We start from the raw sequence: 124,246 nt of genomic DNA on the forward strand, positions 1-124,246 counted from the left end.
ATCTTTTGATATTTTTCTTATATTCATTGAGACGGTAATAAAGTGATCATTTTTGTTTTTCATGTTCCTTTTTTGAAAGAATATGGGTCACAGAAACACGGAAGTTACCGCTGAAAGCGGCTTAGTTTTGCCGGCGTACAGAGAGCATATCTGCCTGAATGACTTATGACGTTAATAATTATTGCGTTCGGACGTATTAATTATTGCGTTCGAACGACATAATTATTGCGTTCGGACGTATTAATTATTGCGTTCGAACGACATAATTATTGCGTTCGCACGAGTTAATCATTTCGAGGGAACGGAATAGTATTTTGAGGGAACGCAATAGTATCTTGTGGGAACGGAATAGTATTTCATGCGAACGACATAATAACCTGTGGGAACAAGATATTAATCTGTGGGAACAAGATATATTTATATATCTTAATGTCAGGACACGGGCTCCGTAGTTCTTAGTGTTGTCTGTTTTGAAAATATGCTAAAAACTCAATAAAAAGAAGAAAAAAAAAGAAACTGAGGGAGAGTATTCCATTACTCCAAATGTTGATTAAAAAAGTGTTTGAATTGAATGGGAGGAATGAGAACACGCAGTTAGATAAGAGCTATGTTTCATAATCAGTATTATACAGCAGCTGATCCTACTTAAAGCATTTGACACCCAATAAAGGGAACAATAAGCCAAAGATGCCTGAATGTCTGACCCCCCCCCCCCCCCCAAAAAAAAAAAAAAACATTTAAAAAAAATTAAGGATATTAAATAAGCTTGAATTTGCATTCACATAATATTCTAAAGCTGGCATTGTCAACAAAAAATGTTCTCAAGGACTTTGCGTGCGCCTCTACTCCATGTTGCGTGGTAATAGCACTTCCTCCGTGGAGCCGGGGCTGACCTCGTAACAAAGAACAGGTTCAGTCCGCCTCCCCTCCCCCACGCCGGGAAGCCGATGAGGGTCACATGACCTTTCTAGACAGCGCTGAGGAGTAATATGTCGGGGTGGGGGCAGGGAGCCGCGAGTCACACGCCTCTTGTGTCGTTTACGCGGCAGGGGAAGTGCGGGGAGGCCCGCTCTGCGGCAGGGGAATATTCCTCCGCGACGCCGCTTCTTCTCCCCCCAGACCCTGTTGCTTTATTTAGCAGGAAGAAGGCATCCAGCAATGCGGCTACCCTAGAAAACAGCCGTCCTCGTGCACATACATCTTAAGTCTTTGACTAGAGAGGAAAAATTAACACAGAGTATATCATGCCTCCACCCACTTTTTCTGCAAACCCTTGAAAAGCACAAGGCTCTCTGTGGTTCCCTGTTATGTCACAGCCAGACCTATTTTTCAGACAAAACGCAGTCGGCTGCAGGAACAAAATGTCTATTTTCAGAGTCAAAGAAAGCTTTATTGAGGCGAGCTGCATCCAAGATGCTGCCAGTGCGCCCTTGGACTCCCATCATTTGCGCTCCAGCTGCAATCAACTTTTTTTTTTTTTGCTTTTTTGGTGACACTCCTGGAGGCCACGTTTCTAAATCCCCCCCCTGAGTGATTTTTGTATAAACTGGGAGAGGCGGGAAGGGGGGCAGATGTCAGAGATGGCGGGGTCGCGAACAGAGGTCAAGGGTTGGTGACCTGGCCAACTGAAAGACTTACCAGTCCTGTCCTCCCCCCTCCAAAACAAAGGTCATAATGACTTTACAATGCTCCCCACCCCCCCCTTTTCTTACAGTACCATTTAAATTCTTAGGAAATTCCAGACTAAACAAAAGCTTTAACATTTAAACCAATATATCAACATTTTAGTTGTTTGTAAATATTAGTTAACTACGAAATAATTTATTTTTGTTGCTGGTACTATTAAAATAAATAAATATTTTGATAACGTGATTTTTCAAATGTTAAGGAAAGATCAAAATACCATGTAAAATAGTTAAACTAATTTTTCCTGATCTAAAATATGAAATAATTCACAAAACATTTTTTTTTTTTTAGTTTGGCTAAGGCTAAAGGCTAAAACTGTGAAGATAAAGATAGTTTTAAAGCCCCACTTTGATGAAAAGTTTAGGTGTTTTTAACATGTGAACAGTTTTGGGTGACGGGAAGGGAGGCGGGAGGTCCTACCAGCATTTCTGAGGCAGTACATACATACGTAGTTTGATCAAATTCTTTTTGTAAAGGTTAAGTAAGTCATAAAACCAGACATATCATAACTAAACTTTTTTCTTTTTATCTAAAATAGGAAACGGTTTGTACACTTTTATTTTAGTGGGTCTGCAAATAGATAAATGCTAAAACTTTAGCTTCAGGTAGCATGCAGTTTTAAAATCAAGGTAGCCCTTGGGTTCACTTCGTTAAAATGGAACGTTCCGGTGTGTTGGTTCAGTCCGAGTGAACAGACTTCGGTGTTGTGACGGTGTTTGCTGCAGCAGATCCGAGGAGGTCTCATACAGGCCTGTCCCCTTTTTTTCTCCCTTCCAACTTATGTAACATTTGTCATTGCACAATCATCACCGCCCAAAGATGTCCCTCGCTCAGGGGCCCGGCTCTCCATATCAGTTTGTTGAGTTTTCTCTGAGTAGCTGGTGGTGAGTGCAGAGGAGAGCTGTATCATCTCTTTGTGAACATTCAAGGACGGTGCTGAAATCGGTAGCCGGCGTGGCTTTCTGCGGAGTTCTGTGAAGCCCTCTTTCAGACGGATAACAACGCATGCTCTCCAGACCCAACCAGGGTGTAAAAACAGGCAGTTGCAGGAGTTAATTGTTTGTTAAGCGGTTAATAAATGAGGCAAATAACAACAAATGTTTAGTGTTTTAGTGTAGCTGTGATGAAAGATCAGGGGGGTTTTGTAACAGCAAGGGAGGTCCAGATTCCTCTAAAAAGCAGTTTCCTCATTTCCAACCATGACCTTAAAGCTGATAAAGTGAATGTAGGAAAGGATTGAAGTGAGGGAACCAGCAGAACCATATCCTCTTACCTTTATTCTCACATTAGGTGTTTTCTGATAATGATTTCCCAATGAGTTCAGCTGGAGTGAACAGGGGCGGCAGGGAAAAATGCAGGTAACAGGTGCTTTATCATGCATAGCTGAACATAAGACGTCTGTCTCAAAACTCAATTTTAGACAGAAATTTGGGGCTAAACTGACTGATGACAGGTCTTCTATTGGCCCATATGTCCTAAGCCAGCCTCAACGTGTCACACAGTTAAGGGGGAGTCAACAAAGAGGCAGGAAATGCAGACACATGCACTTGCTTTAAAAGCAAATGTCAACCCTGTTTGCAGTAAACATGTTTTGACGTCAGGATGGAAACTTGCATGTTTGTTGTGCAGAGAATCTGAGAAACCTCAGCGATTTAAAACAGCTGCTCTGTTGTCTTCTGTCAAAAAAGAAAATGACTCCACAGATCAGCCTGATAATGTCCTTGTTTTCTCTTTCTTCTTCTGCCTGCAGTTATAAATGAAATAATGAGATGAAAATATTGGCTGAGCACAACAGGACCGGGGAGAAGGTGACAGATCTTTTTTACACGTCTTAATGAAAGTCATTCACACGAAATCGTCAAGACGCCTCGTGAGCCGAGAAGACAATCAGTGCATATTTTCCCACAAAACGAGCTCATAAAACTTGGATTCATCCTGGCACCCTGCGTGTTATTGAGTTTGTTTGTGTGGACGTGTTGTGATACATGTGAGACATACAGCCAGGCTCAAAACAGGTTTCTATTTTTCGTTTTATCAGATTGGATTGAGACAAAAGAACAAAATCCCCCCTCAATAAATTCCCTATTGCAGGATATTAAGTCTGGATCATCTGCCGGAAAGAATTGTCTGAAAATAGAGAAACCGTGGAAAAAGAGAGGGAGCAGAGCGCCCAACTGGACCAGAAACTAAACTGAGGACACAGTGCCATCTAGTGGTAGGAAATGGAAACACATCTTCCCCATAAATCTTGACTCATAGTTTGATGACACGGATTCAAATAAGATCTCCTTCAGGACTTTGCTCTACATTTCCATTCAGATAAATCAGCTTTAACTTACTTGTTACTATTATTCTGTCCGGGTTGCTGAAACAGAGGCCTGCAGGGATTCTCAGCTGCTGCTAAAGGGGTTCTTAAATGTATGGTTTATGTCGATATAACAGCTTTCTTTTTATTGCACAACGCGTCATTGTTGTGGGGACGTGGTGACAGCCTCTAGGTTTTTCCTCACCTCTCGTACAAGAGCAATATTTTCCCAGGGAATGTTGGGAAGTTTTTCAAACACACCAATGGAAATACCTGGAAATGTGAAGGAACACAAAGGGGGGACTGTACAGCTAAAGAGAGTCAGACAGGGAAAAATAAAAAGATGTTTTCCTCATGGTGCATTTCAACAAGTTACGATCCACCATTGATTCTGCAGGGAGAATCTGACTGTGCAGCACTGTGGGGATGGCGTTTTAATAGAAACCTATAGATTCCACATCCAGACTCAAATTATGGGGGATAGTTTAATCAATATCAGCCAAAAAGATGTTCCCTTTTAAAAGGGGTTTAAAGCTTTCATAAAACAGGTCCATTTTCCATAAAAGGATGCCTGTTTGAGGCATCAACCAACAGCAAATTAATTGTTGTTTCCCTCAGTTTCTACTCTTCATAGTCTTTTTCACCACATTTACTTCAATTGATTTAGATTTGATGGTTTTTTTGCTCGAGCAGATTATTTTGGGATTTTTAATTCGGCAGAAAAAAAAACTATTTTTGCGGTTTTCTCATTTTGTTCAGTTTATCATGCAGGCTGCTGCCTATCTAAAGGCCTGTTTACAGAGTCCCGATGGCAGAAGAGGATTAATTCATGACTGCACGAGTTGAACTGATTGAAAGCATGTTAACACAACTACAGCATCTTAAAAAAAAATCCCCTCCAAAAACCCAAAACAGCCTTAATCTGGAATAATCTGTTGTCTCCTTTGTTTACCAGGTCTTGCAACAAAAGCGCGTGGCCTCCACTGATCCCTGCGGCCTCGCATCAAAGTGCAAGTCCACCCGCACCTTGGAGCATCAAAGATGCAGGCGTCTTTGATCGCAGCGACCCTTCTTTGTCTGCGGCATGCAGGCTGAAAACCAACACAGCTCTGTTATCTTCCTTAGATGCTTTAGAGAGATCATGTGACAGAAACCCCCTACTTTTTCTTTTTTTAGCTCTGGGACTGCAGCCAGGCCCCCCACCTTCTTACCAGCACCTCCAATCATGAGTTAGGTTGTTATCTAAAGAGGATATTGAGTCATCAGGTTGACATAAAGCGTTGCAGAGAGCTAAATTGCAGTTTTAGTGCATGCTAATTTAAATATTCTCAGTAAGAAATAGATTCTGGTTCATAGTTTTGGGCGTAAATTGAGATAAATAACTTTTCAGTTTGGAAAAGAGGCCGACGAATGACTTACTACTGTGTAAATACTCACCGTACAGAGTTTAATGTCACATAACATACGACTTGTCAGCCTTTCCCTGCATATGCAGGTCTATTAATAGATGGACTTGTCAGAATGGACGCTCATTTATTTGGGCTTTTTTCAGACAAATTTACAGTCTTAGTTGCAGTGCAAGCCTTTCCCAGTCAATGAGAGCTTGGCGTCAAAGAGATACGTGTCCCACAGGCTGCAGGAGACATCAGGACCGCACACAGACACCCTGTTTCCTTCACTGCACACCATAAAACCTCCCACCACACATGGCTGTAATAAGCACACAAATTAAGCCATTACGCCGTTTTTTTAAGGTACACAGACATCCGTGTTTAAACGCTTTAAGAGTAGCGGGGGATATCTCGCCCAAAGTTCCATTGTGGGCCTGGGACCACCAGGGAAATGGGTGTTCATCATTCTTATCACTGGGGAGCTCTGTTTTCCTTTGCATTTTGCTGAACTGTACCTCCTCTCACTGAGAGGAGTGAGGACTTTTGAAGAATTGATGCGTCTGGGATTTGAAGGGACGTGTGAATGTGGGCGTGTTTCCTGGGATTCCAGCAGAGACACGGGTCAGGCCGATTGGCACAGCTGGCCCCCAGGCGAGACTGCAACTTCAGCCAGACCTAATGATGGTGTGCGAGCGAGTCCTCGCTCCCACTCTGCATACAATTAAAAAAAAACACCTATAAAACTTCATTACGCTGCTGCTGTAATGGGGTTCAGGAAAGTATTCTGGGAGCTGACAAAAGTTGGGGTGTCTTTAAACCCTTCAGGGAACTTTCTAATTAAAAACTCAGCTCTGTAAATGCAGTAGCGAGAATTTGAAGCTTTTCCTACATGTCATATTTTCTCCATACCTTGGGCGATGAAATGCTGCCAGAAGTTGGGAGTCCATCTTGAGGAATTTATTTGGGATGGTTTTAATAGTTTTCCATGTAAGAATTGTTTTTCCAAGCTACTGTGAAAGTGGGAGGCGAGAGCTTAAGGGGGAAAGGGCTTCCCTGGGATGTTGGCAGGCGTCTCCAAGGCCACATGTGGGGGTTGGATGCAGAAAAAACCTGCAACATTTCACATGAGATCTGTTAACAACTCCAACTTTGTGTGGACGCTAACAAAGACAGGTGTGTACTTTGGCGCATGGAGTTTGGACGTACTGGATCACTTCTGGAGCTGGTTCTCTTTAAGAAATGATGAAAAAAGTTTGTTTAATAATTTGTTTATAATAGATTCCATATCATTTTGCATCAAAATTCAGACTTCTCTAGATCAAACAATTGACCAGACAGCAAAAATAAATATTGGAAAACTTTGTCTTTTATATTCTAGTGTTCTTTTAAATGTATTTTAACTCAGTTTAATCACAAAAATGCCAACACAAACTTGAATTTGTCCTAAGATACAACAGAAGGAGCAAGTAGAATCAAATTATGACTGTTGTAATGAAAATTATTTAAAATAATTCCACATATTTGCTATTTAATTCATTCCTGATCATACCGTAAAGCCAAATTGTCTAGACTAGGTTTTAAATATCGCATATCTGTGTGAGCGATGGCTTACATGAAAACATTTGCAGTGAAATCAGCTGTACCCAGCATCAATGTTTCATGTCAGAGTCTAAGGTTTCACTCATGGTTGGTTCTGCATACTTTGAATAGGGATAAAAAAAATAAAATAAAAAAATAAACATATGTTGACACCATTTTTTTAATGGCATGTTATAATGATAGCATCCTTCCGCTAAGAAATTATGTCAACTTTGTCTGAATTGAAACAGATAATTACAAAAAAAATAAGTACAAGTTCACCCAAAGTTGATCTGATCTATAAAAATCCATACGTGATTGAAAGACATCGGCTCTGATTTAGCACCATGGGGCAGGGAGAATATCAGTGGGGGCAAGTCTGTGTGGACTGAGAGCCGGGGGTGTCATGTCCCTCCGAGCCCCTAAAATGTTTGGAAAACCATCCTGTCAGTGAATCTATCTTCTCCTTTGAACTATTTGATGTCTTGTAAACTTTATGTTCAATGCTCTTCCTGAATGCCAGGCTTGGGACAGGCACAGCAGGACAGTCCTTGTCCTGTTGACGCTGCATTCATCAGTTTTTTCTTTTTTATTTCTGTCTATTTGTCCGTCCATCCTTACGTTATTTTGTCTTTAATTTGATTTTGACTTAATGTTTTGTGGGTTTTTTGTTTGTTTGTTTTTTTGTGGGTTTATATATATTTCTAGTTAATTGTCCATGCTTTTATCTGGCTTTGCATTGGAAGTCATTAGATATTTAAAAAGTCTTAATAATCTTTAAAAAGAAAAAGCTGAATTTTTCCTACCTGTTCAGTTTCGCTCCTATTTTGAAAGCAGATTGTTCTGTTTATTTTCATGTGTTTGTTTGTTTTCTATTCATATAAAGCTGTAAAATAAAAACACTAAAGATATAAATCTCCTTCCAAACACACTTTCTCATCTCTGAAAGATCTACCTGCCTCTGGTCTCCTCGTGCACGTCACTCAGCGCCGGATCGTCCAATCACAGCGCCTTCAGGCCAGTGGCTCCTCCCCCCCGTATAATTGAAGTTTCTTTAGTTTCTTCGGCGGAGCCTGCGAGCAGTGTCGTCCGCTCCGTGGAGGGATTAAAAACCCAGCAGCGGGACGATGTTTTCCAGAAGCCTGAAGCTGTGTGCGAGCCTGTGTTTGTGGATTACGGCGCTGACGAGCCCGGGAAGTGTGTCCGCGAGGAAGCAGGACGACTCTTTCTTCACTGCCAGCATTTACCGCGCGAGGTGCGCCTCGCGGTGCCTCAGCCTGCACATCACGCGCATCTCTGCGTTCTTCAAGCACTCCCAGGTACGAGCTCGGAAACCAGAACCCCCACCACCGACACCTCCAGCCCCGGCGGTGTTGACGGATCCAGCGCCCCGCTCCCCCCCTCCGCCGTAAGGGGAGGGAGCAGGTCACAGACCGAGCTCCGGTTCTGGTCCCACTCCTCCCTCCCAGCATCCCCGTGAATTGTTGAGTTGTTTGCAAAGTTGCCACGCGCGCAACCCAGGCAGAGCGGGACGTTCTGAGCTGCAAACTGCTCTCCTGCCGTTTGCTGCATCTTTTGCCTCCCAGCGCGTGCTGCTGGATGATGCAGATGGAGAAAGGAGCCGCGTGGTGCTGGCTGACATGGTAATGTGGTGTCCAGTGTGTTTTTCACCCTCCACTGCGCGCTCCGTTCTCCCCCAGGACCCAAAAGAAAAGATCCGGACACTGATCCCTCTTCCCAGCAACAGCAGCAGCAGCAGCAGCAGCAGCTCAGCAGCAGCAGCTCTCTGTGCCTCTGTAATCACTCCACTCCTGTCTTGTCTTTTCTTAAAGAATCCCTAAGTGTTTTTGAAGTATTGTGGATCAAAACCTGCTAGTAATGAGGTTTTAAGGAGTTTGTTTGTAACTCATTGCTTTTGCTTTGAAAAGCATTTATTGATTTCACCAGCCCTTCTGTCTGCAGGTTCACCTCTATGCTTAATTATGGCCTTTAAAAAAGTAGAGTATTAGGGAGTGATGCAGGACTGAGTGAGGCTGAACTGTAATGAACTCCCTGAAAAATAGAAGCAAGAGAAGGGATGGAGAGCAGGCAGCGCCTCTCAAAGTGCATCTTGGCAGGCGGCATCAGGGATTTGTTTGGAGAGGAATCCCGGGGGTGTGATGCAGGCCAAGGTCGAAAAGTTGGAGAATTAAATTAGTCGCCGGGTAAGAAGTCAAGCGGCTGTTGGAGCTTGGCTTCTAATGAACAGCGAGCAGTCAGCATAATTGACTGCAGAGCCTGGGAGTCTGAGGCGGTGTCCTGCCGAGGGGGAGGGAAAAGAAGAGGGAGGCACTTGTCTGAAGAGCTTGGTGATAAGCGAGGCAGACCTGCAGGTCCGAGGAGGGACGGCGATTGTTGAGGACCTGCTTTGTGTTCTCCTTTCATCTGAAGGAGTGTGGGGTCTGGTCAGCTGCAAAAACATATGGCCGACCTGCAACAACCCTCCCTCCTCCTCCTAACGTCCACCAGCCTCTGCCAATAAATGCCGGGGTCACACCTCACAGGCGCGTACAAGGAGCTGCCCCGCCGGGGGGGGGGGGGGGGGGGGGGGGGGGGGGTCATCTTCCTGCTGCACCTCGCCGCCCCATTGTGCTGAATGTGAGGAGCTCTTTTGCGATGTTATCGCCATGTTGGAGCAGTCAGCACAACCTACAGGTGGATCCGCTTCCTTTTTTCAGATCATTGACTGTATATGAGAAGTGGACTGAGTGACCCCCCCCCCCCCCCCCCCCGTGTTCCAAATAGTCTGCAAAAAGCAGGAACCTGTTTTTCAATTTCAATTTTGTTATTATATTTTTTCTGTTACTCAAATTATAAACTGACCAATCCGATGCCTCAATTAAAGGGCCAATGTCATGCTTTTCTTAAACGTTTTATAGTAAACTATATCCATATATGTGATAATATATTACTTTTGGCACACGAAAGAACAATTTTAAAAAACATGAAATCTTAATTATTTTCGCAGCTCATTTTCCTACCCAGAAGTAAGACTGCTCAATCTCTGAGGCTCCGCCTTTCCCTCCTTGTGGCTACCGCTCATTTCATGATGTCAACCTAGAGTCGGGGTCGGCGGCGTGTCTGCGTTTCACGCACATTTGAACTTTTGCAAAGATAGATGTGCATATTGTGCATAAAAAAAGAAAGCATTTAGGTTATCACCGCTAGCTCTGTGGAGAAAGTGGGTGTTAGCGCAGACTCTTCCTGGAAGGGGCTGTGACGTCACAGCCCCTTCCAGGAAGAGTCTGCGCTACCACCACCGCCCCCAGGCTAACACACACACACACACTTTCTCCTCTTCCCCACACTCATAACGTGAAAACCATTTTCGCAGATTATGAGGGACTGGTGCTCAGAGACCACTGAATAGATTAAAACACTGCTTTCTGGTTGTTCTTTGTGAGGAGTGAACATTATCATAGTCTTGAAAGCTCAAAATGTTGATTTTTGCATGATGTAGGCCCTTTCAAGCAGATGGTGTCACGTCGAACAATCAAAACATTCATTTGACCGATTCTTTCAAGTGGAAGGGGTGTGGATTTCCAACAAGCTCACTCCTGATTGGTGAGAGTGGTTGCCATAGAAATGTTGACTCAGACCAACTTGAACCAATCCCTGCTTAGAGATGATTTTTGGTTCAGTCCATATTGCAGAAAAATGGCAATTGAATTGAATTCATTTGGGAGGAACTGTAAATTAGTCATTTTCTATAGGTGCCATCACAGGCCAGTTCTCATATACTGTCTATGCTCCAGATCCCATGTCAGCGAAGGGCCACTCCGCTGATCAAGACCGCTTAATTCAGCTCGGACACCCTCATGGGGCAGAAAGAAGACTCTTTCCATTTTAGCTGGAATGAAAAGCTTCTCCTGAATGTCTCTTTCTTCCCAGTCCTTCATATTTTACGGCCGCTTCTCGGTATCTGGTAATCCATCCGAGCAGCTACTCCTTTTCCTCACCGTACAGGAGATAATTGGCTTTTTTAACGCATTTACCAGCTGGATGTTCCGATCTTTTTATAGTGTTCGCTTTAATTGGATCTCTCTGCAAAGGCTGAGCGTTGTTGTTACAGATGTTTTGTGTAGCCACACGCTCAAACAGGAACACAAATCAGGCGCTTTGTTTCGGTTGCCACAGTTCCACATTAGTGCGGAATGGAAACAAGCTTGAAGATTTGAGAAGCCCATGGGTAGTCTGATGCTTGTCAGATTTATGGCAAGTTAAGATTTATTATTGCAATAGTTATTCCAAATACAGATTTATTGACATTTTACTCCACTTTTGGGGAACTTGTCACCCCTGTACAATAGACAAAGGGGAACACCCAACCATAAATATTGGCCACAGACATTTTAAGTCTTAAGAGCGAGCTGGGAGCCCTGTGCAATAATGTATTCTGAAAGCATCGGCCTTGTAGTGGATTATTTATGTGGGGACCTGTGAAGCCAAAAACAAGGTGTGGTCGTAAGGTCCTGTTATTACACTCGAAGCAATAAAAATCTAACGTTTTCAAATTCAAGTCGTTCTTTTTTTAATATGCTGCATAGTAAAATCTAAGCGTCTCGCTCCAGAGATTTCTGTTTTAAGTGGAGGGAAGGAAAAACACTGGGAAAGTAGTTTTTCTGTGTCCCCTTGTTTTTGGCCTTTGATATTAAAAAAGCCTGCGGTGGAATCGAACCTCGGCTACTGCCCGTCGTACAGTATGTGTGGGGTTTTTCATTGGTGAGGACAGCGGATGAATGGAGGCCTATGATGCGTGGTCTCGCCTCTCAGCGTGCACTTTTAAAAACCGTGACACTTGGCTCTGTAAATCTCCGAGCCGCTACACCGCGAGGTATTTCGCCTGACAGATAACCTTGACTCCCCACGTGGAGACAACCTCGCACCGGTGCCGTTTAGGGTTCCTGAATTACCCTCTTATGTTAGCACTAGACACATTAGCTCCCCAATAATTCATATCAACTGGATAGGTGATTGGTGGAATGACCACAACTCTCACACCTCCTCCTCCAGGCAAAGCCTAAATCCAGCAGCCCTTTATTTTAGTGCTGCCTAAGTTATTTAGGTGACGCCTGAGGAGCCCTGAGCTGCCAAAGGGCAGACAGAACACCACTCTGTCCTTTGAAGTTCCCCCTTCTTGTTCTGAATTATGTGGGCCATGAAAGACCAACCGGTGTTCTCCAGTAATTTGAGTCATTAGGACATAAATTCAGTCTGAGAACCAACAAAAAATCTTGATTATTTGGTGGCTTTTGTTCGCTCTCATCTCAGGTGTCTAGACAATGCAAAAGGCCATCTGCTCTAACCCGTGTGGCAGTGTTGGTGATAAATGTCCCGTTGATTTGAGTGCTGCTTGGTCGCCGACACACCAGCGTTTACCTTAGACCTGTGTCTGGTCTCCTCCGGCCTCCCATCACTCTGGAGGATATCTGGAAAGAATTCATTCTCTGCAGTCCTTGACGCTCCTCAGCTCTGTATAATGTTCAGACTGCAGAGGAATGTCATGGTGAGTCAAATGGATGAAGTCCTGACCTATAATTATTCCCTTGTTGGTCCCTGAAATGGTGGGGTCAAGCCTGGACAGCTGGGGCAACATCCTGCTGAGCCTCTTTGCTGCTGGGATGCTGTCACAAAACAAAATTAGCTCCTCCATGAATCTAGACCTGTCAGCACTGATGGAGAGGTGTAACAAAATTATCCTGAGTCCACCGTCCTAAACTCTTTAATCATTGCTGAGTTGAGTATTTATGTTCAAATTTTTGCTTGCAGGCATAAATGTGGTCTTTGTCAGACAAAAAGACAGCAAATCTATTGATGCAAGAGCAAAAACCTGCTCCTCGTTCCAGTTTCGTTTGTCAAGAAAACCTAAACAATAGTACCAAGTCTCCTTAGTGCTAGGAGTCATATATTTTTCATCCTCATCTGTAGCCGTTTGTGAGGGAGATTCCCTAAAGACAAGACCATCCAATCATGGATTCCTTTGAAGCCGCTTGACCGTTATCCTTGACTCCTAAACCATAGCACTTACTGGTACTGGATGTCAAATTAAACCATGTAATGATTACTTCTCTCTCAGTGTCTCATGGGAAATTTCCTCTGGATTACATTGTGAGAAAAAGCTTTGAACTTGACATTGAACTTAAGCAGACCCTTTGCTCACAGATCCCTAAACTTTTGGCTGTCTGTCACAACTTCACTGCTCTTGTAGAGTGAGCAAAGACAATAGAAAGCTCAAACCCAGATCCAGGTCATTGACAAGAATGAACTCCATCAACTCAAAGCTTTTCAATGGTCTTATCCCATGTAGCCTTTAGTTATGCATCCCATCTTCAGATACATTTTCATTATTTAACACTTAACTCTTTGTTGACGGTAAAACCTTGTTTATGATTCAGTGTTGAGCCCAGACGCACCAGCACCATTGACTAGACCTTTACTATTAGTGCATTATCAATTTTTTCAATATTATGCCCCAGTTTTGTAAGTTTGGACCAATTTTCTTTAATATATTTATACATGTAGATTGTTAATGCTAAAAGGATCCCACCACCCCATTTTTTAAAAACAATATAGCATGATAATGCTAACACAACTTTTTTTATCTCTTACAAATGTCTGATCATGCTAACTAAAGGGCTTCTAACCCCAGTTTTTGTGCTTAAGCAACACGATAATGGAATTTGTTAGTAAAATACGCATAAGGTAGATATATCGCGGTTAGTCTTTTGCACCTTTTTTGGGTTTGTTTTACAGCCCATTGTGTTTTGTGTCCTGATTGAATGTAGAGTAGACTAGGGTTGTGCCGATGGACGATATCATCGTCCATCGTGATGGGTGACTGACATCCCGATGGAGAGACCACCATCGTGATGCCACGCCCCCGCCACGTTGCGCGTCGACACCATAAGCCGCGGTTACATGTACAAAATATCCTGAAGGGATCAATGGTCGGATTAGAATCCAACCGTGTACATGGGCCCAGAAAAATGTTTTCAGAATATAAAAACGTTCACTAAGGTCACACTTTCGGTCGGAATAAATCATTCGCACACGCGCAGTATTCGCACATGCGCAGTTTGAAAACCGGAAGAGGATACAACTTCCGCCGAGCGGCTTTTTTTCCAAACTTTATTGAAGGTAACAATTCAATACAAAACGATAACAGCGCCGAGCGGCTATATGCATTGACATGTCAGCTTGGTAAAATACGAGACGATCTTCTAAACGTGCTTTTAATAATGTTACGGTTATTATGAAACACCTGTTCGCTCATCATTTGAATTTTAATCCGTGTGGTCAGTGCTTTTTCTGAACGAAGCCAGGATTAGCAGTATGCTAACACGGGCTAACAACATTAGCTTTGGGTGGCGCTGCATCCTGTGAATAACATCAGCCTTTATTTAGTCGGGACACGACTGGAAACACAAATCCACGTGATTGATTGAATGTTTTCTAAGGACTGAGCCGCGAGCGACATTTCTGCTTTGAAGCTCAAACCGCTGTGTGTGCTGACGATCCGAACTGTGCTCAGACACACGTTTAGACCCGGTTCTGAGTTCGGTTGCTTGTACCCCTAGAGCTGCGGGACGGATCGCAGTCTTAAATCTCCCACACATAGCGCTCATGTAACAAAGCACCCCCCCCCTTCCCCTCAAACACAAAGCTGTAAGTCCGCGCTCCGCCGGTCCACTTCGCTAGTTAAGTGCGGGAGCGGACTACTTCTTTTCTATTTTGCTTGTTACTTTTTCTGTTAAAGTCACTTCCCTCAGTTTATACTGGATCATCGCGGATTAACCATTAGTTGGGAAATAAAATGAAAAAAGCAAAATAACGAATAGCAGTTATATAAGAACGAAAAATGTAAAAATACCCCCCCCCCCCCCCCCCCCCCCCCCCGACGATGTCATCGTCCATCCCGATGGTTGACAGCAAACATCGTCAATTAGGGGGCATCGCCCAACCCTAGAGTAGACCATTGTCAATCTCCTCTCTGCCGTATCTCCCGTACATGGATCTTCAACCGTGAGCACGTTTGTTGTCATTCTATAATACGAACTCGGAACGTGTTTAACCCTTAATTATCTGAGTTGTCGCTGGCAACACCTAAATAACACACGCTCTTAGAACTACCATAACTCTTCCACCATTATATGTAATCAGCGTAAATCGAAGAAAACCAGCCATGTTGCTTTAAGAGCAGAGTAGCTTTCTCCTGCTTCAGTATCAGTTTATTTAAGTTGACTGCAGAAGCACTTTACTACTGTAAAGTGTTGCATATCAGTGCTAAGCTGCTTTTCTCTGCGCTTAAATCTGCTGGAATAACGTTAATTGCGTCAATGGTCGAAGCCTTCCAAAGAATGCCAACATTGGAGCTAAAGCTCTGCGGTGTTTAACAAGAGAGAAAAGGGTGAAAATGTTTGCGTCTGTCTGAGAAAAGTGTATAATGGCGTAATGAGGGGTTTCACAGCCTGAAAACTTCTGTAATAACTGTAAACAATAAAAACAGCTACTTTGTGGATTTCACCTATTGTGGGTTATTTTTAGAGCGTAACTCCCGCATTAATCGAGGGACCCAGTATAAACATTAGAGCTTGCTGACCATTATTTTTCGCCAGATCAGGATAGGTAATGCCTGGCTTTTATTGCTGATTTGATGAAGACCTACCTTTGTATGGAAAGGTCTGACACTTGCCATTTAAGCACTTTTATGTTTTGTAGATGATAATAACACTCCCGGGGAATACTCAAAACAGCCACTTTCACAAGCCGTTAATCCCCACTGGAGATTTATATGACCATCCTCCCTGTTTACACACCGATGGATTTGAGAAGACAGAACAGTCCTTCTGAATTCAAGTGGTTATAGTGTGAAAGGGCAGAAGGTGGCACCTGCACTGCTTTAATGGGGAATTTGCAGTATCTTTAGCCTTTATAGGGTGGTTTACATCCTCTCCTGCTTTGCTGATCTGAGGAATGTACTTTGACTGGTGGGATAAAGCTTCAGAGGAGCCCAGCTGACTTTGCTGTAACCAACCAAAGGTCAGCAGGGGAACTAATGCTGTTGAGTAGTGACCTTAATTTGAGTGACTTTGTCCTGCTGATTTCTTCAGTCCATTAAAGTAGGCCATTTCTCATTAGACCGATGTGAGGCTATATCGTGACACGAGAAAAAAAAAGGTTTGGAGTAAAAATGGGTTTGATGGACTGATTGCTGAAAATGTTATTTCAACGTTATCTCTAATGACTAATGATGTTTCTCTTTCTTCCCCAGAATAATGGCTCTTTGGTTTGGTGCCAGAATCACAAGCAGTGCTCCAAGGTAATGCGGTTTCAATTCTTTCATGAATGAAGTGCACGCCACGTACACGCCTAATTATCGCTGGATAATACAACATAAAGTGTACAAGTCACGGCAGGACAAGTCTCATCCTGCCTCCACGGCTGATAACTCCATCTGTTGACATAAGAACAAACCTTTCATTCCAACCAGCGTTTACTTAAATTGGTATAGATTTTGTCGAAACTCATTTGCTTGTCTAATTGGAGTACATTTAAGTAAAAATGTAAAACCAGGCAAGTTATGAAATCAGACTGTGCCTTTTATTTTTCCTCTTTATGGTATGTGTCCCACAGGGTTTGTTTGTGTTCTGGGCTCTGTCTCACAGAGAGTCGGCACAAAGCTGGTGTTGACAGTTCTTCTGAAAAGATAGTGCCGACGGTCTCTATCATGCTCTCCTGGTGCTCTTGACGAGGCCCCTGGAGATGTGCTTTACAGAGTGCAGACAGAAAGCACCATGGAGCTGAGGGAGGAGGGAGGATGCACTTGCACAGCTTGGCCCAATAGTAATCCCAGCAACACTTTAGGTCCCTGTCAGAGACTCTCCTCTTCTCGCACAAGCAGTGAAACGGAGATCCATCGCCATCGCAAACACTCAAGTAACCACAGGAGGACGCTTCTCTTTCATGAATTTGGGTTTTAAGTTACCACTCATCTGGGTTTCACTTGAAGCTCCAGAAACTTATCAGAATAACATATAGGTGGAATGTTGTTTTAGAAGGGATCGCATTCCACGCACTTATCAGATCGTCCTCGCACAGACGTTAGTTTATGAGGCTTGCACAGAGAGACTTTGTTCCAACTGCTGCTTCTTTATTGAAAAGCCGTTCAAACACAGAAATGCTGTAGTTATTTATGCTTGCTGAGCATGCTTTCACCTTTTGCTACTCATATTAATCGCAATCAGTGTCTGCTATCAAATGGCTTGCGAAATCTCCCTCTGTGCTGGTATTTTAAATTCCCATTTTGAATTGCAAATAATTTCTCAAGCAATTTGCATCTGCCTTGGACACAGCAGAGCTATTGTGCTTTGTGCTTTTCTTCAGCATCTGCAAATGTATGGGTTACCTCTGTCATCCCACCTGTTCAGGCAAAAGGAATTTTCCCAAATTCATTTTGACTAAAAGTAAAAACTGCCAGCAACCCATTAGAGGATGCTGAGCAGCAGGTTTGAGTTTAACATTTTTAGCATCACTGCTATCGACAGCTTCCGCTCCTGTGGATTGTTGTCTCTCAGTTATTTAGTTGAGTTTCTTGCTTAACCCTTTAAAGCTACGTTCACAGCCTCCTCGGCAATGCGCGTTCAAGCGACCACTTTCAATGAAAACTCTTTGTCAACGCGCATATATGTGCGTTTTGGGCTTCCATCTTCAAAATTCTCGCGCTCACGCATAGCTTTGCATATTTTTAAAGTTGTTTTTCAGGCTCTACGTACAGAAAACTTTGACCCATCAGGGTTGGTAGAGACGTATGGATGGCGTCTCTTTAATTCGGGGGAAGTGCCAACCATTGGAAAACTGATCATGGAGGAGAAATGAATAACTCTTGTTTGTGCCCAGCCAGAATTCATATCAGAATAGACCTGTGAAAGAAAAAGCCTGGAGCAAGTTGGCGAGATTTGCACCACTTCGACATTTCACACCAAGCGTCTTCCAAGAAAAATAAGAAAAGAAGAATCCCCTCGCTACTTGTCATAGTGTGAACACCATTGGCTAACACATGCTGAGTGTACACGTTGAATAACACATAAATAAATCACAAACGATCTTAGACACTGTAAATCTTTGACCGTTCATGCACTCAACATGAGTAAACTGTTTCACGACTTTTTACATTGTCTTTGCACTGCAATGCAACACTTTATGTTCGTATAGTGTAACTGTGTAACAGTGCATAGCTGCTTCTTTTCCACAGCAGAATCTGGCGATTTCACATTGATTTCTTATACACTTCCCTAACTAAAAAGTGCTGCATATCAGTGCAAAGCTGTTTTTGTCCATTTCAGATGATGATGGAATTCCATGAATCGCACCAACAGTTGAAGAGCCATGGTAGTCAAAAGAACGTAAACACTGGAGCTAAAGCTCTGGATTAAAAACAGGCTTAAAAAAGGGTGAATGTCCGTTTTCATACCCAGTCACCTAATATAGCAGAAACTCAACAAATTTCCCAAACCTTTTTATGGGACTTCTTATTCCTGCTGGTATAAACAGCGTACCGGTTAGCAAGTCTTCGCAGTACAGGCTACACGACTTGATGTGAGCCCTTAAAAATAATAGCATGTTTGTGTTGCCACTCTATAGCTGCAACGCTCTGCTGCGCTGCCAGTCCAGTCAAGGACTCTCAAATTGAATTAATTTAAATGTATCCCAGGTTTTGGGTCGAGCTGTTCGGGATGTGGGCCAGAGCTTTGGTGCTCAAGTTTAATTTGCAGCTTGAAGTCAAAGTCTTGGGGAGCAAACATCTCCACACTTCACTTCCACATCAATGACTCGAGTGCACACTGAGGACTTGTGTGCAGTCTGTCAAAACACGGCTATTGTGGCCGCTCTAACAATCGCGCTAAATGGGGCCATGTTGTACAGTGGTTCCCCGTGAATAGCCGGACGGCGGCCGATTAGCCTCTTCACTTCATGAACGGCACGCCGTCAAACACAGAGACAAAGGCGGTGGCTTCCGGGGGGGATGAGTTTAGGGCGGGAGGTTTGTCCACCAGAGGAGCCAGAGCCTGTGAAGAAAAAAGGTTGGCCTAATAGTTCAGACAAATATTTGATGACCCCATCCATCTGCATGTATCTAAGAAAAAAACATTCAAAGCCTCGCCATGCATTTATGAGTGAGTGAGTCGTCCTGGTCATCTGGGATGCAGTGTCCTGAGTCGGCCTCTCTCTCAGCTTCCTCATTGTCATGGTAATTAACCCGCTTGCCCTCTCTGCAGAGCAGACCGAGGTGGCATTTGAAGAGCTGGGGAGTCATTATCATGCCAGAACGCCAGACCAGCATACAAACGGCATTCAGGCCAGACCAGGCAGACAGCAGGCGTTTCCGTGACCCATTGTCATTTCGTCTCCTCGCCGTAGAATTCCCCCTCTTTTCTTTTTTTAAAGAAGTTTGAGGTTATTTGTCAAAAGTTTAAAAAAATCCAGAATGCAAAGAAAATTAATTTTGTGTGTGTGCGCATCGGAGAACTCATCAAGGGAGCCAAGAAGCTTCCACTTTCAGAGCGTGGCTGGTAGGTTCATTTTGAACCCCTGGGGTGTTATCCACATCAAACGCTCGGACCGAATTAAAGCAGCAATATGCTGGACTGTGGAAAATGCCATGCTTCCACACAATAATATGGCATGCTTTGGTTTGATGTGGGATGGATTTTTTTTGGGTGTTTCCATTGTAAAATGTTGCAAAGGGTTCAAAAAAACAATCTACATCAACTGACTTCTTTGGAATTCTCGAAAACCTTTGGGACACCACAGTTGGACATTCTGGACACCGTTTTTCCAGTGCTTTTGAAAAAAAGAAAAGAAAAAAGGGAATATGTGAAATTGTCCTTTTTGCCCTGTACAATACAGAACCCACATTAGGGAGGGGCAGTGTTGCCCCATGCGGTGAGGAGCTGACTCAGCTTCAGAGAGCTATTGGCAGTTTAAACATCTGTTCAGCAAAAATGTCGCCCAGCCAGAGTAGCCAACGTGACCTTCAGGAGCATCCGTGCTGCTGTTTCCGTCGGCATCATAATGTTACCTCCAAAAGTCTTGTTAAAGACTTTCTCTGATAAAATCGTGTTCTTGTGGCATTTTTCTGATGATGGAGGACATGCATTAGGAAATTTCAGAAGAAGGGTGGACCACAAGCTGATCTGCTCCATTCCGATGCATCCACTTGCAAAATAGATCCATGTACGTCTTTGTTTTCCTCGTCGGAGCTGGCGTCCAACTCAAAACTGGACGTCTGGAAAGCGTCAATATTGCTCGCCATTTTTGTTTCACTGGTAATGTTAGGATGGGGGTGTGAGGGGCTGTTAGCTAACATATATAGCGATGAGAATTGGGGGTGGGGTTGCTCGACGCCAACAGTCCCGCCCACAACTCAGAGGTGTGTTTCTGGTGAACTATGGGCTGCTTTGCAGAAACTATATCCCAGAAAATGCTGTAGTTTTTAAAAAATGTGTCTGAAAAAGACCACTTTCAAAATAGATCAGAAGATGATTGGAGTGGATGGAAGAAAAGTTGTTTATTTATTTGAGATTTTCCTTGTTTGAGATGGACTAATTAATACGTTGGACTGAAATGCTGCTTTCCATGTGACATTGCTTACTTTCAATTCCTCTTGAATGAAAATGAAAAAGCTTGAGAAAGTGTTAGTGTTGGTAAAAGAGTCGTGCTCCTCACAGACGTCCCACCCTCCTCGGTGTCGCCTTTAAACCTCTTTCTGCCGTCCCCATCGTTCCAGCAGCAGAATAACAAGTGTTTACTCTGTTGGTCTGCCTGCGTCTTTCCTTTTCAAATGTTCTCAGTCTTTGGAAACGTTTTTTTTTTTTATCCGTAAGTAACAATCACTGGAATGCTACTGTGTCGCATTCAAAAGTGTCTTTGAAAGCCCACGGTCGCCCCTCCCAAGCGACCCCCACGTTTTCTCACGCCAAACCAAAACTGTTCAAACTGTTTTCCAGCCACATTGGATGGGAAGCGCTCACCTCTCTCGGTTTTGAGGGACTTGAAATCAAAGTCTTGCGCGGCCATCCCTTTCGGTGGGGCCGGATAGTTGCGCAGAAATGATTTGTGAAAGTGGTGGTTAGTTTTTTTTTACAGCCCCCACATGTCTGGGGGATGGGAGGGGGTGCTAGGTGCAGCTTCAAAGCAGCTTTTGGCTGCATGGAAACCAGACATTCATAGCACCTCTCTGTGTTAGTCACATCCCCAACACCTCAAAGCAAGCGAGGCCTGAAAATCAATCTCCCCGGCGTTGGCTGTGCCTGAATCGGCCACCAGTGGAGGTGCAAGCAGAGTGTAAAAATTTCGAAAGCAATTTGACCTAATTTATTTTCCAATTTTCTGACAAGTGTTTGAGGTGGTAATCGTGCGAGGAGCAGCTCTGGAGGTGGCGTGTGTGTGTGTGTGTGTGTGGGTGGCAGAGGAGTGTGAAGCCAGGCTGGTCAGTCTCAGCAGGAAGGGCCCGATCTGGACATGGCTGTTAAGTTTCATTGGCGAAAAAGAAGGAGGCAAGTAAAGGGGGAGGTTGCCTTATTGGGTGCTATCTACATAGCTCATTATTCACATAGTGGGTGGCAGTGGGAATGAAAACCCCCACAGGAAGAAAAAAAAAAACCCAAAGATGTGGCCAAATTAGAGGAGGGTTGCAGTTGGACCTCACTGCTAAAGTTGCTTTTTCTCCATCCTGAAGGCGGCTTTGACAGAGCAGCCATTCTCTTTGCAAGATAATCCAACTTTCTAAGATTGCCCGATTTCACATGTTCTTCCCGCCCCCCCCCCTCGCTCCGTCAGACTGGATTTCATTCCCTTGAAGGATTAGCGTAATCAAAGCGGCTGTGAAATCCTCTTTTACCAATAATGACCAGTCACACAGAGTCATCCAAGTGTTTATTCTCAATCTGCGGATGGAGGGCCTGAAACCACAGACAGCAGACGCATCAAATTGGGTTGGCTCATGTTTTTTCCAAGCTCGTGTGCCGAAGAGGCGCTTAAGCAAAAAAATCATTCTGCAGCTTGATTAGGAGCCATTAATATTTTGTCAACACCGATGGCACCAAGGAGCCTGATTGGGTGAAAGGAAGATTAGAATATAAGAATTTTAAAACCGATTCCGCACTAAGAAGGTTTATCAATTTTGTTTGCGCGCCCCTCAAAGCTGCTGCATCCCGCAGATAAATCTCTGAGATTATGCGTGACAGTTTCAGGGCGACGGGAAACTAGAGTACATGTCAGGGACCGGCTGATGTACTGCTCTCATAACCTCTGACTTGATTTTAGACTTTCCAGACGGAACATGTTTGCGAGGCTGCTTTTTATTGTTGCTTGTGTTTGCTTTCTGCAGCCACACGTATCTGAAAGTCATTCTGCTCTCCACGCCCAGCTTTGCCCTCTTTCTTCTTCAAACAGGAGGGTTCGGTCATCAGTACAGGCTGCATTGTGTGGCTGCTGTAAGGTTGGACGCCACTTCTCAATAGAATTCTTTGTCAGGTGGAGGGAACCGTCAGGATTAGTGTTTGTCTAAAAACCTAACAAAGACGCATGGATGGTGTTGGAATGGGACTAGGATTAGGACAGCTTTACTCCCCTCCACTGTATGTCGAGTTCTGCATGCTGCTGGCTTACATCGGGGGACAATCTCAGCGATTTATTTGCTTCAAGATGAGAGAGAAAGAGGATTTAGACAGCTTGAGTGGTCAATGTGGGAACGAATAATTGTTTTTTGCTTACAGTTTTCATTCTTTGTGAGGAAGCGTTGCTGGAGCCGTAGATCAACCGGATTGGCAGATTGAATTTAGGTGGCGTTGGCGCTAAGGGAGTGATCTCCTTTTGCCGCTCTGCTCCTGCTTTTGTCATCAGAACAGTGTTTGGATGCTGCAGAGTGGGAGTTTATACAGTAACTCCCGCGCGGCGCAAACTTGACGTACCTTTCAGGGAACACTTGGGAGGGTTTCCCCACAGCGAACGCCGTCTTTATCGCCCATCTGACCCCACATGACGGATACATCCTGTTGAGTCTGGATGTCACCAAACGTAAACTGAGCTCAGAGGAAGGTGCGAAGTGATGCTTCTGCTTAAAGCTACTGTAATCTGGACTCTTGTCACTACAGCACAATGTGGCAAAAGAGCCGCGAAAAAAAAAAGACGAGCCCCTAGAGAGAAGTGGAGCATCCACTCCATCTGTGTGTGAAACTTCAAAGCCATTAAGTTTTAAGTGAACTTTGATGGCGTTCCGCTGCAGACAAAGCACAATTCTGGCTGATCTGTGTGGGCTTTTCACTCATAAATAAGGCAAGCACCTCTGATTGTGGGCTAAATGTATAATTCATGCTTTGCCCCCACTGCTCCTCCTCTTTTTCTTCTCACTTTCTGCCAAGCTATTCCTTTTCAGCTCTTTGTTGACTGCAGCCTCAACTGCATTTAAATTAATAATTAAAGAGGTGCTCAAAGTATCTCCGTGACACCACCTGCTGGCTTCCTCGCCTCCTCTGAGCGTTATCTGACAACCAAAATAAAGGAGCGGAAACATGTTTGCTTCAGAGCGCACGGATGTTCTTAGTTTGTAGATTAAGGGACTAGGATATGATCAGATGATCACATGCAACAGTAACTACCATTAATGAGGGGTAAGTGTACACAAAGTACTCGTTAATCAATTAACAAGTGGCTATTATTTTCCTTATGCTAAAGTCACAACGGCCTCAACAACATGCGTTCAAGCGACCACTTCCAATGAAAAGTCTATTGAAACGCGCAAAAATGCATATTTCAAGCTTTGGCGTGCTATGCACGGTGAAAGTTAGTTTTTTTGGGCTTTACATACAAAATGTGATACTATTGAACAAACGTTGAACGTTAAACAAGGTTGAATTTTGACCAATCAGGGACTTACATTTGCTAGGGACGAAGGTGTAGCATCCTTTCAAATCAGGAGTGGGCAAACTTTTCGACTGGTGGGCCACTAAAGGTTTTAAAATTCCAAAGAAGGAGCAGGAGCAGATACGTGGAGTGTTTTTGTAATCCACTTAATAAGACAAAGAAATAACGTGGAATCTGGATGAAAGCATTTGGATTGAAAATTAACATATATTTTAAAACAGAACTTTTTTTGAGTGTTTATTTCAAAATTGTGGTTTCATCTCTTATTTTAGAACCAGTTGCACCAATGCTTTGATGGACCTCATGTAAAACGCAAACTTAGCCAAATGCTGCGTTCATGTGGTGTTTGAATGATCGGAAAAATGAAAAACAACAACTCTTCCAACACCAAATGGATGCTAGAGCAGGAGTCCCCAAACTTTTTCTTGTGAGGGTTACATCACATTTTTCTTCTATGATGTGTTTAATTTTAACCGTCTTTTTTCTATCTTTTATTGTGAAGCAATTTGGAACCGTTAGGGAGTTGTAAAGTGCAACATGAATAAAGTTGAATTAATTAATTAATTAATTAATTAATTAATTAATTAATTAATTAATTAATTAATTAATTAATTAATTAATTAATTAATTAATTAATTAATTAATTAATTAATTAATTAATGAATTAATTAATTAATTAATTAATTAATTAATTAATTAATTAATTCATTCATTCATTCATTCATCCTTTAATAACATAAACAACACTATTTGTGACATTAAAAATAACCAAATTACTTACTCTGTGATCTTCAAAGAAAAAAAGTCAGGAAAAATAATACTGATACATTTAAAAATGTAACCAATAAATAGTTGATCCTCTCCCGTGCCTTTGAGACTTTGGAGAGGTGCAGTTCCTCACACATCTCACAGTTTGCTCTAAACTTCACGAATAAAACTGAGCAGCTGCGCTGCGTCCTTCACGTCTGTTTCTCATCCAGGGATAATGAAAAAAATTCAAATTCTTTTGCATGAACTTCTCACCAGTACAGTGTTCCCTCGTTTATTGCGGGAGTTATGTTACAGATGTTTTATGGCAGTAAAACTTCTCACTACACACTTTATACACTGTTCTCAGACAGACACGAACAGTTTCACACTCTAGTTTAAATTCTTAAAGTTCAAACCTTCATAGGAATTAAGTCCAGGATTTTAGAAGGAAAACAACGATCTGATCAGAGATGAATGTAGATCTGAAGAGTTGTGCGTTTCTGAATAGGAGACACGCCACAGAGAGGTCTCCAGCCAATCAGGATACAGAACAGGGTTTAAAAAAGAAGCAGCATAATAGCTCTAAGAGAATGAATGAAACTGTGGTGTAGAAAGGGAAGACTGTCTTCAGTTCTATTTGACAGCGATTTTTGGAGGGTGGATTAAAATGTCAGCTTCTCGATCCTGTGGATAGATTGAAAAAAATAAAATAAAAATCATGCGTCTTGAACATTGATCGGGGGGCCAGACCAAATATGGAGGCGGGCCGGATCCAGCCTGCGAGCCGTGGTTTGCCCACCCCTGTTTTAAATTCATGGTAGTGTCAACGGTTTAAAAAGTGATCATAAAGGAGAAATTAATAATTGCGGTTTGAGCCCGGACGGAATTATATCACACTGCGTCAGTCAAAATCAGAATAGAGCTGTGAAAGTAAAAGCCTTTAACAAGAGTCGCAAGATTAGGTCTGCTTTGACATTTCCCACAAACCATCTTCCAACTGCGGGTACATGCGCTAGTATCGGTTAGCTACTGTCCAGTGTAAACACCATAAATGCGTGTGGAATCTTAAACGCTTCTTAATTGCTCGGTGTAAACGTAGGATAATTGTAAAAATGGGACTTTTTTGTCAAAAATGGACATTCGTAAAATTTTTTATTTTTCACCACTGAGAAAAAAGTTAATTTTGTCTTAGAGTTAAAGAAAATTCTCTATTTTTCCTGTTTTTAAACCTTTCTGTTAATCCATCTGTGAAAAAGGAAAGATGAGTCTGCTTCTTTTTCATCAATAATCCAAAAGAAACTATAGGATCCAGTTAAATCTTGAGGGCATGTTTTCAGTCATTGCTGATAACGCCGGGTTTCTGATCTCTGTTGTTGACTTTATGGTATATTAGTTCAGGCTTTTGTGCTTCTTTCCCCACTGCTGGTTTCTAATTTAAGTTTAAAGCTTCTGCCTCAGGAGTTGAAGTCTGTCGGGGTCTTGTTTAGGTCAGACCAGAGCCAGACACTGACGGGTGGATTGTTAAACTGGTGCGTTCTGGAGGCTGACTTGTGGATGTAACCTGTCAGTCTACCAGCAGAAGAGAGTTCTAACACTGCTGAGGAACAGCTGAAGTTAATTGTGGTGCTGAATTTTTTTGAGAAATTCTCAAGTCACAGTATGTGTCATGGAATGGAGATGCTAAACAAACAGGAATTTTTCTTTTACTGACATGTATGTGAGGGATTGGTGGTAAAACTGCAGCTTGTTTGTTGGTTTGTTTGTTTTTTCTGGTTCAGAAGTGGCTAGACACCAGGAATGCAACATTTGTCTAGTATTCCTCTATGGGTGGAGGCTCTAGATGCTCTCAGTGCCTCAGTCCACTTCTTGTGATGCATTTTGTTTGACACTCCTCTCTAGGCTGTTGTTGGAGCACCTTTTTGTACCACCCTTTTTTCTTCCACTCAATTTTCTGTTGATCTGCTTGGAGACAGCACTCTGTGGACAACCAGCTTCTTTAGCAAGGACCATTGGGCCTTTGCTTTTCCTGTGAATGGTGTTGATGACTGTTTTTACTGCAGATCTGTCAAATCCTCGCTCTTCTTCAAGACCGCATATTGACCAAGACTGAGGGAGCCTTTTAGTCCGATGGTTTAGCTCCAGTGTTGACATTATTTGAATTTCAGTGATTACAGTGTTACAGTGTTTATTGTGGGGGTTATGTCCTAAAATGACCCATAATGGGTGAAATCCTCAAAGTAGGACCATAGGCTGTAAAACTCCTCACTACACATTTTGTACAGTTTTCTCAGACAGACATAAACCTTTTCACACTTTTCTCTCTAACCCTTACCCTAACCCTAACTCTCAAAGTTTAAATCTTTGTAGAAAATAAGTCCAAGGGTTAAGGCTCAGGAAATGTTTGTGGATGTTGTAAGGTAAATGGCAGATTAGGATGTGACATCAAAATATTGAATTTTAACAATGTTGTAGTTTTCGGAGGCAGAATTTGGGGTTTTCTTATTTGTAAGCCATAATCAATACATTATAACTAGAAGAAAGAAATATGTCAATTTATGTTTAGTGATTTAATACAAAATACAACAACTTGAATTTTTTTAATTGACCTAAAACATAGCTTTTGACATCCAAAATTTTCTAGATTTACCAATAGAGTTGACATTTTCATTTTGACCCGTTCTGAAAGGCTCAATTGTATTTGCACTGTAGGTGATTCGCACCAGGGTTCAGTTGCAAGCAAACCCAGACTCTCGTTTTAATCGGACCAGATTTGCTTTCTTGCCTACCAACCAGAATTCCGATTAGACAGCAAAAACTCAGGTGCAGTCTGGATGTCAGAGTGAATGTACTCCAAAGGAGAATGCTACCTATGCCTGTCCACATCTTTGTAGAGGGTACAAAGGCTTTCCAATGTCATCTGTCTGATATAACGTCTCCATGTCTGACATGACATCTTTTCTTGGTCAATAACACTTCATAAGGATGGCCATGGAAGTCCCACCAGATGTCCAAAACATCTCAACTGGTTCCTCCCATGTGGAGGATTAAGTGGGGTTAGTTGAACAGAAAAGGATGTCTACATCAAACACAGAGGCATAAATACTGACTTCCTTATGTTCTAAAAATGTGTATATTCATATTTAAGTACAGTTTTCTAAAACATTTGTGTTTTATTGAATCATTCCCTTGTGTTTTGTTAATTTCACTCCAAACTAAGTAATAGTGACAATATATTGCATGAACTGCTACATTGCATTATTGCTTATTATTAGTGCGCCATCTGTCTCGCAGATGATGTTGGATATCACACACATAGAGGCCACTTATCTGCTCTGAAACCAGCTGTGACAGAAGTGATAAACAGATAATGCTATGATAAAGTTTTAATGCACCTACTGACAAATTTCCATATGGTCGGGGTGGATCTTTACATCATCGGTGGAGAACAGACAGCTGGCTAATTCTTTTTAGTCACAGATTACAGCGTTTTCTCGTGAGCCTCCAAAAATGGGGCACTTGGAGGAAAAGGAGCACAATGCCATTGTGTTTTCTGGCTGCAGTGCTCCTCGTTGACTCCACGAGCCCGTTGGGTTTCCTCCTGTTTGCAGAGACACCCCCCCCCCCCCCCCCCCCCCACACACACACGGATGCACACGCTCTTGGAAACATCAGAGCGGACCTTACCGTGGAAATTGAGATGCACACCTCATACTGTTTTTGCTTGTGAGACACTAACGCTGATGGCTTCCGACAGCTTTGATACGGCCACTAAATAACACTCATCCATCTTTCCTTCCTCTGAACTAAAATGTGGCATTTAGATAAGCGAGCCGATGGAAAAACTATTCCGAGTGTAGAGTTGCGAACGTGCTGTTAATCTTTTTGATGTGCCTGATCCCACACCCTGTTTATTCATCGCACACCTGTGCTGATTTATAGACTTGCAGAAATTGAATACACAGTATCTCATAGAGTTGACACACTTTAGGGTCACGTTTGGTTAAGGCAACGGTGTAACCAGGACTGCGCAACGCCTCGCTTTGAGGGTATCTCCTTCCTGATTTACTTTCTGCTTTACAATCCTGTGACATTTAACAGCACAACAGGTTTTTATTGGAAAACCTTACCGACATATGATTTTTCACTCAATCAGAACAAAACTCAGAGGCCCAATGAAATGTGTTTCAATCCAGGACTTCTTAAAGCAGAGACAATGATCTTAAACTTTAGACTTTTTTTTCTCATTTTGCAAAAGATGTTTATGTCGTATAAATATAAAAATTCTTTGCATTAGTCCTTATGGGACACTTTTTCTTTCTGTTTTGGACTTCTCATGAAAACATTATGGTTGCAAATGCTTTTATTCCTCACAGGAGCAGTAAAATAACTTAAGTTCAACCTGGGGATTAGTAAATAAGTTACCAAATGCTTTTCTTTGGCTCCATGGAACTTTGTTCTTATTTAAATATTAGCGATTCATTAATTTTAAACATATTGAACTGTTTGTTTCTAGTTTTTGGTCTAAAGTAAGTGAAAACACCACAGTTCACTGTGTTACCAAACCTTCTAAATTATTAATATATTATCCATATGATGCATTTCAGATACTCAGTGACTATTAAAAAATTACACTAAAATAAAACAGATTAAAACGCAAAATTATAAAGATTAGGATACACCAAAAAGTGGATGTTTTAATATTTTATGATTCATTTTTGTATTGGTTGAAAGGATTCTTGTGAAATCGGGGCGTGGCTAAAATTGGGGCGTGGCCCGTTTATTGACATGAGGACAGGCCTAATTTGCCGCTTAATTAGCTTCACTGTGACAGGAAACAAGTCAATTATTCTGGAATTTCGAATTTCCTTTTGTCAAAAAATAAAATAAAACTTTTATCCATTGACACCGTGATGTCATAATTTATATTCACGTACTTGTTTTTGCTTCTGAGTAGATGCCAAATTACTGTATTTTTTCAGCCGAAGTGGTTGGATGCATGTTTACATCAATAGGCGTCAAGAGGCTTTGAGCAAGATTTTACATTTAAAAGTGGTGCATGACAGAATTTACATGATAATTTTTTTTTTAAATAATAGGTTCAACATTTCAGCTGTATTTCACTTTGTGAGCCGCGACTTTGTGCAGCAGCAGCCCATCAGGATGTGGAGCAGAACAGAGAGTCCTTCTAAAGCCCATTCTGGTGTCATTAAATGACTGAAGCTTAAACACACATCACTCTCAATGAGTGCACTTGGTGCTCAGGATGATCCTGCGACACAAGTACTGAGGTTTTCCAAAGCAGAGGATATATTTTAAATTATATGCCCCTCTGACTGTCTTACCATCACAGTTTTTAGTTACTCAGACTCCTGGGGTCACAATTTGTCTTAGAATTGCTAGAATTGATTCTTATTCCATTACAGTCTTCTTTTTCTTCCGGGGGCTCCCTTTAGGGATCACCACAACAAATCATCCGGCTCCATCTAACCCTCTCTCCTGCTTCCAACCACCCTCATGTTCTCCTAAACTACATCCATGTACCGCCTCTTTGCTCTTTGTCTAGGCTTCCCTCCTGGCAGCTCCAATCCTTTTACCAACATCATCAGAAAGTGTCCAAACATCCATCATGAGCTGTTCCTCTGATAGATTCATTCCTCATCCTATCCGTCCTCCCAAAGACGACTTCTTCCATATTTCTATTGCACTTTTAGAACTTGTCAACACATTTCCATGTGCTCTGCAGCTCCCTGTGTTTCCACCTGCTGTCCTCTTATGCTACGTTCACACCGTCCATGTGACTGCACATTTGAGCGCATTCCTTAACATGCGTTTAGCAAATGGTGTTCACACTGGACTGTCGCTACCCGATACGAATGCATGTACCGGCAGTTGGAAAAGGCTTGTTGCAAATTGTCGTGGAGGTGCAAATCTGGCCAATCGTGCTCCAGGCTTTTTTTTTCACAGCTCTATTCTGATACATGACCGAGTCATATAATTCTGGCCGGTCATAAACTGTAATTACTCATTTTTGCGGAAATGAACAATTTCAAACTGTTGGCCCAAAGGCACATTATCCATACATCATCACCGAATTCGAGTGTCTTATTGGTCAAAGTTGAACCAGGTTTAACTTTCAATCTGTGTTCAGTGGACATGAGTTTTGTGCATAGAGCCCGAAAACAATCTTAAAAAAGTGTACACCAATGCATGAACGCGAGAGTTTTAAATGCAGAGGCTCCAGACACACATATACCTGCGTTCATATTGATTTTTCATTGAAAGTGGTCACTTGAACACATGTTGCTGATGCCGCTGTGAATGTAGCTTCACTGCTCCAGTTTTTCCTGCAAACCTTTTTCTTTAAACACTCCCGAACATCTTCATTTTACCATTAAATCTCCTGATCTGCTTTCGTCTGACACACCAAGTACTTACTGATCACTTTAGCTGTCCGATCATCTGGGAGAACCTCCTGATCTCCCAAAGTCTGTTTCAGCTCCTTCTTAAAAGCAATATAGCACTCCTCCTTTTTTTTCTGTCCTTTTCTTGTCCTCGTCATCTTACTTACCACCGGGGTCATCCTCTGTCTGGTGACAGTCCCCAGCCAACACTTTGTAGTCAGTAATCTTTCAGATTATAGCACCTGCTCAAGACCATAAGAATTGATGTGCTTTTCCTCCGGTCTGCTGTGGAGATGAACAAATGAATCAGCTGGTTTCCATGTTTGCGTTTGTCATTTTTTCAAATTATTCTGAGGCTGTGACATCAGAAAGTTTGATTAGACTGTTGTTTCTCTGACACTGCACTTTATTTATTAGTTGCTAAAACAATTACTGACGATTTTGAATGTTTCTATCATACGGTGAAAAAATATAGTCAGTGGGATGGATTTAAACATAAAAAGCAGACTCATAAAGTGCATACATCAGCATCGAACCCAAACGGCTTGACTTCTAATCCGAGGCGTGCAGTGAAAGCAGATGCAGACTCATGTGCACATATAGTTTATTACACTCAGCTGTGATTAATAAAGCCCCCTTCCTCTGCATGTGATAGATGGGAAAAAAATGTATGGACTGTTTACTGTTCTACTGAAGGGACATTTTTCAAAGCCATCACACATTTGGACTGTATTTTAATGTAAGCCAAACTCACCCACGGATGAGACGGCTTACAAACGCCCGTATGATAATGAGCTGGAGAACTGTGCGACCTCCGGTAACTTTGATGTGGAGCCTTTGTTCTTCAGCAATCAAAGGTAATTATTTAAATCTAGGCTTTTTACTTTGTGGTACAAACTGTGTGTTTGGATCAAGTTTGACATGTCCTTGGTGTTCCCTCACTTTTTGACTCTAATTTACAAATGAAACCATTTACTTCTTAGATTTGAAAAGCAAATCTAAGACCTTTTGAGTCTTTGTGTGTAGTTTGACTGATCTCCATCTCTCTATAGACCATCCCAGGGTACTCTGACAAAAAAATAATCCAGATTTTTATTCTTAGAATCAAATCATTTCCTTTTGCAGTGATTTAATTATTGTTTGTTAATGAATAAATGTATTTATTGTTGTATGGTTTTTCCTTCTGCGTTCATGTCGCCTTGTTTACTTTTCCAAGTCAAATTTAGTCTCTTGCCTACATTAATGTATGCGTTTCTGCTCTAGTATGGAGATGAGCTATGCTGCCTTTTATATTGTGTTAAGGGGGTCTCAATAAACAAACCAAGCAAAATTAGAAATGGAAAAAAGTTTACATGTCTGGAATGTCATCACCCACTGTGAGTTAAAGACAAATGCCCAAAAAAAGGGGTATATTTTAGGAATGGCTGCATATTTATGAACTAAATATACTTTTGGGTTGACTGAAGCTATAGCACATGCAAGGGACTTAATGGAATGAAAGTTTTTAATTTTTCCATGTCAAATCCTTTATTTTCTGAGTAGGAAGTGCCACTTTTAGCGTCCACACAACAATTATTTTTACGGCATGATTTTGCTTTACACAAACAGGAAGCAGCTACTTCCCGCCTGCAGCTGTGTGTATACCAGCATCAGAAATATCGGAAGTCCTTCCAGCAAACAAACTAAAGTCGCTGAAGAGGAAAGCTCTGATTAGGTCGTTTTCTTCTTGGGAATAAACTCAAATCTAATGTCAACATCCTCCTTGATGACGCAGGCCACACCAGTATTCAGCTGGAGCTGGCAGAGACCAACTACGGCTGGATTTGACCGAACTAGGAAGACAGAGGAGAGGAAATGTCAGGAAAAGGGATTGAAAGCGGACGTGTGAAAACAGCTGTAGTAAGGAGAAAGTTAAGCAGAGGAAAGAGCAGAGCTCCGTAACTCAGCCCTGAATGGGTCAATAGAAACAAGCAGAAAGCAAAGACCTGCTCCAATAATTGAGTTCAGTTACTCGGAGTGTGAAAAGCACCAGAGCAGCAAAACTGAGGCATAACTCGATAAGACTGGAGGTTGGATTTATGACATGTGTGATCAACAACTGAGATTCCTCCATATCTGCGGCTCCCAGGAGGGCTGGGAGCTGTGGATCCAACCCGAGGGACAGCAAAGGCACCTTGTATATAGTCCTCGCCACTGGGGGGGGGGGGGGGGGGGGGGGGGGGGGGGCTTGCCGTGGACAATCAGGGTTTGGATCGATGCAGCCAACTGCAAGCCTTTGGAGATAATGGAGAATAGAACATGCAGGGAACTGTACTTTTTGCTGGCTGTGGGGACCAACAGCGTACAAGCCCGGCGGAATGGCTTTCAGGGGAATCTCATTTACACAGTCTCACCATGTGAATGTGCAAATACATTCAGGCAAAATGGGGAAAATGTCATCTACCACTGGCTGAGTTATGTTCCCTCCATTGTTTTGCATGCGCTCTGTTTTTTAGGGCTTGATTGGAGGCAGTTCATGCTTCATTAGCTTTAACAAAAGCCGCGTGTGACATTTCTGTGCACAGACTTTTTTTTCCACGTTTTCTGTTGTTTCAGTCCCCTCAAAAAAGGGCTTTTATGATGGGTGGAGATGGCGAAAAGGCTACACCCAATACCTCCCCACCCCTCTCTGTTTCATCCCAAGCAAGAAAATGAGTGAAGATGGGCAGAAAAGTTGGCTGCCGTTCAGGCGGACTCTCTCATCGGCCCACAGGACGCCTTTGAGTGTCCCCCAGAGGAGCAGCCGCTGCGTTTTATTACAGCGTGAAATGGGGAGTGAAGGGCCGCTATGGTTGTTCCCACTTAACCATGCAGAGTTTATCTCCATCAGCTAGAACAATAAGAAGACAAAAGAAGAAATGAGGTGTTTTTGTCAAGGCAAACATCTGGAGAAACAAGCTGGCGCCCACGTTTACACATTGGCATTTGTGCCCCTTTTGGGTCAAATTTGCCCTGAAATGCATTCAAATAGAGTCATTACAAGCGTTCTTGGTGGGACGCAAACAGATGGTGGCTGCAGGTTTGTTTGAGGGAAACCAGACGCTGGCGCTCGCACCAAGCTCAAACGCCATGTCCAGCTCAGTTATGTTCCTCTCCGCTTCCAAAGCGTGTTTTCCCAAATCGTGTGCCAGGATTCAAACACTCGCATTTGGCAGCAGCGCTGTGGAAGTTGTTTCAAACATTCAGAGGTCCATTGATAAGAGTTGCTGCAGTGTTTATTAGCCAACGATGGGGTTCGCTAATAAGTTTCTCATCAAATTGTGTTTTTAACATGTTCCTGTGGTATTTTTCTGATGATGGAGGTCATAAATTAGGCTTAAAATTGCATTTCTGAGTATTTCTTTATTCAAATTGTGAATCAGGTTTAGACAAAAAAATGTAACTTTGCGACAATAGGTGAGCCACAAGCCCCCTGCTCTGATCCATTCTGATGCATCCACTTGCAGACAAATAGATCAAGGTACGTCTTTTTCCTCGTCTGTTCTGAAATCTGGATTAAAAAAAACTAAAAAAAATCTGTACAGCTGGACAGCTCCAATATTGCTCACCATTTTTGTTGCACCGCTAAAATTCGGTTGGGGTTGTGAGGGGCTGTAAGCTAGTGGGAGAGAGTTTAAACAAAGGGCTGATGGGAGGTCAGGGCAGCCTTACAGGCAAATCTCTGACAGACTACTGCAGCTCTACAGAAACTATGTCCTAGAAAACGACACAGGTTTGTTACATTTTGGCCAAAAAGGGCAACATCATAATTAAAAGACCCGTGGGAACACTTTCACATTAGATCAAAAGATCATTAGAGGGGGACTTTAACAAATGTTCACACCTATTTCTACAGAACACTGAGGCACGAGATGTTACCGCCCCCAAAAATGAGATTCTGTCTCCAGCATTTTCCTCCCCAAACATCAAACTATGTGAACAGGAATTTGGGACCTTGATTGATGAGATCACCTTTGTAATTATATCCAACCGCCTTGTTTGTTTTGGCAAAGAATCTGTCGTCGGGGCTTCTCCTCTCTGCTTAAATGACAGGTTGGGGTCGTGGCTGAGGGGGGGGGGGGGGGTGATGCTGACAGACTGTCAGTTACCAACACACCTGCATGAGCCGTCTGTCTCAACACACACATCTGTCTGTTTATTCCAAAGCCGCCGTTTCTGATTCGGCTCCTCTTTCAACAAAAGCAACTGTCTTGGTTAGGAAAAAAGGATAATTTCCTGCGTGTTTATCAGTTGGGAATGAATTGGCCTGGAGCGCTGAAGAGAAAAAAAAATAAAGAAATGCTTGTTGGCAGTGTGGGTGAGACGACACAACCCACTGGCAGCATTCGGAGCTGTGTCGCAATCTCTCATGCAGCCTGTCATCCGAGCATCTCCGGATAATTCTGTTTTCACTCCTGATCGTTGTGCAGCAAACAGGAATTCTTCCCTGAGAAAAGCCCGCCATTCAGTCCGTGCACAGAAGATCTGTCAATGAGGAAAATGAGCCTGATCCCCAGGCTTATGTCTGTATGTTCAGTCATTTGTAGTGGGGATTTGTTGGCTTTTTAACATGTGCGTCTCCTTTAGATGCTGCTGCATTTACTGCCTCATAACCTCCATGAAGTGGAGAGCCGCTTCAACAAGCCTGGGAGGCTGCGACAAAACCGCCTCCACTTTTAGAAGATGCAAAAAAAGAGTTAATGATATAAAGTTGCCTCATTATTAAAAGCAGATGATGTTTTAAACTGCGTTGACTTGGACATTGCAGTAAAGCTTGTATGTCATCTTAAATCCCTAAAGTGCTGCAGTGCTTTCACCTGATCAGCTCCATTGAAACCACATTAGCTTTCTTTGGAACCCTCTTCTGTCGTAACCCTCCGAGGCGTCCAATTTTTTCTCGCAAGCTTCCTTCATTTCATCGCGTAACATCTATCGCCGTGAAATAATTAGGCGAACACCCTTGCTCCTCTCCTCCTCCTCAGCTCCCTCGAACCGTTAAAAGACTCGGCACACCGTCCACGCCGAGTGTATGGGCTGTCGGAGACGGGACCGGGCTCGGCGACGACGGCTGAGGATAATTGAGTGCTGGCAGGCGCGTGCATGCTGCTGATTGCAGCATGTTTCTCCAGAGCCAAGGTTTATGTTTCATCATGTACCCGTCCACCGCACTCCATAAAAAGCAAATAAACTTCTCACTGGTATGGTATAATAATGACAGAGCTGGCTAATGAGTGAATTAAAGAGTAATAAATACATAAATTCAGCTGTGGCGGCCTGACTGAGAGGTGAAATGTTCTTACATCATCTGTAGTGTTTAATGCCTCTTCTACTGTATGGTAAATGCCCTCATTCTTTACAGAGCTCCCCAAAAAGCCCATATTCTGTCCTAATCTGTTGGACCATCTTTCTTTTTGCCAAAAGTAGATTTTGTCTTCATCCTTTTTTTAGAGAATGAGCTAAAGTGTGTTATTGATTGTGCCTCAACGAAGGAGTTGATGAAAGAGTTGATGTTAACGGGGCTGAATAAGTGACTTTGGCAGCTTGGTTGTTGGTGCGGTCGGCAGCCTGGCAGTGGTCCTCTCTTCTCTGTCGCTTAAGCCAGCGAAGGCGGCAGCAGCAGGATACGAGACCCCCCCCCCCCCCCCCCCCCCCCTTGAACCCTCCCTGCAGCAGGGAGAGCTCGATGCTGTTGGGTGTACATCGTCATTTTGTGTTAGATTACATTTACTTTCATGGCAGGGGATTCGTTCAGGGTTGGCTGTTGCATTAAAAGCGAGAGGGGCTTGGCCACGCTGATGAACACATATTAAACCGTGCTATCCTGTTATGTTTAGTAAGGTGACTTTATCCACTACAATGAAAATCGTATTTTTAGTGGTCTTAACATGTTCTCTTTCTCATGATGGAGGACAAATATAAAGGAGAAAAGGGTTAAATTGTGTTTCTGTGTGCTTCTTTATTCAAATTGCTGTGAACCAGGAGCAGACAAAAAAAATGCAGTTGGAAAAAGCTTGTAGCCGTGACATAGACGCACTTCCTGTTTCGCTCCATTCTGGTCCAATCTCTACTAGTGGGCGTCCTCATTTTCCATCCACGAAAAATTCCATCCAACACGCTCTCCTTTACATCCAAGCTGAAATGTGGCTTAAAACTGTACGGCTGAATAGCTCCCTGAATGCTTGTTGCACCGGTAATGTTAGGTTGGGGGTGCGAAGGGTTGCAAGCTAGCAGGAAGGTGTCAAACGTGTTAGCGGATGGATGACGGGAAGTAGGGGCAGGCTTACTCCATGTCAACTGTCCCGCCCACAAGTGAGATGCGGATTTATAATAAACTCCTGCAGCTCTGCAGAAACAATGTCCTAGAATTTTTTTACAATTTTGCCTAAAAATAACATAATCATAATTAAAAGACCACTGGAGACGCTTTTACAATAGATCAAAGATGAACAGAGTGCCACTTTAAGCTGCCTGAATGTTGATATTCTGATTCTGTCTTGTGCCTGTTTGACACATTGACTATAAATGTGTTTTATAATATGTGAATCCTCTTAAATCCCCACTCTGTTTGTCTTTCATCTATTGTAAAAGCGTCTCCTTTTAGTTGGGATTACGCCACTTAGCCAAAATCAAAAACCGGTGTTGTTTTTCAGATCATTGCCGCAGAGCACTGAGAGCTCTCTGTTTACGAGTTCTCCTGCTAGCTTAAAGCTCCTTACACCCCCAACCTAACATAACCAGTGCAACAAAAGTGGCGAGCAACATCAAAGCTATCCAGCTGCACAGTTTTGAGTCAGAAACCAGCTCAGACAAGGAAAACAAAGACGTACATGGATCTATTTGTCTACAGGTGGATGCATCAGAATGGAGCAGAGCATGGAGCTTGTGGGTTATCGTCGTAGGTTATACGTCACACCTGCAATTATTTTCAAACAGCATTTCCTTATCTGCCTCTGATTCACAACAATTCGAATAAATAAAAATTAGGAAAGGCAATTTTGAGCTTAATTTTCTTTCTAAATGTCCACCATCATCAGAAGAATGGCACACGAAGATGTTAAAAACACCATCCGAGTGGGTCTTTTAGGGTCTCTGACCACCGCTGGTGAGGGGTCCGTGTCAAGTCCAGACATGAGCATGAAAGCAGGCTGCATGATGACAAAGTGTAGACAGGATGGGAAGCCAGAAGCGCGAAGGTGTGAAAAGAGAATCTGCATGAAGCAAACCCAACCAGAAACAGATTTCTAGTTCACTTTGCTTTCTTTGCTTCTTAAGGCTTGGTTGGTACCATACACCTTCAACAGAAAGGAGGGGTTAGTTGTTCATCTGTTGTTCATGGTTGTAAAAAATGAGCACAATTTTTTTCCTTACAGTGCCTTGAGCCCTGCAAGGAATCGTGGGACCTGAAGGAGAACCAGTGCCAAGATTTATGTGAGGTATGTGCTTTCCTCAGATCTGAGTTCAAAGTAACTTTTTCTACACTGCATGGAGAGTTAAAGCAGTCTAATGTACCCGCTGCTGCAGTGAGTCATGGCTGAAGCGTAAACAGGACAGTTAACTCAAAGAGAGGCCTGTTTGTAGCGAGGAAAATGCATTTCAAAAGGTGACATCTATTTTCCCTCTGTTTGTTGCCTTTCTTATTGCACAGCCCCTTTTTCCCAAGAAGCACTACGAGTGTCTGACGAGCTGCGAGTTTTTGAAGTCTGTGGAGGGTGTGAAGCAAGGCGACTGTCCAGCCCCAGAGAAGGCCAGTGGGTTTGCTGCAGCCTGTGTGGAGAGCTGCGAGGAGGACGGAGAGTGCTCTGCCGTCAAGAAGTGCTGCTCCAATGGCTGTGGCCACACCTGTCAGCTCCCCAAGAACCTCTACAAAGGTGACGGAGAGGCAAATTAACTTGAAACACATCGGCGTTCAACTTCCACTCTGTGGACGTGCAAGAATTTGATTCTGCTGGTTAAAAAAAAAACTGAAACAAAAAAGAAATTTCAAAGATTCAAACTGAAACCAGATGTGTAGAGATTACAGATTACTTGTTACTGTGTTCAATAGTAACTTTACAATAATTCCTGCCTCAGATTTGAACTCCGTTATCCAAATCTTTTATTGATGTCACATTAATTAACGTGATTTTTCTGGTCATTTTTTTTCTAAATGTTTGTTTAAATTTTAATTCAATGAATAAAAAGATAAATTGCTAATGCTGATCAGACAAATTTTGGTAGTATAGACTCAGGCTAGCTTGCTAGGATTATTTGGCATTCTAACAGTTGTTCTAAGCTAATTTCAGTGTTCCCAAAGCGGCGACTTTCTAGCTATATCTAGCAGCTTTCCCGACCCCGTTGACGATTTAGGTTTTCAAAAGCAACTGGCGACAAATCTGGCTAATTTTCCTGGAGTTGCTGGAGACTTTTCTGGTGTTTGGCGACTCAAATCTTAAGCATGTATTGTTGAGCCATTTCTGCTCTAACCATGCAGGAGTCAATGCTAATGTGGGTTCCCGCCTACCCCAGGGCACTCTTGGACAGTCGGTGCAGCACTTGGCACCTCAGCAGCTGTGGTATTGCGGCGCGAGTTCCACAGTGCTTCATGATTTATACTGAAATGTATCATGCGCTGCCCTGCGACACACTGGCGACACACTGGCGACCTGTCTAGGGTGTACCCTGCCTTAGTCCAACAGTAGCCTGGACAGACTCCGGCAGCCCCGTGACCCTGAAATAGGGGGTAAAGAAAAGGGATGGATGGATGGATGGATGGAAGGAAGGAAGGGTTGATGGATGGATGGATGGATGGATGGATGGATGGATGGATGGATGGATGGATGGATGGATGGATGGAAGGAAGGGTTGATGGATGGATGGATGGATGGATGGATGGATGGATGGATGGATGGATGGATGGATGGAAGGGTTGATGGATGGATGGATGGATGGATGGATGGATGGATGGATGGATGGATGGATGGATGGAAAGGTTGATGGATGGATGGATGGATGGATGGAAGGAAGGAAGGGTTGATGGATGGATGGATGGATGGAAGGAAGGGTTGATGGATGGATGGATGGATGGATGGATGGATGGATGGAAGGAAGGGTTGATGGATGGATGGATGGATGGATGGATGGATGGATGGATGGATGGATGGAAGGGTTGATGGATGGATGGATGGATGGATGGATGGATGGATGGATGGATGGAAAGGTTGATGGATGGATGGATGGATGGATGGAAGGAAGGAAGGGTTGATGGATGGATGGATGGATGGAAGGAAGGGTTGATGGATGGATGGATGGATGGATGGAAGGAAGGGTTGATGGATGGATGGATGGATGGAAGGAAGGAAGGGTTGATGGATGGATGGATGGATGGATGGATGGATGGATGGATGGAAGGAAGGGTTGATGGATGGATGGATCAATCACTGGCAATATTGCAAGACTTGCCACCTCTGATGGGTCACGGAATCAAGATGCTTTGTTTATTTGTTATTTCGTTGACCCTTTTAGTCAGCTCCATTTGAGGGGGACTCAGACTTTTTCAGAGTCAAAGTGCTCAACAGAGATGCTTAGAGGAGTCACGGAGAAGATAAAATGTTTTTTTCCTCTCTGAAATAGAATTAGGTTATTGGTATTCATTTCCCCCAAAGGCTGTGGCGATGGCATCATTTAGCTAAACCTTTCTGAGCCAAAAGCCACTTTTCTTACTGAGGAGTAAAAAAAATCTGTCAAGGATTTAAGAAGTTTATTGTTAGGATTAATATAGCTTGTTTAGCTAAATTTGGCGTACCAGTGTGTTAAGTAAATATGGAACACCGGAGCTTTAGCTCTTGTATTTATATTCTTTCAACTACTATAACTCTTTAATTGTTTTTGCCTAATTAACGTAATTCCAGCTGAGGAAAGCAGCCTTGTGCTGGTATGCAACACTTTACGGTGGCTAAGTGCTTACACAATCCACATAAATTAGCTGATTCTGTCGCAGAAAAGCTATACAACACATTACTAACATAAAGTGTATATCGGTGCAAAGACGATAAAACTGCACTTTTTTCCAGCTCTATTGTAGTGCAAAAGCTACAATAGAAGTGATCTGTTACTGTAATATTGTACATTTGTAATTCAGTACTTGCCCTGCTTATTGTAATTGTCTGGAATAGATTAACTCTACCATAATCAGTGAGACTAATAATTCAAATTTAGACATAATCCAGAAGTAATCCTGTAAATGGAAAAATGTATCTGTCACCACCAGGTTGGGATTATGACACATGAAGTAACTTGAGGTTTGAATGAAAGCTGGTCTCAATGGGGATCATCACCATCTTCCAAATAACCCCTGGAACCACAATGTTAACATCTGGTCAGGAGAGCATTTCACAGTCCACATGCCTAAAGACGTAGACCCGCCTGGATGCCTGGTATTACTTTCACGAGCTGCAAACGGGGCCTTCATTTTGGCCTGATGGTTGGCATTGTTGCCAAAGAACAACATTTCACTTTACAACTTTACCAACAGTGTCGTTCTTTGTGTTCTTTGTTTGCATAGTTTCACTGTGCCCGCATTTAGGTTTGCATCATGGAAAAAGTGACACGTTTGCCATTTTTGCTCGGTTTATTTTGTTGAGTGCAGTCATGCTAAGTTTAAGAATGAATCCTTCATTTAGAATGCAGGAAAAAATGTTGCAGAAGTTATCAAGCACAGCGTTAAAATAAAACTTTCTGACCTTTTCTGTTCTGCAGCCTTTGATTTAGCTCTTTTTTAAACCTTTTGAACATTTGTGAAGAGCGGCGGTCAGAGAAATGCACAATACTCCTTTATCGCTCTTCTCTGGCTTTAAAGAAAAAGTGAATAATATAAAAGAAAAATTGATGTTGAATTAAATTTATTTCATTTTGTGTAATTCAGCTAGTAGACTTAGGTGACCCTGTTTATAGCACTGCTAACCCTTCACTGATTTTTGCATGAAGTATTGTCAGAGTCAATGTCATTTGGAGATTCAACATGAAAATGGTTTAATCCACTGATAATTTCACTTGTTATTTCAGTTGCAAAGGACTTCTGTCTAGAGCAAAACAAAAGGTTTTGGAAGAAAAAAAAATCTTAGATTTCTATCGATAATCTGAAGGAAAATGGTTTTTGGGGAAAGGAATCTGTCAGACCCCATCACTCCTCTGAACGGGAATCTGTGTGCGATAAAGTACATTAATCTTATTTGAAGCTCAGACTGATCCAAAAAGGTGTTGTTCTATCTTCTACATTTATCGCATCTGAATAAAAATTTTTTTGTTAAATCCTCCCAAAGCAGATAAAAAAGCAGCATTATATTAACTCAAAGGGTTCAAAGATCACAGCAGCTGCTTTTGGGTTTTGAAGGCTACAGAGCTGCAAACCTTGATGTTTTTTGCTAAATGTTTGTATGGTTTTTGTACGACAGTTCTTTGTTTGCATGCTTGGGTTGAATTTGGTGAGTTTTTGCTGAAGCTGCTCTCATGATAAAAAGCTTTCTGGTGAGAAATTAGTGATTTTAGGCAAACTAAGTGGTTATTAGACTTTTGCTGCTTGAATGAGTCTAAACGGGGAACCTAAAAGGGGGGGATTCAGACTCCCACGGTCACAAGTTCTTCCAAAAGACCCACAAAGGCTAGAAGTCAAACAGAATTTTGAGACCATATCACACAGCTACTATGTACATTTTGCGCATATTGCACGGATGAAAATTTTCCATACGTGAATATATGTGGGAAAAGGGACAAAAGTTGTTGTCTTAACGTTAAAACCGGAAGAAGTACAAATAAAGCACACAAAGTACACGTAAATCAATGTAGAACATGAACCGTATGTGATTATTGTGCTGTTTCTATATTATTTATTAGTGATTTGTGCATCAATTACTTAATCTGAACGTGATACGCGCGCCATGTACGCGGCATAAAAGTTATGCATGGGTGGAACATGCGTGAAAAGACCATTAGTCTTATGTGGACATAAATATGTGCAAAGCCACAAGTTTGCGTATGCATCTCGCAAAAATCACGCACAATTGCGAAAGACTTACATAAGAATTGCGTATAAACTACATAAAATATGCCTAAACTGCATAATTCTCAACCGACCAAACATTTTGGAAACCAAATTCACATAAAGAGCCGTTGGCCAAAACCCTCATCGGACTGACGAATGCAACAAACACTTATGAATTACCACGGAAGAGCGTCATACATTTGTGGAAAATGCAGAAAATGTGCGTAGTGGCTGTTTGACATAACCTTTAAAGACAGATGTTGGAAAACAGAATTCTGGGGAAAAAATTAAAACCCACCAGCAGAAAAAAAAAAACAATCATCTTTTAGAAGATAAGTACAAAAGCTCCCCAGAACAACATTAAACTGCGAATGTGTCTGGGAACTTGTTTACTTATTTCCCCAGAACTTTTTTTTAGAACGAATCGGCGAGATGAACTGTAACCGGAACGCTTCCACCATCTTCACTGTTCTCATTAGATTTCTGAGACATTTTCTGTGTCAACGTGATTATTTGCTGCAGCGTGTCGCCTTCATTTCCGTACATCAATTTCAAACCTCACACAAACAAAGATGATCACACCTCACCCCCGACACTCCTCTTGGAATGAAAAATCTCCTTCTCATCTGCTCGTGTGGAGCTGCACCCACACAGCCGTCACGCCGTCTCTGTTGGAAACCAGAACACAGCTTCACTTTGGAAATTGCAAGATAAGCTGGAGGGTTTCACGGATGCACCCAGGTATCCTCGCACCAGTAAAAGAGTTTTATAGGGCTGCCCAAGGCCAGCGGGTTCTGCGAGGGTGCTCAGCCGTTATGTGAGCAAACAAGGGCCCCTGAACCTGGAGATGGTAGTTAGATCTACATTATCCTCACCGTCGTCAGCACACAATTGCTGGCAGCCTAAGGCCACAGCAGAGTGGAGGAGCTGCAGGAGAGTCGACATCCAGCTTTGAACTGCTGCAGTGATAGACTGTAAGGGGGTGTATGCCTTGAGTCACTCTGAGCATGTTTCACTGTACTTTTCTGTGTTCAGCAGCGTGAGTTTGTGCTCATGCACGCCGAGGAGGTGTCCTGGACATTCTCTTTGATAAGGAAATCTGTTGAAGGATGTCACGCTCAGAAACGGCTCATTATTCTGAAAGAAGATGAAAGCGCTCGCAACAACTTGAATGCAGTGACCGAGTCGATGGAAACCATTCGCCACCCCGAGAGACCTTGAAGTGGAGCGGCGTCCCCGCTGATCTAATCCAAACACGGAGCCCACGACACGCCGCAGTCTGTACGCCACTTACGGCGAATTACAGCCAGAAAGGCTGGGTGGAATTCATGTCCTGCTCCTCGGTGTTAAAGGTCTAATCAGTTGTTCATGGTTTGAAGAGCATAATTGTTTCTGTGTGTGCTCAGACGCAGCCTTTTGCCGTGATGAGCCGCCATGCTGGAAGCCATTAGAAAACACAAGCGGGAAGAAATGGAGCGTTTCCCCGCGGAGATCGCTCTCAGATGTGTGTTCAGGACCTCCGCTCATGTGTCTACCTCCAAATGAAACACTTGGGTCTTTAGGATGTCTGCAGCAGACCCCCGTGGGGCTTTGATCCAAGTCTCGTCTTCATTTAGGGTCCAACTTTACGATAATCAGTTCATGTTTAAAAATAAAACAGTTTTTTTTAAGACGTTTATAGCAGCAACACATCATCCAGTTCACTTTGTTTAGAAATTTAAGTAAGAAAAACATCAAACGAAACGTCTACTTTGATTTAAAATCATAGACATTTGGGTTCTTTGTTATAAGAAAGCTAAAAGTCCACAAATAGTCTTGAATATTAAACACCACAGACCTTCTTTAAGGTGGACTTCAAAAAAATACACAGTTGTCTTCAGGAACTATTGGGACATAAATTGTGTTGAAGACCCTCTCCGATCGTTTTTTGATCGGAGAGGGTCTTTAAATTATGATTAAATTATGATTTAGATAGAGGTTTTTAGCCAAAAAAAAAACCTGTGTCATTTTCCAGGACGTAGTTTCTGCAGAGGAGCAGGAGTTCAATAGAAATTTTCTCCTGAGTTTTGGGCAAGTCCATCGTCATTAAGCAATCCTGCCCCCCTTCCCGTCACCCATAACTGAGAGAAAGGAGCATAGCAGGAAGTTTGTGAACCACCCACTGTATTTTCTACATAGCTAATATGAACAGTATTTTTCCGTCTGCTTTTGATTCACAACGATTTGAATAAAAAAATACTCAAGCTTAAAATTTACGCTTAAATTTACGCTTAAAATTGCATTTCTTACCTATACAATCTCAGACCCATTTTCCTCAAAGGAGAATAATGTGAATTTTCCCCCGAGACCAAGTGGACCACAGAGCACATTTCTGATGTCACCATGGGTTCTTTTTGGTTAATTCATGTCCTCCATCATAAGAAAATTGCCACAGGAATATGTTAAAAACACGATATTTATCAGAGTGGGTCTTAAATAATAAATGTTTCATTTTAGCTACCAGAGAGTACAGCTGGAAGTCACTGCCAAACTTCTCAACAGTCTCAAAATCCTGTTTTCTGTTTAAATAACAAACAGTGTTTTTCATATTTCATAGAAAAATCAGTTTTACTTGTTCGTGAAATCAGATGGATATAAGTGGAGCAAAGGTGAAATGTTCATGATAAAAGGAGAAGTTTTTATATTCAAATCTGTTTTTTACTTGACACAAACACAAGAAATAGATTTTAAAGAAATATACGCATGGTTTTTACCATTCAATCATTCATTGTTTTAGGGAGATCAAAGCAAACTGGATTAAATCTGTTTTTTTAGACTCGACCCCTACAAAAAAACAGTCTGAATTCCACTCTGTTGTTTCAGTTGTTTAGTCAGTCCTTGTGTGCAGAACTTGTGGGGCTCCTGAAGCCTAACAGGACGTTCCTAGTGGACGCTTGTTGTTCCAAAACGTTCTAAACCCAAAGAGTTCTTAACATCTTCTTCTAGTTCTGTTCCAGCATCAATATGAGTCCAGTTTTTCTCATCCATGCAGCTGAAAACATAATGAGGTCAAACCTTTGCTTTTGTTACATAATCGTCAGTTTGAGCCCCTTTTGGTGGAATACCTGAACCTGAAAAGAAATTTTGACTAAAGTTGCAAATGTTTTAAAGTTAAAAGGCAGTCAGAGACATTTTTTTATTGTATAAGATTGTGCAGCAGGCAGAATGTGTAGTGTTTTCCACAGCCATTGTAACGGAGTGTTTCATGAGTCTTATATGACCTCAGAGTCGCCGCTGGCTTGATACAGACTAAAATAAATGCACATTTGTGATTTTGCTTGATCAGCAGTTACCTCATGTTTTGGCTTGTTTTTCTGCAAATAATTGTTGGACTGCGCCTGACCTAAAAGTTATGTTTGGAAGAGAAAACCCAGAGCAAGAATGCACCCTTTGTCTCGCTTCAGCGGAAGGTTTTTTTTTTTCTTTTTCTGTGCGTTAAGGTGAGCTGCGGTTACAGCTGCACGGACTAAAGCGTGACACGTTTGTTTATGAGTGCAGAGCTGCAGAAGTCCTGCTCAGTGACCCTCCAGTTGTTTGTATGCACGGCTGTTGGTAGAGAGACGGAAAACACTTTGTTTGCATTTTTTAAAGTTTTTTTTTTTTTTGCAATTACCTCAACATGAATCCTGCGAGTGGAGATAGAAGCCGATCAAACGCTCCGCATGCTAAACACCGCCTTGATGATGTTGTTTACCTTCGTATGGCGCAGCAGCCTTGAGCCGGCAGCGATGCCTTCTTGAAATATAAAGCAGCGGTGGGTCATTGGATAGTGATAGAGGTCTAACATAATGGTCTGAAGTGTTTGGTGATTTATTAAGAACAGTGGGACATGTTCAGCCCTCTCCTGTATTTCCAAACTTGCTTTTCCAATCTCCATCTCATTATCACTGTGCCTGACGCTCAATCAACAACTCACTGGGTCTCCGCTGCCATAAATCTGCTCGGGAGTCTGACTTGGCAGGGTGTTTGGCTCCGTCCAGCACTTAATAAATCTCTAATTTATTTCACATGGCCACGTCGGCTTTGTCTGAAAGGCCGGCTGTGAAGTTCAGCGGAGCTTCCTGTTCATGTGTGCTTGTTTGTTCTGGTGGATTTCATACCTTTAAAAGACAGAGAGAGAAATGATGCGCACTGCGTCCCACATACCGCAACATCAACTATGTGGATCACTGCTGAGAAGTGCTAAAACACTGAAACATCCGCCAGGAAATATCCCAACCTGAAAGATGGGGCTGTTGACCCACAGCGCGTATCACAGTCCTCTGTGATGAAGTCACGTCTCATTTTCTGATCTATATCTGTCTGATTGGGATGGTGTCGTTCGTCTTTCCAGCCTCTCCTTCATCCGTGAGAAGGGGGGGAAAAAAGCAAATGTGTCGGGTTTCGCTGTTCCGTGAAGAGGTGGGATGAACTCCTGCTGTACTTTTAGGAGTCCCTCTGAAGCCGAGGAAGGAGCTGGTGTTCCTGGAGCATCCGTCGGGTCAGCTGGAGATCCACTGGTCGTCTAAGTTCAACATCTCGGTGGAGCCCGTCCTGTACGTGGTGCAGCGCCGGTGGAACTACGGCATCCACCCGAGTGAGGATGACGCCACAGAGTGGCAGACTGTTGCGCAGGTACAAACACACAAAGGCCTTCGAAAGGCCCCCAATCTTAGAAGGCTTCCCTAACCCTCCAGTGTTGACGTTCTTTGACCGTAACGCTTCAATCATTTACGCAATTAACGTAATTCCAACGGATATTGAACTACAGAGCTGCTTTTATCCACTTTTGCAATGCGCTGGAATTTCAGTAATTGCGTAAATGGTCAAAGAGTTACGGCCGTCCAAGAAGCACAGTTAGAGGGTTAAAGGATTTTTATTTATACCCCATCGTGATTCCATGTGTCAAACTCACTTTGTGTGACAAATTGGAGCCTCAAGCGTTGCAGCATAAGGCGGCCCGGCGAGTGTGCTCAAACTGTTGCTCGTGGTTGCATTCCTCACAGCCGCAGCGTCTTTGAAATCTCAGCAAAGAGAAACTCACAGATGACTGATGTGGTAGCATCACACGGGGCTCTGACCCGGCACGAACCCTGACCCCTGTGGTTTGCTCCACCGCCACCCCACCCCCACCCCATCTGTCCCTCAGACCGCAGAGGAGCGCATCCAACTGGCCGACACCAGAGCCAGCAGATGGTACCAGTTCAGAGTGGCGGCGGTCAACGTGCACGGGACCCGGGGCTTCACGGCGCCCAGCAAGCACTTCCGCTCCTCCAGAGGTCTGTACCGCCTCCTGCATGTTCCGCTCTGGTTCTGTCGATTATATTTCTATTTAGAAATGCCGTTTCCGTCCAGCCTCGTCAACACAAAGCAGAAGCAAATTGATGATGACCGAAACGTGACTGCCGAAGCCAAACAGGCGTTAAGCAAACTTGACTTATGGCGTTCGCACGGCTTTGCTGTGTTTAGGTAAAGCAGTAATTTTTTGTCATAAAAGCAGTAAATTCTTTCTCTCACATCATTAACCTGAACTGTAAATAAGTGTCTCACTCCACAGTTTCCACCCTTTTACGCAGTCAGCCAAGTAACTCTCATTCAGATTCAAAGCAGACTGGGAATAAGGGAGGGGGGGGGTGGGGGGTGGGCAGCATGTGCAGAACGTTTCTGTTCTGCTTTGCAAACGGCTCTTGGTGTGGCTTTTCAGAGAAGCTTCTTTTTATGGTTTTTGAAGTCAAAAACGCAGATTTTAAATTAAATTCAAGTGTTGTCATGCTTCCAAGCAAGATGACGCAACCTTTCAGACCTTTATTTCTATTCTAAAACTACAGGGGGAAAAAAAATGTTTCACTGCAAAAACCTTTTCTTACAGGTTATAAGCACTTATTTTGAGATATAATACAGTAGTCCCAACCATTTTCCGGTTTAATACCACAATATTTTCACGGACCGGCCTGTATGAGTCTGAAGTAGGTGTCTGAATGTTTTCCTTAACCTTTGAGGGTAAAGATTATCTTCATTCTCTGTAAAATATATGCAGCTGATTTAAACTTTATTTGCACACTACATTTAGTGTAGAATCCATTCATTTGATCTAGATTTTCCCTTAACCCATAACTGGCAAAGTGGAAGAGTTGGACGTCAAGTTCAGCTTTGTCTAACTTTTTAAAGTTAAAATAGAAAAACGGTCCCTAAAACTGGTATTTTCTGTATATAATCAGGAACGGGAATCCACCATTGAAGCAACTTAATTAGCAGCATCCTCATAACATTAGACTTGTGGTTGTTGAATATTATGCATTATTATAATGGTGTGCAATCAATTGACATTGGAGTAAAGACTCCTGGATTTTGTCTATTAAACGTTTGATTTGATTTTAAAGTCGAAAGCTCTTCTTGAGTTTCCCCACTGGCTTTTTTCAGGCAAAACCAACTTTTTCTATATGTTTTTCTTTTTTTTTTTGGTAATGTAGCGTTTGGCACAGCCACTTCAAAAAAGTAGCAGATGTATTTTTGGCAAATCCAGTGGTTCTTTAGAATTACATTATAAAAAAAAAAAAAATGTAGGTCTTAGGTAGGTACCAACTGTCCTGTGGGTCGGGGCCGGTCAGCGGCCTGGGGGTCGGGGACCGCTGGCATAATCGGTGTACAAAATAAGGAGGATTTGATACAAATCATGGATGATAAGGAGATGATGGAGAGAAAAAAATCATATCATGTGGAGTCACTGTTGCTCTTTTCCGCACATTTGAGCTTTTAAAAAACAGGAAAGTTTCCTTCTTCCTACAGAAAAGCCACAATGTCACATAAACGTGCGATTGGTTAAAGAACATTTGTCCATCAACCTGTTTGTCTTTCGTCTAAAAAGGCAAAAACAACAACGAATAGTGGTAGAAGTAATAGATGAAGGATTTAGAACTCTTTCTACAATGGAACAATTCTGGATGAATGAGAGCCTTCACAGACTCAGCCTAAAGATTGTTGAAACTCCCTCAGTAAATCTAAATCCTGTCTGTGTACAAGCTCCTACTAATGACTGAATAGTCCCTAAAGTGTTTTTTGTGCTTAAAAAAAATAAACTGATCATGAAAGGTACATAAATGTTTCCCATAACTGTCACTGGCCACATATAAAAATTTTTTTATATTAGCCTGTAACTTCTTTTCTTTCTTGGTCGATGAAGATACTCATTCATCAACAAGCTTCCTTTTGCTATTGTAAACTGTATTCATTTAACACTGAAGTTCATAAAAACTGAAGTTCTTTAAAAAACAACAACCCCAAGGGTCACTTAGTTAACTGAGACTGGTTCCAGTTATTTCCTGTTCAGAAGAACTTTCATTTTAAAGCCACAATCATTTAATCCAGTGTTGTTTTATGTCTCCAAAGACTTTTGGACTTCCACTAACGTTTGACTCTGATTTATTTATTTATTGCAGAAGTAAACACTGTAAAAATAACCCCAGATAGGTTATTTTTTCATATTTTATTTAACCAGGAAGGTCCTGTTAAGATTAAAAACCTCTTTTTGAAGGGAGATCTGGCGAAGAGGCAGCAACTTTAAAACAACAGTACATAAAACAGAAATCAGTCAAATGACATCACATTAAGATTTCTAGGTTTATGAAAAACACTGGCACATCAATGAAGCAGTCTCTAAATCTGTCAATTACAGATGTTTTAAGGATGTAAAACTCCTCCCTGCCCTCCAAATTCCTGACCAATGACTGAAGAGATTTTTAGTCACATGTTTTTGTTAACAAGCTTTGGTTTGAAACAGAAATGTCTGGAACAAAGCAATCTGAATACAGACCAAACTCTGAGATTTAAAAAAAAAGTTCAGGTTTGTAAAACAGCAACACTAACCGTCTCTGTAAATGTCCTGATGTCACAGTTTGGAATGAAAAGATCATTTATACAACAATTTCCAGGGATGATCGTAATTTCTAATGTTCCTAAAGTTTTTTTTTTTCTGTAATAAAAAAAAAATGATTTAGGAATTTTCACATTTTAAGTAAGAAATAGGTCTTAACATAGAAGTACTGATTTGTATGCATTTGCTCTGAGAACAACACTCTGGGATGAAAACATTTCATCTCAGAGAGTTGCCTTTTTGATTAAATTAATTAGAATAAACAAGTCAAAACTAAATTTTTATTGTGTTCACTGAAAATATGTGAATAGTTAAACATTGGAATTTGGTTTCCCTGACAGAAAAGGATCAGTTGTGAGGTTATTGGGCAGCAGCGATTTTGAACAGACGAGAAAGCAGCAGTGAAATATGGCAGATGGTAACGTTAGCATCCCGTCCTCTCCGAGTCACCATGCACACGGGTTTGCTTCAACCAACGCTCCTCACAGTTGACACACCTCTCCATGTATTTCATGACACGTTTTGTCGGGCACCACACACGAACACTTCCTGACAACATTTCTGTCACTGCTCCAAAATGGCCAACCCACTCCACGGTGGACCGAGCAGCGCTCTGCCCTGTGCTGTCAGTCTTTCGTCACTTTTTTCGCTCTCCCCAGAGCTTTGTGGATGGCTGTCAGGCAGAGCCAGACACCAGGTGGGAGGAAAACTCTGCTGCAGGGATGGAAACCAATCTCCAATCAGGCCAATCAGGACCAGAACGCTGATAGATTGATGAGAGCTGTCAGGGGTTTGATGATCCCCAGGCAGTTCTGCCGTGCCATTGCTATTTATGTAGTTCAAACCATCATCTGAATGCAATTTTGCACTACCACACTTTGTAAGAGCAATTTGTATGAATTTAACGCCTGTTCAGCTTCTACAGCTGACATCAGCCTGTATGGGGGCCCAGTGTGTCCGTCAGTTTCTTTAATCTGGATTAAAGGCGTTTCACATGGAAGTCGTAAATCATTTTCTCATTTGAGAAGTGTTGCTCTTTGGTGGGCACGCATGGGCACGTAGGGCTGTCAGCAGGACGGGTCGCGGCACACATGGACAGGGTCAGAACCAGCTTTGCTCTGGACACCACGCACCCATTAGAGAGTGTGGAGCCAAAGCGGGCAGCATGTGTTTGTTAACCCCTGACACATGCTCGCGCCGCTGCTGAACGCTGTCGCAGACGTGACATGACACCTGTCATAACATCACCTGGCAGGTTGTCAGTGGAGGGCTAATGACTTTACACTGTGCCACACCGGCCCCCCCCTTCCCCTGAAGCAGCTTGTAGTGCTGAAAGGTGTCCTGAGCTGTTACTCATACCCACAGTTATAACGTTCTCTTCCTCCTTAAACATTTGTTTTATTTTTAGATCCAGCTGCTCCTCCCAGCGCGGCCAACCTGCACGTCACCAACATGAGCCTGGCAGACGACGGCCTGGTGACGGCTCGTCTGAACTGGACACTGCCACACGAGCCCGATATTCCTATCCACCACTACAAGGTGTTCTGGAGCTGGACCGTGCCCACCAAGTCCATGGTGCCGTCCAAGAAGAAGCAACGGAAGACCATCAACGGGGTAATCATCTCCTCTCCATCGTTGTTTTTTTTCGTGCTATTTATCTTAAGTTTTCAAGTAATAAACTGGCCAATCAGATACCCTCAACAAAAGTATCAATGTCACAACCCGGAAGACCTTGACCGACACCGGAAGTGATTCAATATCACTTAACAAAAAACGTTATTTTAACTGGCGACTCCTACAGCTACGCTTTTTTTTTGTTTCAACAGGCAATACCATGCTAATCTTAAGCCTTTTATAATAACCGGTATCCATGTATATGATAATATATTTTCTTTGGTAGATAAAAGTACTTTTTTTTATCACATATTAGTTATTTTCCAATCTGGAAGTAAGATAACTCAATCTGAGGCACCGCCTTTCGCTCCGTGTGGGCGCCACCCAATTTATGACATCAACCCAGTCGGCAGCATGTCTGTGTTTCACCCACAAAAACAAACAACATCCGAACTTTTGCAAAGATGGACGCGCATATTATACACATAAAAGGGAAAGGTTTTTGCCGATCACCACTGGCTGTGTGGAAAAAGTGTGTGTGTTTGTGTGTGTATAAGCCTGGGGGCGGGGCTGGCAGTGCAGCCTCTTCCTAGAAGGGGCGGTTCCTCCCTTATCTACATCACAATGTGAGAACGTCGTCGTTGGTTGAGTTGGGAGGGGCTGGTACTCAGAGCGCAGGTTTTTAGAGGAAACGTGTGAATGGTTAAAAATGAGGTTTCCTTTTGTGAGGAAATAATATTATTATATACTCAAAAGCTCAAAAAAGTTGATTTTGCGTGGTATAGACCCTTTAAGCTTTAAGTTGTTTTTTTACAATGCTGAACACTTTTGGGTTAGAGTTAGGGTTAGGGTAAGTTGTAAAATTTCTGCTACCGGCCAATGATGTTAGGCGCCATGTTGTCTGGAGCCAGGTCCCTCAAAGCCTGTGGTCTCACGTTGATTGTCCGAAATGTTCAACAAATTTTGTGTAGTCCCCTTTCAAGTAGTAGAGGGTTGGACTTCCAATAATCTCACTCCTGATAGACGAAAGTGATTGGAATAGAAATGACGACTCAGACAGATTTGGACCAATCACACCTTACTTACGGTATTGAGCTCCAACATGACGGCCTCAATATCACAAAAAAAATGCAGACTGAATTGACTTGATTTGGTTAGAGCCAGAAGTAATCTGTTATCTATGGGCGACCTCACGCTCACTCGGTCCAGTTCTCACATACCGTCAATGAGAAGAACAGCTGAAATACGATCATGGAGGTACATCTGGAGGACCAGGACCGGGCAGTTTGTGTGTTTTTCATCGCGCCTTTGTCATTTTGCATCTTTTTGAATACTTTTGGAGCACGCAATGGGGAAAAAGAAAAAGAAGGACAATCAAGGAATTGAACTTCCAGTCATTTGTGTGCTTGCTATCAGTCACACACATTGATGCAATGTATTCTTTGTTGTTTTAAGTTCTTATGGTGATGAAAGAGCCTTTAAACACAGTGGATGTTTGAAGGGAAAAACATTAAGTATGATGAATAGCCCTGCCTGAAGTGATAAATCACAACGGCAACATCTGTGTTTCTAAATATCTCAATCTGGATTCCTTTTCAGGAGGTGTTCTGAAGCTTTTATTCCTGATTGACTGAGTACCTTTCAAAAGTCGTGCATGGGTTCACTGTTTGACTTCTCAGTTTTTACAGTAACTGTGAGTTTCCTTCACTGTAGCTCCAACTCCAAACCCTTCTCTTTTACTTTAACGGATGCTGCATTCAACCTGAGGGGAGGAGAACACATCCAGGGCGAAGGCATAAATATTTTTTAAGAGATTTTGCTGATTTCTGTCATTAAGACCCTGGAACTGCTTTCCCTCCTGGAATACTAGCAACTATTTGTTCCAGCAATAAACAAACCATTTCATGGGATTTTGGAGACGAAAGCCTGTGTTTTGATTACAGCAAAGAGCTCACAAAGATTGCAAGTCCTTACTTGGACAAAATAAACTACAGTCCTGTGGACGTGTATGGGTTTGGTTTAAAAATGACACCATTGGACAGATTTTGAAGACATTTGAAAAACAAAAACAAAACAACAACCCTGGAATCTGCAGATGTGCACATTAAAAAAAGCATCAGTTCACATTTTGAAACTTTCCTCCCGACTGGTTTAGAAAAGAGGAACAAATGAGAAACGTCTGCTTCACTGACGCAAAGCCAAAGCGTTTGTGATTTTGACACAAACTGAGCAGCTTTCAGTATTTAACTGAGTAGACAAATCATTTGATCACTCCAGAATTTGGTGACCCAAAACTATGAGACAACCGCAAAATGTACGCGTTCTTGCATTTCCAAACAAGGCTCCGACTGAGGAAGGAATGGAGCTGCAATGAGCGGAGGAAACGCAGCCGTTGAATGAATGTCAGCGAAGATGCTTTGGCGGCGTTTGAGCTGTTGCAGATCAACCAGAGCCAGACAGATCTGATCCCTCATTCTGATGAGGGGCGTGTTTGACCATTGCACGTATTTAATTGCAATTTTCACATTAAATCGTAAAGACCCATTAAACTGTGTGTTTTGGGCGTTTTTAACATCATACTCTGATCATCTTTTGATCCATTGTGAAAGCCTTCCCAGCAGTGTTGGTTGTACTCTGAATTATCCCCCGGGCGAGGAGCCCCCCCCCCCTGATGTTGCTCGCCATTTTTGGTGCACAGGTAATGTTAGGTTGTGGATGCGAGGGGCTGTAAGCTAGTGGGAGAGTGTGTAAACAGAGATCTCTCAGTTATGGATGACAGGAAGGGGAGTGAGGTTAGTTAAGCAAATAGTCCCACCCACAACAAACAGTAAGGGGAATTTTTAATGAACATTAAACTCTACAGAAACAATGTCATCAAAAACTACACAGCTTTTTTATTTTGGCTAAAAACCACATAATCATATCTAAAATACCACTGGAACTGCTTTTAAAAAAGCTCAAGAGATGATCTTAGTGGGATTTTAATGCTCCATCAAAACAATCACTTTAACATCATCCAGAACTATCAGATCTTCCTTTTTTTCCATCTGGGAGCACACTATCTCCAAAGAGAGTTTCAGGAGAGATTCAGGCCAAGAGACGGATTGTCTAGACGCTCCACACACACCTTTAGAGAGATTTTTTTTCTGAATTAGTTTCTATAATGTGGAGCAGATGTGGCACAAAAGAGATAAAGGTGGCAGACACCGGACCCGGTTGACACATGTAGTGCTGGCTTCCACTTTGGCACCTCGGGGCTTTGAAAGCAGCCTGCTGACGGAGGAATGTCAAAACACTCGAAGCCGGGAAGAGGAGCTCATCAGGTTCACGCTGATGGTGGAATGCTGGAAGCACGGTGAGGAAGCCCTGGGAGGTTTTGATAACACAGCTCTCTCTAAAGACCCTCAAGGCTATCTCTGCACCGCGATCCCTTCTGCGGCGCTGCATGTGTTCTTAATAACCTGGGCTTTCCCACAGGCCGTGGCGGCTGAGCTGTCTGGTCAGTGGTTGGTGCAGGCGCGCCGCCTTTGAAGGGCGTCTCAAGTGACAGTGTGGTAACAAACAGATGCCAACATCCCAAGTGTTTTCTTTTGTGACAGGCCCAGAACTGGCTGGATCTGGAGGGACTGCAGCAGAACAGCAGCTACAGCGTGGAGCTGCAGGCCATCACGTACTGGGGGCAGGTGCGCCTGAAGAGCCCCAAATCCTCGCTCCACTTCACCACTAACCAGAATAATGAGTCAGGTAAGTAATGACTCTCAGGCTCTACATGAGGCTGGGCAGATGTGATCGCTGCTCTATGCCAGCTATGTGTGGTATTTTGATGGAACACTGAAAATAGACTGAACCGCTCCTGTTGCAGTGCAAAGAGTTTATAATTTTGCTGGATCTTTGCACTGAAGAAAACTCAATAAAGAAAAAAGAGCCGCATTCTGGGAAAGGATTTCATTAGTTGTGAATTTTTTATCCTTCATGGTCTTTCATAGTCACGTGCAAGGCAACACAAAGGTCCTAAACAGAGCATTTTAATGACCAAACCGGCATTCCCAAAGAGGATATGTTATAATGTTGTTTGGACTGTTATAAAGGATTTGAACTTATTCTTTAAATTCAAGAGTGAATTCAGCCAATTACATGATCCCCATCCACTCTTTGATTCACACAGCTGTCATGTTGAAGCGCACAAAGGCGACAACCTCATGACGGAAGGAAAAGATAAGGAATAGTCTTAAAAAAAACAGCTGCCTGGGAGGATTTCACTTCCAACAAAGACGATATACAATGACTCATGGAGACAACGAGTTATTAAAAAAAGTAGGGTTGGAAACACAAAGAACTTAAGAAACAATTGACAATAATCAGGGCTTGGAAAAGAAGACGTTAAACTCTGAGAAAAGAAGAAACACGAGATCAGATCACATCGGATCTGTAATCCAGACTTCGATGAAAATTGTGTTGGATGTGTGTTTTTGTACGTAGCACATGACAAAAGTCTTAAAAGTGTGCGTAGTTGTAAACGCCGAAGCCTGGAATGTGTTTACGCTCGTTAAAGTAGACTTTTCATTGAAAGTGGCTGCTGGAACGCCCGTTCCCAGTGGCTGTGTGAACGTAGCTTAATATTGAGGGTGCGAGGGGCTGTAAGCTAGGGGCAAAGCATGTAGACAGAGAACTCTCAGCAATGGGAAGCAATGATTTTGGCTTAAAATAGCATAACCATAACTAAAAGACAACTGGGAATGCTGTTAGATCAAACGATGATCAGAGAGAGACTTAAATTCTCTGTCAAACTTTTAATAATACAACCACAAAAAGATATTTATAAATCTTCTTAATATTTTGCAGCTAGTGTGAATCATACTTCACCGTTTTCATTCCAGAACCACAAGGAACATTTTCTTTTTTCCGTTTTTTTGTTTGTTTACTTTTCACCAAACGGAATTCCCCCAAATTACTCAGGACGTGAAGTTGCGTCATCAGGACGCCTGCGTTCATCTGCAGCTTCTGCGTATTTAGGCGAGAGAACGGTATCTTTAGCAGGCGTGTCTCTAAAGAACTCCCCCATATGAACTCCCCCACTTTGAAGTACCTGCAATCCATTCTAAGCACATTACTGCACAGAATGTTCATCTTACAGCAGCTAACATTTTTTTCTTTTTCTCATCCCAGCAAAATCAATGCTCAAGTCAAAGAAGGACGCCACATCCCCTGTTGGTTCGACCCTGGCCAAACGCCCCTCTGGCGCTCTGGAAGTGGGCACGCCCTTCTACCAGGACGGTCAGCTGCAGGTCCGTGTCTACTGGAAGAAGCGAGGAGGTATGCGTCCTGATTTGAAGCTTTGTTTGAGTCGAATTAGCACCTCGTTATGCTCATCGATCACCGTGACTCACGAGAAGCCTGTTAAAATGTTCCTTCCCTAAACAATGGCAGATTCCTCTCATGCATGCGGTGTCAGATGGTTGCAATAAAGCTCTGTGGGCTGGGTAATGTGTGTTTCGGATCTGCACATGGTCGAGTGGAGAGAAGCCACTGTTTAGTAAAGAACAATAAACGCACCCGGTCCAGAGCTCATCTGTATTTGATAAGCCACCACGTTAGCGTCCAAGCGTTGGGTCGTGTTTGGAGCATCTCGGTGCCACGAGGGACAGACATGCAGTGAAGTGCAGCCCCATGAGGGGTTAAAGACTATTGGAATGCCAGTCCCAGCAGCCCCCCCCCATACCCAAAACCTTTTGCTGAGACTGGAGTGAAAATATAGAAACCTTGAAAGCCATGCTCTCGGGGGGATCCTGTCAAGTCCCATTCGCTGGTCTATGTCATATTACTCATATATGTCATCGCTCAGGCCAAACTCCACATCCTTGAGTCAAGAATGCAAACTGTGGCTGCAGGAGAGGCCTGCTGAGACACTGACTGCTGAATCACAGAGGCGGGGGGTGGGGGGTTGAGCTGTTAGCAAGGTTGGCTTGGAATCAGCGAGCTGAGTGATGCTGACGGGGATGAAGCACAGCTGGGGAATCACAGCGTTGGAGAACAGAGTTGAGCCAGGCTGCGCTTCTTTTTCTGCCTCTGCACTGTGTCTGCCGCTGCTGCTACCTTTTAGTCTGGGGAGGGGGGGCTTTTCTTTGCACTAATGTAAACAAGCGTGCATGGAAATGGCCTCGTAAGATCTCTGGACATCTGGTTTGTGTGACAGAGAAAAGGGGACAGGTTAAGAGAATCGCGATTAAACTCTCCCTTTGTCTACGTGATCCAACGCAGACTGGCCTCTGTGTTGTCTCCAAAAGACAAAGGAGCTCTGTACTGTACAGCAGCACAGATATCTCTGTCTGTCTGGCACTCAGACAATAGAAAACAGTTTGTCCGTGGCAGGTCTTTTGAAACCTTTCTCCAGTGACGATTTATCGTATGCCTCCAACTTCCTACCTGTGTTTTTTTTATGCCCCACTTCATGTTTTACAAATGACTTTGGTTCTGTCCAACCAAACCCAAGCTATCTGGTTTATTTTCTGAATTTACCAGTTCCCTGTAATTCCTCTCTTCTGCATCCAAAAAAGCTCAAGGGCTTCAAGTGCCAGATCTGTCTAAGCCTTCAAAGGACCCCTTTTATCTCCACACTACAACCGCGGCTCCCGCTGAGGGGCGAGCCGAGCACCGCTCAATTATGAATCAGAAAAGGACTTTCAAAAAAACACAACCAAGTCAAATCAATAATGAATCCCTGCAACACAAGCTACATAAACACAGCTGATGGCTTTATGAGGAGCTACTGTACAGTAATGAAGAAAGCGCTGCGGACAATGCGGTACGCCTCAGCGTGTTCCTGAGAAGAGCCACACAAACCGACAGGTTGGGGAATCGCTTGATAAGCTTATCCTTCATTTTGTTGTAAGACATGTTGTCATCAGCTCTAAAAATGGAACTTGTAATTGAAAATCTGCAATATGAAATCGCAATTTTCTGAGATATTCATCAGTTAATTTCATCAGATTAATACCAGACTGCTGTTTTGTTGGGTATGCAACGGTGAAATGACACTAAGTAGGTTTCCTTGTGCGCTGTAATGACGTTATCAGGGTTTGTTTCAGGAGAAGATGTTTTGGTCTGTATTTATTGGTCAGCTTTAGTGGTATCTCCTTTATTCAGTCCTCAGTTCAAACACGCTGCTGGACTCCCAAACTCGCTCATAGTTACAGCTTTCAGCCTTCAGCAGAGCAGCTCAGCAGCGACTGTGCTGAAACCCGATCCAGTCTTCAAAACAAAACAGGTGAGGAATCCAGACATGGAAAAGCAAGATGGCCTGGGACTTCCCTGAACACTGTGTTGGTCCCTGGTGAATCCTCGGCGTGGTCTCGCTTCATCCCAGAGTGGCAGATTCAGGCTGTCGTTATGCATTTTCCTACTGCTACTGTATTTTTTTTTTTTTTTTTACTGCAAGCAGATTCAGATTCTGCTTTCCTTTCATTATGTTCAATTCTATCAGAATTTTTTTGTCAGTTAAAATAATTACTGCAATCAGCTGTTTGTTGGTTCAAAAACGAGATAACTGCAAGGTAAAAGTAATATTTATAAGTGACTCTAAATTATCTATATTTTCTCTTGGACCTCATCCCAAGGAATGTGCTCTTGTTTCTGCGATCCTGAACTACTCCTATTAATTGATCAAATACCACCGTAGGTTTTGGTGTTCCCCAAGGTTCTAAACTAGTGGCTACTCTGTTTCTTCTTCATCCTGTTTCCCTGGAGTCAAATTATCAGGACAAATGAAATCCATTTTTATTTTTACAAGGGATGTCCTGATCCCATCACAGGATTGGAAATCGGGTCCAACAACTTAGTTTCAGATTTGATCGAAATCAATTGTTGTTGGAGCTGGAGGAAGTGGCCAGGGAGGGGAAAGTCTGGGCTTGTTTGCTTAGGCTGCTGCCACCACGACCCAGTCCTGAATGAGTGGAAGAAGATGGATGGATGGATGGATGCATGGATGCATGGATGGATGGATGCATGGATGGATGGATAAACAGATGGATGGATAGGTTGTTGCATTCCAATCAGGGATGAGTTATATTATATTAAATTCTTATTATTTTGGTTAACACTTTATATTTGAAACTTAGTATTACAGATAAATGAATAAAAGAGAAATAAGGGGACAACCTGCAACTGTTCATTTTGCATTTGTTCATTTTTTATAATGTGTTACCAAAGTATCAGATTGGGACTCGATATCGGCAGATATTCAAAGTCACGTGACTCGGAATCGGATCTGGGCCCAAAAAACTTCATTGGGACTTCCTTAATTTTTATGCTGCGAATATCAAACTGAAGCCATGTTTTGTAACGACAGTCACACCTTTAGTCCAATTTCGTGCTTCTCACTTCAGACTCGTCATTTAAAACAGTTTGTCTTGCATTAGCAGGTCAATTTAAAGCAGTTTTAGGGTCCAAAGTGAGGAAAATATATTCAAAATTGTGACAATTTTTACGTTAGCTTATCCACAATCAAGCAACTGATTCCACAAATCAAATAAAGAGCTTTACATAAAATCACACATTTAAATTGTGCTGTTAAAAGACTCACTCCAATCATCTTTTGATCTGTTTTTTAAAGTGTTCCCAGTTGTCTTTTTAATTACGATTATGCTGATTGTTGCCAAAATCCCAAAAAACCTGTGTTGTTTTGTAGGACATAGTGGTAACGCTTTCTTTTACAGTACAGTACTTACAGTGTACTTAAGTGGTATTTACATGGTACTTATAGTGTAACTACTGGGTACTTTCAGGGTACTTACATGGTACTTTTTATGGAATTTACTGGGTACTTAGTGTGTTTACATGGTACTTTCTATGGGACTTTACTGGGTACTTACATGGTACTTTTTGTGTCTACTCTGTACTTACATGGTACTTACTGTATATTTATATGGTCCTATTTGGTTCATACCTATGTGGTACATACTGGGTATTTATAATATTCTTACTGGGTATTTACATGTTGTGCAAAGGTGTCTTTTATGGTACTTACCACATGTAAGAACAAGGTAAGTACAAATAAAGTACCTTGACCTTTAGGTCTGCACTCGCTGCACGTTTCATGGTATTTACCATCAATTTACCACAGAAACTACCCCTTAAGTACACTGAAACTGTAACTGTAAAAGAAAGTCAGCCCTATTTCCACTCAACTACATGGTACTTTCATTACTAAATACCGGGTATGTTCACTTGAATAGTACTTGGTACTTACCCCTTAAGTACACTGAAACTGTAACTGTAAAAGAAAGTCAGCCCTATTTCCACTCAACTACATGGTACTTTCATTACTAAATACCGGGTATGTTCACTTGAATAGTACTTGGTACTTACCCGTTAAGTACAATGAAACTGTAACTGTAAAAGAAAGTCAGCCCTATTTCCACTCTATTACATGGTACTTTCAGTAGTAAATGCTGGGTATGTACACGTATTACCATCCCATACAGTGTACATACACACTTGGTCTTCTGACCTCACCACATGAGACAATGCTAACCTGTTGGTAAGGGTAAAGTAACTACATTGTAAAAAAAATATACTGGCCTGATTACTTCTTGTAACATGAGGCAAGTTTAAAGAGAAACAAGACAGCAGTGAAAACAACAATCTTTAATATGATACATGTCTGCAGCATACAAAGTGTCATCACCATGAAATAGGTTTTAAGTACAAAACAGTACAAAGGAGCATTCCAAAAAACACATTATTGGCCTGAGGGTCGTGCTTTTTGTCCATCAAAATTCCTTCAGCAGAATTGGTAACGGTGCAGGACTTCTTCAGGGTTTGTAACTGCAAGAAAATTCACAATATGAGCTCAAGTGAACATAAAAAGCATAACGACTTTGATGAAATACAAAATATATTTTATTTATTTAATCATTTCTGTAATGAGTTTGATAAATCTCTATGAATTGTTTTATCGCTTTGACTGTAATGCTTGAAATTAATCAATTATCCTCATTTATGAACATGACAATAAATTATTCACAACTTTATATTTTAGTTACATAAACAAGAACAACAAAAAAGAAATCAAAGAAAAAAAATCAAAATTGCCATAAAAAAATCGAATTTGTTTAGACAAAGAATGGCAAAAGCAATGTTTTAATTGGCAATTGCTGTGTGTATTTCTTCTTTATAAATATTATTTGCACCTACAATTTGCATTAGCATGAAAAACATTGCAGTGTAAAAGAAAAGGAAAAAAGAAATAAATGGGCAATTTCAAATTCAACACAGTTATTCACAAAAATATGTTTTAATTTTCAAACAGTTACATTCACTGTTGGGTGGTATTGTTGTCTCTATCATATTTGAAAATAAATAAATAAATAAAAATAAAATAAAAACGGCGAAAGAAAAGAAAATGGGGAAAAGGCAGTTAAACTCTTCATTAATGTAAATAATATGTCCACTTGGAGGATTTAACTTACTTTAGCTTACTCTCCTGTGACTTCACGGATTCGTCTGGAATGTCTTCTTCACCATTAGTGATCTAAGCGGTAAAAAGACGGAAGTACGTCATCATTATTTTAAATGAACGCCTTTCTTTGATTTTCCCAGAAAGACGTGAGCTCAGTCAAACGAGCACAGAACAACAGACTTTATCATTTAGGCTACGTGTTTGTTTTACAGGTGCCACTCTCCTGGTAAGTAAAAACAATGTTTGTAGATTTTCATTACAAACTTTGAAAATGTATACATGAAATAACTGAAATTATTGCAGTAAGGTAGACATGCTCTTACGTCACGTTTCAAACACAGAGATAGTGGCTTAAAATCACGAGGTTAGCTTCTTTATAAAGTTTGATCAGTTTAAATATTTACATGTAATTTATCCAATATTTAAAAAAAACAAAAACACTGGCTTACCTGCCAGATGAAGAGAAATTCAAACTGTTGCGCGCGCCTCGAGGCTCTCCGGATTAATCTGCACGTTCACTTTGGGGGTAGTTGTGCTGCATTCAAGTGCGCTGGGAATTTGCAACTTTACTTGCCCCGACCTACTTAACAAAAACACACACTCGGGGTGTTTTTAGTATTAAAAGTAAATATTTAGCCTTGTTGTTTTACATATTTTCCTGACATTATATAATATATATTAAAACAAGTTCATTTTTAGAACAATATTTTTAAAAAGTTAAGTTTTGAATAATTTATTATCATGTTTTTAAATGAGGATAGTACTTGATTAATTTCAAGCATTACAGTCAAAGCGATAAAACAATTCATAGAGATTTATCAAACTCATTACAGAAATGATTAAATAAGTAAAACTTATTTTGTATTTCATCAAAGTCGTTATGCTTTTTATGTTCACTTGAGCTCATATTGTGAATTTTCTTGCAGTTACAAACCCTGAAGAAGTCCTGCACCGTTACCAAACTCTGCTGAAAGAATTTTGATGGACAAAAAGCACGACCCTCAGGCCAATAATGTGTTTTTTGGAATGCTCCTTTGTACTGTTTTGTACTTAAAACCTATTTCATGGTGATGACACTTTGTATGCTGCAGACATGTATCATATTAAAGATTGTTGTTTTCATTGCTGTCTTGTTTCTCTTTAAACTTGCCTCATGTTACAAGAAGTAATCAGGCCAGTATATTTTTTTTACAATGTAGTTACTTTACCCTTACCAACAGGTTAGCATTGTCTCATGTGGTGAGGTCAGAAGACCAAGTGTGTTCATGTACACTGTACGGGAAGGTAATACGTGTACATACCCAGCATTTACTACTGAAAGTACCATGTAATAGAGTGGAAATAGGGCTGACTTTCTTTTACAGTTACAGTTTCAGTGTACTTAAGGGGTAAGTACCAAGTACTATTCAAGTGAACATACACCGTATTTAGTAATGAAAGTACCATGTAGTTGAGTGGAAATAGGGCTGACTTTCTTTTACAGTTACAGTTTCAGTGTACTTAAGGGGTAAGTACCAAGTACTATTCAAGTGAACATACCCGGTATTTAGTAATGAAAGTACCATGTAGTTGAGTGGAAATAGGGCTGACTTTCTTTTACAGTTACAGTTTCAGCGTACTTAAGGGGTAGTTTCTGTGGTAAATTGATGGTAAATACCATGAAACATGCAGCGAGTGCAGACCTAAAGGTCAAGGTACTTTATTTGTACTTACCTTGTTCTTACATGTGGTAAGTACCATAAAAGACACCTTTGCACAACATGTAAATACCCAGTAAGAATATTATAAATACCCAGTATGTACCACATAGGTATGAACCAAATAGGACCATATAAATATACAGTAAGTACCATGTAAGTACAGAGTAGACACAAAAAGTACCATGTAAGTACCCAGTAAAGTCCCGTAGAAAGTACCATGTAACCACACTGTAAGTACCCGGTAAATTCCATAAAAAGTACCATGTAAGTACCCTGAAAGTACCCAGTAGTTACACTATAAATACCATGTAAATACCACTTAAGTACACTGTAAGTACTGTACTGTAAAAGAAAGCGTTACCGACATAGTTTCTGCAGAGCGGCAGAAGCTTGTTAGAAATTTGCCTCTAAGTTGTGGGGAGGACTGTTGGTGTGGAGCAGCCCCACCTACCCTTCCCTTCTCCCATCTGTTTACACACTTTTCTACTATCTTACAGCCACCTCACAACCCCAACTTAACGTAAGCGTTCCAACAAAAACAGCGAGAAGTATTTGAGTGATCCAACCGTTCAGTTTTGAGCCAGATACCAGCTCGGACAAGGAAATTAAAGACGTACATGGATCAAGTGGATGTGCAGTATCAGAATAGAGGAAAGCAGTGAGCTTGTGGCCCAACGACAAATGCAATCTTTTTCCAAATGCATTGTTTTCGTCTGCTCCTGATTCACAGCAATTTGAATAAAGAAATCCTCACAAGTGCAAATTTTAATTTTAATATTCTTCATATACGTCCTCCATCATGACACAAATGCCACAAGAAATGTGTCAAAACTTTTGATCATTTCGAGGAAATTTTTCCACTTTATTGTTGATTAGCATTTTTTTAGTCAAACAAAAAAGAAACCTGTCATGACTTTTCATCAAGGTTGAGCTGTGCTTTAAAGAAATGAAACATTTGCATAATAAGCACTCTTAAAATCATTGCTAAATGTTGGAAAAATCTAATGAATGCAGAAAAACCTCCTCTGAGGGTTTGTAATGTAATTGCTTTTATGTTTACATTTTGATCTCTGTCCACATATACTTTAGCTTAAATGATGAATGCGGAGCTCGTCCTGGTAATGGAGCATGTGTACGTTTTACCCCCAAGCATACCGATGAGGCTTGCCGATTGTTAAAGACTCCTCTCATTCCGGCTTTGTTACAGACCCATCCGTGAGTCGGTACCATGTCCAGTGGATGCCTGAGTACTGCAACCATAACGAGACCCGAGGACCAGAGAAATCTGTCACACAGGTCAGTGCCGGCAGCTGTTGCACACCGAGCCGCTGGGATCTAAACAAACAAACTATCGCCTCCCTGAAGAAAACGGTTCCACAGAGAGTCCTGCACCGTGAAAACCACTAGATGCTGCCTTGAATGTTATGAGTCTGTAATTAGGACCAGGCATATGGAGTGTCGGCCAATAAAAGACATTCACTTAAACAATGTTTCCCAGAACAGGGAGTTCATTCACCTCCAGCGGCCTCAGCCGTGCTGCTGCTGCCCGAGGCTTTGTTTTGGGATGCAGCAGGAGAACCTGAGACGGATGCAGGACGCCTGGAAGCCGGCGCATTCTTTAGAAAGGACTGTTGCTCGGAAGGATTCCTTTTCTATAGATCACCGGGGAGGACGAGTGCTGCTGTGTGAGCACTGAACCTCATGCACTTTTAATCAAAGCTCCTTCCATTCAAAAGGAATATATGCTGTCCCCCATGAGGCTGCCTGTTAATGTAGACAGTCTTTAAGAGTTTAAGCTTTTCGTGCGCTCGTGTCCTCAGACTAATGTTTGCTGTTGTTTGGATGTATTTATGATTAAAAGTGGAAATGGCCTAACAGGAGGAAACTGCTAAGCAGAAGACATTAACCCGTTCTACGGGTCATTTTTGTTTCAAACTGCTGCTTTTGTTTAAACATTTTCTCTCAATTGTGCTTTTTTAGAGGCTTTAATAACTGTTTAATGTGGGTCCTTTCCATGTGGGTGTTTAGAGGGTGATTTGAAGCATGTCCCCGATGCCTGACTGGGAAAGTAATCATCCTAGGTGCTGTGTATTCAATTATCTCTGAAGCTGCATGGAACATGACCAGGCTGACTCGTCAAAGTCATAAAAGCTGAGAAAAGGGTGCATTTCTTTTTTTTTTTGCTCAGGAAAACTACATCAACCTCCCAGGTCTGTTGTTCTCCTGCAAGTACAAAGTCACCGTTCAGTTGCTGAAGTCCAAGAGACGCTCCAAGGACGAGAGCACCACCTTCCTCACCCCATCCTGCGCCACCATCCGGAGCAAAACCCACAAGCACATCCCGTGCCCGGGAGAGGGAGGTGAGCACTGTGCTGTCGGACACACCAAGGGCATTTTGAAATTGATCCACATGGTGCAGACACAGTAATTAGACACCTCATGGTGGTTTATTATGAGAATGTACAGATAGTGGGAAGAGAGGCTTAACATTTTGTTTTTAAGAAATGACTGAGATATAAGGCTGTAGTCCGCTGACTGTATATGAGTACCGGACTGAGTGATCTTTCCACCCTTCCGTTCCAAACAGGAAGTACCTGCTAGCTTCAAGAAGCCAAAATCCTGTAGAAAGCCAGTAACAAGTCACACGTGTCAGAATAACCATTCTTGCTCTTCTACCTTTTTTTTATGTTCTTGCCAATCCTAATTTTTTTTTCAGCCTATTTTTTTTTTATTGCAGTTTATTCAGGTTATAAACTGACCAATAGATGACTCAATAAAAGCATGTGGTCTCACGTCAAACATTCAAAATGTTTAACGGATTTTCTGAAGCCCACTTTCAAGTGATGGGGTGTGAACTTCAACTCTCCTGATTGTCCAGAGTGGTTACCATAGAAACTGTGACTCAGACCGACTCGGACCAATCACTGCTTACTCACGTCATCTGGCTTCAACATGGCAGCTTCCACACTAAAAAAACAATGGCCACTGAATTGACCTTATTTGGTTGGAGCTGGACGTAAACCATTTTTTTATGGGTGACATCATTCACTCTGTCCATTTCCCTTATTCCAGGATGTCCAAAGTCCGGCCCGCATTCACATTTCCAATGACCCACAGGCTCCTGTCATAGAATCAATAATACCCACCCTTTTTAAAAGCTGCATGTACGATTTCCTGACACCATGAAGAGGCACTACCAGGCAAGACATGCTATCTACAACAATCTAACTGGGAATGAACGGTGCAAAAAAGTTGACAAATTAACAATGATTTTGGTAAAAATGTACAAGATGTATTTGGTTTATGGGAAGAAATGAAAAGTATGCCATTTCAATAAAATGTTCATTAAATAGTTCATTTAAATTTAATGTGGTTAAAATAGTTCAACGACTCACCAAATCTCGCCCTCTTTCGAAAAGGTTTTGACACTCCTGTTTCATACAGTCAATTGTTTCGTCCAATCCAGAGTTCACATCTGTCTGTTTTTTCTCTTTGTTTGCACAGATTAGTGTTGGTTTACTTGTTAATAAACAGCCCGGCAAACCAAAGACAAGTCAGCCCCATGCATGCCAAGTAAAAAAGAAAGCCAACTCCATAATGACGTGCAAACCAAAAAACAAGCTGAGAAGTGTTATGTAGACAGACCTGGTAATAGTTTACAGTAGTTAAATAAAATACATAAAACAGGCAGAGCGGGACTGAAACTCTTTAACTGTACTCGCGCAGTTATTTTTGTGCCACTTTAGTCATGTCAGTGAGTCTTTGGTGCTTTTCTGCCCCAAAACAAGCTGCTTTTGTAACAGCATAACATCAAAACTCACCATGCTGACCTACTGTGCCCAAACCATCCTGTTTTGACCCAAAACCTTCTTCTCTGTGCAGCAGCAGGGCACCCCAAGGTTTTGGCCAAACCAGAGAACCTGACTGCCTCCTTCTCCATCAAAGACGGGAACATCACGGGCAGCTTCCTGTGGGGCATGTCCAGGGTCGCTCCTCACCACAGGATCACTGGTTTTCAGGTCACCTGGGCCGAAATCAACACGGAAAGCAGGCAGAACAGCCTTCCCAACAGCATCATCTCCCAGTCCCAGATCCTGCCTCCAGTAAGGGAATTAGGATCATTTCTTCTGGTCTTATCTACTAAAACAATACAGGGCTTTTTCGTGCTCATGCTCTCAGATGCAGCACAGGGGAACCTACTGTTTTATGCAGCTGTAATTTAATACTGATCAGTCAAAAAGGGAGTTTTGTCCTCCAATTGTGTCAGAAGTGACAATTATGTTACGATAACATCTCTGCATGAATTTTCTGTTAAGTGCTGCTGTGTACAGACATAGATCTGAGGAAGTGTTCTGTCCAACTGGAGGGTTTCCTTCCTGACTCCTTCATCTGCCTGCCTGTCTTTCTGCTCTTTCATCCTCTGAAAGAGGTTTCCAACAGCAGCTATTTGACGTAATCTTTTTCATCAACTCGTTCTGCCTGTCTTCACCTCCCAGCCTGCTGAGCTTGTCTATAAATAAAACCACCCAGCACACCTTTTATCAAGCTGGCAGCAGCCTTCTGAACAGACAGCTTTTGTTTCTTGTTTTTTTTTTTCCTGCAGCTTGTGCAAAGAAAGCCACGCCAGCTGTCATATGTGAGGGCTGCTGCATGTCATCGCGTTACGTCCTGTCGTTCTCTTTGCAGGACCCTAATATGCTGGTGGTGTCAAACCTGCGACCATCCACCTTCTACAGACTGGAGGTGCAGGTCATCACGACTGGAGGAGAAGGTCCCGCCACCGTCAAGACCTTCCAAACACCAAACATATTACCTGTCACTCAGCACCGTAAGTTCCTCTTTCGTTTCGTTTTCATAATTAACCCTTGTGCTATCCTAGGCACTTTAACTTTGAGAGTTGGGTCATCTAGACCCATTAGACAGTGCTCTGAACCTTTTTTCTTCAATGCTTTGTGATTTTCACTGGTGTCCATGGATAACATGAAATCTTTCCACCTTTATCCACCTTTGTCATGGTAGGAATAACATGTCAATGCAAGGGTGGGGTCATCTAAAATAGCACAAGGGATAAGATGTGGGATACTTCATTCAACTGTACTCAGATATACTGTACATTTGTGGTTAATCATCCCAAAGTTATTCCAATCACTTAATAAAAAGTTGTTGTTTTTTTTAAAGCCAACACTTCACCCACACAAATGTTGATCTAAATAAATAATCCTAAAATCCTTCCCCAATTTCAAAAGAAACACACCCGATTGTCAGTTCCTAAACACATGTTTATATGCATGAACTTGCAGTACGGTTCATTGATCAAGCGTGGTAAACCCAGATTTCTTTAAGAAACGCAGACTTTGATTAGCTAACAGCAGGCGGTGTGCAAACTGAAAGAACAGAGTCAGAGCTGCATATTTTAGGATACACTTCTCACAGATGCACTTACTTGTCGTCAGACATCACTAAAAAATGTGCATATGCAAACACGCTTGTGCTGGGATGACATGTTTGAAGTAGAGTCAAAGAGCATCTGGAAATAAGTGCAACTTAAGCTAAGTTTGAGGTTTCTTATCGAGTTTGTCCCAAAAGAAATGTCTTTTTTGTGGCCACTTTGTAGTTACACAACAACACTAGGTGGTGGTAAAAGGTTTTTTTTTTGCTGTAGATGGAACTGCTGTAGCATGCTAATGTAACACATGCTGCTTTCTACAGCTATGATCTGCATCTTATTACAATTGCTTTTACTTTTTAATCATGTGTACGCATAATTACAATGAAATTTCTCAACTGTAAAGTGTTTTTTTTGTGCCAAAGTAATATTTTAACTTTTACATTTTGAACATCTAAACAACTTGTAGTAAAATAAAGTAATCTGGTTGACTTTGACAGTAATCTATGAATGTCCAATAGATAGTAATAACGCACACTTCGTCGGCCATTAACCCTTACATAAACAACTGGAACTTTAGTGAAGTTTGTGACTGATTCTGACTGTTTGTGCTTTAAGGGCCCAGACTCCGGCAGCATCACCCCCATCACCAGAAACCGTCAGTGGAAAGACATTGAGTTTTCAAGTTCAAGTGACCCCCCCCACTTACAGGTTCACATAAACTCTGGTCCTGCCTGCTAGGTGAGGTGTAAGGACCCACACCATAAACGGACCTCCACCGTCTGCCCTCCAAACCCTGGGTCTGTACCCCTTCAGCTTTTGCAGCACCTCATCAGTCCCGCCAGCCTTCCTCCTCTCTGGACCAGCCGATTGTGTGTATGCGGTGAAATTTATACCGCCTCGCACAACCCATCCCACAGTCCTGAAGAAATGATGTAATCCCTGGAAAAATAGGTTGTTGTGAGCAACAAGAAGACCTTTGTAGCTTCATGGTTGAAAGACGGTTACTTTGGGGACGCCAGTGAAGATCGTAGAAGTGCATCTATTTATTCTGTTTCCCATTAAAGAGGAGCTTAGACACACGGCCTGTACTGATGAATATTGTAACTAAAGTCATTGATGTCTAACCCAGAATATTCCATGTAGTGTGTTGCATGTATTCCATTTGATTCTAGAGCTGTAAATGAATGACTTGCTTCAAATTGAAAGCTTGTTCCCGGTTTTGCATGACAACCGTTCGTAATCTGTTGGCATGAAATGTTCCGTCACCTCTTTTCAGTATGTTAGCAATATTTCATTAACAGATTAACAAAGAACTATATTGGAAGTAATATGTAATGTTTATTCATGAAATTATAACTCGCGTGGAAATGATGAATTGTACATGAAATATTTGTTGTGGAACAGTCAGTGAATGTCTATATTTATTTATGTGTGTATTACTTTGGATGTGTGTGAATATGTAAGTTTTGTGTGTGTTGTAGTCTCATTTTTTTTGGGAACTTGGCAAAAAAAAAAGAAAAAAACATGAAGAAAAAAATCTTGTAAAGACATTTTGTAAAAAAAAATGTAATTGTAAATACAGTCATATGTTACATGTTATTTTTCCATGGTAGATACTGTAAAGACTGCTAATTAATAAAATAATCCCTAACCTGTGTCCCTCTGCCATTACGTTGAATTTCCTGAGAGATGCAAACAGACTCACTTCTCCTCTCAGAATCCAGCTATTTGGCAATTAGTGTTGCTTATTTTGGCTGTGAAATCCATCATGGCAGACTGAGTGCGGCACATTGGCTGATGGGAGTGAGGGCCCTGCGAGTCCAAACAAACAGCTCATTCAGGTCGAAATGGATTTAGCTGCACTGATGCGGGGCACCTGTAGACCCGGAGACACTTCAGTTTTACGTCTGCTGCTCTGCACTCTCATCCTCTCTTATGTTCTCTCCATGTTTCCATGCAGAAATGTTTTTTGTTAAGCATTGGGGAAATATCTTTGTGAATGTAGGCCAAAATCACTAATTCTATGCATTTATTCACACATTTGTTCGGTAAATGACAGATTGTTCATCTACATGTTTTTATAGGCAAGTAAATTTGTGTCGCACATTTTGTGTCCTAAGACAATTCAAAGAGCTTTACATAAACATTAAGAGAAACTTTTGATCGACATATTGAAGGAATGATTATTAAACTATAAATAGCGTGGATGTAAACTTTTGAATAAAAAAAGCAAATCAAATGCAGCAAAGACCAAGGCCGAGAGAGCTGACTCCATTTTCTTTTTTTTTTACACGAATATGTGCTTTTCCTGCATTTCATGACTCATTGAAACAATACAAAGAAAGTTTGACATGGCCTTTTAGACGGCTAATATTTTCCCTGCAAGACTACGGGACTTAAAAATTCACTGAAAGTAGCCAAACATTAAGAGTGTTTCAGCAAAAAAAAAAAAAGAGTGTTTCAGCAAGACACACAGATGGAAAAAAGGTTTTATTTTTGGGTAAAAGACTGTTTGAAAATGTATTTGTAATATTAATGTGTTTATTAATTAGCATGTAAAAATCCAAATAACTCAATAATAAGTAAATGTATTTGCCTCCATAAGACAAGGGTATTAATAATTAACTTAAAAAAAACTTTAAAGAGGCATGAAGCAAAAACTGTGATTCAAATAGTTTTCATTTATTTGGCAAAAACCACACATTAAATATTGTTTATGAAACTTGAGGTTATCAAAGAACAGTCTGAAGGAATCTCTGTGTGGATGTGGCAAGGGCGGAGATAGGGGTGGGGCAAGGGGGGAAGCTGCCTCCCCAGCAAACGCTTTGCTCCACCCGATTTTGAAAGTCAAAATTAGCATCATTATTGACTAAGAAATCATCAATATGATCTTCTTTAAGCATTAGTAAGTTGGTTTGTCTGAAGATTAATAACCCCTCTTGTTAAAGTAAAATATGTCCAACACAAGAGGCCCTCAGCTCTCATCTGTCTGCCCAGCTGTTGGACAGGACAAGTTATAAAAAAAAAAAAAAAAAAAAAAAAAAAGCATTAGTAATATCACTTCAGCTAACAGACCTGCTGTTTCAATAAAAATAAGAATAATTGAACAGTTTGAAATGCATATTTTGATACTTTTATTTGTAAAGGCCCCCACTGTTCTTATTTACCACCCTTCTAAAGTCTTCTGCAACCCATTTAGAAATATCTGCCACTGGGATGGGGCAAAAAAAACTGCATTAAAAATCCTTTTTTTTTAAATGAAAATATATTTGAAATTTAAAGACAAAAAAGTCAAATGATCCAGAAAAGCAGCTGTCTTCTCATTTATTATAACCAAGAGTAGACTATATAACAATATATAAATATATATATATGTGTATATATATTCTGCTGCTTATTGCCTTGGGGAGTAATACACATGATGATCACTGTAAATAATATTATGTTTTCTAAATGTGCTTTATCATTTGGTTGAGCAGGCAGTTAAAGGGTTAAAAAAGTGAAACGTTTCAGAAATATAAACATTGAGTCCTCCAGACTGTCAATGCTTAGTCTGTATCTGTGCAGGTATGAGAAGAAAGCGTCTTCATCTGGAATCTTGTTTCAGAGCTCTGTCCATAAAATGCATTTTTCTACAAATTCCTTGCACCTTTCCAGACTGCTGGACAATATCGAAAGCTTTGCAGAGAAAAAAAAAAAGGGTCCAGGCTGTAAACCGCTTCAGATCTTTCAGCACCTGAAAACATTTGGCCACATCATGAGACGAAAGACGTGAAGAACAGCCAGGACCGCTTAGCAGCTCGAACCTCAAATCAGGCACCAACATTTCTCTGCAGAGCGCCTGCAGGTTGCCTCCTGGATTAGCAGCAGAACCTGGAGGTTTTGTGGGAAGCACATCCTGACAGGTTCTGCTCTCTTTGGGTTTTGTGCAGGTCCCTGCTGCTCCGCCCACTCACCTGTGCTTCCTGATGGAATCCACATCTCCACCCTGTTAGTTGATTAAGTTGTCTTCCTATTTAAGTGTCCTTGTTTTATGCCTTTATGTTGGAGTGACTTGTGTGCTGTTTTGGTGGCATTTGGTGTTGCAAACGCTGCTCCTTGGCATTTGATTTACTGACCTTTCCCTTGTTTTTCCCTCTTGCGAGGTAATTCTTTGTTCCTGTCTTTAAACAAGCTTCAGCTTGCCCTTTTGCATCCGAGCCTTACTCTGCATCTGGGTTCTTGAACTCTGAACTGTAATACATCCAACTGTTGGTAAAAGCTGCTCAAATGGATCACTTCAGGTTAAAAAACAAAAGACCCACTCCAATCATCTTTTGATCTATTGTGAAAGCATTCCCAGTGGTCTTTTCTACTATGATTATGCCGTTTTGGCTAAAATCAAAAGACCTGTGTTGTTTTCTAGGACGTAGTTTCTGCAGAGCTCTCTGCTTACACGCTCTTCCGCTAGCTCACAGCAGTCTCCCCTTACAATGATCTGTTTGTGTTTAAAAATAAAAAAAGGCTTTTTTTAGACTCAAAATAGCAACTGTCATCCGGTCCACTTTGTTTAAAAGGTTTAACAAGTAAAACATCAAAATGAAGTGTCTACTTTTATTTAAAGTCAGAAATGTGTGTTCTTTGTTATAAGATAACTAAATGTCTACAAATAAGCCCTAATATTAAACACATTTTGTTAAAGTGGACTTAAAAAGCGTACAGTAGACTTGTGTTAAAATGCCACTCTGATCATCTTTAGACCATTTTCAAAAGTGCGCCCAGTGCTCAATTATTTCTGATTATGCCGTTTTTAGGGAAAATCAATAACATTGTTGTTTTCGAGGACGCGGTTCATTAAAATTTCACCTCCTTTGTTGTGGGTGGTACCATTAGAGAGGAGTGAGGCCTCCCCACTTCTCATTATCCATCTTTACACACTCTCCTGCTAGCTTACGTCCCCTAACAACCCCAACCTAAAGTTGCAACACAATGTTGAGCCAGTTGCCAGCTCAGATGAGGAAAACCAAGATGTCCTTTGATCTATTTGTCTGCAAAACAAGATCAGAATGGAGCAGACAGGGAGCTTTGCAGATTTGCTGCATGGCAAATAGCCCTTTATCAAACATTTTATGTTTTGGAATCTTCTGCTCCAGATTCACAATGTTTTGAATAACGACAAACTCATAAATGCAATGTCGCTCTTAATTTTCTTTAAATTCATCCGCCATCATCAGAATAACCCCCAGAATACCACGTTAAAAACACCAAAAACACCGTTTTCTTCAGAGTAGGTCTTTAAATACCCTTAATTTGCTTTCAGGTGCCCGTGGGCATTTTCTAATCTTTAAATTTACTTAAACAGGTAGTCAGTGGCATGTTCAAATCACAGAATCCCTCATGGGATGTTAAATGATTTTCAGCATCTCCAGTCTCCTCTGGGGGAAGTTGTTTTTGTACAGTTGGGTTCTGTCACAGGAAATTACTTCCTCAGTCTGCACTTGCTAATCCCTCACCTTTTTCTTAAGGCCATGCCAGTGTTTCTTTTTTGGAGGGGGGTGAAAGGCTTCTTCTTTAAGTCTGCCAGCCCAAACTCTCTCCCTTTCAGGCTGTCCTGCCCCCCCCCCCCCCCCCCCTCCTTTCTGCACAGAAAACCTCCAGTGTGAAAACTTCAAAACAAAAGAGGCTCCAGCCTTTTCTTTGGGCAGGACGACCAAGCCTCCACGGACATAATGGAGTGAAAAACGCAACAACTAAATAACAGAACAGTTGTCTGCACAAAAGCTTTGTTCCTGATGGGTAAAAGGCCAAACGGGGCCGGTCCGCTTGGCATGACAGCGCCTCCCCGCTGAGCAGGGGGGGACACTGCTTTCATATTCAAACACACGCTCCTGAAAACAACGCCGCTCATTTGGCTCCTTGAATAATCCCCGTCAGTTCAATATTTACTCGTCCTCTGGCTCACATTAGCGGGTGTTTAATGAGGATTGAGAGTGACACCGTGGGTCCCTCGAGAGGAGCACAAAGGTGGGCTGTTTCTCCCACGCATGTCCTCCTCTGCAGCCGTTCTGCAGCTTCACCTCAGCAATGGGCCGTGCATCACTGTGTATCAGTCCGAGCTACTCTCGTGATTCACGGCGCAATATCTGACAGAGCAAACGTAACATTACTCCTCGGAGCATGGCTGGAATCCTGCTTTTAATGACAGCCGGACTTTGAAGTATGAGGCGATGCATTAAATGGATGGACTTTTGCATTCCTCGTCTGAGATGACACCGATCGTAACCTGGGCGATTTGAGAGCTCCAAATTTCCCCTCTCATGCGAGTTTCATGTCAGTGAGATCACCGAGCAGCCTCCAGATTACTACCACATGCACTCCCTCAACATGATGAGATGAACTGTATTGTCTGTGAGACTGATGAGGAATAACTGGAGTGTTTTAGGCCTCCATTAGGAGGAGCGATGTTGCTTTAGTGCTCTGGTATGGCGAGAAGGCTGACCTTGCCACGGGCAGTGGCATGTTTCTGCTTAGGCTCTGGTGAGTGGGACCAGGCAGGGGACACATGAAAGGATCTCTGAGATGTTCGGTGGATGTCTAATGAAGACCAGAGCGCGCTGCACAGGCAGCAGAGCTACCAGGCTGTTGACAAGCAGAGACGTCCTTTTCCTGCTCTTTAAAAGCCGGCAGAAGGAGAAGCTTGACAGGCATGTGATTAAAAAGCAGCATTACCAGGGTGGTGTGGTAAAGCTGCATCCACCTCTGAAGGCACTCACACAATGCACCCCCACCTCCGCCTCCTCCCTCTATTTTTATTGCAGCAACTCTTTCATTTTGCCCTGCAGCTCCACAGGGATCTCAGCTCTGCTGCTTCTGTCTTCGTCATGAAGCCACAACTGTAAACTGCAGTTTGTTTTATCAAATGTAGCTACCAGGCCATAAAAACACACGCGGGCGACTGTAGTCATGCAATAATTCAGCATCAAAACATGCAGATTTCAGTTTATCAAAGTGGTGTGCGTAAAAAAAAACACCCGCATTTAATCAAAGCCGTTGGAGTAAAAATCTGTCAGACGCTGAGAAAGGAAACACGTTTTGAAAGCATCTCAGCTGTTCATTTGCATGAACTATCAGTAACAATGGAAGAAACTAAAGCAAAGAAATCGATACAAAAGTTGATTTTTTTTAATCATTACAACCTAAAGGATACAGTTCTTTCATTTTTTAACATAAAAAAACACCATTTAGCATTTTTTAAATGTACAATGCATCTAAAATGTCATTTATGCCTTCTGTTGTTGTCAATTTCCAATCCAATAACTGTTGTGAATTTATGCCAATGCATCCTGCATCTTATGTCAGTCTGGATCAGTGGGTCACAGAATTATGAAGGCTGTGGATTTGACAGTTGGGGCATCATTAGAGCCCTAAACAAAGAAACCAAGACACCAAATATTATTATTAATTAAAAAAGCTGGCAGTTCACAGCCTGAAAATGTTTCCACAGTACCAGCGTTTGGCTTCTTGGCCAACATCTAAACCTCAAAGAGACTTAAAGAGGAAGAGAAGACAACAAATCCAAGACGGACGAAAAGCTGCAAACACATAAAACCAGGCTTGGATGACAGAAAGGTTGTCCATGTTCACGCCACAGCAGTCATTCATGTAAACAAACCTGAGTGTCACACATGTTCATACTTTCAGTGGTCCAAGTCTTTGAATTGACAGAAATTATGTTTCTGAGTCACGGAGTAAACAAAATTGGAACATTTTGAGTTATATAAAAGTAAATTTGAAGCATTCTACATCACTTTTAGGATAGACTTACTCGTAGTACACTTAGACTACCTTTATGTAAAACTATTTTCACAATAAACGTATAAGTTTGTGTGTCGTGGATAAAAATGTAGCACAGAATATTTAAACTAAATATTTTCATAATAATCCAATTTATTTAGAGGAATTTAGATTTTTCTGGATCAGGTTAAAATTAAACAGCTAAATGTTTTTTGTTTTGTATTGGATTGTATTTCATCAAAAGTAGCAAACACAATGTTATCAAAGGATACTTAAAGGAAGGTTTCTCTCACTTTTCTGTCACTTTAAAAGCCCATAATAATAATAATAATTTCCTTTTTTTATTTTACTACTTTGTTGTTCTTTACATCTTAATTTATAGAAAACATTGACCATTTTAATTGTTTCCACAAAATTCTAAAGTCTTTTATTTTTTTTACATTTCTAGTTTTGTAATGGATGATAGTTTTCCAGTGAACATCCCTGTTCTTTAAAATAAAAGTACAATATTTCTGATGACAACAATGACCCTAAAAGTCATTAGATTACTTGTTAATGTGGAAATTGTTGCTTTTCTAGTGTTGTTTGAACTTTGGGTCAAAAGGTAAGACAGAGGTCCCGCTTTGTTTGTGTTTACAAAGAACATGTCACACGAGGACTCCTTATCTGTATCCATCTTTAGCCGACCAAACATCAATTCCTGCAGAAGTGGAGATCAAGCAAGAAAACCCCATCCATCTGCCCTTGGTGTTTTTAATCCCCCTGATTAAACTTAATCCCCTTTCGTGCCCTTTAGTGAGAATAGACACATGTTGACCTGCGTGACCCGCTCTTAATTAATGAAGCAGGAAGTTTAGACTTAGTTTCAGTTCAGCTCTTTCTGAAGGTAAAAAGTCAAAACCCAGCAGCTGGCTCTTTCAAACATGGCGTTAAGAAGCTGGTGTCAGAGGGTTTCGCCTGCCAGGCATGAGTGGTGGAGAAGGGAAACTTTCTGTCTGCTCTTTTCTTTTTTCTCCTGTGAAGTTTCTGAGCGGGGTCGGTAGCCGGGCCTCAGAGGTGAAGCAGAGTTCACAGGTCAGCTGTACCCAGGAGGGCGGACGGCAGCGCAAGGCCAGGACCCAGGCTTGGGGACAAGAAAGGGGTCAGGGGTTGAGTTCAGATGGAATCCACAGAGGATGTTGCAAAAAAAAACAAAAAAAAAAAAACCACACACACATTGTCAGGGGACAACAGAGCTTCCTCCAGGCAGTCACACAGCGCTGAAACAGAACATTTGAACATTTTGCCTCTCAAAATCTTTCTCATAGTAAGAAAAACAACTTTATTTAACTCAAAACTCCTATTTGGATTTGGAAATGGTTTTTTTTCAAGCAATCAAAGCAGAAATAAGACAAAAACAAGACAGAAATTTACATCTATACAAGGATAAATCAAAAAGGAAAAAATAAAAGACAACATAGGATACTTAGTCATAAAATGATTGGAAAATACACACACAATCATAAAAAGAAATAAATAATTCAATCATAAATAAACATATTAGCACTTTTCATATAGTTCATGACACAGTGTAACTATTAAATGTTTAGATTGTCAAAAAGTGTTCAATAGATCCCCTGAAAGCGATTGGGAGGAAGCGAATTTATGTAATCGCACCACTGTTTTACTTTACTTAACTTTTTTTTTTGTTTCTTTACCTGGATTTTTAGAGTAACAAAAAAAAGTTCTTTTGTCAGAAAAAATGACCAACAAGGATTTTTAAAACTCATACTCTTCATACTCTCACATGAGATTTAAATTTACGGAAGAGGATTACGGCCATGGAAAGAAAATAAAGGGCAAAAAAAGAATTCTAACTATAATTATAAAATTCTGACTTTTTCCTCAAACTTCTGACTTTAATCTCAGAATTCTGACTTTAATGAGAACATTCAATTACATTTCAGAAAGCTGCATTTTTTTCTCAGAATGTTCTCAGAATTCTGTGAAATCCAAATCAAAATATGAGATGTAAGTCAAAATTCTAAGAAGAAAGTCAAAATTTGAGTATTTTCGTCTTTCTGCTTGCTCTGATCTGTAAAAATCTTTTTTCTTCTACACAGCTTCATAGCATTTTTCCTCTTTTTATCCTTTAGCAAAGGCGTTTAAGTTCCCAGGCGAACGCTCCAGTGTTGCTGATCTTTGACATACCGTTACTTTTCAATAGTTTACACAATCAACTCCAATTCCAGCAGGAAAGTGCCACTTTTCTCCGCTTCAGAATCCACTGGAATTACATTGATTGCATAAACAGTTGGACAGTATGTGAAAGAGTGATTCTTATTTAGATGTGGACATCTCTGCGGTAAAAGGGTTAAAAACTGTGACAGTTTGACCTTCAGGCTAAAAGCTAAAAGTGCCTTCAGGCACAGAAAGATGACGTCAGAGGCCATTAATACTCCTGACAAAAAGCCCTGGTATTTATCAGGAATATTTTAGAGTTCATCAATTCAAAACGTGGATGAAATTCACGATAAAAAGCAGCTTCAATCAGCAACTGTTGGCCTCTCCTCCCAGAAACTTTCCTTTAAAGTGGGATAATCGCATTTTTGGTGATTATTTTGTGTAAAGACGCTGATCTGAATACGTCCAACAAATGGCTCATGAACCACAGTGTTTACATAGTGAATCTGGAGCGTTTCATCCTGAGTGTTGGAGTGTGTGGTTGTGCTTTAAGGCTAAGAGCTCATTTCCATCCCGCATGATCACAGGCTCCATTGATTGGTACAAAGAGCAGAATGTTGGTTCAACCCCGTGGCGCACAGCGGAATCTGGACGTACTTAGGGTTCCAGCATTCAGGTTTTTCATGCAGATTCGCCGCTAAAGGCTGATGTTGCAGGCAGCTGGTTCTCATTAAGAAAATATGATGTCAAGTGGAGGATCTGGCTGCTGAAAGTCAACTGCTCTTCATCTGATCACCCGCAACTTTTGGCAAACACCAGCCACACAGAGACCAAAGAAGATCCTGAAGATTTTTACACAAAATTATGCATCATATTTTGACTTTATCCTTTTGATATGCATGTTTTTTTAATATTTGCATACATAGATCATAAACTCCTAAGAAAACAACTCTGGAGTTTTTCTATTTTTTTAAAAAGAAATTAGGTTTTCCAAATTCGAGGACTTGGGTTGTTTTACTCGTTTTCATTTCAGTCAAGGTTTTGTGTTTAGATTTTCTTGTTCAGCTTCTTCAAATCAGGTTAACCTTTGTCATTGCTGCAGCTGTTTCCTTAGTTGGAGTGCACTCAAAGTCGCCTCATGTCACCTTTTGGCTCCCATGTCAAGTTAAGGTCTGGTTGTGGCTCACAGTTTATCTTGTTTTTTTGTCTTTTGACCTTTAGCTTTTTTTAATTTTTTTTTCTACTTTTCCCAATCAAAATGAAACAAATGGTTTCAAAACAAGGCAGCACACTTTCCTTAAAAACCTGTCCTACATAGATTGTTTTCTGCTCTGTAGTCTATAATTCTTCTACGGAGCCCTTGTCCTGACATAAAGATATTAAAATATATCTTGTTCCCTCAGATTAATATCTTTATGTCAGGACAAGGGCTCCGTATTCTTCCACTAGGGGCAGTAGAAGAGCTTTTCCTGCTCAGTTCAAAATGGCTGTTTCTAGAAAATCACAAAAGCACTTGATGGCAAAAGTTTAGCTAATTTTCTAAAACTTTATTGTGAAAAAAATCATTTTTTATAATAACTTATTATTAAATAATACAACATTTATTGACAACGAAGTCTTTATAATACAGTTATGTCATGTAAAAAATGTGTAGATTGTGTCGTGTTAGTATTTTTCTTGTGAAAAACCCCCAGCTGAGGACAAAGGACTATTAACGACCCAAAACCACATAGGCTAAGTGGACAACACCTCCAGTTTCAGGTCTAACTCCTCCCCCAATGAGCGCATATATACCAGCTCTTAGACCAGCTATTTCAGAATTGACAAAGCCTCTTGGATAAGAGGTGAAACGTCTTCCAACTTTAAAACCAAGTCCAGATGACATCCCCTAAACCTACTACAATTTTTCTTGTGAGCAACAATTGACAAAATCACCCCACAAATACAAAAATAATATTTATTAATTTCTTTAAAGACATTTTTTCAATAATTCTAAAAGACATGTTTTTTTTCAATTAATTTGATGTAATGGGGTTCACAGGGATACAGTCTAACTTATAATAAAATAAAATAAACCCTTTTTATGGTAGGTCAAAATTGCAACCTCTGTGCCAGCACAAGTTCATATAAAACATATTGGCAATGAGTGTCAAGCCTCCAAAACAGTAAATTTTACAAACTAGGAGACTGAATTTATTACTCAAAAAACCCACAAAAATTTAATTGCAGGTCTAGTCAAACATAACATTTCAGTTTATTCCATTTACAGATTGCACTTCTTCATAAAAAGTCATCTGGGAATACTTAACAGTAAAAGCAAACAAACTAAGTACAAGTCCAATTAAATGCATTAAGTTCATCCAGTTATAATCCTCTTTATTATCATCCAGTTCCAGTTAATGATAACTGTATTCACATGATGCCAGAAGTGGCCTCTCCCGCAGACTGAGTTTCTGCATTAGTCAATCATCTTCAGCATGCAGGAGGTGATGAGCCACAACTGAGAGGAAGGACTTCCTGAAGGCGGAAAGGAGCTCCGGCAGAAACACTCCCAGCAGACTTGTCAAAAACACAACGCGTCTTATTGTCTTCTTAAGCTGTTTTCCTTGACCTCCAGGAAAAATGTCTCGAGGTTGAGGAAACGTTCATGAGAAGGTGGAGCGAGTTAGAATAGGGTTCCCCGAAAAGGACTTCACTGCATACCTTCTCAGAAAAGGAGTGTTATTTATATTATATGTGAGGACTAAATCTATAATAACATTGTTGATATTTAAAACGAAAACGGTACGGATTCAATCTTTCAAATGTTGGCACTATTATGCCAGAGCAATCCAAGGTAAATTAGAACCATTACATTTCATAGTCTTCATTGATTTTTCTCTTTTTCTCAGCTGATTGGAGTTAAGTGAAAAGGAAAACACTAATAAAAAAATACAAAAAATACACTTGATTTTTTTAAAAAAAAGGGCGGTGGTGTATAAAAATTATTTTGGAGTTCTATCAATGCATCCACCATATATCATTATGGTTACTTCAATATCATTATATATATAATGATATTGAAGTGAAACTCAAGAGTTATGCATGTTTTAGCATACGGTTGTTCACATGGTCTGCTGTCTGCTGCCTGATACTAGCACATTTACCTGCAGTTGAAATGGAGCAAGTGGTGCAAATCTTCCTCCAGGCTTTTTCATTCACAGCTGAATTCCAATATATGAAATCTAGTTGTCATATAATTCCGGCCGGGCACAAACTGCGATTATTGGTGTCTCCTTCATGATCACTTTTCAAACGGTTGGGACTTCCGTGGCTCTACCCATCCAAATCCAAGTCTCTGCTTGGTCAAAGTTCAACTGATTTAACTTCAGCGTGAGTTCAATGGCTAAGCGTATTGTACATAGAGAGTCCCAAAAACAGACTTGAAAACTAACGTCGCGACACCGGGATGGGAGAATTTTTGAACGCAGAATCTTGAAACGCATGTTACATAAACTTTTCATTGGACGTTGTCGCTTGAATGTGCGTCGCCGAGCCCAGTGTGAATGTAGCATCAGTCACAACTGCCCTTACGGTTGGATATGGGCTGTTTGTATATCAAGGTCGTAGACTGTTCGGTATATCAAGGTCATAGACTGTTCGGTATATCAAGGTCATAGACTGTACGGTATGAAGGTCGTAGACTGTTCAGCAAGCCTGTAGAGCGGAATGCTGTGGGTGAGGGGTCGTAACAAACACTTCAACCACATGATAGAGGGAATTTAGGATAAAGTTAGTGAGATGCTGTGCAATCGAGAAATTTTGACAATCAGGCCGTAGTTTGTGGGGGATCTCTACGGGCACGTACCGATGACCTTTCCTGCACACCCCTCGCATTTATTTGCACGCAGTCTGTAAGGTGCAAATATTACACATCTTAGTAACAACTAAAGTGTGGCGTAGGTGCATCATACAACAGTCTCACCTGTATGTTATAGTGTCTCAATACTTCAGGACACACTTGCCACGCGCTCAACAATGGTACGTTCTTATTTCATGACGTCTCTTGAGGTGCCCAAACCTCAAAGGAACTGCAAGACACACCTGAGCTCCCCTTAAGATGCAACTGCTCCTATCCATGACCCTCCAAAACCCCCAAACACCCACAGGAACCACATGGTCCACCTGCATTCGGGTGGCTAAGGCTTTACTTGTAATTTTGAGGGTAAGAAGACTTCAATCAGCTTCGCACAACTAAAAGTTTATTCCCCTGCTGAAAAATCTACAAATTACGATTAGATGAATGTGCTCTCCTGTGAATGCAACTGAAGGGCTTTCTTCAGAGTTTAAGGATAATGTCTGGGATCAGGCCAGAGGCTGATTCATTGCTCTGAAAAGAAGATACCGAAGGAAACAACACTAAATTTTTACGAGGGGCTTGAAATGTCTAAATAACCGGTGAAGTCAATGTTAGATGGATCATTTCTGGCTTGCTTTCACTTACTGAAAGTCCAGATTCTCCGTCTGATGAAGCAGGAATTCGCTCAACATCCAATCATTTATTTACTTGACTCTCTGACCTCGCTCAGCATTCTGAGTACACCTTTGCCATTTACCATTTGATAATCAAAAATGGGGCAGATCTAACACACAAACAAGCTCGGAGGTTTAGCCCCTATTTTTTCAGGTTGTCGACAAAATGAAGCACAAATGTCACATTTTGCTCATAAATTCTTTGTCTTCATGCACCATTGCGAGCAGGCTTTTCCAAGCCCGTTTGCAACATAAACAGTTCCGTTTGCATTGAGGTGTTGAGTGGAGCCAAGATTTAGGTGAGCTGGGGGAAATCTGTGATTCAGTGTCAGGACTGGCCGTACCGCGCCTGTAACACGTTTATGACACTCCGGAGGAAAAAAAAAACGAAAACACATGCCGCACATGTTAAGGAGATTTTCACAAGTCGGCCTAACAAGAGATGCGATCAAATTCTCCACGCTTGGACGACATGTCGTTGTTGATTGCGTCCATCTTTGCAATAAATGATCGTGTCATCCCTTTTTCTATTTAAGAGCCATTTAGAAAACCTTTTACAAGCCGAGTTTGCTTTCAAAGTCTGAATAAAATCTCCGCCCTAAAGTTATGTGGGTGTCCGCTTCAGGGAGAAATCAGGTTTTCCATTTAAGTAACTTCACACGATTCTGCTCTTCAAGGCAACTACTACTCTCTAAAAACTGATTTAAAAGATGTTTTGCTCCTCATCTCAGAAGCTTCTTCAGTTTCCGGGAACTTTTACCATCATTCATTATTTTTATGTATTAAGCACTAATAAAAAAACAAGGAAGGCATTTTTGCAGAACAAGTTCAACCCAATTCCTGCAAATTGCTTGTGTTGTGAGCAAAAGACACCTTCTAGTGGACGGTTTCAAAGGTTCATTTGTTTCTGGCCCTCTGAGCATTTATTTTTACTTATTTCAGGGGTTTGGGTTTGTTCAGGAGTTTTGTTTAGTGTGATTGCACTTTAGCCATTGGCCTCTAAATTACACAAACCCAGTCTTGGAGGGTCGGTGTTCTGCTGGTTTTCTTTCATTCCTCCTGATAATCACCAGACTTTGCCAGTTAGAAGCCGGGAGGGCAGAGGTGTTTGAAAAACAGTTATTGAGGCCAGAGGTTGATTTCTGTTGCTCTGGGTTATACTGTAAAGAAAGGAGGTGATAGCGGAACGAGCAACAGCAAAAGCCTAATTATTAAATCTACTGCCACTGTGCTTGACAGTTTACATGGGTGTTTGTGGTCAGGGTGTGAACTGGAAAAGAATTACAATCAGATGTTTATTCGATAGTTTTCATGGTGGAGTAGTGGCTCACACTCTCGCCTCTAAAGGACAAGGTGCTGGTTCAAACCCTGGTTGGGTCCTAATGCACAGTCCAAAAACATGATTCACAGGTTAATTGATGATTCTGAATTCTCCCTATGTGTGAGTGTGAGGCCCTGGAATGGACTAGCGACCGGTTCGGGGTGAACCCCACCTATGTCCAACAGTTGCTGGGATAGGCTCCAGCAACCCCATGATCCTAAAATGGAGTTTCAGATAAAGGATGAATGCATGGATGGTCTCAAAGCTTCAGTTCAGACAGCTTTTATTCAGATCCAGGATTTTGATGATGTCAAACTTTGTGCTGCCACTACTCTTTAACCCCTATAAAAGACTATGAAGAGCAGGAATATCCAGTCCCCTGGACATGAACAGAAATTCGAACACATGGTTACTACTTTTTTTTACCCTTGTGCTGACCCCACCCTTGCATTGACGTGTTCTCCCTACCATGTCAAAGGTGGATAAAGGTGGAAAGATTTCATGTAGTCCATGGACACCAGTGAAGATCACAAATCATTGAAGAAAAAAGGTGCAGCGCACTGTCGACTGGGTCTAGATGACCCAACTCCCAATGGTGAAGTGCCTAGGATAGCACAAGGGTTACACGGCAAATTAGATATTACTGATCTCCCAAATAAAAAACATGATAAATGTGAATCTTTTGCACGGTTTATTTATGAATCCGCTAGATTCTGATGATTAAAAACTTGGATGGTTTACAAAACATACATTTAAACAGGCCTACAGTTCTTTGAAATACAAAATCCTTCAAGCTCAGTGAATTGCGGTCTATATTGACCAATCCAGAGAGCATCGATGAACTCTAGTTTTTCGAAGAGACTTCTGGGAAATTTCTAGAGCTCTGCATTTTGGAATCGTAGATTTGGACATCCTGAGAAAAAAAGGCAATCGTCCTATATAGTGCACTCAGTAGTGAGTAGAGAGGGAATTTGGACTTGACCTATGTCGGTTCTGTTTTTTACGACGTCACTTTTGAAAGCGTGCAAAAGCCAGCAAAAGTCTGCAGCCCCTGCTGTTTTCTCTGCAGTCTGACCTTCAGGTAAACCTGCTGGAAAGTCCACTCCAGAGATGAATGGGGAACGCTGAACTGTTTTCGTTTGTGAGCAATCTCTCTGACTCTCCAATGAGGCACTTTGGTTTGATTGGAGAAGACCAAAAAGCTGCCAAAAGTGGACTCTTCCAGAAGGTTCTCAGACTTGCTGAAAATCAGTTGATCAAGTGTGCTTACTTAGCAACAGCTGGCTGCAACCTATTCTATTAATTCAGATACAATTTATCTTACCCTTTTTTTATGTATTTTGGCTTACTTTCTGCAAAATAAATAATGACAAGGTTAAAAATGTAAATTGTTGCTGTTCGTCTGAGTTTACATTGTTTTAAGAGCTGATAAGAAGCAGATGAATCATCAAACCTCCAGGGACTGAATTTGCTTGAACACAGACGATTATTATCATTTCAATGATAAAAAACTGGGATCTGTAAGGTAACGTTGCAGAACTAAAAAGCTGCAAACAGATCTGTTGTTTGACCCCTGCATGACATGCAAACTCAAGGCAGCCTCTGTAATGAACTCTGTCACTTTCATGCAAGTTAAAGAAAGCAAACAAGCCCTTTCTATCAGTTCATAAATAATTTACTGCTGCGGATGACATGTGGCCTGTTCATCATGCCTCTCCTCTCACATCTCACACATGTCGATGCTGCCAAAGTTCTCCCCCAACGCGACCCATCTCCTGCATCCATTCTCATGTATTCACAGTCCTTTTAAGCAAATCTCCACAGAAAGAAAGATCATGATTGAAACCAGTCCTCCTAATGTGAAACCTCTATTTCATTCCACTTACGTTTGAAACGTCGCTGTAATTTGATTAAAATGGATTGACAGCCCGGAGAGTTAGTGTCAGTGCAGCAGTGGGAAAAAGAGTGTTTCTGATTTCTCGTGAGGAGAATCCTTCACCTCCCCGGCTCTCCTTTGAATACAAGGGCAGCGGCTTTCATCTGCTCCTAATGCGCCGCAGATTCCTTTCAGCTCCCCATAATCTTTTACCGTCATCTCTTTTTTTTTTTTCCGTGGGTCTCTTCAGTGCCTTTCAGTTCATCTCATGCAAACGTACCAGTCGCATTCAACAATGAAGTGACGGCACTGCAAACTGCTAAATAAACCAAGGAGCTTTGAATCACACCGTGGCGGATCCCACAATCCATTTGACCAGGCTTTAATGGCACAGAGCGACTGCTAATTTAATTGAATCAGCAAGAAGACAAACCTTTCATACAGAGCATATGTGAGAGTATAGTTTGTGAAGATGCAACGCTCTGTGAAGTGTGCTTATTTTACGCAGCTGTGGCAAAGAAATCCTCCAGCCAAACAAAACCTCAGCAGAGTAAGAGAATACTTCAACACTTGCATGTTTACTCTCTTGCCAAGATGAAGATTAATACCAGCGTCAGATTTGTGTGACGAATATGATGATATGAAAACTGGACCGACTCCTGGAGGTTCGTCTGCCAGGCCAAAATTATTCTTACATGCAAACTCACATAACCCCCCAAAAAACATTTCTTTTGCAGAGAAAGAATGACATCATGCTGCATTCATTTATTTTTGACAGAATTTTTGCGATAAACTCGACTGAGTCAGCCTCACTTCTCATTTCTCTGAGTTAAACTGTTTTGCGGTCAAATATGAGGAAGGTTGAGATCGACTCTGCAGCAAACCTGTTTACAAATAAAACGCGGCCTGATCCGGGAAAATCTCACTAAACCACTGAATCCAATTCTCCTACCGCTCTGGCTGCAGAAATAGTAAATATATGAATCCCCTAAATCACAGAAAACCCCCCCTCCTCTCTTCAGCTGCAACAAACCCGCTTCAGATGTTTCCTGATGCTATTTAGGAAGGTTGCTCAATAATGAAGAGGAATGCTGTTTATTTTTTTCCTCAACAAAATTGTTTCAGGCTGCTAATATTTCTGGGATGTCTTGATTGAACAGACCTCTTCTGTACTTTCATGGAGGTCATTGAATCAGACGGCTGTCCGGATTCGTTGGCTGCAGTTCTTCTGTGAAAAGGTGACGTTGCTGCTGCTCCTCGCTGGATCATATGAGATAAACAACAGAAAAGCCCCCACGAATTGAGAAGAGAGGTGAGCTTTTCAAAGTAAAACAGGAACTGGACTAAGAAGCAGACACATCTAAACCTTTTATTTTACATGGAAAATGTAGGTTTTAACTCTTGTGCTATCTTAGATGACCCCACCCTTACATTGACATGTTCTTCCTACCATGACAAAGGTGGATAAAGGTGGAAAGATTTCATGTAATCCATGGACACCAGTGAAGATCACAAAACATTGAAGAAAAAAGGTTCAGAGCACTGTCTAGTGGGTCTAGATGACCCAACTCCCAATGTTAAAGTGGCTGGGATAGCACAAGGGTTTTAAAGACCCACTCTGATAAATAAAAGGGAAAAAAAAAGCCTTTTGGATGTTTTTAACATGTTCTTGGAGCATTTTTCTCATAATGAAGGATATATATGGATATATATATATGTATGTATGTATGTATGTGTGTGTGTGTGTGTGTGTGGGTGTGTGTGTGTGTGTGTGTGTGTGTGTGTGTGTGTGTGTGTGTGTGTGTGTGTGTGTGTGTGTATGTATATATATGTAAAGAAAACTCTCAGTAAGGGAGCAAGTTTTTCCCACCCACAACTAAGAGGTAAATTTCTTTCAAACTTCTGCCGCTCTGCAGAAACTATGTCCTAGAAAATACTACACACTTTTTTAGATTTTTGCTAAAACCTGCAGAATTTTTACGCAAAGAACACTGGGGATGCTTTAAAATAGATTAAAAGAAGATCAGAGTGGGACTTTAACTAAAACAGCACCCAAAAAGTGATGAAACATTTTGAAAGAAATTGGTTGTTTTATTTCTTGCAGCCGGTGTTTCTTACCCCCTCCCCCCCAAACTTTCATTTTAATCAGCGTTTTGTTTTGATTGCAGGCCGGCCCTCCCTTTGAATTCCTGTGCAGCTCGCTTCTGTTCACATAACTGAATCAACACGTGCCACAGGGTGCAGCGCTCTGATCCTTGATTAACCCAATTACCAATTCCAGAGGAGGAGGCCTCGATGTCAGAGCATAAAAGAAAAAGCAAACTTCATATTAAGCCCAGTGGTGGTCATCATTGAATCCCTGTAGCGGAGCTTTGGATCCGCTTCATGATTACTCGGCCATAAGTATCATTCCAGCTCGTGTGTCTGGCAGAAGATACGCTTTTGTTAAGCCCAGCTTCTCTGCAGACCGAGACGCTTGTTGCAACAGTAGAAGATTGAGCGATTATTGTGCAACATCCTCCATGCTGGAGCAGCTCACAGAACAGGTGTTCAAACTGTTATTTTCCTCCCTACAACTCTGTTTTTTTTTTGTTTTTTTACTTTATCCATCATCCCTTACACATGTGTAAACCAAAGCGCTCTGTAGCTTTTTTATGCATTTCTTTCAAAAAAAAAAAAAGAAACCCTGTCTGCTTCTGGTTTTCATTGAGATGAATTGTGTTCAGGGGAAAAGAGTTGCTTTTGAATTTTGAGCCCATTCAACATACTTTATGGGAAAGTATTGAACCGAGTTAGGATTTCATACAGAGTACAGTTGTTTTCGCAAGAAGGAAGGGATTAAATGTCTTTGATTTCTGATCCCTTTTTCAAGGAAAGTTCCTCCAAGTGTGGAGTCACTGAATACATTTCCAGTGACTCTCTGCCATTGAAAGCTTGCCAACCATTGAGGGGTAGGTTTTAATTGACTCATTGTCCACAGACCTGGGATGTTCACAGGCATCGCCGAGGGCAGAATACCTCTCCTCAGGAGCTGCTGTTGAAGGGAACACCTCTCTTCTGAAGCCAATAATTGAATCGATGGGAGGTTTTTGAATGATGCTTGGAGGAAGTCCCTTTCCTATTTAAATATTCATGGATCTGTAGCCTGCAGGGGTGAGACAGGAATCCAAACCTGAGTACAAAAATAGCAGCTCAGTTTCCCATGTCTGCTTCTCATTACAATACATGCTCTGGAACCACCTAACCGAGGTTATTTGGTCTCAAAAGATGAGCCTGAAAGCAAGCAGCATTTCCCACCATTACAATGTTTTGCATAAATATCACTACAGACATGAACGACATTTGTGCAATCCCCTTTTCCCCTCCACACAGACTTTCAAGTGCAGATAATGTTTGCAACTCGTGTTGAAGATGTTGCTTCTGGCACCATGTCAGCAGATTCAATGAAACATGGATCCAGCTCACAGAGTACCAAAAAAAAGAAAAGAAAAAGAACCAAACCCCAGAGGAATGCATAAGAAAGCAGCTTTATGAATGATTTAGACTTAAGACTAACAAATCCTTGAGTTTTGTATCACAGGAATAATGTCACGTCGCTTTAAGCAGTTCGGTCTGCATTAGCATTTGATGACATTCAGAAAATTAGCAGCCCTTTGGAGGGAAATGTTAACAGAGGAAATGATTGGGGAAAAAAACGCAAAATTAGAAAAAAGATGGAGTCCTTATAGAAAAAGAAGGTAAAACTAAATTCTAGCCCTGAAAGACAACTTCCTTGATGTGAATCATTAGAGGTGATGAAAGCTGCCAATAAAGCTTTTTCCAGACCTCCCCCCTGTCCTGACCAGAGTCAAATGCTCATTAGTGTTGTAAAATTTCAGCACACTGTCAGGTGTGGAGTCCTGGCTTCCTTTAGATGCTTTTAATTGCACGTCTGACCTGGGTGTCGTTTGATTGTCAGCTTGCAGAGGTGTAAAAAAAAAAATCTGCACAACCTTGAAAGATGCTCAAATGAAAGAAAAAAAAAGCTGTTGGAAGTAAATCTACCATCTGCGTTTGAGCCAACAAATACAGACTGAGTCTGGGCTGGAGGGAAAGAAGCCTCTTTAGGGGGAACAAAAGGCCATGAATTGTCTGTGCCGTGTTTCTTTCTGCGTGCTATATCTCCTTTCTCTGCACAAACGCTTTTTCAGTCGAGGATTTAATTAAGCAAGTGTAAAAGGTTTGTTTGAGGAGAGACAGGAAGCAGTGAAACGATAATAAAAACTTGGTTTTGGAGCCAAGAGTTAAAATGCGTTCTGCTAAAAAAACTTCTCACATTTCTGTCTGCTAACTTCTTCAAATCATTAATAAATCTGACTAATATATTTTTTGGAGTATTATTGCATGTTTTTTTTCATTGTTTGGTCAGGGGTGCGACTTATACTCAGAAGCGACTTGTGATATTATTTTAATTTTTTTTTTTTTTTTTACAAAAGTAGGCTCATTTAATCATAATTTTCTCACTAACAGCCTGTGGCCCTTTAGCGTTTCTTTCCCAAAAAGAACCACTAGAGGACACTGTAGGTGTGTGTATAAATATTAGCAGAAGAAGAAGTGCTGTCCTAAACAAACATGGGGGAGAATCAGATTGTTCTCCTTCTGAACTTTAAAATATTTTTCTTCTGCATCAAGACATTGTGATTCGTCTTTTCTATTTTTTCCTTCCTCTGACTAAAGCGGGACAGCAAGTCATCACACTGGGTTCCAGAGACACGGAAGTGGCCCTGAAAGCTCCGTCATTCAGACGCAGCTCTTGCAGTGGATGGTAAAGATTGCTGTAAAATGAACCTTAATAATGCGAACTTAAAAAAAAAAAGACAAAATAAACTTGACAGTAGCTCCTCCCACACATGATGGGAATATCTAGTTTGTGAACACTTATTTGGACAAACATTGAGCGTCAAATTTGAGGTGTGTCGAAGGCGAATTTGACTCGTGAATGGCGTTCGGCGTGAACGCAACCCTTTTCTGGGTTTGGTAGATTGGTTCCAAAGAGTTGCAAATTTCTTCAAAGGGTGCGACTTATGCATGTTTTTTTCTTAATATTATGCATTTTTTGGCTCTTGCAACTTATACTCTCGAAAATGCGATACATTTGGGTCAATAAAGCCTGTGGATACCTAACTGAGCTATTAAATATAACCCCCAGAAAATTAAAAACACAATGTTTATTTCCGATTTCTCTTAAACTAATAAAATAAAGTCCATCCTAAAAAATGTATGAAGCAGCTCATAATCGTGGTTGTTTCGAGCAGCGAAAGAAAATGTCAGAGGATTCCAGGCAGCAGTTCTGAGGTGGGAGACAAAGTGGGACATGAAGCATCGTATCCCCAGGGTCCCATTTAGAATCTGGGGGATAGAAACATTCGTCAGCTCAATCTTGTGTGACCAATTCTGCACATACAGAGCTGAAAAAAACAAAAAAAGAAGTCCAGTCTACAGGAGACTTCAAACAATCAGAGTCCCTATGTTTATGACTCCTTCATTAGGTCCTGTTGACATCAGGGAGCATAAATCTTATTACAGAAACAAAGTCCAACGACTTTAATCAGAAATTTGTTAAACTTCCTGCTCTGTTTTCAACATTTTCTTTAATTACATGAAAGAATCCTTAATATTTAAACAAACCCTGGGAGTATTTATAGGTAATCTTCACCAGTAGCAGTGTTTCACTGCATTTCTACTTACAATAACATGGTAAAATAGTGGGGACTAAAATGACTTGATTGCATTCACCTGTGTGTTTAGACAGATTCCTGTCTCAACTGTGCCACCAGATCGTCTCATGCGCTGTTTAATTTCCCAGCATGTATTAATCTGCAAGTGTCGTGTTTTGATTTGTTTTTAGGAACCCCTTGTATTTTTGACCTGGTTCCTGGTTCTTGGAGTCTGTGGAACATCTTCCCTCAAAACTTTAGGAAGTTGTTCAGCTTTTTTTATTTTGGATTAAGCTGCAACTAATAGCTGGGTTAAGATCTCTCAGATCTCCCAAGACATTTCTTGGGTTGAAAAAAATGAAATAGCAGCACAGCTGGCTCCATCTCACCTACTTAAACCCTTATTTAACCTTATGTGTTTGCTCTAACCACCACGCCTGAATAAAAAAAAAAGTTCATGAACATTTTCGCTCTACAGGTTCACTGATCACTCTACAATCTTGATGTTTTTGGTCCTTCTTCGTGCCCCGTGCAAGTTTGCCCATTTTGTAGCCCGCAGACAGCCTGTATCCTCCCGTAAGGGCAGTTATGACTGAAGCTTAAGTAAGTGTAAAAATTTTATTCTGACTGAACCATTGGTTTTTACATTTAAGTAGATTTAGAAGGTAAATCAGCACTCTTGCTCAGATACATTGGATGGGTTTTATCTACTTTTTTCTAACATTTATTTTAGACCTTTCTAGTCAGTAGGGTTCATCTTTATCTATGCAGAATCCCTTTGAGATGGACCCTTTCTGACTTCAGCCAGCAGCTCCAGGTTTAATCCACTCTGACTGAAAGACCCACGACAATGAAAATGGTATTTTTGGTGCTTTTAACATGTTCTTGTGGCATTTTTCTGATGATGGAGGACACAATTAAGCTTTAAATTGCATACATCAGTATTTCTTTATCAAATTGTTGTGAATCAGGAGCAGATGGAATAATGCCATTTGAAAAAGCTTGTAGATTTGATATAGAAACCACAACGGCAAGCCACAAGCTCCCGGCTCTGCTTCATTCTGATGCACCCACATGCAGACAAATAGATCTATGTACGTCCTTGTTTTCCATGTGGCTCAAAACTGTATGGCTGGATGGCTCTAATAATGCATTGGTAATAGTAGGTTGGGGGTGTGAGGGGCAGTAAGGTACCAGGAGAGCATGTAAACAGATGGATGTAGGGGTGGGCTTTTCTTCACCAATGGTTCTGCCCATAACTCAGAGGTAAATTTCTAATGAACTACTGCTGCTCTGAAGGAAATATATCCTTGGTGCAGCGGTAGGGTGGTCGACCTCTGATCAGAAGCCCTGCCTGCCCATGTGTGGAAGTGTCCTTGAGCAAGACACTGAACCCCACATTGCCTCTGGTGGAAGGTTGGTGCCAGTGTATGAGGTGCCGTGTAGGACATTATTCAGAATTAGCATTCACATACACATGTGAAATCTCTCACACACACTAGTGAAATGCTTGTATACATACAACTGAAAATGTATTCATTCACATACACATGTGAAATCTCTCACATACACATGTGAAATCTCTCACATACACATGTGAAATGCTCTCACACACACTACTGAAAATGCTCTCACATACACATGTGAAATGCTCTCACACACACTACTGAAAATGCTCTCACATACACTAATGAAAATGCTCTCACACACACTACTGAAAATGCTCTCACATACACTACTGAAAATGCTCTCACACACACTACTGAAAATGCTCTCACATACACATGTGAAATGCTCTCACACACACTACTGAAAATGCTCTCGCACACACTACTGAAAATGCTCTCACACACACTACTGAAAATGCTCTCACATACACATGTGAAATGCTCTCACACACACTACTGAAAATGCTCTCACACACACTACTGAAAATGCTCTCACATACACATGTGAAATGCTCTCACACACACTACTGAAAATGCTCTCACACACACTACTGAAAATGCTCTCACATACACATGTGAAATGCTCTCACACACACTACTGAAAATGCTCTCGCACACACTACTGAAAATGCTCTCACACACACTACTGAAAATGCTCTCACATACACATGTGAAATGCTCTCACACACACTACTGAAAATGCTCTCACACACACTACTGAAAATGCTCTCACATACACGTGAAAATGCTCTCACATACACATGTGAAAATGCTCTCACACACACTATCCAAAATCCTCTCACATACACATGTGAAAATTTCAATAAAAACGGAAGGCATTTCAGTAGAAACAACATTTTTTTTTTACTTTATTGTTAGAAACGAAGTTGCTCGACTGAAGGCATTTCAGTGGAAATGAACCTGTGTCCGAATTCCTGCCCTGATCCCTAACTACTAAAACCCTATAGTGCAGAACTATATATAGTTCTCTGAATTTAAAAGCAATTCAGACACCCGTGCTCAGTACTTTTTTCTTTTGGGTGTTGTTCATAACGCGCTTGACACGGAAACAAAGTGGTGCATTACCGCCACCACCTGGTCTGGAGGCGAACTACTCCTATTTAACGCGGAGAATGACACTTATTTGTCAGAGTAAAAACATAATAAATATGAACATTTTACAGAGACTATTTATGAATCTGCTGTGTTCTGATCATGGAAAACGTGACTGATTTATAAATAATTAAATTACAAACACTTTGGTGTTGATTTAATGTATTTGTTCATAAATAAACCCCCAAGTTATTTTTTCATGCCAATATTTATTTTGTTTTTGTGCCACTGAACGATTAACGGGCTCTTGCAAGGAGGCATTTTTTTCTGTAGTTTTCTTACACCTTACTGAAAATGGCTTTGAAAATGAATCTGTCCGTGTTCCTGGCAATAATTCAACCGTTTTTCGTGAGATCAAACTGAAAACGAGCAGATATGCAGCATCACAGGACGGCAAGGAGAAGCAGACATCTCAGAAGATTTCCTCTGGATGCCCTGACCAGACAGAATAACTTGTGAGTTAAACTTAAAGCTTTTTTTTTAGTTAAACCTAAACTTTAACTTAAACTTTGTTACTAATCATGCTCAAGGTTACACAGTCTGCTGAGTAAGAGTTTAACATTCTTTTTCAAGTGACTTGTGTAGTCCAATTACATGAAACACTTGTGAGTTCAAAGTTTAGAATTTTTTATTCAGAGTCAAACCATATCACTTGTTTTAAACAAAAACAAAACAAAAACTTTCATTTTTAAAAGTTTAAATGAAAATCCAAAAACCCAGCCAAATAAAAACCACGAGATTTTCCAGAATTAATAAATACTTCATAATCTAAAATGTAAGACATCAAAATAAATAGAAACATTAAAAAAATGTGATTTAATTTCCTCAATGAAATAATTAATGTTGCATTTTCCAGGGTCTTCCACGTCTCTACTGCTTTACCAACACAAAGGTGTCTGTCCTGGCCCTTTACGCTGACGGTCAGTCCGACACAAGACTGGATTTTCGGTTGACCCGCAGGACCATCGAGCATCTGGGTCGATGGTCCTGAAGCATCAGCTTCGGGTTCCTCACACTCTGGGGGGTCACAGGAGACTGACGTCCTGGTGTTTCTTTTCTGGCTGGCGTGTGGCACATCTTACAGTGTGGTAGCCAGAGTCTTTGACATGACACGGTCCACCGTGAGCGATGTTGTCCACAGGACGGCAGACCGCATCCTCCAGCTGATGAGCAGGGTCACCCAGCTTCCCAGTGGGAATGAACTACCATAAGTCGCCTCTGGATTTTAGCAGCTCGCTTGGTCTTTCTCCTTCCAAAGGGTCACAAGGAGCATTGATGGCTGCCACATAAGAATAAAGGCCCTAAAAGATAATGCAGCTTGTTATTTTAACAGGAAGCTTTTTTATTCCATTAAAATGCATGCTGTATGTGACTCTAATGCCAAATTTATAGATATTTTTGTTGAGAATCCAGGATCAATCCATGATTCACAGGTTCTACGTAAAAGCCCAATTTATGTAAATCAAACAAACCCACCTGAAGGATCCTTTTGGGTGATGGTGGGTATCCCTGCATTGCACATCCCATCATGCTGCTGACACCCTACAGGGAACCCATGAGGAATGCCATTGAGGCAGTTACAACCAGAACCACTCCAGAACACGCTCTGTTGTGAAGAGAGCATTTGGCATGATAAAGATGAGGAGGAGAGCAATATTTCTGGGGGCACTGGAAGTAAAACCAACCTTTGCAATGAAAATCATTGCCTGCAGTTCAATTCTGCACATTCTGTGCATCAGCAAAGGCGACTGCTTAGCCACAGATGTTGAGCCACAGCAGGACAACACCAGGAACATGCAGGACGAGCAGAGTCACGTCTGTCTGCAAGGACAAATCTTTGCTTTCCTTTCAGCTCCAACTGTGACACACATGACTCTAGAAGACCAGGATTATTGTTAACATGTATAAAAATAAATATTAACATATAAAACGAAATTCTAAATATGTACATCTGATATTTATATGAAAATCCTTTTAAGATTGTTAAAAATAGCTCAGATTTAAATAATACATGTAAATTATTCATTTTTGTTCATACATTTATTAAACAAATTGGAAAAACAATGGCTGCATTACATTTTAAAACAATAATTTCAACTCAAGTAAACTTAACAGACTCTCCTGTCGCTGTTCCTCCCTTCTAGCCCTTTCCTCCTCTCTCTTCTGGGTCTTTAACATAAACCTTTAACCCAGTACGACAACGATTAACCGTTTATTAAAATGAAGTCAAATCTGATCATATGTCTCTACCCATCTGGCACGAGCTAGCTTGAAAACAAACAGGCTATCTTTCTCCATCCGCAAATGGATCGGATTTTCCTCATCCTCGTCTGTCCCTACATATATGAACACATTTAAAACATGTGTTAATAACTTGTGACTACGGTTAGAAGTCACTGCTTTTTGATGTAATATCTAGCGTTTGTTTTTAGCCTTCGGCGCTAATTCGCGTTAGCGTTAGCATTACTGAAATTGATGAGCTTCAAAACAATCTAGGTTGTTGATTGAGGAATATAACATATTAAACACATCATCTTAAGTATTTACAAATATATTTTACAACAGATACTGGATGTTTTTTAATATACTTACACGTTTCGGTGGTTTTCCTTGCGCAACCGGCTGCCATTTTCGAATGATTCAGACGAATGATTATCTCGCGATAATCAGCCAACTTCCGTTTCTACTGAAATGCCTTCCGTTTCTGTCGAAAATTTCAGTAGTGTGTGTGAGAGCATTTTCACATGTGTATGTGAGAGGATTTTCACATGTGTATGTGAGAGGATTTTCACATGTGTATGTGAGAGGATTTTCACATGTGTATGTGAGAGGATTTCAGTAGTGTGTGTGAGAGGATTTCAGTAGTGTGTGTGAGAGGATTTCAGTAGTGTGTGTGAGAGGATTTCAGTAGTGTGTGTGAGAGGATTTCAGTAGTGTGAGTGAGAGGATTTCAGTAGCGTGTGTGAGAGGATTTCAGTAGTGTGTGTGAGAGCATTTCACATGTGTATGTGAGAGCATTTTCAGTAGTGTGTGTGAGAGCATTTCACATGTGTATGTGAGAGATTTCACATGTGTATGTGAGAGATTTCACATGTGTATGTGAGAGATTTCACATGTGTATGTGAATGAATACATTTTCAGTTGTATGTATACAAGCATTTCACTAGTGTGTGTGAGAGATTTCACATGTGTATGTGAATGCTAATTCTGAATAATGTCCTACACGGCACCTCATACCAGTGTGTGGCAGCAGAGCCATCAGTGTGTAAATGTGTGTGTGTGGAACTGTGATTGTAAAGCGCGTTGGGCCTTCGTGGAAGGTAAAATACGTGCTATACAAGCATACGTCATTTACCATCTTTTTTTTTGGCTAGAAATGGCATAAATTAAAAGACAACTGGGAACGCTTTTTAAATAGCTCAAAGGAAGATTGGAGTGGGACTTCAACCTGACAATAATAATCCTAAATCACCCAGAGTGTTCTGCTTTCATGTATTTCTTTCTAATCTGACATCTGCATGAATGACTCCAACACTCATAAGTGACATTAACACAGAGCTGCTCATCTTGGGGGGGGCACAATGCTCTCTTCACAGGTGATGTAACCATCTCTGATCATAAGGAGACATAAAAATCCCCTGATGTTTGCAAGATTCAGGACTGGCTTCTTCTGCACTCATGGAGGCGGTACTGCTTTAAAAGTTAATGTGCGAGGAAAACTCCCACAGTGGCACATCAGAACTGTACTGATTGAAAATCTTCATGAAGGCTTCTGTTGATGTTTCTAGGGTTCATTAGGCTTCAAGCAGGTTAATCTGAGATTCACAAGTCTTCTGAGTGAAGTTAGGAGCTCCCACAATGTTCACTCTTGCACATTATTGTTTGAACAGATGAGTGTTGGATCTTCAAACATCTGGAAACTGAACTGGACCTGGAGGTTCACAGACATTTTTGTAATGTCCTGGAAAATTAAACTTAAAGGGTAATAATTGGCAAATAAATAAATAAATAAATAAATGATTAAAGTTGACCATAAATAAAGTGAAAACAGCACAATAACAAAAAAGATATTTTGGTGAAAAGTGCCAGCGTCGGGTCTCGAACCAGCGTGCTCCTGCACCAAGGATTCGCCATGACTTTCAACGGAGGCAAAAATCCTGAAAATCCTGGAATATCTCGAAAAGTTCAAGGATTTGATGGACCAAAAGTCATAGCTGGAAAAAGCTGAGAGTGCTAAACATTTTAATAGTTGAATGGTTAAAATAGCTCACAACTTGTAGAAGGACCTCTTAGGTTCTTCTATTTTCAGACATGGTTGTGTTTTTTCACATACCTTACACGTTTCGACGGATGTCTTCCGTCTTCGTCAGAGTCGTGCAGTGGTAGTGATGTGACGTATAGAAAAACAGATGATTCTGTAAGACTCCGCCCCTTGATGTCCGTTTTCTGCTCGAGGATGTTACTTCCGGTATGAGAGAGCAGGAAGGCCCCCTCATCCTGGTTCATGGAAGTTGCGGCTGTTTTTTCTAAGAGATGAAATGAAAGTTAAATTAGAAAATTTAGAAACTGTTTGTTTGTTGTGGTTTCAAGGCGTTTCTCAAGGACGCTGGCCCTTTAAGCCAATGCATCATGGGAGATGTATTGTGAAAACTGCCAAAAACTTGCAGAAAGACTCGCGTCTCTGAGCTTCATTGTATTGTTCACTTGTTCCACGGTCTGACACCAGACTCTGTGGAAAGCTACACCGCTAAAGACGAGCTTTAGCTGGTATTTTTGTTAGAACTGAGCGACTTTATCAGCAGAATTAAGAACAAGGAAGTGAAGACTTTAACCACTTCTGATTGGTCAAACTGATGACATGTGATTAAGCCTTCAAGAATGATTGGTGGAGACAGTTAAAGGGGCGGGACTTTTCCGCAAACTGTCATAGCTGCAGGTAAATCGCGGTAACATCATTCTTATCAAAATGTCTTTAAAAATAGAATTAAATAAACAAAGAAAAAGTAATTTTAAGATCTTTTATATTCCTAACTACTCAGTGTTTTATCAGGGCTAGTTTGGATGAACAAAGTGCTGATTTCCTGGAGATGGGAAATGTTTTTAGATCAGTTAATGATTGAGGGCAATTTCCCACAGCACACTTGACCATCTCCAACGGCACACTAGTGTGCCGCGGCACACTGGTTGAAAAACACTGGTCTAGATGACCCAGCTCCCAATGTTAAAGTGCCTAGGATAGCACAAGGGATAATAGAAGAACCTAAGATGTCAGTTAACATATACAGAAACTATGAACTTTATTGAACTAGTATTAGAATGAGTTAAGTGCCAAAACATGGCAAAAGATGCTATAATAAAGAAATAAAGAGAAACAGGAAAACAATTATAATAGTCATTTTTTTATTTTAGGAGATGAATAAATGTGACACAAAGCAACATTTAGACAGTTTTATGAGAAAAATATAGATTGTGACAATAAGATTTTGAGATACAGAAGGGAAGAAGATGAAAAAACATCTTCTGATCTTTGACTCATCAAAGTTTATCTGCGCTTTCGTGATGACTAACACACTCCTTGGCTCGTCCTCAAAGGTGCCTGCCAAGAAAGGGAAAACAAAAATCGTTGTCAGGCTCCACACACATTTTTTTAATCTCCATCTTCAACCACTCATTACATTACCATCCTGATTTATTACATCTTCAAATTTCACAACCTGGATTTACAAATTGATCTTCTCAAAAATGCACAAGCTTGGCTGAGAAGTCCTGCAGCAGACGAAGAACAAATGCCTTCCTGATGTTGCAACATGAGAGAGTGTGGGCACGGCCGTGTCACTGTGGATTAGAGGAGATGGCGAGCTCCATGACCTGCAATACTGTTACTAATTTGAGGACACGGCATAGGGTGCATTTCCACAGAGAAAGCCACAGTGTTGTTTCTGTCAGCCTACTCGCCAAGCTCAACGGTACAAGGTGGGGCGACCTTCCCCTCAGAAACTCAGAGATGGACCAGGTCGTCAAGGCTCATAAAGAGACACAAACTGGCAGGTCTTCAATCTCCACATCTTTAGAAACGATCACTCCGTTCTGAATGCATTTATGGAAACAAAGGGAGGATGAAGGTCTGCACAAAACACTGAGGAAGAGGAGTACAATGCAGCTGAGCCAGACCTTGGACTGTTGCATAATGTCTGTAAAACACTGTGGTAAATCAAGAAGAAGCTGTGAATAAAAGGATGTGAAGAAAACTAACAAAAGTGCAAACACATTAAACCACCATGCAAAAAAATACACAAAAGTCTCTTTCCACGTGCGCTTAAAATCTAACATATGATGCAAGTTTCGAACAGAATGTATTCTAGAGGAAAAAGGAAGATGGGGTCTGAGGTACAAATATATTCATCCCTTGACACAGACTGTGAAGTCTGAAGAGACAGAAAGGAAAAGGTTATCTTCTCTGTGGACACTGAAACACTCCCGTCTGGTTCAGATCAAAGTATTTTTGTCCATTCACATGTAGTTGTGACCCTTGTGCTATCCTAGGCACTTTACCATTGGGAGTTGGGTCATCTAGACCCACTAGACAGTGCTCTGAACCTTTTTTCTTCAATGATTTGTGATCTTCACTGGTGTTCATGGATTACATGAAATCTTTCCACCTTTATCCACCTTTGTCATGGTAGGGAGAACACGTCAATGTAAGGGTGGGGTCATAGAATAGCACAAGGGCTAAGAATGAGCACTTCAACTTCCTGTTTGAGGCCAGTTAGCAGGAAAATGTGTCTGGAGCCAAGTCAGTTCACCTGGTAACCACTTGGTGGTTTCTTACACAAGACAGTTGGTTACCTCACATAAATGTAAAATACCCCACTTTAACAGAGATTAAACTACATAAAGATTATAATTTACAGATTTATTACATTATTTGAGTTTGAGGCTGAAATTATGATAGGACGGGGCGGGGGCCTTATGATCAACACTTGATCATCAAATCATCTGTTTTGGGAGAACCTTTCAAAGACTCATGGGACGTATTCAGACTGGGAAAGTCCACTTGTCCATATCAAGTCCCGAACCTGGCGTTTGGTCTGTATTCAAGCGCCTTTCCTGTTTCTAACCAAAGTTTGTAAACAAAACCACGTGACTGAAGATCTTTTCAATCATTGGAAGTACGAGGGCAAGGCAAAGCAACGTGAGAAAGAATAATGGAAGTACTACACTTTGCAATCATTGCCAAGATAGTTCACTTATTCAACCTTTATACTTCGCTGACCAATTTTGAACGTCTATATCAAGCATGGGCAACTCCAGGCCTGGAGGGCCACATTCCTACATGTTTTCCAACATTCCCTGCTCCTGAATGTTCTAATTTGCTGGACACACCTGAACAGGGTGATCAGTCATGAGTAGGGCTTTGATATCTGGAAATCACGCTGACACAGTAGCCCTCAATGCCTGGAGTTGCCCATCCCTGGTCTGTATCAACATCAGGTACAACACTTTTGCTGCTTTGGTACACGGTTACTAAGGATATGACCATTTAGAAGAAATGCTGATAAGACATATAGATTGTCAGAAAAAACAGTATGAGGAGCAATGTATATGACGTTAAAAGTTGTTTTAACGAGCCTGCATTCATCCGACCACATTTCAATTGGTTGCTGTGTCGCATTGCTTGGACGTAGAGGCCCAGTTTTTCTGCTCAGGGCACAGAGTGCAATCAGAATGAGAAAAATCTAGGGCAAACTGGAGCCCAGACCAGTTAGAATCGAACCCAAACCAACGGGACAGACGAGAGAGCGGCTCCTGGTCCCAGACCAGAGTCTGCTTGGGTGTATTCAGACCGAAAATGTCTTTCCAATTGTCAGGGGAAACAAACTCTGGTTCACTTTAAGGAAACCAAATGTGTCCAGTCTGATTACACTCCTCCTACCTGGTCTGGAGAAGTGTCATTCAATCAAGATGACAATAAAGAAGGTGACTTTGCACCTACACCTCATTCACCAACATTGTAGTTGCATGTTAGGAACCCTGTTGCATGCTAAAGTTGTAAAGGAACTAAATGTAACAATTAGAATGTGGTAAACATAAAAACCGGTTATCCAACAAAGAATGTTTTCCACTACTGTTATATGTGTTTTACTAATAAATCTGTTTTCTAGGTTTATCAGAAGGTCTATCTACAATCTGTCTGTGGGTGAAAAATAGGAAAACCTACGAGTCACTCAGTTGTTGACCGCTTGGTGAGCCCGTAGAGCAAAATTGTTCATGCAATTTTTACCACAGGTTTGCTGCTAGCAAACGCGACGAAGCAAACACGACGATTTAACAATTTATGGAAAATAAGTTATTTTAGAATCTGTTTTGTTTAACAAAAACTGACATTTTTTAACTAAAGACTGGTGTATTTTTCCTGTGTAATATAAAACAAATTGTGTTCTTTCTTTAGTTGTGTCCAATTTCAGTGCGTTGTTTTAATTGGTTCTAGTGTACTTTAATTATAATTTATAGCATTTAATTCCTGTTTAATATTTAAGTTTTGAGCCAGTACTCGTCCATGTAAAGTAAATAAGTAATTAAGGTTTCTTTTAGCAAAACTTCCTTTGCTCAAACTGCACTCTGTGAAAGACCTAAGAATCTGGATTTCAATATCACAGTCTTGGTTTAACAGCAGCAGCTGTGAGCAGATGCACATATTTTAACAGGTTGATTTGGTCTGTTTTTTATCCTGTTAAGGTGTTTTAAAATTGTTTTTATGTATTTTTAACATGAACTGTTCATTTATTCCTATTTTTTATTCCCATTTATTTTTTATTCCCAAGTGCTGCAAAATTAGCTTTTGCTAAAAGTATAATTATATGGGCACAGGGCTGCTGATTTGTTGTATGCCTATTTTTAATAAATTCAAATAATGTTTGTGTATAACTATTAATTACAAAAGCAAAACATTTTTAAAAGTTGACTGTGTTCTGACTAATCATTAGTATTTTGCATTTTTTTATCCACTTTTAAGTGTTTATTAAATTTGTATTCTTTTTCTAAGCAAAAGAGGCTATTTTTTTTAACAATCAGAGACTAATTTCTTTCAAACTGATTGCCAAAGCTTTTGTAGAATTTACCAAAAGTACCAAGACTCAAATTAAAGCAAAACCAACCCTTCTGGATCTCCATAGAGGTTTAGTGCTATAAAGCCACAGCTGGGTCAGTTATGAGCTAACAAAGCAGCTGACAAAGACGACAACAATCATTGAGGCTGTTTAGTTTTTGTTGTTTTATGGGGGAAAATGTACATTGCCGTTAAAAGCAGCTGAAAACAGAAGGTTCCTTTTGAGTATTTTGTCATCAGACTGCAAACAGGCTCTCCAGTGACTTTAGCAGCAATAAACAGGACTTTGTTTGATGCAACCCAGCAGCCTGTGTGATTCCGCTCATCTCTCCCGCAAAGAGACTAGTATCTTTGTCCAGTTTGTAGTTCAAAAATCTTTTTATACATATTAAAACTTTGAGTCAACAAAAGGTTTAAAATGTCTATGTTTTTGAAACCTATCCGAAAAATAACGTTTCTCAAAATGCTTCACATCTCATCTTCGATAAGCAGTGAACTTCAGTGTTTTTTTGTTAATTTACAACTTTATTATCCTAAATGTTCGTGTTTTACAGTCGTAAATTCAAGAAATATGCATATTTGTTGGTAAACTGGCCCTAAAACTCTGTCGTAAAAAAAAAGAACAACCATTTGGAGACAAAATAAAAATATATTGATCCTCAAACAAAGTTAAGACAAACTGGGAAAATGGTCTTAAAAACCAGGCGAAGCTCCACTCAGAGCTCCAAGGATTTATTCCAGCGTTTCACAATCATAAATCTCGTTTTGTTTTGTTTTGAAACCAAAAACTTCAAAGATAAAATCTTGCTTAAACCTTCACGTTAAATTTTGAACTAACACAATGTCAGTGGGGAGTTTGGTGTCATTCCTGGATCACTGTTAAAGGCCAATGGGATTGGCAAACTCATCGGGTGTGTTCAAACCCAAAACTATAATTCATATTTTACTTCATTTTTATTATTTGTTCGTTGTTTGTGAATTAGATACAATGTTTTAATTTGTTTAGCCACCACGTAATTTGTTTATCTATCTTTCTACCTTTTTTATGCATGTATGTTTGTGAAACATGGACTGGATACACAAAAGGACATTATACGCCTCAGCTACATCATTGCTGCCTCATTTAGAGAGGAATGATGTCTGGAATAACAATGCGTGAAAGTGGCCTGCAGCCACACACAATGTTGGATACACAAGTGGCTATTTTTTTCTCCAGGATCGCTTCGTGTCCAAAACCAACACTAGAAACCAATTAAACATTGTTTTTCAATTAGGCTGAAACAGTAAAACCTTGTAATCAATACAAAAGAATTACAATCCTACTTTTGGTAATCTTGGTTTTATAAGACAAGATGAAAAACATTCTAATACTTAACATGGTGTTGAAAACAACAGGAAATAGCAGGACGTGACATTTCGTTTATGTCCTGTTTTTCCACTAAAAATATTAACCTAAAATGCAGAAGCAATGTGAGACTCACAAGTTGTTGCCATAGCAACACAGAGAGATGTGTAATAGTCACCAGCTGCACTTGAGTAACTGATTATCATCAACAAACAAGAAAGGAAAGAGTTTGTTTTTGTCGTTCCATGACTTTTAGGTTCCATTGTTTGGATTTCATTTTTATTTTTGATTTGACCTATTTTTTGATCCGCTGGTTTTTGTGAAGGTCTTATATTTTCTTTGTTTCATTAATAACTTTGCATCAGAATTTTATGTTGTATCTTACACGTTTTAGTTTTGGTCTAACTTTCTCTCAGTGCCTCACACCTGGATCCTGTTTCCAATCAGCGCAGCTGCATGACACCAGTCATCAATCTCTCTCTCTGGCGTTTGGATCCTCTTCTTAAATTCTCTCCTTTCTTTTTTTCCCCTCATCTAACCCTGTTCCTTCTGTTTCACTGTTGCTGCCTCAGTCAGTTTATTGCTTTGCTTAGCTTCTTTGTCTTTTGAGGACTCAGTAAAGGTAGATTTTTCATCCAGGGGTTGCACTGCAAAGTTTGGGCCTTGGACCATACCAAATGATAGAAACAGTGTTAACGATCAAAACTATGTATTAACATCATTCTATTAAGAAGTAAAAACACCGTTCGATCCGACTACACAATCGCCAAGGACGTTTCCAGTGGGAACTACATTTCAGCCTGCACTAGTGTTTTTAAATATCAAAGTTGATAAAAGTACAATTTTGAAACGATTGGAAAAAAGAAAAGTACTATTCAGAGAGATTTTAGGAAAGAAAAACTTTAAAAAAATTTGATTTAGTTATGAGAGTGACAGCAGTATCGGTTCAAAACCACAGATACAAACAAGACCATGTCGGTAAAAAGATACAAATTTGATTGGGAAGTAAATAATCGATCTCTGGTCCTGTTGTGTCTCTACTGTTTTTATGTATGTGATGCACACAAAAAGACATTGTTGGAATCTGAATTTCTTCCCTACCCCTACAGCTTCTCCGAATCCCTTCATTTATCCCTTCAAGCTGAGAAATATGAAAAAAAAATATTGTCTTCAAATTCATATGCTACTACCGCTCAATGACATCATCAGTAGTTGCCGGGGGACAGTCTACCAGCTGTCCCCGATTTACCCCCTTCCTCATATAATCTCTTATTAGGGTGATGGGAGGGGGGGGGGGGGTTCAGCCTGCGATGCACCTTGGGGGGAGGAGGTACTTGGCAGTGGTCCCCCTCCCGTAGTTGCCGTATGGAATAGCCCTCCGGTTTTATTTGCACCGTAGACATGTAGGACCCTTGGTAGGGGGTGCTTGGACATCACTGCCAGCAAACAGTAGATGTCTTTGGGCGCCATACCCGCCAATTTTAACTGCACTGTAGACATTTAGGGCCCCTTGGTGGGGAGGGTGATGGGACATCACTGTAAGTAATCAGGAGATGTCCCCTCAGTGCCCCACCCGCCAATTTTAACAGCACCCCCTCAGTACACACACCCTTCACTCCTCAAATTATACATTCCAACATAAACACACACATTAGCACACACACACCCTCACAAACACACACATTTCACAAGGAAGGTGGGACCTAGGACCATTTGTCCCCTACCCCATCCCTGGTAGGGGATACTGGGCCCTTGGCAACGGCGGCCGTATTCCCTTGGGGCTGGCTTCCTGGGCCCGGCAGCCTTCTCTCCATGCGGGGAGAGGGATCCCTGAACTTTCTGGCAAGACCAAGAGCTGGGGATCACGTCACAACTGAGCCGGGGGTGTCCGTGTCCCCCATGGTGTGGGTTCTGGTCCTTGTCCCTGAGCGCTGGGCTTCGCCAGGTTTCCAACTTGACGGAGCCTGGTTGGGCCATGTTTACAAGACCTCCTGCAAACCCCCTCTCCTCCTGGGTGCCCTCCTCCTCGGCGGGGGCGGCTGGCCCCTGCCTTGCTCCTTCCAACCGTGGGCTGGGTGGGTGGCTGCCTGGAGCGCTGGGCGGGTCTCCCTTGGGGGTTCCTGGCTCGTACCTGGGGTTGGGGCGGGGGGATGCCAAGAACTCCTGGATGGTGATGGGGTGCTCGTCTGGGGTTGTGGGCACTCTTCTCGGGTGAGGCCCAGCGTTGGGCCCTCCCGGCGCGTCGGGGGGGCTGCTCTCCTGGTTGGGCCAAAGCTGCACTCTCTGTCCCCCCGTGCCTCCCTGCTCTCTGGCTCTGGGGGCCCCGCAGCGGTCCTGCTGGCCCTGGCCTGCGTGGCAGATGTGATCGCCAGTAAGTAAATGTAGACAGAAAATGAATATTTTTAATATTTGTTATGTGGAAAATAAAAATTTGATGGACTTGACATGTCCTCTGATTCTGGTATGACCCAAGCAGTCAGAGCACCTAATCAGATTTCAAAACTGATTCTACAACAAATCCTCTTTATTTTGAGTTAAAGTCTGAAGTTGCCCGTTGGTTTTGATGAAACTCAGACTAAACCCTCCAGAACATCTAAGTTTTGCACAAATACCTATGTGAGGATTGTATACTTCAGTTTGGTGTTTCAGTGATGGTTTTAGTATTGTTTTGAGTTGTCCGGCTTCAGTCACGCCAGGTTTATGTTCATAATCATCTCAGCTGTTTTCATTTCTACTAATTACCCTCAGTGTATTTAAGTGTCTTGTTTTCAGGTCAGTCTTGTCAGGTCCTCTGCTTTGTCATTGTTTTGTTTCTTCATGGGGTATTTTTTTTTTTTAAATGTTTAAGTTTCTCCTGCATGTTAAGCCCCACACCACCAGGTCCTGACATGCTTTAGAACGGCACAGGCTTTTATTTTGTGTCAGCAGTGACATGTGAACTAACTTTAAGGTGCCACTCTAAGTTAGCCACTTCCTTATGTTAAGTTGACTTCTTGAAGTTTTGTCCTGTGGGGTTTTCACTTTGGGATTTATAAGAATCAAATTTAAGTAAAAAAAAAAACAACAAAATATTATTTTGTCTCTTCATGCTGGAAGAAAAAAAAGTTTGAACTCCATGAATCTGCATAAAGTGGGGTTTATTTAGAAGTTGATAACCTTCTTGCATTGGTCATTTTCCAGCTTTGTCACAAACTGTGGTTTACAAAATATGGTATTAGACAACTAACAAGAGTCAGCATAACAAGACTTCAAAAACCACGTATGCATCAACAAGACCTTCTTTTGAAAAAAAATTCTTCATAAATATTTTGCTGATGGGAATGTCTGAAACACAGTTAAAGACTGAGGTTTTCTGCAGCCTTGGACAAAAACCTGAGACGTTCAGCTCCTGAAGTGTCACGTTTTAATTTTGTTGTTTGGATTGAGTTGAAAAATCTGTTTTTTTTTCTTTCCCAAAGACCTGTTAGGATGTGATGAATAAAGTCTGGTTCTCAACCAGGCAAGAGATTTATAGAGTCACTCCAAAAGTGCTTAATCCAAGTTGTTGTTGCACCAAATAAAGTACTTATTTATATTAGATTTTTAATTAAGCTTGCAGCTTTGGAGATCAGCCTGATGTTCTCACTCTATGCGTTTCTTTTTGCAACTTGTGGATGCACAGAAGTACACTGCAAAAATGAACACATTAGAAGTCAAAGAATTTTTCAATTATAAAAGATTTTTAAAACAATCTGCCAATGGGTAAAAAATATGAAGAATTCTTATTTCTTTTATTAAACTAAGATCTTTCCAATGAAAAAAAATCTTGATAGGGTTATTTTTCTTGCAAGACAGAAAATACGACATTTTTAAGTAATAGTAATAGAAAGTAATAGTTTACGAACAATCCTGGAAAAGGGTGTGCTCCTTTTATTTTGGGAAGCCTAACCATAAAGTTTTATTGTGAACAAACTTTAGATCTATGAGGAACATTCGTGTTTGTCAGAAACAACAGCTGTGGTCATTTAATTGACTTTCCAAAGACAGAAACATTGAACCGCAGAAGAAATTCTTCCACGGGAACAAAACTAACCAGCGTCACCTTCCGAGTTTGGTCTGCTTCCAGCCTCCCAAAACGTGCATTCCCAGTGGCATCATGGAACCAACACAGCCGGAATGTTTGGAGCCGAACCACAAAACATTGACTCCCTTCAGCCAGCGCAGGTTTCCAAAGCTGAGAGAAGCTTACAAAAATATTTCAGTGAGATGTTTACCACAGGATTGAGACGGGATGGATCTGCTCAAGGTCCACATAATCCCACAATGAACACAAGTTACATATGCATCGTCCTCGAAAATTCTGAGCAGGTCTGCAGAGCTGATGGATACGAGCGCACGACATAGAGAGGAGACCGCCGCTGCATTGTTTCTGTCTGACTCTCTGAGGATGCCAGAGAGAAGTCAGCCATGTGTTTATTTATCAGAAGCCCATTAGTAACAGATCCATATTTCCAAACAAAGGAAAGCCATGAATGGATCTTTCTTATTTCCTCCATGCCAAGAAAGAGTTAGTAATCAAAATACTGTGAAAAGATGAATGTAAAATGGCAAAAAACCATTTAGGATGTTCCTCATATTTAACAGAAATAACAATAGTTTGGATGTTGGTTTAAACACTCAGACTTTTCTTGGATCACTGCACATGACACATTGATTAAGTTTTCATTTATTTTACTTCTAAGGGTGTTCTGAGAATTACATCAACCCCATTGTAGACTAACTGAGCTTTATGTGTCTCTGCCAGCTTGTAAAAAAGTGAAAGAAAATGTCAGCGAAGGAAACGCATGAACCGAGGCCTCCCGAAGGAGCCGTCTGAATTTTAAGAGACAAATGTGCTCCACTTTTTTTCTCCCCTAAATGGTTTTTGCTATCAATATGTTTTATTAAAAATGAAAAGTTCGCTAACAAACTGTGCCAGTGGCCTGGAATATCATTAAACTTTCCTGGAACGCCACACGGAAGTTGAATAAAAGAGTGTTGGTGAGTGCTGGTTCCGGGTCCTTGCTATTGTTTTAGACTTGAGGTTCCCACCAACTACTACTTCCTCTTCAAAGGTTGTGCACAATTGAGTGATTAAAGTGAGACTCAGATGAATACGGTGTTTTTTTAACATGTTCTTGTGACATTTTTCTCATGATGTAAACAGAAAAACAAAAGAGTATTTCTTTATTAAATGTTGTGAATCAGAAGCAGACCAAAAAATGCTGTTAAGGCTTGTAGGTATGACGCAGAAGCTACTAAGGCAGGCCACAAGCTCCCTGCTCTGCTCTATTCTGATGCATCCACTTGCAGACAAATGGATCCATATGTCTTAGTATTCATCTATTTATTAATTGAGGTATTTATTTACATATTTATTTATTTATTTATCTATTTATTTATTTTCTTGTGAAGACTATTATTATCTTTGTTTCTAATATGCAATTCTTTTTATTGTTATTTTACCAATGATACTTAGGTTATGTTTTAATCACTGACGTTTTTTATTTTTTAATTACTAACATTCTTATATCTTATTTTATTTTTTATCTTTTTCTATTTTTATTGTTGTTATTTTATGATCATTTTTATTTTTTATTCTGATGTTTTTTACTCCAGTGTTTCCTCTGGGGGATCCATCGTTCTTGGGCACCACCAGCTTGACCTGTAGGGCGTGCCGTTGCTGTGGTGCCCGTTCTGGTTGGGCGGGCTGGGGTCCCACTCTGTGGTCTAATAGCCATGGATGGGGCCCTGGGCTGCCCTGTGTTGGGCAGGCGCTGCGGTAATGGCCCCTGTGGTCCGGCTGGGCCTTGGAATGAATGGATCCCCATGATATCGTTTCCTCACAGCAGTACCAAGCCAGACTTTCTTCAACTGCAGTTATTTGTTTCTGTTCACTGTTCTACTGGGGTAACTGGGTGGGTGGGGATGGGGGCGGGGGGTGGTGAGGGAGGGGTACCTTCTTTGTGGGATTGTCCTTTGTTTTCTGTTTTGAACAACTTTCATTTTTTATGACTGTTTTATCTGTTTTTATGTTAAGCGCTTTGTGTTTTTAACCAAAATGAAAGGCGCTATATAAATAAATAAAGTTTGAGTTTGAGTTTGAGTTTAGTACCGCTGGTGTTAGGTTGGGGGTCTGAGGGGCTATAAGCTATCAGGAAGGGGGTGTGAATGCCAGCGGTTCGTCTCATAAATTGGAGGTATATTTATGATGGACTACAGCTTCTCTGCAGAAACTATGTCCTAAAACGGCACAGTTTTTTTTGGATTTTGTGGCATAATCATAATAAAAAAGACCACTGGGAAGGTTATAAATGAAAAGGTGATTGGAGAGGGACTTTAATGAAAGCCTGAAGTTCAAGGCTGCAGAGAGACGTCAGCTTTTGTTTGCATTCACCTTTTTAGCGTGCCGTTTTTCGAATGGCTCTCCTCGTCTGACATTTACCCGGCGCTGTGACGGATGGGAGTCGCTGCTCCTGGTTTGTTTTTGTGCGGGCTGCAGAGAAGGGCCGAATGTCAGTGTATAATGCCGTTCCCGACCGCCCAGCGTTGCAAACCTGGTGACACCACATCCTGATCTCCACCTTGTAGAACCGTAGGATTACTTCCTCTAATTAGTTTCCTCGTTTATCAGTCATACCCTTCACCCCGCGCCAGCGAGGCACGGTGCTCCCCAGACCTCCTTTAACACGGAAACAACACTGTACACACAAATCAGCTCAGACACGACGCCGGCTGTAATTACTTTCCACACCAAAAACATTCATCCGAGGTACTTTTGATCAGATTTTTCTCTTTTTTTTTGAAAGTTGTGATCACAAACAGGTGAAGAAGAAGGAGAAACGATGACATAAATACCTCTGGAACTAATTTATCCCAATGTTTGGACCTCGCTGTGAGGTGTGGATTTGAAATGAGTGGCTGCAGCTGAGAGTAGATCTATCACTCTGGCAACTCTCCCCATCCCTCCTTGGGCTCAGATGAGAGCTTTAACCTTGAGGGCAAAGCAGCGGTGAACATATGCAAGTAATTTGTATAAAATAAATAACAGGATGATCTGATGGCAATAAGTGCAGCCGCTGTGGGCTTTGTTATTGGCAGAGAGGAGACCATCTCTGGAGAAAACGGTGTCAAGACTCTCGCTGTCACTAAGGAGACCTTGCGTTGCTTGCATCAGTTTTTTCATTGTAACCTTATATATTTGCTTTGCAAAGGACTCAAACACATCACGTTAGCTGTTCAGAGTAATATGACTTACTAATTGTCAACTTTAACACAACAAAGACCTCCCACGGTCCATTTATTGATCTGAACTAGAACTGATTCAAAGGGTTTTTTTGAGTTGTGGGGGTTAAAACTTTGGTGTGAAAACTCTCACGCAGTTAAACTTCAAATTCACACATCATTACATGCGAAGGGCGGGGAGCTATTTGGGAAATGTTGTAATGGCGTGTGAGTAACGGATCAGTGGGAAACAAACAGCTTAGTGCCCTCATTTTCATTTTAGCCAAACAGACAAAAGAAATCTCTTGGAAAGATGAATCCCAACACCAGATCGATCATCCGCTCACCTTCCCATCGACGGTGCGGATCGGGGATCGGCTCGTTTCCCACAGATGATGCAAGGAACAGATGGGTTCCACATTAGAAGACGTTCAGTCCTGCTAGTGGCCTTTTGTAAAAAAAAAAAAAAAATGGGAAGAAGTGAGATGGAGGCGACATGCTTTTCGGGAAAGAGGAAGATTTAAAATGACATGATTTCCCAGATGCCTCTGTAACCAGCTCACAGCTGGAGAGGAAACTTCCAGTGAAATATAACAGTCTTGAGTTGGTGTGTGTGTTTTTTTAAAATCTGGATTTAGATCTGTGAAATAAAACAGGGCTGCATAGGCTTGAAAATGTTCACCAAACATCATGGCTGAGGAGGATCAACAAATTACACATTGCCTAATCCAATTGCGTTTGCAGAAACGGTTGCAGGTGTGTTTATGCACAAAACATTAATAATGGTGTGACTGGGTACTCCTGCTCCATTATGGAGGATGGAAAACACGGCCTTGTGCTTTACAGAGATTAATAAGAGCTTTTGGCTCATGACTTGTTTGTATTAGATGGATGAGAGCGCAGCATTTTATCAGACATCTGCTCAACCTGACAACCTTCAGACAGCTTGGTTGCAGCACCAAGCAAACCCTTGAACTGTTGCTAACTCTGCACAGCAACTAAGGTGTGCTTTCATCCAAAAACAACATATAAAACCACATCAATCTTCTGAAGTTTAACTGTCCCCCATAGGCTCGGAACTGGGTTGCATGAAGGGGTTGCAGGACTCTGGGAGTTAACAGCTAATTGTTTTACATGTGCTCTGAAGATATTGAAGAGCTGAGCTCACGAATCAGGCACGTAACTTATGCATTAAACCTCAATGTCCGTCTGTCACAGGCAGGCTGTGATTTATGGCAGGACAGTGGCCTGCAGAGGTGTTTCGACGGGACGCAGCGCCCAACATCTGGAAAGTGAATCTTGGCTTGGGTCACTTTTGATAGTGACGGCTGGTGCGAGCGTTGAGCCGAAACGCCGGTGGGATGCCGTGTCTTTCTCTGCGAACAGACACGTGTGAAACCAGGCTCATATTTGAAGTAGCTCGGTATTAATGGTCCTACTTAAAGCGCCAGGTGAGCTAACAAGAACCTCAAATGAGCCTCTTACATGTGTCCCTAATTTCTCCCAGATGGACGAGAACTTCTAGTTCTGCTGGCGTCCTTGGGAGGAAATGAGAGCTTGATCTGAAAAATGAAAAGGCTCAATGGGATGAAGCATCGATTCCAAACACAAGTCCTTGCACTCAAGGATAATTGGGTAAAGGAGGAGAGCATCAGCAGGGAGTTTCTGAACAAGGTACCTCTGCTCATCTCTGCCTCGCAATAAGAGCACATGGCGGGAGGTGTGCTGAAACACAATCCCATCACTATTCATCCTCACCCCCTTGATGCAACAATGACTAACATGCAGTCTGCTTTTCATTTAGGAGAATTACCTTTGGGAGGCCGGCAGACGTCTCCCGAGCTGCTCTGTGTGTGTTCCTCCCATCCCTGCAGAGCTGTCTCATTAACACAGGCTGGGTTTATCATCTCTGTCCTGCAGAAGCATGCAGCCTGCTGAATGGAAGCCGAAAATAAAGACCCCGGTGCATCAGCGGTCCATAAGCAAAGCGGACTCGATGACCGTGAAGCCGAGGCCACTTTTTGGCCAGAGAGCGCATAAGCAGCCCCAAAAACTTTTGTGAAAGATTTACTGACGGCATTTGTAGCTCACCTAATGAGTGAGTTTTTTGACAAACAACTCTCCTGTGAAGCATGACATGTTTGTGCCACAGCTTTACTCCAATAACCCTTGTGCTAGATGACCCCACCCTTGCATTGACGTGTTCTCCCTACCATGACAAAGGTGGATAGAGGTGGAAAGATTTCATGTAATCCGTGGACACCAGTGAAGATCACAAATCATTGAAGAAAGAAGGTTCAGAGCACTGTCTAGTGGGTCTAGATGACCCAACTCCCACTGTTAAAGTGCCCAGGATAGCACAAGGGATAAAGCCTGTTTTACAGCCATTAGAAATATCTTATTGTACCACGTCGAGGAACTAATCGCAGGTTAGAAGTCCTCTCATCAGGGTGGGGCTCATGACATTTACATTTCATTAAAGCACTCCATCAGACATCATTGATTTCTCCAGGAGTTTCCCTGACGCATGTTCAGGGTTTTGGGGCATCAGGGGCTGTCAGACCTACGACCAAAAAAGGTCGGGCCAACCAGCTGTCACCTCCCTGACCACGGTTGAGACCATCCATCTGGCTGGGAGAGGCCCACCTTGGGTGCAAAGCAGCTCAGGCTGGAATGTGCACACACAAGCGTTTGTGTTTAATACGACACGAGAATAAACATTTGCGTGCATGCCTCATGGACGCAGTCCAGTCGCATGCGTGAACCTGTTCAATGCCACATATTTGCGCGAGGCGCTGTCTGCATGAATCATTGCTCTGCAGACAGATCAGTGAAGCGGGAGTGACAGGCTGCCGTCAAGCTCAACAGACGCAAATAAACAATTACAGCATTTGGCTGCAAGGCTTGTTTTCACCACAGACTGGCCTCAAACTGCAGAGAATCTTTTCATGCATCCATGCGGCTGAAAGAACGGCAGGTCTCCCCTGATCTGAATCTACCGTGGATCCACCTACTGCTCTGGTTTTTTTTTTTTGCTGCAGTGACAGAGGTCGACGGTGAACACATACCCGAGTAACGCCGAAAACCAGGGGAGGGGGTAGGGGTCAATGATGGAGCCAGACATATGGAGAACATTTCGAAATGTTCAGACTCCTCTGTGACCACAATAGAAAGAGAGCTGAGATGCTCAGAGAGCGGAACATCTTGCTTTTGGGCAACATTTCAAACTCTTCATACCTTAAACAACAATTTTTCATTCAGAAAAGTTCAAAATTCTTGTAAATCTGTATTTTTTTTCCCCTTTGCGAGACCACTTTTGTTTTGACTGAAACTATTATTGAGGTCAACCCAACCCCCCCAAAATGTCTTTTTTCCCAACTGTTGTCATAAAACTCTTCATGGATAAATCCAGGATCCGTTGTTCTCAGAAATGTTTTGTCAGTTCAGGAATAAAAGGGGAAAACGGGAGTTGAGTTCTTGTACAATCTGTGCAAAAACTGTCACGTAGCTGACATTTAATAAGTTGATCATGGAGTAAAAATAATGAATCCATCAACCTGAGATCTGAGTTTTCACTGCATTAAAGCTGTGTCAGTCCTGCATAAGTTGAAGCGGTAAAATGATCTGTTTTCACATCTTCTTTCTGACAAACCCCAGGAGAGTCTAACATGATCGCCTGAATCAGTCTTCTTCACACATCCAGAAATCTCAGAAAAAGAGTAGCTGTTAAAGAATGGAATAAACGTAAGACAACAGCGGTTTTGAAACCGATGTTTGTTAGTGTTTTCTGACTGTGTTACACCAAAAAAATGAATCTCAGAGACAGGCCCGGACTTAGCCCGGTGCAAATAGAAAATTGGGGGGTGTCAGAATTTTCTGAATTGAATGACCAAAATGTAAATCATTTGGTTTTGATTAAAGTTTTCTGCCACTGGTAGTTCTGAGGTGCAGGATGGAGATTTAGAGTGTTGCAGAAGGACAGTAAATACGGTTGCATGTGCGGAAATAAGGAAAGTAGTCAAAAATAAAAGGGGAGGGGATGCTGGTCTGCACTTCTTGCTGTGTTTACTGATATAGAAAATAAACAAATAATCAAAAACAATATTTTTCCTGACTTAAGGTATTTAAGACTGTGGTGTATGGTGTGATGTTGGAGACAGAGGCTCAGAGATTGAGGGTGCAGAGCTAAAGATGCAGACGTTCTCTTTAGGAGTGATGAGGATGAGTGGAGGAACAGCGGTTATATTGGTAGAAGGATGCTGAGGTTGGAACACAAGAAAAGAGACCAAGAGGAAAAACAAAAAGGATGTAGTGAAGGAAGCCAGGAGTGTGGTTGATATAAACTAGGAAGATGCAGAGGATAGAATTAGATGGGGGCAGATGATTCTCTGCATGGACTCCCTAAAGGAAGCGACTGAAAGACGAAGAAAAAGACCCACTAGAATAGAGGGGAACTGTAATACCAGGTCTGACCACTGTTTGTCAGGATCACATGTCGTTCTTTTGAGTCAATTGATAGCACTTTTAATGGATTTGAACCTATGAAAGCCTCTTAAACTTCTCTTCACAAAAGCAGTCAGTCTTTGGAAGGGGTTGAGACTCCATCTCTGAACAGAGTCAACATCTGTCGTGAGCGCTGCTCCTTGATCCTGACAGCCAGTTGGCTGCCAGGTTTTTGACGTGAGAAAAGGATGTGAAGAAACTAAACTTGTAATAACTGGTTCAAGCTGCACACACCATAACTACGATCAGAGTTTACGCGAGGAAAACACAAGTTTTCAAGCGTTATTTTACTGAAGATAGAAGCCCTCCTTTGCTCTTTTGTAGTTCATGTTTTGCTGTCTTATCACACATGATGCTGAGAGGCAGCGGTGAACCATGGGAAATGTCAGGGCAGATGCGGGGAGGCAGACAGAGGACCATGGGGCGAGAGGTTGATCATTTGATCTGATGACAAAACTGAGAGCCGTTCGCCTCCGGTGGTCTCGCCATCAACCCACCCCACAGCTGAAGATGGGGACTTTTGTTCGGCTTTAATCTTCCCATCAGACGACACAAAGCAGGCGGTGAGCTGCAAGTGTTTCCCATTTTGCCCCTAGGAGGATTGCGTTAGGGGTTTTGCAAGTGCGCAAGCACAGAGACGTCAGTGTGGCATGTTGACAGGCAGCTTGTTTGAATAAAGAGCCGACAAAAACTTGAAGTCGAGCAACTCAGCTGGTGACAAGAGTGTTTACAGAGAAACACATGACAACTGCAAACAAAAACAAAGTGATTCCCTCTGCTGGATGTTAAAAATATGTCTGTCCATGGTGCTGAAAGGACACGTTTTCAAGCTTTCCATTCCCACAAATTAAAAAAAAAAACGTGTTTTCTATGAAAAGTGTTCAAGAGCTTGGAAGAGGATTAGCACTGACAAACAGCTTCAGATGGTTGTTTCAAAGAGAAAAAAGTGTGAAAGCTCAGAACCAGGGTGTGGTGCTTATTAGATGGGAATTCTGTTTTTAAATCAATGTTTCATAATCTGCTTTTTTATTTTTGAAATACAGTGCCAGCACATGCAGTTGGGATGTGTTTACCATCACATTTTAGGATTTAAGGAACAGAAACAAATCCGTTTGTGACAGATTCTGCAGCTGACTTGAAGCTCTGACAAAAACAGAACACCCAGCCAGTTCATGGAATGTAACAGCAAACATCATAAAAACACTTTGTTTCTCACAACTGAAGACGTTTGGCTCTAAACTATTCAACAAAACCATGTATGACATATCTACAAACCAATCAGGTTACCCCAAGGGGGATTAAAATCAGCTGTGTTTAATGTTTAATGTTATGCACATGCCATTTTGATTTGAATCAGACCAGTGCAAGTGTGGAATCTGTCTCCAAAGCAAATTCTTAAAATGATCAAAATAAAAAAAATGAGTGGAAAATTTCAAATATGTTTTTTCAGAGGAGGGTGAAATATCCCAAAAATGCACTTAAGCAGAAGTTGACCTAGGAGTCGGCAACCTTTAAAAGTAGAATAGACATCTAGGTCTGTTTTATTACCAATCAAAACCTAGTAGGAGCTGCTGAGTCTTATTTTTCCCCTTTATGTACATTTGATGCTGCTTTGCATTCATTATTTTGTTACTTTTATAATAAATATGCATTATGTTTCTTTTTTGGCTTGAATAAAAACAGAAATATAAAGATAAACTAGCATTTTCTCAAAATGTTAAATAGTTTTTTACTTTTGAAAGAAAGTCACATGGCTTCCTTTCAAAATAAAATACTTCCTGTGCCAAACTAGATCATCCCAGTGCAGCCAATGTACTCCTACTTAGTAGACTTAGTATGAGCCAACTGAGAGATTTTTCTTTACTTGATTATTAGAATTCTTTAAAAAAGGATTTTTCTGAATTCTTTTAGTTTTTGTTGTTATTTTGTAATAAACAAATCATATGTCAAATCAAACTAAAATAGGTAGATCTTTACTGTCATTGTCATACGTACAATGAAATCAAAAGTGCCTTCTGGGCAACATTGATCCATTTAAAAAAAAGTAAACAACTTACTACTAAAGTAATAAATAATAAATACATAAAAAGTGCTTCCTCCGCCCCTGGGGGAAGACCCAGGATACGCTGGAGAGACGACGTCTCTCGGCTGGCCTGGGAACGCCTCGGGGTCCCCCCAGAGGAGCTGGAGGAAGCTGCCGGGGGTGAGGGAAGTCTGGGCATCTTTGCTCAGACTGCTGCCCCCCGACCCGGTCCCAGATAAGCAGAGGAAGATAAGTGGATAAAAAGTGCTTCAATATGTGTTAAAATTGTTAAAAACCGGAGAAATGTTAATAACAAAAAAAATAACTAATATAAAGAAAGCTACCAAACTGACATAATTTGTAAAGGAAATCCAGGTTTAACTTATGGCAGTTGAAGAAAAACTGTTCAAGAATTGAAGTTTGAACTAAATGATTTGTAAAGCGAATTGTTAATTCATAGCTACTAACCATTGTTTTGCAGCTTGAGATAAAATGTGCTTTAAACTCATAAAATAAACGAGCCATGTTCAAAAATGTTTAACTTTTAGCAAAGTTTTGCTTAGTATTTGAAATCTGTGCATTCTGGAGGAACCCTAGAGCAAACAAGGCCTCTTGATGCCAGCAGAGATGTAAAAACCTTTACCTTCACCTTATAAACTTAACTTAAACATTCAATTAATTAATATTCTTCAGTCAGAGAGCCAGTATGGAGGGGTACAAGAGCCAATTCAATTCAATTTTATTTGTATAGCCCAAATTCACAACAACAGTCGTCTCAATGGGTTTTGAACCGGTAATTGTAATATGAACATACAATCAAAAGAATCATAAATAGGAGAATACTAAGCTTTAACTGAACAGACTAAACTAAACTGTCCATCTCTGCCCTTAGACCCTCCTTCACGGAAGGAAAAACTCCTAAAAAAACGGATTCCGGAAAAACGGACAAAACTCAGGAGTGTCCACATGAAGGAGGGATCCTCCCCCAGGACGGACAGGCGATGTACCAGAACTCATGTAGAAGAATAAACGCATCTAACACTACAACTACACATTTAAAGTCCAGCAGATGGGCTTCATCCAGATCTGGATGTGGCTCCGGAGCCTCCAGTTGCAGACTCCTGGGTTAGTTCCCAACATATCATACAACCTATTTACCTCCAAAATCTATAATTTTAAGTTTTTACAAAAAAACCATGTTTGAAATGACAAAAATAATTTCCACAAATTAATTTTTGATTAAAAAACTAACTTCTCATGGTTTGGATTAAATTTCCATGAAAAAACATGGACATTTTGTAATAAAGACTTTTTACTGCACAAAGCAGCATCTCTGTGAGTCTTTCCATCGCTCTGGCTTTGGGTGTAGGTGTAATAATCTCTCTACTTTGGGTTAAATTGAGTTTTTATGTGATTAAATGTGGAAGGAAAAGTAGCAGCACAGACCCAGACTCGAAGCCCCGGCTCCCTCATAAACAGCGTCACCCAAGAGGGGGAGGCCTTAATAAAGTATCAAAACAACAATAATGGCGAGTGATGCCATTATTTCCTGGAAGCGGGGTCCGACTGCAAAGCCTCAACAGACTACTGAGATGGGAAAAAGCGAAAGATCATTATTTCATTAACAACTTCTCCCCGCCATTATGGTGGCGCCCAGGTTGCACTGTCACCGGGAAGAATGGCCCAGAAGGAGCCAAGAACTTTTATTGAAGTGATATTAATTGATTTGTCCTGACCTGCTCAGACTCGGCCTCCCCGGGCTTGGCTTCCTCACTGTGGCTGTGCCAAGGGCTCAGTCCTAACTCTGCATTAAAATAAATGAGAAGCCATGGGGCTCGAGTCTCTAAAGCCAGAGGATATTGTTCGATTTCACGTCAGCCCTCCAGGAGGCAATTTAAACAAGCTAGCATGCTAATCAGCGCAGTATAAAAGGTAGTTCTGGAGGGCAGCCCGCTCTCCCTTTCTCCCCCACGCCTCCCCTGCAACAAGGCCAAAGGGAAATAAAGCATCCTAAGAGAAAAGGGCAACTCTGCCAGGATCTGAAGGTACATCACACTCCAGGGTGAGGTAATTATGTAACGATGTGTACATTAAAGCTTATGCCTTGGCTGCTTATAAAAAAAATAGGCTGCTGCCACATAAACACTACCCAGAGGAAAATGGCCTCCATCAGTAACAAGGTCTCCTCGCTCCACAGCAAGAAAGGACGGTTTGTCCTCAATGAAAAATGTGTTTGGTTGAGCTTTTTTGTTGTTGTTTATTTTATTTTTTTATTGCTTTTATTGTGGGTTGCTTCAAAACGCAACGCGCAAACTTGACCTTTGCCTCTTCACGCTGCTGCCTCAGGATTCAAGAAGAATCCCAGTCGAAGCCCCACAGTAGCTCTGAAGCTGCACGCCTCCACAGGGTCCTTGAACAGTTTCACCACGCAGGTTGGTGACCCCATCTTTCAGAGGAACAGAGTAACAGGTGGAGGCAGAAACATCAGTGGAAGCAGCAAATGTTTATGATGGGAAGGAAGCCTCAGCCCTCTTATGTAAAGTCCCACTCCAATCATCGTTTTCATGACGACTGTGCCGTTTTTAGCCAAAATAAAAAATACTGTCGTTTTCAAGAACATAGGTTCTGCAGAGCGGCAGAAGTTCATTAGAAATTCGCCTCAGAGTGGGACCGTTAGTGTGGAGTGAGCCTGACCCCACTTCCCATCATCCCTTTGTCTACACTCTCTTTCGCTATCTTACAGCCCCTCACACCCCCAACCGAACATTACCGGTGCAACAAAAACGGCGAGCAACATCGGGGATATCCCGGCGTAGAGTTTTGAGCCAGATGCCAGCTCAGACGAGGAGAACAAAGATGTGGATGCATCAGAATGGAGCGGAGCAGGGACATTTTGGACCCGCCTATTTCAGTTGCTGTGTCACAACTGAGAACTTCTTCAAACGGCTATTTTTTTTTTTTATCTGCTCCTGATCCATCACGATTAGGATAAAGAAATACTCGAAAACCAAGTTTTAACCTGAGCTGATATTTGAGCTGACCCTCTAAACGTGTAAACAGGTAAGCCAAATGAACTACTGTGGTAATATAACCCAAAATGTGATGTTCACGCATGCGGACGCCAGGTCCTGAGATGTTAACCTTAAATTCTTTTAAAAACATCATGAGGAAAATGCTGCCAGGACATGCTAAAAACACCAAACACACCTTTTTCATTGGAGTGGCTCTTCAAAGTAAAAGTTTCTCTGCTTTTGAACGTCCTTTATTTAAACGTTTTACAAACAAAGTCGCTTAAAACCTTAAAAGATACAGATCTGTGTGCGGGGGACATTTCTGCCTTCTGACATATTCACTTTGACGAGGTTTATGGGATTGTAAGTGGACGGTGCCGAATCAATGAAGAAGAAGCTCTGCTGTGCAGCAGCCTCCACGTTTTCTGTCACATTTCAGGATATAAATTAATTCCACTTTGATGCAGCCGTTAAAAACAGATCTGCTTACATTTCTTTACACCATTAATCTCACCTTCAGCAGCAACAGCGTGATTATTGGAGCTGACAGAAAAACGGGAGAGTTACAGGGAGGGACGCGTCACCTGGTTGGATTTCCATTTATCAGATGATGTTGGTCAGACTTTCCAATTACTGCAACCCCAAAACCACAGAGACCCCCCCAGCATAACAAATCACAATTTAACCCCAGTAGGAGACTACACTGAAGCATTCATCTAAGGAGCCCCCCCACCCCTGCCAATAATTCAATACTCTGATAAAGCTCTGGTATTTGTTGTGACCACAGAAACACGATAGCGTTCATTCTGCGCCTTCGTGGTGAACCCACAGGGCAGCTGGTAGCAGATCACAGACTTCCCAGTGACTCCGGGGTTAAACTAATCATGCATGACTCCCTCGCACAGCCTTTCCAAATCTACACCAGCTTGTCACTCAGCTGAGGGTGAACCTGCTTGTCCT

At 41.4% G+C, this 124,246-nt stretch overlaps 1 protein-coding gene and 3 long non-coding RNA genes across 5 annotated transcripts; 2 read left to right on the forward strand and 2 right to left on the reverse strand.

Annotated features, from left to right (window-relative positions):
• Window positions 1–7,984: 7,984 nt before the first annotated feature.
• Window positions 7,985–71,811, forward strand: anos1 (anosmin 1). 2 transcript variants are annotated; one of them, XM_011489541.4, is made up of 14 exons: window positions 7,985–8,279; window positions 16,271–16,318; window positions 38,462–38,524; window positions 38,737–38,959; window positions 47,576–47,760; window positions 48,275–48,404; window positions 52,404–52,609; window positions 56,209–56,353; window positions 57,776–57,922; window positions 65,973–66,061; window positions 66,954–67,125; window positions 68,651–68,868; window positions 69,452–69,593; window positions 70,770–71,811. In XM_011489541.4, exons 1-14 carry the CDS (start codon window positions 8,088–8,090, stop codon window positions 70,826–70,828), a joined length of 2,019 nt encoding a protein of 672 aa, XP_011487843.2. In that variant the 5' UTR covers window positions 7,985–8,087; the 3' UTR covers window positions 70,829–71,811.
• On the reverse strand, window positions 62,237–63,598 carry LOC111946728 (uncharacterized). Its single transcript, XR_002872463.2, has 3 exons — window positions 63,515–63,598; window positions 63,076–63,137; window positions 62,237–62,431 (listed from the first exon to the last, which is right to left on the reverse strand). It is a non-coding gene; the product is annotated as an uncharacterized LOC111946728 (long non-coding RNA).
• On the forward strand, window positions 63,216–64,187 carry LOC144988696 (uncharacterized). The gene is made up of 2 exons (XR_013652669.1): window positions 63,216–63,291; window positions 63,992–64,187. It is a non-coding gene; the product is annotated as an uncharacterized LOC144988696 (long non-coding RNA).
• A 24,855-nt stretch (window positions 71,812–96,666) lies between the features above and the next one.
• On the reverse strand, window positions 96,667–98,782 carry LOC144988629 (uncharacterized). Its single transcript, XR_013652571.1, has 4 exons — window positions 98,649–98,782; window positions 97,742–97,931; window positions 97,533–97,662; window positions 96,667–97,357 (listed from the first exon to the last, which is right to left on the reverse strand). It is a non-coding gene; the product is annotated as an uncharacterized LOC144988629 (long non-coding RNA).
• Window positions 98,783–124,246: the final 25,464 nt, after the last annotated feature.

The sequence above is a fragment of the Oryzias latipes genome, chromosome 21 (genome assembly GCF_053564925.1).
Source record: "Oryzias latipes strain Hd-rR chromosome 21, Olatipes_Hd-rR_3.1".
NCBI lineage: Eukaryota > Metazoa > Chordata > Actinopteri > Beloniformes > Adrianichthyidae > Oryzias > Oryzias latipes.

Bases quoted from the DNA above. Each gene is read 5' to 3' on its own strand.
- anos1 (XM_011489541.4), top strand. From the start codon at position 8,088: ATGTTTTCCAGAAGCCTGAAGCTGTGTGCGAGCCTGTGTTTGTGGATT. The intron at 8,280-16,270 runs GTACGAGCTCGG...TTTCTTCCCCAG, and splicing joins CGTTCTTCAAGCACTCCCAG to AATAATGGCTCTTTGGTTTG. The intron at 52,610-56,208 runs GTAATCATCTCC...CTTTTGTGACAG, and splicing joins AACGGAAGACCATCAACGGG to GCCCAGAACTGGCTGGATCT.